The following is a 141,929-nucleotide window of genomic DNA, read 5'->3' as shown; positions in this document are numbered from 1 at the left end:
TATTACAATATTAACTTACCATTATTGATTTATTTTTCTTAATTATTAATTGCATCAGCTACCGATATAGTATACTTTGATTTGTTGAACTTTTTCACTATCCTTTTTTGATACATTTTATACTTTTTAATTATTATAATATTATATACTATATTTGTATATCTATATCAAATTTTTAACAGATCTATATATTTTGGGTTATTAAAATGTTGAGCGATGAAAAAATACTTAATAACCGGTACACATTTGATCCCTAACGATTATTAAGTAATAATTGAACATAAATGGGCGTATTTAATTTTCTTTTTTTTTTTCATATATACTGTCACACTCTGTATAGTAGATACGCTATAACGATAAACAAAATTATTAATTTGAATGTTTACATGGTTTTCTAAACATTAAATTTGTATTTTACCGTGATCCTGTGCCTAGTTTATTATTTCTATGATTAATTAATAGTTAGGTTAACTGTTTAAGTCTTGCTAATACTAAATAACATCATAACGTACCTGATCCAATATATTTTTACTATATTTCTGAAACCATAATTTTTCTAAAATATACAAGTACCTGTCCATATTAAATCCTTTCAAAATCACCTTTTAAATATGACGATCAAGTTACTTAAATATTTGATTTTATCGATGTGGCAACGACCAACAAATGACTCAATTTACACTAATCTGTATTTTGTATATACCATTATATATTTTACTACTCAGTACTATTGCTATATTAGGGATTGTAATATTGTATATACAATTCGTTGATATGTCAAATATAATACATTTGGCAAGAATTTAAACTGGTAAATATATAAACATAATATAATATACAATTTAACGTGGTTGGTAATAGAGTTCATTGTACACGGTGACATGGTGAAGCGCGGTGATTGGATGTAGTCACTAATATAGTAATGTGTGCAGCGGTCGAGCAGGCTCCCGGATGGGTGACCACCCGGGTTCTTTGTGACGATCTATCTGCCCTCACATAAAAAACGCGTACCAACCGTAGCCCCCACACAAACCGAATGGGTTTGCCGAGTGTCGAAAGAAACGAAGATCATTTTTCATTTTTTTATTGAACCTATCGCATGACATAGTGAATTGCAAGTTAAAAATAATGCGGTGTGGAATATTGTCCACAGTAAAAACCAGCTATAATAACCATGCAGTTTGAAGTCTCAAAAAAAAAAAATGATACTATAGCCATCTAGTTATTTACCCAAGGACTTCAGTTGGCTGTGACGAAAATAGTGTTTGCACCTTTTTATCTGCTAGACAGCAGTGTCAAAAAAAAATAAAACACTAGGCATATTATGTTTCTTTAAATTAATAATATTCGTTATACATTTAGTAAAATGTATATAATAGTATAGTAATTTGAGATTAATTGATGTTTTCTCAAATTAAATCTAAATTTACAATAGCAATGAACACATTTTTAAATTATTAAAAAAATAATAGTCTAGTTTAAGTCGTGATGAAAAATGTATTCGTTGTAATTTGTAAGATGATTTAAATCGGTGCTGGGTTGTTGGTTGACATCCCACCGCAGTGTTCGCGTGATACCCGATGTCAATATTCTATTACTATCATACAAACAGTATCCATTATAATATAAATATCTATATACTTCAGAGTTTATATTTTAGGATCAGATTATCGAAACACAATACAACGCGACAACGTGACTAGTAACTGTCCATGTCATTCTCTTGTGTTCTTGTAACCTAACCAATATTTGTATTATAATATATTTTAATTTAAAATAATTATTAAATTATAAATTTGATACATTTTGTCAAAATTTGAACTTTAAATGCTTTCCCATTTTTCCTTAATTTATCTTTTGTTTATCACGTCACTTTTGAAGACTACTGGGAAATTTTTACTTTTGACCCCCAAAGTACCAACTAAATTCACTTTCCTATCTGAAAAGGTACTGTTGAAGAAAATCCAAGCACTTTTACTGTCCTAAAAGGTAATGACAGACACAAAAAAAAACACACATCATTCACATCGCTTCGCTCAGAATCTAAAATTTCCAAGTAGTTTTCAAAAGCCACGTGAAAAACAAAAGAAAAATTAAGGAAAAACGGGAATTTTTACGCAAAATCTGTTTTCGAGAAAATCGATTTTGGTTTTTGATGCAACTCTAAAACAAATGATCGTAGGTACATGAAATGTTAACTGAATGTTTATATACCTAAGCATTTTCTATACACCATAACATTTTCTAAATATTTTGACTTATTTTGAGCTGTTTACGGACATTTTCGGTTTCCATTTTTTTTCTATAAATATCAATAAAATTTTATTTGTTGGTTAAAAAAGCTTGAAAATTTAATAGAAGGCTCCTAGGTTACTGTTTCGAAGGCAGATGAAAAAAATTAAAAATCCTTAGTCACAGTTTTTATTTATAAGAATTTAAACTTCAAATCTTCACAAAATACAGAAAAATCACGAAATTTAGCAAATTATTTTGAGTTGAGAATTCATAAAAATTTTTCTTTTTAAATCTAAGATTTTAAAATGTAATACAAGGATTATCCATAAGTTTGTTTACCTTTATCAAAAAAAAAAAAATGTCTACAAGAGAGTCGATGAGCGTTTGAATTTCATATTTTTACAACATTTGATAATCACTTGATTTCTCATGTAACGATTTTGCTATTTTGTTGTTATTCAAAAACGAATAACTGTAGATACATGACAATTTTACTAAATGTTTATATTTTCATTTTCTATACACCATACAATTTTGAAAATATTTTGACTCTTTTTGAGCTGTTTACAGATATTGTCAGTTTTAATTTTTTTTAGTTTTTTTTTCTATAAATATCAATAAAATTGTATTTGTTGGTAAAAAAACGTGAAAATTTAATATAAGACTCCTGATATATTGTTACAATAGCAATATTAAAAATACATAAGCACAATTTTTTTTTTTAAGCATTTAAAGTTCAAATTTTGACAAAATTTATCAAATTTAAAATTTAATAATTATTTTGTAGTTAAAAATGTATAAAATGTTCAACTTTTATAGCTAAGGATTGAAAATTGAAAACAAGGCTCCACGTAAATGGGTTATATATAAATTACTTTATTCACAATAATATCATCAAAATATATACTTGGTAATATCATAGGCTGACTGACCGTTTTCGCTCAGAATCGTTTTTCTTATATACAATTATATTATGTCATTGAACTCAAATTGATCACCGTCCATTACAGTGACTTACTTGTAACTTACTGTACAGCAGAGCGACATCCACTTACCCTCTTTTTTTTTCTTTAAATATAAATTAAATTGTATTCGTTGGGTCAAAAAGCTTGAACATTTAAGACAAGGATCCTCAGTCCTCACGCATTGTTACAATATCAGTTATAAAATTTTGAAAATACATACTTAGGCAAGAATTTTTTTATAAGTATTTTAAGTTCAAATTTCGACAAAATTTATCATATTCAAAAATTTTCAAATTATTTTGCAGTTAAAAATGCATAAAATGTTCAATTTTTATAGAAACGTTTAAAACAAGATTCTACGTAAGTAAATCATACTGTAACCAAAAAATCTAAAAAAAATATAGGTACCTATATACATAAAAATTATTTTTACTTTCTTGATTTTTAATCAAGTAAGTATGATAATTGAAATGAAAAAAGTCTACATTTTGAAAACTTCAAGAATTTGTGTTCAACAGGAAAATAATAAAAATGTAACTCAATAATGATGAGTAGGTGGGTAATTTAGCTAGCTTTAATATAAAATATTAATTAGAGAGATTTGATATCACACCCAAGCGGTATAACTACTTGAATCCATAAAAACGTCGACGTAAACAGTCCCAAAATTTCTATTTTTTTACTTTTCTCCTAAACTATGATAGCTAGATAGTTGATTGATAACTCATTAAAAATGGATTATCAAGTAGATACTAAATTTGGAATTAAAATTTTTTTTAAAAAACTATTTAATTTTTACAGGTAAAAAAAGGGTTATTTATCACTAGATTTTCATTTAGCGAGGTAGATTTCCGAAACTGGAAAACGGATTTTATTGTTTAGGGTCTTGTTAGATTCACATTGGCTAGGAGAAGTGTATTGAAGATTTTCAGAATTTTATCTCCAATCGTTAATTCACTACAAAGCTGTAAGCTGGATTCAAATTGCTATACCGCTTGGGTGTGATATCAGTTAATAAATTTATAAAAATTAAAAATCTATAAAGTTTACATGCCGATTCCTGACTTGCCAAGCTTTTTTTTATATAGTTATTTGAAGTTTATGTTTGGACGAAATCAGATATTTAAACAAATAAGAATGAATTTAGTTGTGTTATAATTTTAAAATTTATTTGTGGGCACTTAAAATTTCTAAGATACATTATTAGTTTTTATCGTATTAATAATAATAATATAAATATAATATAAAATATCCTTGGCTGACAAACCGTCTCCGAACAGAATCGTTTTTCGTATGGTATACAATATTAATAGAATTCAAATTTAATACCATCAATTAAAGTGACCCACTTGTAACATACTGTACAGCAGAGCAAAACCCACTTGCTTTTTTTAAAATTATATTTGTATGTATAACATCGTACGCCACAACACCATTGATTATAATTTATAACACATACATTACACATAGATAAGAAATTCGTTAATTTTTTTTATTGTGGTAAGGGCGAGCGAGGCTCAACTATGTGCCCGGGGACACAAACGTCCAAGTACACCATCTATTGACCATCGTCCAAATTCCGGTTTATGCCAATATCTGGTATCTGCACCACTTCTGTTTTAAGCGTCAGCAAGGATTATTTTTGTCTTTTTTGCAGATGCTTGGTTGGCGATCAGAGAATTATTAGGATTTAGAAAGATCTATTTCGATCTATGGACACGATTTTGGAATATTTTGTGATGAACTTTGTTAGGTAGATTACCTAGCTTATTATTACAATCAAATTCAGAACAATTTTAAATTAGATAATAATTTGGAACTTAAATAATTCAGGAATATTTAACGATTAAGCAAAATATTCATGAGTTCCAATAAGAATAAACTTTTCTATAGTCTGTCCTTTGAGAGAATACACCGCGCACCGACCAAAACTGGTTCCCCCGCGCAACACCCTGCCATGGGGAACCGCTTTCGATAGCAAGGAGACGTTCTCTCGCTGGACAGAGTATAAATAAATTCTTGGTTAGGTATATTTAACAGGTCAACGGCATTTTAAGCAAAACCAGATGTTCTGTAGTGGTTTATTGGTAAACAGACAAAAACACTCAATTAAAATAAAGTCTAATTTGCAAATTGAATTTATTTACATAACTACACATAATTATAGGTACACGTCATAGCCTTTCAAACTGTCAATTTCAACTCTATGATAATATAATATTATTAACACCATAGTGGCATAATATTGAAGTGTAATAAGTATAACATATTATGTGTAGTTTTATTACACAAAATTAAAATTAAACAATAATAACTAATAGTTTATCATAATAATAATATTAATCTATATCGTATTTGACAATTAGTGTTATGTAAAATGTACATGTATTGTAAAAAAAAATAATTTAATATGATGTTTAGTAATAAGTATGATGAATTTAACAATAGTCTAAGACTTAATAAAAAAACATAACTTTTTTACGCCAATATAATTTATAATGTGTAACATTCAATTAAAATGCTATTGACCTTCGATTAAAGCATTGAACTACTTTCTGTTTCGTTTCCGTTTTCTGAACTTTCATAACTGTTGGAGACATCATAACACATTTCCTGTAGTTCATTTATACTTACATTTTTATACTGTGGAGATTTATTATTAACGGAAATTACTAAATCGGAATTTTTTATTTGTGAATTGGTCCGTCGTGGCGGCTTATTATGGACATTAGTGTGCTTGAGCATGTCATTCTTTTGTGTAAAACCACGTCCACAGATTGGACATTTGTATGGTCTTTCACCAGTGTGTGTACGCATATGAACTCGCACTTTTTCAGGTCTCCCAAAGCGCTTGAAGCAGATCTCACACTGGAATGGCTTCACTGGTTCATGGACCATTTGATGCTGGCGTAAATTTGCTAAACAACGAAATGTAGCACTACACATCGGACATCCAAATGGACGTTCACCTGTATGAATACGCCTGTGTGTATCACGTGTCAATTTCGAATTGAATCCTTTGCCACAAAATTCACAGTGATGAGTTGTCTCTCCTGTATGAGTTCGTTCATGATATTGTTTTGATGAAATCTACAACAATGATATTATGAATATTATAATTTATAATAATATAAAATATATCAAAATATTTCATTTTAAATAATAATATTTAAAACATCCTGATTTGAAGTATAGCAGGGCCCTCACAAGGAGGGGGCTGTTAGACATGTAGTAAAGGGGAGCCCATTAAAATTAATTTACTAATTTATGAAATTTTGACAGGAATACCTACTAATTTTATATTAAATAATATTCTATGATATTATAAATGTATATTTATTAAATCAGTGGTGTAGCCAGGGGGGCTAAGGGGACTATAACCCCTCCCATTGACTGTGTTGACCTTAGAATTTTATCAAGATTAATAAAAAATAAAAAGTAAAAATAAAATATATTTCTGACTAAATCCTTATTATGAGCGTTTGAAGTTCAACATTCTACAACACTGGGTATTCACTTGATTTATCATGGAACAAATTTTTTATTTTGTTGTAATTAAAAAACAGGTTTTGAAGATAGTTATTTGAAGGTTTTACAGATATTTGAAATTTGAATTTTTTTTCTATAAATTTCGAAAAAAAATGTATTCGTTGGGTCATAAAGCTGGAAAATATAATACAAAGCAAGGCTTCTTACTCATTGTTACAATAGTAGTTTAAAAAATATTAAAAATAAATAGGCATGATATTTTCGTATAATTATTTAAAGGTCGCATTTTGACTTTAAAAATTTGTAAATTATTTTGTAGTTAAAAATTTATAAAATGTTCAATTTTTATAGCTTAGGATTGAAAATGTAAAACAAAGTTAGAGTTTAGATGAAATTAAATATTTAATCAAAGAATAACGATCTTAGTTGTAATATAAAAATATTATTCCTGGGTAGGCATTTGAAACTTTTAAAATATATCATTATATTTTATACGCACAATAACATTTTCAAATGCAAGTTTTTCGGCAAAAATTAATTTTATCTACTAGTATAAAACTAAATACTAATGCATAATAGTAAAATAAATTACTTTAACCACAATAATATCATTAAATAAACTTAGTAATATTATAGACTGACAGACCATCTTCACTCAGAATCGTTTTTCATGTACAATGATTTTAAATAAAATTTAGAATTTAATAAATCCATCACAGTGACTTTTCTAGATACCTAATGTGCAGCAAAAAGTTACCCACTTGCTTGGTTTTATATTATTTTCATTTTTTCAAGGGCAAAGTCCGGTATACAACTAAAAATGGATATTGGTTTGTACAAAATTAATAGACTCTGAAAACTACTGGACTGTTTTTAATAAGTTATATAAATAGGTTCCTTGAGATATGGGGGAAGGGGTGTTTATAGTTTATTTTTCAACCCCTATACGTAACTAAATAGTAGCTCACACATGAACTTTTTTTCAGCTCACAAAAAAAGAATATTTTTTTGTATATTTAAATGGGGGTGCCATTGGTTACATATTATTACATTCAGGCCCGTCGTTAGATATTTTCCGCCCTTAAGCAAACACTTTAATTTTGCCCCCTTCAATTTCTTTAAAATTGTATGCCGTCCTAAAACAAGACATGACTTGCTTGTGCCCTAGCGGCGGGCCTGATTATATTACTATTATAATTAGTAAAAATATGGCAATTGTGTACATTTTTGTATTTATAAAAAGAAAACAAATATTTGACACAGGCAACACCGGGCGGTACAGCTAGTAAATAAATTAATAGTTAATTTTAATTTTAATAAATAAACAGTATGTAGTGAAATTAAATTAGTGACCAATTTAAAATCATTATATTGAACCTCAGTATGCACAATATTAAATAATATTATAATATACTGACCTGTGAAAATGTTCTGTCACAAAATTTGCATGCATGAGGTTTTTCACCAGTATGAGTTCGTTGATGAATTGTGAATGAAAGTCTGTTTGCCAACACTTTTCCGCATTCTTGGCAAGTGAATCTTTGACGATCATTTTTATGTTTGGCTAAATGATCGAGTAGTCCAGATACCCGATTAAACATAGTAGGGCAAAAGTCACAAAGATATTCATTTCGAGTAAAGTGTGTAGCAATATGACGTTCAAAATGCAACATAGAGTCATATTTAATAAAGCAATGGAAGCATTCCATTTCTTCAGGATTATGTTGAGTAAATATGTGACGACGCATTTTGGACTCCGTATTAAAAACACGCTGACATTTGGCACATTGAAATTTACCATTCTCCTCATCATCCTCTATGATTTTTCCTATGTCTAAGTCTAACTCGTCAACAGATGCATCATCATATAGTTGATCAGTCCCAATACCAACAACATCCACTGGTTCATACTAAAGTAAAAATAAAAGTAACATTATTGTAATTAAATACCAAATTTAATAAATACGTAGCAATAAAAAAACGTAATACTTCTAAATATTCTTCTTTAACTGTAACAATTCCTCCACAATCATCTTCGTCAGCAGAATTTATATCCATAATTTCCATAGATGCTGTATTTTCCTGATCCAGATCTTCAATATTTTCATCTTCATTATTTCCCATATTTACCTATTATAATAGCAGTATGGTTTATTCTATACGTGTTTTCGTTAAGATTACAAAAGCAAATGGTTTGCTGACTGTTTACTGAAACTACATATGAAGTTTGTTCACTGCCAAAACAAAAATATATTATCAAGGGTTTGTGGTACCAGAAACACCAAACCATTGAAAAAGGTGGTTAGCAATAGGAGGCTAGGAGCAAACATTTTAGTAAACAGTAAACAGTTTTAACATAAAATTACCGCAAAAACAATTTATAGCATATTGTTAGGTTTCATTACTTTCAGGAAAATGTGCTTAAAATTAATAATCAAATATTGCTAAGTACCGATCAATGATAAGTACATCTAATAATGATATATGATTTAATATACTTCTAAATACAAAAATAGAAAGAAGATAATATCTAGTGATGCATACATGAGTTATTTAAGTATAGAAGAATAAATAGTATTACTTACAAAATTATAGGAATTATTTTTGATTTGTTTTTTTTTCATAACCTCTTCTAATGTTTTATTCATTTCAATAGTTGATACTATTAAGCAATGACAATTTTCTAGCCGGCTGATGCACAGATTACATAGTTTGAGTGGTAGGTTATCATCCTTGGAAACCTACAATTTAAAGATGGTAAGACAAGGTTCGAAACAAACCATTAAATAAATTGTTTTTAGTTAACTGTAATAGGAAGGTAGGTATTAATTTTTTCTTCTAGCTGTAAAGTCACTCCATCGCGGCCAAATATTTCAACATCCGCTGTGTTACCACAGGTGCGGCAAATATCCCATCTATCTCTTTTTTTGTTCATTATCTTTCTTTATAATCTAAAACACATTTGTATCAATGATCGCATTCGTATACACTAAATAGTTTTAAACAAAAAAAGTAAAGTAGTTTATCTAAACATTAATTTTATGATAATATATCATAATAACAAACAGACAACATTTTAAGTTTCATAGGTAAGGTTAGGTAATATACCTAACATTCAATGGACAATGATTAATTTATAAAACATTTATAATAAATCAAAATATCAAATAAGAACTCAAATAGAACTCAACTTCTGTAGCTCTGAGCCCAAAAATCACTAATATTAGATTTTACAATGTATAATGAAGTTAAACTACAACCTACTCAAATGTTTTTTTTTGGAAAAGATGTTTGGAGGCATATTATAAATTATTACAATGTACAATAATATTATGATCATTGGTTCAAAAACTCTGTGACCCCGAATACAAATCCACGGGAATCGTTTGAGTTGGACACTCAATCGTGACAATGTGTAGTGTGTAGGCTGAATAAAACCATAAAATTTAAAGGAAAAAAATTAGGAAAATAGGTTTTATTAAGCGGCCCGATTTTATTTTTTATCTCAATTTACAACCAGCAAAATATGTATGTTTCATTTTTTATGTCCTATTACCCACATAATATAATGATACACAGCAATATCATATTAACATTAACAGGACGCACGTCGCCATTGGACTTTGCCACTTTGGCAGTTTAGCAATCGCAAGTCGCAAGTCGCAAGTCGAAAGTCAAAACTAGAAAGTCGTTAAAATATCAAAATCGAAGACGGATTTTATGATAATTCCGCTTTGAGCAAATCCAATGAAGTTTCAAACGTCGGACAAACCGCTCAAACTTCAAAGACATCACTGCGACGAGCGACAATGCAACAGCGAAAAACACAAAGAGCATCACAACGTACGCCCATACGTTTGGCTTTGCCGTCGTATTTTTTTTTCTGTTGTCTTTTACTCACCCAAGGAGAATTGATAAACCGGCGTGCGGTCGTGTGTTCACAATTCCCAGTCCACGCTCCGCAGACCTCTCTTGGACTTTCCGGTGGCCGACTGTAAATGTTGGCTGCGGGTCCGATAAAGCGGAAATTCAAAGTCGCCGGAAAAAACACGGATTTTTCGTTAAGGAAACGTATTTTTGTCGGGGTATTGGAGAGCTAAAATCACATTTACAGAGATTGTGTACCAACTTATCATTTTTATATTTCGTAATCATTTAATATGATATTTACGTACAACTGCGGCGGTACAAGGTCGCCATGTTCAACGATGATGCGTTATTATTATTATTATTATTATTATTGTTGTTGTTGTGGTGGTCGCCGCGAAACAGTGTGCCCAACGAGTGTTCAATTTTCAACCGCGGACAGCGAGAAAAATCCACAACACCAACTGAATTCGAAAAAAAATCAATCAAACTGCCGAGTGACTAAAGTTAGTAGTCGTATAAAATTAACTCAATTCTTTTTTTACGCCAATGGGTTTTTTTTTAAATAGAAAACATTCAAACAACTCTTATCAGTCGGTGTTCTAAAAACGACAATGGTCCCGCCGAAAGTGAGCGTTCCCTTATTATCATCTATGGTTGTGTATAATAACTGATAAATGATAACGCGCGTGCCGAGGACCGATAGCGGATAGAGTAACTCGTACGTTGTAGTCGTAACAGTGTCTGTGACATCTGACATTTAGTGTGAAGAACTCCTCCTAATCCTTAAGCCTTGACGATATTATACCTGATATATTACGATACGTAGGTAATAACAATATTAATTATTGTCTTCAAATGCAAGAATGCCGACAATGATTGGACTGTAATGACTGGTCGTTGACGGTGTCCTGCTGTGTTTCCTTCCTTCGGCTCAGTGAGATCGTTGCCTGAACGAAAAATACATTCATACTGTTCCATGTGTGGGGGGACACTATTGCACCATGGTGTCCATCGCGGCCATCCAAACTTTGAAGTATGAATGCCCATTTGGGTGCTGATTGATGAAGGTTGTTGTTATTAATTTTACCTATGTATCGTCTATTCCAGGAAAGCCGATCAACTGAAAGAACAAATATGTACATCCAAAGATATAAACAGCCCCGAGACATTGGCGTATCAACAGCAGTTGAGGGTATGCACACTTAAACACTTTACTGTTGCTTGTCAATTCTTTTTAATCACAATTTATTTCTACTTTTCAGATCATCTACCAGCAAGTGTTGACTTTGGACTTGGAATATGCGCTGGACCAAAAAGTTGAACAAGACTTATGGAATCATGGATTTAAAAATAACATCAACAAGTTGCAACAACTTGCCAAAGACAAAAAGGTACCATCCACAAAGTCGACTGAATCAAATACCTACTAAATTTATACATTAATAGTTAATGAATTCACTTCACTGTATTATATATTTATTTCAATGGTTTTTACTTCTTTATTAGAATGCCAAACGCAATGAATGGAACGCACTATTCTTATCGTGCCTTGAGTCTGCATATGGCTTTTATCTTATGCTTTTGCACAGCATATGCTTGACATTTGATTTGGATCTACCATTTCATAAGTATGTGATGGCTAATGAGTAATGATTATTGTTTATGGTACTCAATTTAGTTAATTATATATTATTCATATCCATAGAAAATTGTATGGATTTTGTGACACGGATGATAAGTCTTTAGGATCAACATATTTACGAAAACCACAAAAAAGCTCATGCAATTACATTTGTCAATATTGTTTGGTACACCTGGGTGACATTGCTCGTTATCGTAATCAAAATAGACAAGCTGAATCATTTTACAGGTACATAGTTTGAATGTAAATAAATTATAAACATTGTTATCTACTTAAATTAAACCACCTGTATCCACATTGTATCTCTGAAATATTAAAATACTTGTCTTCCTTGCTATTACTATTTAATTATCATGTTATATTAGAAAATAGTACTTATTACAAAACTATTTTTCCATAAGTACATAACAGTAAACTCAGCTCTTTGTAAAATCATCTTTGGATATAACAATAATTTCTTTTAAAATGCATACACTTGTTCTATTGATCCTTATCTATAATCTATTCAGAATAAAAAAAGTACTGTGCAGCAGTGCAGCTGACTTGTGGCTTCGTTCAGAATGCCGAACCAAGTTGTTGTCTTAGTGGAAGAAGCATCTGACCACCGCCGGACGAAAACCGGTCGCCACCCGGTACCTTTCTTATTCTGACTAGAGTTTAGTAATGCCTACTTTTTAAATTTAAATACAGTCAACTCGCGATATAACGAATTTCAAGGGACTGAGAAAAAAGTTCGGTATATCGAAAGTTCGTTATATCAAAAGCATATATCAACAAAATTTGTTTAAACGAGATTTAAAAGAAAATAAATCTAGGTTTTATTAGATTTGTATAACTACATACATACATATTATTTATTAATTAATTACAATTTATTTTTAGTTTATTACATATATAGACATATTTATTTTTTTTTTAAATCGGTTATTTTTTTTGTTTGTTGTTACTTGCGCTTATGCGGTCAATAGTGTTCTCCAAATTTGACACAACAACGAAACTAAACTAAAACGTTAACGACATAACGTAGAGGTTACAATAACGTTGTAGAGTCATTTATTTTATCGCATGATAATCGCTGAAATAAACTCCGTTATAGCTTAATTTATATTGACGTGTATCTTATAAGCAACGACATGAACATTATCTTATCGCATAATAATAGCCGAAACAAACTCGTATAATTTGTAACATCAATCTCCAAAATTATAACAATTCGTTACATTGCGAGAACTTTTGTCTAAAAAAACTTCGTTATATAGAGGGGACAAAAATACATTTAATTTTTCGTTATATCACGAGATTTTCAAGGGAACAACAGTTTTATTCGTTACACCGAGATTTTCGTTATATCGAACTTCGTTATTCCGCGAGTTGACTGTATAACTATACTCTATTCAGAATACTTGCCATATGAGATCCAAACCTCTGAACCGGTGGCACAATGTTTTTGTCACTGTTGGTTATTAATGGTAGGGACTGAGGAGTTCTGATGTTATTTACCAGTTTTTATCCACCGCTTGTTATTTTTTAATTCTGAATAGAGTATAGATATATTAGTTTTATTAAAAACAAACAAACTTATTAGTTATTAGGTATTTTATTTTATTTAAAAATTGATAAAAATTAAATTATTACTCTTGTTTTTCATAGGGAACTTGATTTAGTGGCATAGTATAAGATAATCATAACAAATACTAAATAATGCATTACTAAAGTAATAATTGTTTTAAACAAATTAATATTAATACAACAATAATTTCAAATTAAGATAGCAATGTTAAACTTAAACAAAGTTGTAAAAATTGAAATAATAATCAAATAAGTGTGATGTGTATTTATCTTAGAAAATTTATATTATTTTAACACAAACAATATACTTTTATACAGACATGCCATTCAATTAAGCCCTAACAGTGGACAACCTTACAACCAATTGGCTCTATTGGAAGCATCACGAGGAGATAGTTTGAGCACAGTATTTTATTACATGAGAAGCATTAATGTTAGACACCCGTTTCTAGCAGCTGTCAATAATCTAAATTTCACATTAAACAAATATATTAGCTCTAGGTGAATATAATACAGTTTTAAAAAAAAATGTTTTAAATTCTACAAATCAACTAATAATTTGTTTTGATACATAACTATTTATATTTTATTGTTTTTTAGTCAAGACATGCTGTATAAAACAAAAATCACTAGTACTGAATTTATCCAACTATTTCTCGCATTCCATGGAGTGTTGATGTCAAAAGATATAATGAAACGTCAAGCTTGTGATGGATACATCAAAAGTCTTTCCTTGTCATTTACACCACATATTGCTACTGAATCATTTTCGTCATTTAAATTACAGCAGGTTATTATTAATATTATTATTGTTATTAATATTTACGTATCTTATATATTTAATTGTTCTTAGATGGTGGCTATTAATATGTTGGCATTTAACTATATTGGAAATGAATCTACGTCAATTAAGATGCAGTGTTTTCCTGTTGTTGATTTACTGGCCACTTTTCTCAATGCTTTTTTACTTCCACTGTACACAATGAAAGAAAGTCAAAATATCTCAGAATACTATACATTGCCTGCAGGTAATAAAAAAAAAAAATACCGAATTCATTCAATGGAAAAACTTATTTAAATGTTATTAAACCATCAATAACACATGTTGTAATTTAAATATTTTTATACTTTATTTTTAAAGTCAAACTAATTCTGGATTGGATAAGAAGTGATATAAGTGTTCTAAATTCTCCTGGTTTCAAAAGTCGCTTACAAATCTGGCCTGGCCTTTGCAAACTATTGAACGGGCTATCAAATGATCTAAACAATGACGATTGTGAGTTACAAACTATTGTATAGTTAATTGTCTTATACTGTTATTATACTGCCCAGTGAAAAATTATTTTTGTTGATCTGCCATACCAGGAGGTACTTTGGTATATATATATTATATTATATTACATTAAATTAATGTGAACATCATAAACCAAAACCATTATTTTTATAGATTCCTAGTATATTGTTTCAAAGACAAATTAAAAATCCATAGACAATTTTTTTTATAAGCAAGTTTAAATATTGAAAAAATTTTCTATTTAAATCTAAAATTCGACAATGTAATACAAGATTCCTCATAAGTTTGTGTACCTTTATCAAAAAAAAAATCAAATTAAATTTTTATGAGCGTATGAAGTTCATATTTTTACAACTTTGGATATTCACTCGATCTCTCATGTAACAAATTTCTTATTTTGTTGTAATTCAAAAACGAATAACCGTATATAGACACTTTAGATTTATAAGTTAAAACATTTGTTTATTTTATCTATACCTATACTTGATAAAAATTTCAAAATTTTCTAAATATTTTGACTTATTTTGTGCTGTTTATACAGATAACAAATTTAAATTTTTTTTAGTTTTTTTTTCTATAAATATCAATAAAATGTTATTTGTTGGGTAAAAAAGGGTGAAATATTAATGCAAGGCTTCTGATATATTTTACAATAGCAGTTAAAAAAAATTAAAAATCCAATGTCACAATTTTTTTTATAAGCCTTAAAGTTCAAATTTCAAATTTGCAAATTATTTCGAGTTAAAAATTCATGAAAAAATTTTCTTTTTAAATCTAAAATTTGAAAATGTAATACAAGATTCCTCATAAATTTGTCAACCTTTATAAATAATAAATGTCCACAAGTAAATCAAATTAAATTTTTATGAGCGTTTGAAATTCATATTTTTACTACATTTGATATTCACTCGATTTCTCATGTAACGAGTTTCTTATTTTGTTATTATTAAAAAACGAATGATTTTAGATACTTGAAAATTTCACTGAATGTTTATATTAGCATTTTCTATACACGATAAAATTTTGACTATTTTTGAGCTGCTTACGGACATTGTTTAGTTTCAATTTTTTGAGTAAAAAAGCTTGAAAATTTAATGCAAGGTTCCTGATATAATATTACAATTTGAAAAATATTAAAAATACATAAGCACAATTTTTTTTTATAAGCATTTAAAGTTTGAATTTCGACAAAGTTGAATAAACAAAATTTTGTAGTTAAAAATGTATAAACGTTCAACTTTTACAGCTAAGGATTGATAATTTAAAACAAGGTTCCACGTAAATAGGTTATATATAAATTACTTTATTCACAATAATATCATCAAATATACTTGATAATATCATAGGCTGACTGACCGTTTTCGCTCAGAATCGATTTTTTTATACAATAATATTATATCGTTGAATTCAAATTTAACACCATCCATTACAGTGACCCACTTGTAACCTACTGTACGGCAGAGTGACACCCACTTGCCCTCCTTTTTTACTTTTTATTTGATTTATGCACAATTTAATGTTTATTTTGTGAGTAAACAAATTAAAATACACTCAAAATATTTGTATCATCATTTAAAATCACAAAAATTTGCAAATTATTTTGTGAGAATTTCATAAAATATTTTTTATTAATAGCTTATTCTCAAAAATGTAATAAAAGGTTTCTCATAAGTAGATCATTCAGAACCTAAAAATCTTAAAAATACAAATGCATAATTTTTTTTGTATAGACTAAAGACTTAAAGTTCAAATTCGACAAAATTGGATATTTTTGAAGGGACTTGAAACTATTCATTAATGCCTCTATTCTTATTTACTATACTCATGAAATTGTTCAAAATTGTTCAAAATATTTAGATAATACATTTTAAGCTATTGTCTATTTTTACTGAGAATATATTTACACTGTTCTATAGTTGTCAGTAAAAAAATGTATCGTTATAGTATGATCATTGCTTAAATATACAAGGTTACTGCACATAGGCTATTTTGTCATCAAACAAAATAAAATGGAAGTGTAAGGGTACAGTCCATAGCTTAAGTATAGGTCTTCCCCTTACGTTGCCATTTTAATTCCTTAACATGATAAAATGATATAGTGGGGGCACTATTGCAATAACCTAGTATATTAATTAAGCCATGTGTATGATATTAATATAAATACTATATTTACTTACTTAAATTTAATTCAACTAATTGACAATTGTTTTTTTACATTATTATTACTTTAAATATATTAACATATAACATGTTCTAACAAATAACAAATGAAAATTGTAAAATGTATTAATAATTATAATAATTGCTATTAAGCAATAAAAATATACAGTCAAGGCTCGATACTTCAAAAGACTTAACAACTTGAATTGTGTTTTATTCCCCTGGAAAATTTTTCCCCTATAAATTAGTTAGATATCTCGAATAATACATATTTTGAAGTGAATTTTTATCCCCCTTTAACTTTGAATTATCACAACTCTACTGTATTTTAAAATATACTTATTAATGTAGGCTGACGACTTGTATTCGCTCAGAACTATTGTTATTTATATTATGCAATGATTTTTCATCGAATTCCAATTTAACACACCAATAAAAGACTTACTCAATGACAACGTAGGTTCAACACATACTGTTTAGCAGAGTGGTTACCCACATCTCCACTTATTAATTAATATAATAATCCAAAATGTGTCATAATAAATGTTTTATTACTATTAGATTCTCATATTCCTTTACCAGAAGATAGATTACTCCAAGGCTTTGTTATGTTAGAATCAGTACATTCTAAGCTCATGTAAGTATTAAATATAATAATTTTTATAACACTTTAATTTTATAAATATATCTTATTATTTTATCTTAGATTAAATGGTGATGATGCTACAAAAATAAATGTAAATGCTCTAAGAGCTAATCGTTTAATTGATTTTGGTGTATGGTTTTCGTCTACTTCATATTCATTAATTAAAGCAATGTAAGAATATTTGATTATTTTTAATTTGTTTGTGATTAATTAATTATTTTTTTTTTTTTTGTTAGAAAAAAAGATAAAGGATGGAGCTTTGAAATAATACCGAATAGTTCGACCAGCTCTCATTCAATTGATCTCGCTGCTGATCTTGAAACATTATCATCATATCAACAGCGGCAGTTACTTAGTTCAAGTATGTTATTACAATAAATTATTATTAATAAGTATAATGAATAAATTGTTATTACCTTGATATGATATTTTATTTTTAGGTGAAAGAAAAAGTGGTATTTTGAAGCCTCAATCATCTAGTAACTCAGATATAAAACCAGTATTGCGTAATGTTGACTTTGATTCAATGTTCAAAAAGAATCAAGATACTGAAGCCAAACAAGTAAATATTTTACTGCATAGTATAGGACAATATATTATAGATTATTAATAATTAATTTGTCGTTTAAATAATGTGTAGGTAAAATTCCGGTCACCATCTCCGAGTTCATCGTCTAGCAGTGAGGCCAAATGGTCATTGGAAGACCTTGATCAGACTTCTTCAGAATTTGAAAAAGATCAAAATGCTGTAAAACCTACTCCTATTGGCTATCAATTGCCGCATCCTGTCAACAATTTAAACTCATCTCAAACCAATATTAATCCAGTTATGAATACTTTTGGTCATATGCAGCTGAGTGGATTTCCATCATCTTCTGAAAGTCAATTTAGGTTTGGTCAGCCATTACAAAACTTCTCTGCTTGGCCTCAACCACCAGCCAGTTGGATTGATAGCATTAAACAACCTCAAAAGTAAGAAAATGTATTGTTTTTCTAAAAACATTACTTTGATTTGTAGAATTGCATGAATGCTCTACTCTAATTGTTTGAATAATACAATACTTATACAGATATAATAATTCTGCTTAACTCTTATAACTTTTAGCAACCAACAGAATCATCCAATGTTTCCATTTATGCAAAACCAAACTCCAATTGGGCAGTACCCAAATGGCACTTGGTCAAATGTTAATCCTCCCCAAGTAACACATAATTCACCATTGCAAAATAATTTAAATGTAAGTATGAATACTTATAATAAATAAAAAAATAATATTAATTATCTTATACAATTTTTAAGCATTTTAATATAAGAGATGATCAACAACGTAATTATTACAATGGTGTAAACAACAGTCCATATTATTCACTATTTAATCAACCTAATGTTATGATGCCTCGTAATATGGATACAAGTCAAGAGCCCAATAACAGATCATTTGCTACATTCCACCAGCAGGTATTATTGGTTAAATATAAAATAAAATTATCATACCTCATCTTATATAAATTTTTTTTTATAGTCATTGTGGTCAGGACCAGGTCCATCGCCACTTGAACGTTTATTGGAACAACAACGTGGTCGTGATGCCTCAGAAGGAGGGACATAATATAATGAAATGGAATTGAATTCAACCTAACCTGGAATTTTTATAAATTGGCTATCAATGATAATTGAACTATAAGCCTATTAAACTTTGGCTGAAAAATTGATATTTGGAACTACTAAAATAATATCTTAGCATGCTTAAGCTACTGATTTAGCTTCATGAAAACATTGGGTTTGCAATTTACATGATTTTTATCTTACAGTAGGTGTAAGGATTAAAGTTACTGTCTTTTCTGTAGTGAACCAACTTCCAACTTTTTTATCTGATTCATAAATTATGAAAAGTTTGCTGCAAATAAATTGACGTCTAATAAATTTTATATTTCATTCAAATAACTTATTCTTTTGGTACAACATTTTTTCTTACTTTAATTTATTGATGTTTATTATTTATATTTGTACAAATGTTCTCATTTTAATCCTCCATCATTTTTTTAAAATATTGTTTATTGAGAATTTAAAAAAAAATAGATAAATATATTATATCAACACTGTTTGTCCCTTGCTACAATGTATTTATTTATTTTCAATTCGTTAGATATTAAGATTATTATTTCAGAGGTTAATTATGTATGAAATATAATATGAAAATTAATTCAAATTTTGAAACAATACCTTTTTTCTTGTTAGAAAATGTAATCATAATTTTTGTTCAACATTCTAGACTGATATGTATGCATAGTTTTATAATGAAGGAATACAAATGTGATGTTTAATAATTCATATCAGACTGAATTAAAATTATATTTATGGCTATATTGTTATTCAGTTATTTTTAGGGACAAACTATTTTTATTCTGATTTTCTGTGAATGATAATTGTTTTATACTCGCTTGAAATAGTCATAGTTTTTTTTAATTCCTTATTAGATTTACATTTCCCAGACAAATTAATACCTTTAAATTGTTAAATTATTTTTACGAGGAAAACTAATAAATTATTTTTTTTTATATATATATTATAATATAAGTGACATGTAAAATTTGATTTTTACTACTAGTTAAGTCCTAGAAAACATTTTTTTTAAAGTTCCTGTTCAGAACCCATAGCCCTCACCTTGGCTATTATTAAGTTAATTTTTATTATGTTTCTATTCTTATTATATTTTTGTTCAGAATATTGTTTTTGTGTTATGTAGACATTTAGTTCATTTATTTTTGTAATGGTGTAATTAGAATTATTTTATGATGCATATAAACATTCTAAAATCACTAACATTAGAAATACATTTTCTAGGAATCAGATAAACAAAAATAAGAAGATAACATGTTTTCATGACAAATTCTTATTATACTTCAATAAAAATAATTGTTCACAATTTTCTAAATAGTGTTATTATTAAAGCTATGCCCTAAATCAATATTATTATTCAATATTCATATAATGGATATTTTATTAGCTATCAACTATTATCATTCATTATATAAGAATATGTGCTAGTGTGTGTTATTCAGACAAAGAAAGTGAAACAGTGAAACAGTGGTCTACACCTCCGGACCTCAACCGACGTCAAAATATTGCCATCACTCGCATTAGAATCGGTCACACCTTTCTCACACACTCCTTCCTCATCAGTAAAGATCAACCCCCTATATACAACACATGCCAAACCCGTATCACCATAAGACACATTTTTGAAGAATGCCCAGTACACGAACCAACCCGCACTCTTCTCAACCTACCACCCAACATCAAAGAAGCTCTAAATGAAGAACACACTTTAAAAACTATCGAATTCATCACCAAAGACAACCTTATCAACAAAATATAGTTTTAATATAAATCAAATTGTAAATCTATTTAAACAAATATTGTAATTTTTTAATATTGTAATCTACTTTTCTTTTTTCCTTTTTTTGCTTTGTTAAATTAAAACATAAATGTTGGCTAATAACCTTTGTAGTTGAAGCCTGTAAACTTTAAATAAAAAAAAAAAAAAAAAAATTAAATAGGTTAATGATTGTTAATAGTTGTTTACTAACTTAAATAAATAAATTATAAAGTTCTGAATTGGATATAATTTATACACAATAACAACAGTCAACATATATACTATAATACATAAATACATATATCCAGAGGTGCTGGTGAAAGCCCCTTTCGCCCCTTATAACATAAATTCGTAATACATTAATTTTTTTGTTGCCTCTCAATTATTATTTTGTTCTTTACAATATTTCTGTCCTTGAGTTGTGATGATGATATTTTTTAGTTTTTTTATTCAAAATCTTAATTGTAGGTACCTACTTGAAATTTTCATCAAATGTTTAGATATTTTATCATTTTCTATACATGATAACATTTCTAACATGTTTTGAATTTATAGACATTTTCAACTTTCAACTTTTATAGTTTTTATTCTATAAAAATGTCAATAATATTTTATACGTTGGGTCAAAATACTTGAAAATTTAATACAAGGTTCGTTAAAAGTTGTTATAATATTAAAGATCCATAGCGGGGGCACATTTTTTTTTATAATTATTTAAAGTTCACATTTTGACTAAACCTCAAGTATGATATTCAAATTATTTTGTAATCAAACAATTATAAAATCTTCAATTTGTACAACTAAGAATTGAAAATTTAATACAAGGATTCTCATAAATAGTTCATATTGTAACCAAAAATATGAAAAAATAGTTATTTTTTACAGATATTCTAAGTTCAAATTTGGACGAAATTACATATTAAAACCAAGAAAAACAGTTTTAGTTATTTTGTTATAATTTAAAAATATTATTCATGAATATTTAAGACTTTTAGAGTACATTATTATACATATATATTTTTTTCCCATTGAACTCGAGCCCGGCGACTATGACCATTAGCTACTATAGGTATGGCAAGATTTTTGCCACAACGAACCCGGATGGTCATCCATCCGGAAACTAATAACAGTGGACTTTACTTACTTTCAATCACGTTGCGTGATTGATAGCAGCCACCGGGCCGCGTCAAGCACATTCTTAAAAAATACTATAGCCAGCTGTAGTCTGTACCTAGATCATCTTTGGTTTATCTAAATAATATGATCAAATCCTGACTGAGAAACAAGATATGAGTAGCAGATGTACTTTGTGACCAGGCAGATATGTTCTTTTCTTTGCCTATGTTGTTCATCATCATTTTCTTGAGTGTTGTAACATGCACGAGATTCTCCGTTATGCACGCATAAATACAGATTCGTCTGCATCGAACGTTTAATTTTAAATGCCGGTTAAAGCGTTGGATGATTGCATTTTCCCGTACATTGGACAGTAAATATATTTTCCTACAGGTGGGCGAAAAAGTCGAAAACCCCATGCTACGCAGCAGTTGGAACTCGGAATAGTTGGGTACTGTCCAAATCAGTTTAATATTTAATACCCACGCATGAACGTATCTATATAATAGTACAAATACAATACAAGACTTATGGAATACCTACACGCTGAAGGGATCAGTGGCGTCGTAAATAGCTATTTTATGAGGCGGCCGCCTCATGGAATAGTGTGGGTGGGTATCCCAACGACCCCAGTCACCAAGACCTATAGGGTATAGATAGCTAGACCTGGGTATCGAATAAAGCGATCAAAAAGCGGTAGATTTGGCACCTAGCTCTTACTTGGGTGCCTACCTATATAGGTGTGAAAGTCGTACCGTAAGGTATTTTGTGACGTACTGCCAAATGTGCGGTGTGTCAAAGAACGGCGATTGTAAACTGCGCCCAACGTACAGGTAAACACGAAATCATACATGTGAACTGCGCCCGAGTTCTTATCGTGAGTAAAAAGGTGATATGTAAACGGCGCTCGAGTTTTATCAAATGTAAAAAGGTGACATAATATGTTAACTATATACTATGTAAACTGCGCCCGGCTAAACTTTTAAAAATTGAATAGCTATATTTTTGCCAAATTAAACAAAATTACAGAATTACTAATCTAAAATTACAATCTTTAATATATTTGATTCGTTACAGCCATATTATAGCATAAATAATTAATAGAATAAAATTAAAAATTAAAAAAAATATATAATCTTAAAAAGTACAATATTGGGACAAAAAAAAACATATTGTTGATACATATTCATCAATTGGAGTTTGACCACTGTTATATTTATTAATTAAATTTTGTAACGTTTTGTGTTTATTTTTGTCTTAGAATTTTGGTATTTTGGTACATTTATACTATTTAATTTAATATATGTTTCTATTTAAACTTCGTTTAACTTTTCTAAGAACATGAAAATATTTGGATGAGTAGTATAAAAGCTAGAATTTTTTAATAGCGTTACAAAATATTTTACTAGGTTTGGTACATATATCTTCAGTTGCCTCGCGTTTCACAATACCAGTCACGAATTGTTTTTGGAGGTTTTGATCACTTAAAGATTTATGGCTATGGTTTAAATTTTGTTCAGTGATTATTTCGTCATCACCTACAGTTTTTAAAAATGCTGTGCAAGTTTTAACTGTACATCGCCACTTATCCTCACCCGAACTCAGAGGCCGATTAGTTTTCCAAAATTTAAATTTTTCAATAATTTTCAAGCTTTTTTCGCGCTGCGAAACGAATTGTTCGGCCACTTCACTGATTAAACTGAATATCTAAAAATGCCCGACAACCTCTTTGAAGCCCTCAGCCCTACACATGACAACACCAACAAAATAATCATATTTTTAAAACAAATTAACATGTATAATTTAATTTAAGAATTTATTGTAAAACTATACTCTATTATGTACTAACTACCAATTTTGTTGCAAGCTAATAACCTAGTAGTTGATGCTGTACCATGAATAAAAAAAAAAAAAAAAAAATAAACTGAATACGACATGTACTATAAGTAGCCCCATGCCGGATGTAGTGATTGATAAGCCATCAGTAGATGCCGTATTGCTGCAATAACTATTCGATAACGTGTTGGTATTCTTAGACAACAATATAATTTCTGTGATATAATTGCAAAAGTACACAATCATAGTGACTTTAATAATTCAAAAGTTTTATATATTTTACAAACGGCGCACAGCTTAAGTTGTAAGTACAATTTGGGCGCAGTTTACATTATACCTTTTTAATGTGGATAAAAATTTGGGCGCAGTTTACATTATATTTTTTTAACATAGATAAAAATTCGGGCGCAGTTTACAAAAAAAAGGTCATTTGGGCACAGTTTACGTATGCCCCGAAAGGGGCCGCATGGACCTTTATAGTTGCGCCTAAAACAAAATTTGTATTTTAGGGTCAATATATTAATTGCACTGTTTATTTATTTATTTCAGGCACACCAATTACAGTAAATTACATTAATAATATCTGATGCGTAGGTATACCTACCAACTGACTACTGAGCTACAAGCTCGTTTCTGGTAGTTATTGGTATACGATTTATATTGATTTATTGATTTATTTATTGAGTAAACGCCCGAAGGCTCAAATACAGTACAACATAAAATATAAAATTACAGAGAATTAATAAAAATTACATAATTCAGAAAAAACATAACATAAACAATTAAGGTACAATATAAAAATACCAAAGTATCATTGCTTATAAACGATTGAATTAAACAAATATGAAATAGTTATATTAAACAGTGCACATATAGATAACATTAAATAAACATATCATAATAATTTAGCCGGTTAATTACACGAGATTTTCGGTCAATAGGGTTATTAGCGCCATAAGAATAGTATATGGTGGAACGGAATTGCGAATGTGTAGGAATGGACCGAGAATTGAAAGTGGGGATATGAAAATTAAGAAGGTGTAGGAAGCCTGAGCCATGGGCGTTAATAGTGTTTTAAAAAAGGATACATCAATTAACTCTGAACTTTAAATTGAATTTCGAAAATTTATAAAAAAAATTATTGACTACTTATGTGTTTTCGGTAGGTACTTCTAAATGTCTGTAGGAACAAGCAACAACTCAAAAGGAACTATGCATGTCCATTGTCTACAGTATACATTACTGTGCGTATACTTTAGTTTAGAAAACCTCCTTAAAAAATTATCTGGTACTTTTCTTGACGATGTTAATTATCGTAGGTTTCTAATAATATTTTCGAAATACAAATTAATAAAAATCAGGAAAATTTAATTTGTAACTCTATCAAATTATAAGCAAAGAAATGGACAGTACAATTAAGTATACGTAAATTTGAATTAGTACGCCTCATTTGATAAATATTTAAAATAAAATAAATTGTCTATGGAATATATTTAGGTAGGTACTTACTAAACGGCAAACACACCTGCGGATAAACTTATCTAATAATATTTCATGTTGTAAATTTAAAAATTATTGGAAATGTTTTATTATTAACCATGAATTATGATATAGTTACCTACGAATGTTCAAAATTATAATTATATCGTAATAATTTTAAAAGTGTTATCAAGAATATCAAGGATTCATCGACATCAAACCATATTAAAATAATGTTAAGGTCCCAGTCATCAAGAAACTCAAAGAATTTGATAAGTCAAATGTCAATTAAACAACAAAACTAAACTAAGGTTAGTACTAATTAATTGATATGTAATTAATTTGAGAGAAATCGTTATAAGATCATCATCAGATTTTAAACACAAATTCGAAAGACTTAGAATAAAATATGAATTGGTCTCAACATCTAAAAATTCAAAGTCTGCATGCGCAGTGACTTCATCCCGAATTTGTAAAAGCGTCCGAATATTAACATGGTTGAATCTTAAAAAATAAGGAAAATTAAATAAAAAATAAACTATCTAAAGACATTTTAAGTTTTTCAAAATCTTGCAAACATTTAAATCTGTAGATGACGGATGTACTTAAATAGTGATACAGAAAATAAAAATAGGGAAAAAAAACATATCTACTTACCTGCAGCATACCTATTACGTAATTATAAAAATAAATATTTGATTTTTTCATAAAATATTTGTTTGCCGAAATTGTAAATAAAATACCTACCCAATATTACACATATAGGCACATAGCACTTAGTAATAATCATGTTAGAAAACCAAATTAATGAAAAGAATGAAAATAAAATCCCAGTTTGTATATTTATTATTTTGCTATTATGTCATACTTCATTAGACATTTAAACATTAGTTAATAGTTATATTTTCTAATTACAAATTTAGATCAATAATCCACATGACCAGATGTCTTGGTTAGATATAGGTACTAACTAGATTTATTTTAGGGATTTTCGTCTACCCCTAACCTTTGCATGTATACTAAGACTGTTAACTGCGTTGTAACCATTTATCGTTTATCGTGACTATATATAACAAAACTTTCATTGGACAAAACTGATGTTTAAAAAAAACATAACGATAATTACTATATTATAACATGTTGCATAAGCTGCAGCAGTGTTCTTTTGTCAGAACCTTTTATCATTTTCGATCATCAAACGTTTCGTAAAAATGTGTACCGTACATACTACCTACTTAATAGTATTAGTACCATAATTTTATTATAATTTATTAATTACGAATTTATAAACAACATATTTTTACTTCCAAGATACGAGAATAATTCTCAAATGTCGTATCAGTGAACCCAACAGTATGTACCTAGCTAGGTATAGGTTTTTATCATAGTTTTTTCCAAGCTTTTATCATACGTTGTAATGTATTACTTCTTGAAAACATTATATAATAATAAATGACAATTTAATAGAACATTTTGTATTTTCGGACTTAGTCGTCCGAGTGCGTCCCGTTAAGTACATCGTACCTTTTTAATAGTTCAAGTGCGTCCATGATGATATCGCTGATAATATTGGTATATCTCAAGTGCTGACAAGTGCAACTAAAAAAAACTAAATAGATTATGTCAAAATCTGGTTTTATGAAAAAATACCCGTTTTTCTTTAGTTTTAGATTCTGAGCGGAGCGATGAAAACGTATGATTTTACAATAATTGTTTTTATTATTTTTATTTTTGTGTCTGTCACCACCATTTGGGGCAGTAAAACTGCTTTGATTTTCTTCAACAGTATCTTGTTCGATGGGAAAGTGAATCTAGTTGGTGCATTCAGGTGTCTAACTCTAAAACAAATGAACGTAGATATATGAAATTTTTACTGGTTGTTTATAATAGAATTTTCTATATACGATAACATTTTAAAAAAAATGTATTTGTTTTGAACTGTTTACGAACATTTTCTATAGGTATACCACACAATTTTGAAAATATTTTAACACATTTTGTGCTATTAACAGACAATTTCAAATTTCAATTTTTTTTTTCTATAAAAATCAATAAAATTGTATTTTTTGGCCCAAAAAGCGTAAAAATGTAATACATAGCTCCTGATATATTGCTACAATAGAAGTTGAAAAATATTTTGAAATACATAGGCACAATTTTTTTAAGAAGCATTTACAGTTCAAATTTTGACGAAATTTATCAAATTGAAAATTTACAAATTATTCAGTGGTTAAAAATTTATAAAATGTTCAACTTTTATAGCTAAGGATTGAAAAATTTAAAATAGGGTTCCACGTAAATAGTTTATAAAACATAAATTACTTTATTCACAATAATATCATCAAATATAGGTACTTAATAATATCATCTGACTGGTCATCCGTCTTCGCTCAGAATCGTTTTTCTTATACAATGATATTATATCATTGAATTCAAATTTAATTCAATCCATTACAGTGACCCACTTGTAACCTACTGTATAGCAGAGCGACACCCACTTGCCCAGCTTCTTTTTTTTTGGTGTTTCCCTATACGCTTTTGAAAATTACTAGGAATTGGACTCACAAAGTACCGTCTAGACTCATTTTCTTACCAGAAAAGATACTGAAGTAGAAAATCGAAGCATTTTATCTGCCTCTAAAGGTAATGACTAATGACAGACACAAAATTTAAAAAATAATACTATTGTAAACTAAATACATTCATAGTTCCGCTCAGAATATCAAAGTATCAATAAGGTATTAACATATAACATATTTGTAAATAACAAAAACAAGTTACTGTTACTTCATAATTTACATTGAAATAATAATAAAATATTCTTTAATTTGTAAACCATAGCCTCGGTAGTTGCATATGGACCATATTGGCTTGTGCAGTTGTGCCGCTTGTGGTACCTATCTATATTATTTACATTATTATTACATGGTTTTCAAATCGGTATTTAGTATACCACCATGATTAATGAATCGGAATTCAAAAAATAATTTAACTTTTAATGAGTAAATACTCTGAAAATTACCAGCCACATTTTTTAAACTTAGAATCAAAGCTAATCGATAACTTCTATTATATATTAAAATGTATAAGACGTTTTTGATGAAAAATAGATTTTTTTTTAACATAATATAAAAAATGTATGATATTCATGGCTTATAAATTATATAATATAATATGAATGTATTACAAAATATAATAATATTCAAATATTAAAAAATGATATAATGGCGAACTATCGGGGACGACATGATATATTATAGCTAAAACTACCCCGGGGACGACAAAATGAGGGTACCCATAATATTATGATTATCGATAATGTTAAAATCGCACATATTATATACATAATATTATGGTTATTATGTATCTTCTCGAGTCTTCCGAAAAAAAAAAAAAAAAACTCGAAATAATGAGCTACAGCTATATTATAGTGTTCGCGCTGTTAAAAGTGTCATATATACCTTTATCTATAATAGTATATGCCTGCGTGTGTGTATATATATATATAGAGAGACCTCTACGCGCGCACAGTGGCGGCGGTCGCTTGTCAGTTTTTCGAACAGACACCATAATTCGCGGGGACACCCGCGATTGGACTCCTACCAAAAGGCCGCCGCCGCCGCCCCCTAAATAATATCGTCTGCTCGTCTCTCGCACGCACGCGCGTCCACTGTAGAGGCGGTCTCGTCTTTTTTTTATATATATATTTACGAGCGGACGCCACTGGATATCTCACGTCTCGGAGTCGTCACAGTGTGTCTTCGCGTGCCACCGCCTCCGCGTCGACAACTACTGCACTTCCGCGGTATAGAGCGCATATTATATTATATGATATTATCGTGCAATAATACCGAAAAACTGTTATAATATTATACGGCACAGGTGTGTATGACGTATAGAATACGTATTTTATACATTTTGTTCTTGATTATACTAAAATATCGATATACTGTCACACATACAGCGGTCCGTTTCAGCACAGGCATCACAATACGTACAATAATAATCTACGTTCCACATTATAACATCGCGGGCCGTATACTCGATAGCTGTCGCGAATTTTTTTTTTTTTGTATGCGGTTCGAAAGCGGTTTCGTCCTGCACATGCTCGGCGAACAGGGCGCCGCCGTCGGCGGGTACGGCAGGCCCGAGGACGAGTACGCGTCCGAAAACACCAAGAGGTTCACGGTGGACTCGCTGTTGCAAGTCCGGAGGCCGGCCATCGCGGCCGACGACAATAAGCGGCCGGCGGCCACATGCACGACACCCTGCTACGAAGTCGGTGAGTATAATAAAATGTAAATATAATCATGAACGAAGTTAACGACGCGCATAAATCCGCGAACCTGGGATTCGATTTTTGGAAGGACATTACATAATATATTATACCTGTAGTAGCTTATAGATTCATGAAAGTAATAAATATTAATTGCTAGCATTATATACATTTTAAAGAGTAATGAATTTTGGATTAGCCTGCAAGCGTATATCTTTCAAGTTTCGCAGGAAGGGAAGGTCTACGACTATAGAAGAAACTTACCGGCTAAATATAGGTGTATTATATATTATATACTGACACTAACCCAAAAATATATTGCTTGACTAAAACTTATCGGGAGGGCTGATTCCTAGGAGCTCCGATTCCACTTGTATTATATCATAATACAGTGAAACTTCCATATAACAAACTTACGTTTAACGAAATATTTTTAAAAACCAAACAAAATTAGAACTGCATTTATTCAATTCTATTTAACGAAATTCTCCAAAATATGATTTTTTTTATGACTTCGTTATATGGAAGTTTCCCTGTATATATTATGGGTTTATCACACGTGCTTTATATCCTATTAATAAGTGACCTGTTGCACCGAGTGATGCTAATTTTTTCAAAATATCGATGACCTTTATATTTTTGTTTATTATACAGCCTATATTTTGAACAAAAACCCATTCTGCACATTTTCTGTTCGTTAAAATTATGAATTATAAGGAATTATTATAGTTAGGTACTTAGGTAGTTTGGCATTTTGTATAATTGTAACGCATTTCTTGCTACATTTCTTTTAAAATTATAGACGACACATCAGCATTCTCAAATAAGTGGCACATAAGTATTATATATACGTAAAAATAACAAAATGTTACTTATATTTTGTTAATCAGGTATACATAGTTAATACAATTTCTTTTTTCTTTTTAATATACTTAAATTTTTAGATGTTTTTTTTAAGAATTTTAAAGACAAGACATTTTAGGATTTATTAAACATTTTTAGGTAGGTAGTGACTAGGTATAACCCCTCCAGGCTCCACAAGTTCAAGCATCCTATATTCCTATTCCCAATTTGCGTCTATATGTAAGACGCACCCGCATAGATATCCCTTACCTACTTGTGCAGAAATTAAAAATAGATACAATTGTGTCAAAAATGGATACATGGATTGTGGATTACCAGATGGTAGTAAAATACCTACTATAATATTTTAGTGTTGTGAAACATAGGTACTTATGATATATTAAAAAGTGTAGTGGAAATATTATATATTATAGAATCCTACGAATATAGGTACCTAATAGTTATTTATTTTTTACATTTTACGAACGGTAAAAATGTACACACGCTATACGACATCAATTTTCTTAATTTATGAAGTTTTAATAATTAGCAAATGTCATAAATTCTAAGCAAATATTTGAGTAAGTACTAAATACCTATATAGTATTAATTATAATATACTTAAAAGTAAATAGTATTTATTAAAAGCTCGCGTTACTGATTATTGATGAGATAAAAAAATTAATAGAATTAGATACTGATATCAAAATTATTGAATTATTCAGCAGTTTGATTAAATAAAAAATATTGTGTATGTTACACACAATATTACACACATACTTTATTCTAACATTCAATATGTAACTGGTACATTAGTGCAGTGTAGAATTTAATTTGAGATGTAAACGTTAAAGACAATGTACATTTAATTTTAATTTTTAATAAATAGTTCCCATATCGGTGTATAGTTTATGTTTTACCTCTGATCAATTATACGGAATGTTTCTAATAATAACAATAGGTACCATTAAAATGATTTTTATAAATTATATTTTTTCTACTATTCATGTTCTACAAGGAATAAAAGTTACACTCATAGGTGAAATGTAAATAAACAAAAAAAAAATTCGTGTAAAATGATGGTTTACATTTAGCCAAGTAAATGAGCAAATGCCCCCCTTGCTATCCCATAGACCACATTATCACAATATTATGCCAATGCAGACTATATTAATGAATAATAAAGGTGAACAAGTGGGTACCACTCTGCTGCACAGTAGTTGTCGAGCGTGTCGTTGTAATGAATGTGTTATATTTGAATTCAATGATAAATTTTTGTATACGAAACCGATTCTGAGCAGATCCATCGTGTCATACCCATACGTCTAGTATAAATCATCAAATTCAATAGTTAAAAAAACTAATAAAAATCAAAAAAATCTCATGCTTTCTGGTGAACTTTTTCTTTTTTATAGAGGTAGAAAGTCTTGTTGGGAACCTTCTATTAAAATTTCTAATGTTAGCTTAGAAAAACTTGTATGAATTTCCAACTGAAAAATAATTTATAAAATGAAAAAAAATTATCATGGCTATAAATAGCACAAAAAGAGTCAAAATAGTTTAAAAATTGTACCATTTATGGAAAATTGTAATATACATTTTTGGTGATAATTTTTATTATTTACAAGGTTATTTGTTTTGGATATACCATATACCTACTTATAACAAAATATCAAAAATCGATAAATGGGAATTCGATTATTTACCGCTGAATATCGTACAAATAAAAGTTCAAACGCTCATAAAAAATTAAAGTTGAGTTTAAGTCAACTCTTTTTTTGTTATAAGTAAAAAAGCATGTGTGAAATATTCTTTTAAAATTTTTAGTCTTAACTATGAAAAAAAATCTCATGAATTTTTAACTGAAAAAAAATTTACAACATTTTAAAAAATGTCATGGCTAAAAATAGCTCAAAAAGAGTCAAAATAGTTTGACATTTTATCATGTACCTATGGAAAATGGATAATTTACCGATGAAAATCCAATATCGTAAAAATTGATTTCCAGTCATTTTTTTTTTATTTGTTGAAGGTAGGAAAAATTGTGGGGATCAAAATGTCTATCTTATGAATTTGTAACTGAAATATAGTTTGAACATTTTCGAAGTGTTGATGAATTTTGTCAAAATTTGAACTTTAAATGCTTATAAAAAATAATCGTATGATTATAAAATCCGAATGCGTCTTATAAATCACAACAGTGTACATATAAATACATACGTATACAGCAAATACACAGATAATATTCTTATACTTTTAAATTTGATTATAGGTCAATCCATTCTAATACCAAATAATTTGATCTGCTAAACGCAAATTTGCTCTTGTACCTATGTGGCTATGTCAGTAAGACGGAGCACGGAGACAGCAAGTGCGGGTGAGAGTGTGAGAGACTTCTTCTTTATAACGTCATACCTATTCCTTAATCTTTTTTCTATGGTCTATGCCCTATGGTATGGTATGGTTTTCATCAGAAAATTAAGTTATTCATTTTTAAATAATGATTCATTTTTCAGTTATTAATTTATTAAACTATTGTTTCATTTTCGCTACATGGTTGGAATAACTGTATGTTAAACGAAAAAATAATTAGGACTGTGTATAGGTACTGTACATAGCAGATAATAGATTTATACTATATATGTACTACAGCAATAAAAGGAAGATAAAGGACATTATACCTATAAACTACTGTTATTACTTATTATACACGAATCTGATCAATCGAAAATAAAATACTAAACCTAATGAATATTTTACTATTTTACCCGGGTTGATGATGAATTATAATTTTAAATGCTTATTTGGCAGTCTGCCGTAAAGCTTATAATTTAGGCATATAAACATAATTATAGTATATCAGTATAAATATTATATATTTGGAGTGCTCGAGTGCTAAAGAAGGTTTTTTCGCGGAAATTGAATCAAATCTAAAATGAGTTGGTGTATGATAAATGCTAAAATTGCATAACATATATAATATTGTAATTTATAATAACAGATACAACAAAGTTATTTTTTGCTGTAAGAAAATAATTTATAGGACATGAAAATCCATATTTTGGGTAGGTGTAAAAAATCTTCTTGCAGTATAGTTTAAGTTTAATAGTAATATAACTCGTAATAAAATGAAAATAAATAATGTAATAATATTTTTCAACTAAACGTAAGAAAATTGAAAAAGTCCATCAAACATAAACCAAATCTAAATAATATTCTTCATCAGCCATATCTTATGATAGTAATGCCATTTTTTATGTATCTGACGAAGAGAATAATGTTACATACACCACTTTCCATAAAGTGACAAATTGTATACATACTAAACAAGTCTAACTATCTAAGTATATATATAATTGGTTACAAGGCATCAGAAACTTTGCAGGGCTTTAATACAACACAATTCATATTAAAATACATTAATACACAATGCACTTACACGCATGCGCACATATATATATACGATTATACCTATATAAATAGAGTGTAACGGAAATATATGACAATATTATGTAATAATATTCACTATGACTATATATAATATGTGCCTAATAACTTTTATTCTTATTAATTTTATAATATTATTTTAATTTATATATATTTAAAAAATAAATGGAATATTGGAGTATAACAAAAGTTATTACATTGGTAGTTAGTTAATACTACATAATTATTACTACATTACTTAATTAGGTACATTCGTCAGCTATTTCTGTTACATACAGACATCCTGTATGGATATGTAAGCTGTTGAACGATGTGAACATAACAATATAACTTATCAACGTGTCAACAAAAAATGCAGTAACAAATTACAGTTGTAAACTATTTGATAGGCTTTTAATTTTAAAAGAATTCATTTTTTATATTTATAGTAAAAATAACTCGACAAATTGGAACCAAAAAAAAAAAAAAATGACACCTCGCAGCGTAAATTCTACAAAACATAAAGATCTACATGAAATATAAAAATGTTTCTGATAATTATATAGACTCTTATTGGGCACTAAGGCAAATCATTTTGGGGGGAATGTTTACAAGACTCGTTGCTTTACAGTACCTATACAACTGCAGTGTTCTATTGCCACCATTTCGATTGTATCCATACAGATTTGCATTGTTATTTAATTATTGTGCATTTAATAAATTAAAATGTCAACGGGGTAGCCGTTAGGTACCTACCTACTTATCTTCTACCACAGTTCGGCATTCTGAAATTAAATTATTAAACAGCTGATATATGTATATATAATAAATAGGCTGCAGCAGATACTTAAAAGTTATACGTCGGAATAGTATATAGTATACAGCCATACTGCGCAGGTACCTAAGGGATTTTAATCTCCTAAGCAGTATAACCTATATAGGTAACGTGTATGGAAATTTAAATATTATTATTTTATTGTTTTGAAGTGCATTTTATCTGGTGATGAATCGCATACAATATGGTCAGCGATGATTATTTCGCATTCACAGACGTCTATGGATTTAAATTTAGCCGCTGCCGCAGAGACGCGAGCCCGTCTGACTGCGCGGCCGTAAGTCCTGCAGTCGCCGCCGTATATATACCTACTACGCGTGACACTATGTATTAACGTGTCACATCTAATGCATAATAATAAAATGTATAAATTTTATTTTAATATAATATGAGACTTGTTGTCTTGTCGAGCAGCAGCCAGTATATTTTAGGTCGGCACACACGGTGGCGACACGAGAACTGCTTCTGGTTTTTTTTTTTTTTTTTTTATTGGTTTTCGAGCGAAGCAGAGAATTTTACGGCGATTAGTACATTTTTACTACTTCGTTACTCTTGTTTTGACGAGTGTTTTTCGAAATCCACAAAGGCTATCGATGCGGCCACGTTATATCGCCTACGTATAGGTATATGCGATGATTACAGTAGGTAAAACGTAGTTTCTATCGCGGGTTAGCTAGACTATTATAATATACGGACAAGTATATTATAATGTATGACAATTACTCGAGTTATTATTTTGAGCAAATACCCATATTGAGTAGAAAAGTAATGCGGAAAAGCTCTCAATCCACAGCGTTGATATTATATAGGTGCCTAATATAATGTACATATAAATTATAATATTGTATATTATACATTTATACCTATATATTTACTACGCTGATTATAAAGGGTTGACATATTATATAGCAAGCCTGCAGCAAAGCGCATTCGCCACCTGCACCCGTCGCTATGTATATTATGTATATGGCTATTATTTAGGGACCTAAAACCGTGACAAAAATGCATTTCATTGCACGTCCGGCTCGTGGCTTTTTTTTCAGTTTTTTTCTTCTCGCGCTCGCTCGTCCACTTTTTTCGACGTCTCCGTGCCCGCGACTTAAAGGTCAGGAATCCGCGTATACTTGCCCCGACGATTGATCGAACGATTTTTAATTGCTCGACGCTTGCCAAATGTATATTCGAGCGGGCGCGAGCTATCTTCTCCTCGATTTTCCTCTTTTCTCTTTTATTGGCATGCGAAATACTTAAAGTACGCATGTAGCATACTGCAGATATATTATACTACATAGTAAATACCTATTATAAAATAAACCAGTCGTTTTCCCATAAGTATATGTGCGATTAATTAATGTACCATTATACATTAATTATTATAATATACGCTGTAATACCGAAGTATTATAATTTGATTATTATATATTTATTATTGTTATTTGTCGTCACACTTTTGACGGACCAGACGCGCAGGCCGTGTTTATCATCGTTAATACAACATTTATAATATACACTTAATCGTGTCGTAATGCTCGTGCAGTTTTTATTTATTGAATATCCTTTATTTTCTTTAAAAATAATCGATGTGGTTGATTACAAAGACACTAAGAAAAAGACAAAAAAAACACAAACAACCGAACAAGGAACTTATACCGAACATTTTCAAAAAAAGTATTTAAACGAGCGGTTCATCACGGAGGCACATGGAAATGCATAATAACTTAAAAATGTCATGCACACGCCGTGCCCGGGATGTTGTTAAAATGCGTCTGATTTATGTTTTCGTTAATGTTATTTATTAGGCCGGTTAACTAATATATGGTTAATAGACCAAAACACTAACGTCGTCATTTGTGTCATTGGACATGTTCCATTGCATTAGTCTCCCGTAAATTTAAACCTCTCGACTGTGTTCATCTTGGGTGTATATTATAATATACATACGTTATTAAATTAATTTTTACCCTATTAATTAAAAAAAATAAAACATAATTGATATTAGAATGAATATTACGGTCGAGAACGGGATGTGGGTGGATGAGAAATTATATAAACATTATATTATGTAGGTACTTAAATTATTAATGTAAACAATCAAATAATATATGATTAATTTGTACTATAGCTTGTTAAATAAAAAACGTGTAAATTTAAGTATGTATGCTAATTCAAACAGATGTTTTAAATTACATTTAAAAAACACTACTAATGAGCCGCTGAAATACATTTGGTCTCCTCAGAAAAAACATCAAATATTTTATGCATCTTAATTAAGATTCTTCATTTTTAATTTTGGATATTTGACAAAATCAATTTAGTCGTATTTCATTACTTAATTTAAATAAAGAACCTATACAACAAATAGATTCCATATAGTTAATTTAGTAAAATTGTTCTGCACACCAAATATTATATATTGTTGTTAAGTACTTGATCCTAAGTATTAATTATAATATATAAAATCAAGATACAATATTGAATATATACGACCGAGCATAGGCGCAAATTGACTAAATTTTTTGGGGGGGACTCAAGCCCCCCTCTCCAAAGGCCATATTGCTTAGTTACTATATTGCTTAGTTACATATTGCTAGTATCAAAGAATATAAAAATTAGTACTAACTACTAGATTTTGAACTGGGGGAACTTGACCGACATTTGGGGGGACTAAGTCCCCCAAGTCCCCCCCATATTTGCGCCAATGCGACCAAGGTACATTGATAACAAATTATTGGACTTATTTACTTTTTGTACCTACTTCCAATTTTGAATGTCTATAAAATAGTTGTTGGGGGACGGTGTGTGACCACTCGAGTGGCTGAGCGACGCGCACCGACGCCGGTTCAAAACCTCGACTGCAGGTGGCATTTTTCTTCAGGCAAGTCACAAGTGCCCACAAAAAAAAAATCTGCCAAACTAACTAACACACGTGTTTAAACCTACAATACCCTCCCCCGCAGTTAAAAACCACCCTATGGCCTAAGTTGCCGCGGGTGAATTAATAAAAAAAAATAAATAAAAATACTTGTTATTAATTACTTTATTATTTTTATTTTTAAGACTTCAACGCTACATGGTTATTAGCTGGTTTTTACTGTGGGGGAGGGTACGGTTGGTTTGGAACACGTGTATATATACTATATAGGGAGAGGATTCGTCCCTAAAACTCAGGGTGATCACCCATCCGGCTATCCAGGTCCTGGGAGCTACAGACACCGGCCGATGCTAGACCTCAGGACATGTTAGTGACAGCGGTCAACCTGCACCCCGTGCTACAAAAGGCACCATTTTATTATTTTATTTATTAATTTATTTTATATAACATAATATATTGTAGGTAATTATAATTTATAATAGCTTTTTATAAAATTGAATAACTTTGAAGTCAGACTTTAAAAGGTATGTCGCTTATCTATTATCCATAATAATATATTTCATATTACATAACTTGTATAAGGTATAAAACAATTAATAGGTTCTTGTCGGATGTTTAAATTTTTGGTAACTAATGCCTAATAGTTAATACTTTATTGTAATTTACTTTAGAATAATACATATACATTATCATATTAAGGTATATATTTTTATATATCTAGACAGGGTGTTTTTTCATTTTTAAGTCTTTCTGGTAGGCTGCAAGTACCTACCAGAAAGACTAAAAAATGAAAAAAAAATTGATACTAGCTATTACTTATTAGTTAAACGTAAAAAAATGATGAAAATTATATAGGTAGATAATAAATAATTTAAGATTTACCTTTGGCTGAAAATTCCATAAGAGATATTTGAAAAAAAGTTATTACCTATTTTTTTAATTAGTTTACTCCAAAAAAATATATTTAAAAAAAACTGCAAAAAATAAACCACTTGATTTATAAACGTTTTTACCGTCACTATTTTTAAAATAAAATTATAATTACAAACTGGCTATTATATGAATTTTAAGTAGTTACCTATAATAATTAAGTCTATACAGTACTTGTAGCGCAAGCATCTATAAAATGTATAAAAAAAAATTTAATATTGATTAGAAGAAATGTTATTTCATTTGTCTGATCATTCTGGTACACCATACCATGTATATATTATGCAATATAATTATCATATAAATTCAAAACAATTTTGGAAGAAGGAGCATAAATAATAATAATTGTTTTAAATATAATTATTGTACTAAAAATGGGTTACATACTTGTATAGATATGAAGTATGAACGAAACATTATATAACTCCTCATAATATATATATATAGGTAACTATAATAATAATAATATGTGTACATAACGGTAGAACGCTTTAATTTCACGGTGAGTTTAATTTATATGCACTAATGAAAATATTTAAGGCAATTAAGACTCATTTAACTTCATCGTATTTGGGATGTAAATGTCAAAAAGTTTAAATTGATGAGTGACGGATGCCTGAATAATGAATATATATTGTATATATAGGGGGACGGAATGGCCGAGTGGAGTTGCAACGCGCACCGACGCCGGTTCAAAACCTCGGCTGTGGGTGGCATTTTTCTTGGGGCAAGTCACGGTGTCCGGAGAGAAGTGCCGCCATCCCCCAACCAAATGCCGACGGGTGCCCACTAAAAAAAAATCTGCCAATTAGAGAAATATAATTTTATTTCATCAAACACAAAACAATAACTATTATATTTTATCTTGAAATTAAAAAATGTACATAAATACCTACTTGTAACAATATTAATATAAAATTATATACGAGTAGTAATATGTTATTAGCAGTAATACCACATTACCACGTGTGTACTTATCATTCAGTATCTAATTTATATACGTGATTATTTATTGTTATTATATAATATAATCACAATATTCGTTGATATTCGTCATAAACTCACAAGTCATAATTAATAAACATAATATTATTAGTACCGTATATAGAGTTAATAAGCTAATATTATATAACATTATAATTCATAACTTTATTCTTAGAAACGAACTCAGAGACAGACAGTCAACGGAAAAGTAAGCCGAGAAGAAATCGTACAACATTTTCTAGTTGTCAGCTGCGAGCATTAGAAAAAGTGTTTGAAAGGACTCATTATCCAGACGCATTTGTCAGAGAGGAACTAGCAAGAAGAGTTTGTCTGTCAGAGGCTAGAGTTCAAGTAAGCATTTTATCTTCTATATAATATCTTGTATAAAAGACAAACAATGTCTGTACCTGTGTCCTTTGTGCATTCTTAAACCGTTTATCTAAATAATGAACTTATACTACACAACAAAATTAAATAAATATTATTTACAATTTTAAAATTGATAGCATCAATCACGCCATCACACACAGGATTTTTGCAGAGGGGGTTGTGCTAATAACAATTTTCCTGAAATTAAATATGTACCACACGCTACTAATAATACTAGAGGAGAGGGGCATTTTGTAGAAATAAATTTCCACTGAGGAAGACATTACGGGTAGGAAAGCTGTCAGTTATTGTGACCCCTCTTTGTGTTCGCCACTGGTTTCATAATATATAGGTCCTCGAATATAAAAATAATAATAAGTAGGTACTTATGTACGAACTTCAATTTTTTTATTATGTAAAAATTACATTTTTGTATAAAAAAACACAATCATAGTAGATATTTGGCTGCAAGTACTTATATTTAGGTAAAGCCATATAGGTATGTAAAAACCATATTACCTACCTATCAGAAAAGGAAAAAAACTTAAAGAAGATCCTCTTCTATCAGTACTCTCTATAGTATTATCGATAGATAGTACTTTTATTGGTTAGTTGTCATTATAATATGGCATTGTTAAATGTGACTTATATATTATAATAATTTAATTTCCTATAAGTAAATATCGATACCTCATTACAATTTTTGATTGTACGATAATTTCCATTTTAATTTGAAAAACACTATACATACAATTAATAATAGAGTTTATAAATATTGTGATTGACAAGCACTGGCGCACCGTACTAAACCTATTCTATTCGCGGTCGTACTCGGGCCGGGTGCGCACTTGTTGCAGGCGCATCCGTCGCACTTTTAATCCGGCGCGTTTAGTTAATTGACAGAGACGCGATCACCTCGTGAAGTCATATATATATACATATATATTATACTCAGCAGCGAAACAGAAGCACGTGGCCGACGTGGCGTGTGGGTTTCTTGTACACACACACACACACACCACACACAACTCAAGTCTCTCTCGCACACACGTGTTGACATGTGTCCCTAATTTGGACGGTCGGCGCCCGTTCAACAAGTATCTTATATATATATATACATGTGAGTGTGTATACGAAATATATGATCCATGTATCTAACCTACGCACGGTAAATCAAAGGAAGTTCGGTCTGCGGAGAGGAGGCTGTCAAGTCCGCCCGGCGGAATTCGCGGACCAGTGATTTCGTGACGCGCGAGCGGAGGGCTCGAGTCCAAGAGACGTTGAGCGCCCGGTGAAACACTGAATATATAACACACACAGAAGAACGCCGCCGCCGCAACAGCTATACACAATTATATTATATATTATTATAAAGCATATTATGTATAATATAAACATGGATTGTTCGCCGCGCGCTTGCACGTGTGCGGGGCTCGAGTCCGAATCAATTAACGTTCGAATGAGAGACGTATACTACAACGTACCTATATATACATGTGTGTGCAGTGCAGACTATTCAAGTGTGTGTGTGTGTGTGTGTGTTGTACTAGTATTACTATTATTGTATACCCGTGGAAAAAATAAACTTGGTGTGGTGCATACTTATTATGTTGTTATTATATGCATATAAACTATAAAGTACATATAGGCAAGGCTGGGCATTAACTTAACTAGTTACTTTTGTCTTTTCATTAACTTAACTGTTAACTTACTAAATTTCTTTCTTAATTAACGTGAAATTAACGAGTTAAGTTTTCATTTTAAGAAGTAAGTTCAGTTAATTTATTTTGTTTTTAATTTTATAATATTTCACTATTTCAGTCCATTTCGTTTACATGTCAAAAAATATGAATCGAAAATTGTTTTAAGTTAAAAATTTATATCATTCGAATCTAACTTATATGGAAGTACTGTATATAAACACTATATCCTAGAATTTAGTTTTGGATTGGAAAAAAATTAAGTACGCTAGCGTAAAGCGTTGTATAAACAAATTAACTTTTTTTTAACTTAATAAAAAGTTAACAAAAAGTGTGTATTAGCTTTTAACTTAACCGAGTTCACCTATAGTTAAATTAACTTTTAACTTTTAACTTTTTGTTATTGATGCATATTAACTTAACTTAACTGAGTTAAAAAAAGTTATTGACTTACCCAGCTTTACATATAGGTAGTAAATATCTACTTTTTTACTCTTGCAGGCGATAAGCGCATGACCTCGTGCTCGCTTCCATATGAGACATTTTTTTTCAAAATTAATTCTCGATTAAACCATATTATTATGATGCCTTGTTGCTGTAGTATTGTATACAAAAATTACAATATCAAAACAATATCGTAACATGACATTTTTTTTTTTTATTAGTCTTAACTCCGAAGCATCGGCAATTAGGTATGGCCATTAGTATTTGTTTATTTTGTTTTGGTTAGGAATTATGGATTTTTGTTTTTTTTTTGGGGGGGGGGGGGTACGGTTGGTTTTGAACAACACATGTGGAAAAACAAAACGAAACGTGAAATCCATACCTATTTATATTTTATAAATAACTATAACTGTACCTATACGCACCTACCTGATGCGACAGTGCACTGCGAAAGTGCATGTGACCTATACTGTTTTCGCAAAAATTAAATGTATCAAGCGTAACGCATGATTATTGCCTATGAGTTGAAACGATAGACGATAATCAACAGATGATGTGCATGGATCGAAATCAAATCGTTATCGTAGATTAGCAGCCACTATAATATACAGAGGAGTGAGGACATACAGCTGGCATGTCGGGTATATTATAATATAAACACTAAATTTAGACATTGTGCGTCCGATCAGGTTTGGTTTCAAAACCGGAGGGCGAAATTCCGAAGGAACGAGAGAAGTAGTCTGTCGAGGAACAACCCCACGCTATCAACCGCACCCGATTGCAGATCTCCGAACGTAGAACAACCCCTTTTACCCAGGTCAAATACGAACGTCGTTCACGCGGAACCTCCGTTTACAGCTGGTGAGTATATATAACATATATCACATAGATACATTATTATACAGTAACAACAAAGTATATATTATGATTTAGTAGTGGGCTATTAACAATTAATCATTTGATCATCAACAATTAATTGTATTGTAGGTATACCGTATACCTAGTCAAAAATAATTGTGATAATCACATCAACATTTTATAATATACCTAAATATAACAATCAAAAAACATTGAATTTTTAAAACTATTATAAAAAACCACAATTTTAATTTAACTTATTTCATTTATAATATCAACATATTCTTTAGTTCTTTTAAAACAATCATTAGGTACCTATATTGTACCTATTGACCTATTTATAATCTTGCCCATGCCTCAAATCGAGTCTCGTGTCTGTACCAATACAACATGTTAACCTATATTGGCTATATCATATGTATAATACGGCGCGATGGTCTGCAGTCTGAATAGCTATATACTATAGTAATATAGTCCTATTCTCAAATTAGGTATGTAAGTAAGTTAGGCGACGATCATTATTAGACATGAAAATGAAATGCGAATATGGTTTCAAATTTATATTATTATACATTTAACCTAACCTAAACAAAACGTGTCTATACTGCAGGCTCCGGTTTTGGCGGTCTCCTCGAGTACTCGGCGTGGAAATCGAACGGCTTGTCACAGTGTGGAATGTTTCAACACTCATCAAGTTACCCGGCTTTCTTACCTGCAGCAGTCCCCACCACAGGTATCTATACCGAGGAGTCTAAATACAAATATATTATTATTGTTGGATTTGGATAACCATAATAATATTTAATACGATTTGCGATATGCCTACTGCAGCCTATAGGTATGAGCCTAATACAGGTATGAGCCTAGTATGGGACTGTAGGTTAGTCATAACTAATAGCTATACATAATTTAATGGTCGTGTTGCTTTTCATTTTGTTCACTATCAAAAATTATATCTTGTCCGTTTGGGAATATATCAGTTTACCATCCGCAATTGGCAAGCAATCAACTACCACGATTTAAGATACTAAATAGTAATAGTTACTACTATATTAAATCGTGTCAACTACGTATAATATGAACATGTCCAAACCCGTTTTCTATCAAACGCTACCTACAGCTTAGTTCTTAAAATCCGCCACCCACCTGGACACTCGCGAAACTCCACTATTCGCTCCACCCTAAACACCCCAACCCTTGCCTTTCGCCGTATTGATGCAGATACTTCTTTTATTTCTTCCCTTCGCGCAGTTGACGGTTGACCTAGCATCTATCTCATATTCTCATTCCGTGTCCCGGCCGGCGGCTTGCCCCATTCACTTGTTTACGTTTTTCGCACCCCACCTCGTATGATACAATACTATATCTTCTTTTTAATAATTACTTATTTAATGAATTACTAATTTAATGAAGGTATTATATTTCATGCTCATGCGATTGCATTTTAATTTCTTAATATCTAATACACTGTCTCGCTATACAATTTGCTATAAATTGTACTCCTCGTCAAATGTTTTAAGAAGTCGAAAAAAATCAAAAAATTATTTCTATGATCAAGTTTTATATTATTCGACAGGTAGTCATGCCCACGGCAATCCTTCGATGTCGATGGGAGTTTCAAATTGTCTAGTACCGAACCACCACCATCACCACCATCACCATGCCGGTTACATGGTTTCCACTAACCTGGCGAACATGAGAATTCGTCCTCAAGAATATTATATGGACACACCTCATATGTAGTAGACTTGCAGACCGCATATATATTATATATACCATAAATTACAGCTCGTCGACATGTATTTTTATTATATTTAAAATATACTTAATTTTGTTCGCTTTTACTTTTATTTTTGTACATTATTATTAATTATACAGTGTCTCATCTCCATTGTCTCCTTAAACAACTTTTTTTCTAAATAATATTTTTAAAAAGAAGATGGACAAGTGCAGGTTACTGGTCTGCTGTACAGTATGATTCTAGAGGGGTCAAGTGGGTCGCTGTATCAAATTTGAATCCTATGATGCAAGACGTGAAAATGTAACTTGTATTATACCTTAGATAACCTAAACATTTTAAACCGTAATATATATATAATATATATATATAAATATATGTATAAAATATGTAAAATAGAAATAATTTAGCAAATAAGTAAATAATTGGTTGGACCAGTGAAGCTCAAAATATGTTTTGAGGTGACACTAATATATTTTGTGCATATATTATTATAACACCGCCCCACCCACAGACACGAGGCGGTCACGCTGTAGAACTCGGCGAGAGCGTAGATGTGTCGATTGTAATTTGTGGGCACGTGGGTGAGTCCCTGTGTATTTGCATAATATCAATAATTATGGACGCTTCGAAGATTTTTGCCGGTTATATTATGCAGTCGGTGGCTGCCTGATAATATCGTCCGGTCCCGGTGCTGGCTCGAACTCGATCGATCGTAATAATAATATATCAATATATGTATAAATATAGGCACAACCCATTGATGTATTATTGTTGGTCACTACACTGAAGAACATATAATGTTATGAGAAAAAAAAATTATCTGTAAACCTGAAATATATTTCCACTGCAGGTGATACATCTGGCAAATATGATATTTAAATATGAATAGTAAATATCTCACAAAATTATTGAACAATTCTTACTTTGAATCGGTTGTGTGTGTGAAAGGCAGTGTTGGGCAGTGACGTAACGTAATTACTGTAACGCAATTACTTTGTCTGTAACGCAGCAGTAATTTCATTAAATTTTACTTAAAATAATTTCTACGAGGTAACGCACAAACGCGTTATTTTCCACGTTATAATAGTAAAGTTTTGAATGTGTTACAGGTATAGGATATCCCAGAAAAATTAAAAATCAATTATATTTGTTTTGGATTCCGATAATAGTTGACAATATTACTAAACATTCCAGGAATAAATATTATCACTTTATTAGCAGAAAGAAAAGAGTTCGGTTTAAAAATAAAATTTAATAAAAATCAATTATGATTTATGATTTACGACTACATAGCCATATAAGTGAGATGATTGTACATTTGTACTTAGTACTAATATAGGTCTGTTATCACTAGGTCTATGATTGTAAAATATATACATAATAATTGAATCGTATAAATTAAATATGGTTAAAAAAAAAATGATAAAAAAAAGTAACGTTATTTGTAAGGGGTAGGGGTTTGGTAAGTTCCTACACGAAACATAGCAGGTAAGCGAGTACATAATATGTAAGTTCCCTCACGAAAAAAAATACGCCCGTACGTAAGTTCCCACACGAAAAAAATACGCCCGTTGATAATGACGCTTGTGAAAGTTTCCATTCTGAATTAAATTCAAATTTTTATCATCATCATCCTAATATATTCAAAATAATAGAAGTTTTAAAAACGTTTCAAACAAATACATATATAAAGATAAGAACATCAGAATTAAATTGACCTCAAAAAAAAAGTAAAAAAACAAAACTATATAAATAATAAAATTTCAGATTATAACTTACAAAAAATTACACAGTATGACTATGTGAAGTGTTTGAGCCATCGCAATAAACCTAATAAAATTTGATTTTTTCTATTATTATTTTTATTTTATACATATACAAATATTATACACATTATATTATTAATTTTTATTATAATATATTATACGGACTAGATTCAATTCAAAATTGAGTTGGACTTTTTTTTATGCAATACAAAAACAAAACAAATTTTAACCACACCAACTACGTTTAAGTTGTCAGTCCTAAGTCTGAATAAAGTGGGAAGGAAGTTATTGTGTTTGGCAAGGCTGAGCATTAACGAATTAAAAGTTAAAATTATAAGCAATTTATATGAACATTATTATGTGTCTGAAATTTTTTATTTTGAAAATAAGAACATTTTAACTTTAAATTAAGTTAAGTTACTTTTCTTTGCCCAGCCTTGGTATTTGGTATAATTTTTTTTCGTGTGGGAACTTACGGACAAGTGAGTTCTGACCCGTTACCTATGAACTATAATATCAATCAGAATATGATAAAAGGCACACAACTCAACTCTCAACAGACGACGTATAGTCTAGTATATTATAGACAACTGTGAATCGTTGTCCGTCTCTGATAGGGCACAGGTACAAAGGTGGTGTACGTGTAGTACATTTTTTTTTTAGAAAACTGGTATTCAATCTGTTACTGGTAACCGAAATTTTTTGTAAGCTGTTATCACCTAATCGGTAACCTGTAATTTTGAATATAGTGCCGGTAATTGGTTACCGCTAATAATATTTCAAGCCCTGGGCTTAAAATTACCTTTCAATAAACTTTCAGGATTAAAAAGACAACATTTTGTAAAAATGAAACATACAATTTTATTGAAGAATAATTACAAGTACAGCCATACAGCAATAACAGAAAATAATGTAGCTATAAAAAATTCAATTGATTCATATTATTAATTCAATAGAAGTTATTCGGTAAAAGTATCATATAAATTAAACTTGTTTGATACTTATAGACAAAATGACTAATAATGTATTTTATAGGAATGAAATTCTATAAATATATTATTTTCATTATAGTATATTAGTAACTAATATTATAAATATATATAAATATATAGGTACATGTTTGATATTTAATATTTACATAATAAATAAAATAAGACTAGGATAGCTATTTCACAAAATTATTTGGACATTTGGTATCTAAACATAACAATTAAAAAAAGTAAGGTCAACGTTTTATTATTTTTTTACTGAAAATTTATCTAATTCAAGATATTATATTCTATAATAAATATATATTTTCAGTCATTAAATAAGTATAATAATAATAATAATAAATTATGAACTTTGGCTTAAAAAATTATTTCAATAATAAAATGTTGAATGTATAATATTTTTTTATTAATTTTAAGGCTTTGACGACTGAGGTCATTAGCCTGTAAGGTTGGTAGGGTTGGTGCAGTAGGGTTGGGACTGTTGGTAAGGTCGGTTAGGAACACGTGTATGTGTGACAAAGGTTTTTTTTTTTGTGCACAACGAACCCAGATGGTCATCCATCCGAGAACTAGTGGCAGCGGCCATTGCTTATTCTTAATCACGTCGCGTGATTGATTTCAGCCACTGCGCCGCGCCGAGTCACATGTATAATATTATAATACCTATTAAGTATTAATTCTTTAAGAAATATAGAACAGGCACTATCTTAAGATTACATTAAAAAATCTACTATTAGAATAAGTTACATAATATAAATATAAAAAATACACGTCTTATCAACTTGAGTTCAAACGTATTTTGAAAAATAATAAAAATAAATAAATTATTAAAATTTGGTAAGAGTAATAATGTTGCCCCCTGACCGTAAGTAGAAAGTAGGAACAATTTATAATTTTAGGCAAATGGTACATATCTAGTTTATAATTTTTATTAGAGACCAAAACCCTAATATCATATAAATTATCAATATTAAAGAACCAAAAATTGTCAAACAAATAGAAATTGCTAATCGAACACTCAAATGTTCAACATGTTCCTTTAGTATTGTATTCACTAATACCCTTGATATTTTTTCTCCGTCAAAATAAAAACACGGTATTACATTTATGACGGCTAAACCTCCTGCAAACATTATTAGGTATTTACAAAATTTTTCAATGGATTCGGGTATACTATTTGGTAAATAATCAGTCTTGGGTACATATTGGGTAACAGATATGTATTGCAGTTCTGTAGGTTGCCCAAGAAATAAGACTTCGTTTTTTTTTTCACGTTTGATAACCACAAGTTTATGATTCTTACGAATTGCAGGGTAATAACAATGAGCTGATGAACATTGGTTATCAGCATCACAGGGTGATGTTGACCTTTCTATAACTTTTCTAACATTTAAGCAGGAATGATTTGGTAGTTCTTGAGGATTGGACAGCGATTCAATATATTCGAAACACAAATTGGTCTTTGAGTTTGGATCACAGCAGTTTATTATATATTCGTCTACATAATGCACTAAAATAATTATTAATCGTTGAATTAGTAAATATTGAGTAATATAAAACATTTTGAAAATCATAATTTTATATTTACCTGGTTTTGTTTCGTCATGATGTTGAACAAATTCTGGTGATAAACAAAATCCAGAATCTACACTTGTCTTAGTGCGATTTAAACAATCTATCCATGAATCAAAATCATGCACATCACAGTTCCCCAATTTTGTAATCACATCACCAGTTACTAGTCCTCCTTGCCCATTTACACCTGATTTCTAAAAAAAAAAAAATACATGGAAAATATCATTAATTTATTACCATATTATTGCATATTATAATAAAAACAATTTAACATTTTTTATAATGGAGTATTAAAATTATACTACAATGTCGTAGGGCACCAAAGAATCCATATTATATTATGTTAAATAGTAACACACAATCACACAAAACCAAAAAGGTAGTCTTAAAATGAATAATAGAATTTTTTTAGTTATTACTATTTATATTTTGTGATACTTATTTGAAAGATAATATTATTCAAAATATGTTGGTGTGGAATTTCCTTAATGAGATTGTCTTTAGTACAAAATTTAATTTAAAACAACCAAAAGTAAAATATTTGTTTTATTGCTGATTACCTGGTTTATTTGGGTGGTCATGACACCATTCCCAACTGTAAAAAATGGAAACAACATATATGGTAAGAGCCATAAAACAAGATAGGCCATTAGAGCTTGAACTATGTTGTGCCACACGCCGGCCGACATAACTCGAAGCTGTTTGCTACTTGGCAACGAGGTAATGTCATCCAAATGAACATAAGCCACAGGTAAAATCAAAATAAACATTAAACCAACACCTTCCACATGCATATCTTCCCTGTTCACAGTAAAAACTCACTTTTAATAAGTGTTTAGAGGACATTTTACGTGCACAAGTATGAGTAATAACTAATATTATAAAAATCAAATACCTGATTGCTGCTAATGCATGTCCTAGTTCATGGAAAACCGTCGAAAACATAAGTGCAAATACATAATAGCTTAAGTCTGACATTGGTAAATTGATCCCAGGTACCTGAAAATATATTTAATTAAGAAAAACTTAGCATAAAATAATGGATATTTCACTTACTATTGGTTCAAGAAATGTATCTTGCTGGTTGCCTGATGGTTCACTAGTAGGCTCCGTGAATATTTTTTTACACAATTGGGCAGAAGATACAATAACCAGACATATAGATGGTATAATCAAACAAATAGTAATCCAAGACCCAAAAGTAAACCAATTGGTTTGGAATTTTGGATGCCAAAACGACATTTTCAGTATAAGACGATTTAACGACGTTGTGTACCATCGTAATTGAAAAGGCCCAACACTTAATCCTGTCTTTTGTATTAACATCATATACGGATAGTGTGAACAGGACTAAAAATAACATTCAAAAATATTATATCAATTGATAAAAATGTGTGATCCTAATAGGGCATTCTGTCGTTATTTGTCATCAAACCAATTGACCGGTCTTTAGCCTCAAGATCTCCTCCCGAGATTTTATTAACGGCGATGATCAATTAGACAGAGGCTTATTATGCCATCATATTATGCAAACTGTAAAATTATGACTAAACTTCACCCACCTTGAACGTGAAATCCAAAAACATAAGAACGACGTAGAACGTCACGATGATGGAGATTAGCTCGAAAATGTTCATGGCAGTCGTCCGGCCAAAAAACGTGCTAGCAAAGGTTACCTAATTTATATTATTTCAGTGACGGCGATGTCAATAACGCAACGGAAAGTGTAGTACGTGCCGTCGGTCCATGATCGGTCAGTCGATTTCAATGATGGACGTCATCTGAAAACCCTAAGAAACGATTCGCAGGTGAAAGCTAATTTATAAATCCGAAAAATCGAATAATGAATAATAGTAATTAGTAATTAATAATAAATACTAAATCGTTGAAAAGGGTTGTTAGTTGTTTGGTTTGGTAAATATTTTTATCGGCAGCAACCGTGTCGCGCGCGCGCTCTCACTGTTATCAATGCTCATTTTTAGGTCGAACAGTGTCTAGTCGGTTGGCAAGCCTGGCCATGCGTGTCATCCCGTCGTTATCTCGTCTGTCGATCATTTCCCGATTTTCGCGACAGTGGTCGTGTTTGAGAATCCGCCGATATAAGTTATTTAGTTTCTAAATTTGTCGTATTATTTCCTACCCATTATCATCGAACGCTCAATCGTCTCAACTCCCGACTATACGAAATTTAGTCTATTATTATTATTGCTACCAATTATATCGTGTACATTTGTATTTATAATATATATATATATAAATATTATAATTCAATTGTTGCGTTATCACGTCGTAGGCCGTCGTCAAGAATTCTTCAGATCAACAGGAAATACCAATTATTCTGCGATAGTTTTTTTCCATTTCTGGTTTTTTTTTTTTTTGTTCATTCAAGTCTGCCGGTTTTTGTTACGTCATCGATTGCTGCTCCTGTTCTGGTGTACCGGTACCAAGGACGCCTTGATACTCCTCTTCCGCGCGAAATAAAAAAAAACATTTTTTCGCTCATCTCGCGGGTGCGATCGCGGCCCAACGATCGGCTGTACTACTGTGAAAGGGACGTCTATAACAACATAAAAAAAAACAATGGTTGACACAGCCGAGGCTACCAGACGGTTGAACGTCAAGAAGCAAACATTGGATGATGCGTATGCGGCTCCAGCCAATTTTTTAGAAATTGATATACTGAACCCGATAACTCACGGTGTGGCTAAAAAACGATACACTGACTATGAAGTTCGCATGCGAGTGAGTTGCCTTGAATAAAGTTTAGTCGTTGTGTTGGGTAGAACGTATTTACTGATGTCACTCATGCGGCTACTGTTTGATTGTTTTTAGACAAACCTACCAGTGTTTAAGGTCAAAGAATCCAGTGTCCGTAGACGTTACAGTGATTTTGAATGGTTGCGCAATGAACTAGAACGAGACAGTAAGGTAATGTGTACTTCCAACTTATTCTAATATCAATATTACATCATATATTATGGATAAACCTTTATGGCTATATTATGAGTTATAAGTTATTGTTGGAATATTTGTCGTAATAACTTATCTAATAAATCTAAGCGCTTGATGAATTAAATTAATATAAGTCAATATTATATTATTAGACTGTATTTATTAGTAGGTAAAACAAATTTTGAAATTAAAAATAAACAATTCATCTATAGTTTTAAAGTTTTGTTAATTTTAAAAAAAATATGATTTAATGAATGATATATTTGATCCAAAATTTAGTAATTACTAATTAGTCTTGAATAAACATAATCCTTATTCAGTTTAATTTCTGGTTTACTCTATTGTAATGCATTTTAATAATACGCTTAAGATGTTACACCCACATATGTTGTCTCCGTATTATAAATATACAACACAGCAAAAACTGTTTTGCTTGGGTAAGAACTGAGTAAGCTACAGTCATAACTAGGGCTGAAAATTTAATGCCCTATAAAACCCTAAAAAAATGCTTCAATGCAGTTTAAATAATTTTTCTATAGGCTAAACTTCAACTTGGATTTCTTTTAATCTGAAAAAAAACTATTATATCCTTATATTTTTTAAAGTATTTTGATAGATTGAAAAAATATATAAATTTATATAAAACTCGTATTAGCGTGTAAAATCATAAAATAAAATTTCAAGTTTGAATTTTGAACCCAAAAAACTCCAATAATGCCCTAAAAATTAAGAAAATGAAATAAATGTTCTTATTCTCATTCAAAAGTACATGTTACGGATTTGTGACCAGGCAAATACTGCAACCTCAGGAACAAAATGAAAAGTGCATCAAAATCCCAGCCCTAGTAATAACTAAGATACAACATTTTTTAAACTAAAAAAGAGAACTTTGGCTATGCAATATCGTTTTAATTTTTTTGATATCACTCATACAAAAAAATTTTAGTTTCAAAATCTATTATTGTTTTTGTTTTTCAAACAAATAACTTTTTGAGAACTATCAAAAAGATATCAAAAAAATTAAAACGATGTCGCACACCCAAAGTTTTTTTTTATGTGGTGAAAATTTTGTTTCTTAGCAACTAAGACCCATAACTATTATGAGTAGGGCCCAGATTTAAATGCACTTAAAACCATACAAATATGCTCTAAAAATATCCAAAAATGCCATATATTTTTTTTTCATACAAATTTTATTTATTTATTTTATTTATTTTATTTATTTTATTTATTTTAATTTATAAATGAGATATAATTGTTATGTATTACTTTATTATTTTACTTAAAAAAAACTGTAAATTTGAATGAAAAAAAATTATTGATTGCTATGATGTTGACAGTTGACACTCATATGTTTTGGCCGTTTTTGGGGAATTATTATTCATTCTAAACATACTAAAATGTATGTAAAATTAACATTCTAAGTAAGCCTATTGTAACTAAATTTTGAGCATTGCATTGGAAAAAAAAATTGACAATGTGTATGGAAAAACCTGATAAACCTTAAATATCAAGAAAATAATATATCTTAAGATAATATTTTGAATAGGCTAAATTTTATATCTATATTAATATGCATTAAAAACCAACATAATGACCCAATAATGCTAAAAATACTCTAAAAATGAAAAATTGTCGAAATATACAAAAAAAATGCAAAATAAAATTTGTAGCTTTTAAACCCTCGTTACATGAAACGAATTATGTACTTAGAAAGCATTGTGTATGATCAACCAAAAATATATGCACTTTGCATTGAAATCTGGGCCCCAGTTATGAGTTATGACTGTAGCCTTTTTGGTTCTCTCCCTCGCCAAAACAGTTTTTGCTGTGTTGTACATTTGTAAGACGGAGACAACACATGTGGGTGTAGCATCCTCTTAACAATTTTTTAGTTTTCTAGCATTTGTGTTATACTTCCAAATTCCAATAGTCAACAACTGTAGAACTGATGTTTACTATCTATAGGTAGTAAATTATCATGTTTTTAATTTATTTATTTTTCATTAGAAATATCTGTACAATAATCATTGGTAATAGATACAAACACTAAATTTTAAATCATAAAGATATCAATTATGCTTTCAAATTTATTTTGGTTATCTAAAGGAATATTTTGGCAATTTACAGATGCTGCTGGTGGTTAGTGTGTAAGTTTAAGACTAGTTTAACTCAAAAAATTGTTCAGATTATAAAAAAAAATATCAAATTATTGATAATTTAATCTATAATAATAAATTCTTATATTATTTTAACGAGTGCATTTTAATTACATATAAAATTATACAAAGAATGGAAAAATTAAATTTATAAAATTTCATATTTTCCTGTCAGTTTTTTTTCACTTTTTATAATTAAATATTTATGCTTCGATCTATTTGGTGAAAAAATATTATCTTCCTTAGCACGCCTCTGCATCTAACCTCCAACATTTTTACCAGCATTATATGAGTTAAAAAAATAATAATAAATTGTTTTAAAAAAATAAATTAAATCAACAATAATTTATTAATTAGCCATATACTTAATATTTCTTATAATACATAGTGTACTGCATTTTATTAACTTAAATAGAATAGAAATAAATAACCTTTTAATATTTATACTTACAGAACATGCATTTTTCTCATACAATTATAATTTATTTTACTCCCTTTAAAAAACTGAACACTGATCTATTATTCTACCTTTGTCTAGTAATTTACATAGTAATAAAAAGTTGAGGTTTAGTTGAATACTTGTATACTAAAATAACTAATGGACAAATAAAAATGTTTTATTTAGTTTCAATGTGAAAGAACAAAGTGCATATTTCTTAGTTACGACTTTCAATTTATTATATTATTACAAATTCAATACAATATCGTAATTTAGCATAAAAACAGTATAAGAATATGTTTAATTATTATGTATTGTATCATTCATTACTGTTGTACTTTGTATTCTTCCAAGTGCCTAAATTCCATTGCATGCTTGTTTCGGTTTTGTTTCATATCCAATTCATCTGCTATTAATGCTTGTAAATATGTTATTTCTTTTAACTCTGTGATAGCTTCTATTGATCGAAATTTTTCCGCAATTGTGTTAAATTTTTTATAAATTTTGTTTAAAAACTCTTGACTGTGATCAAATTCATCAACTATGTTAACCATCATCTTTGCTTTAATAATTTGTAAATCTGTGTATGCCTTATCATAAACATTTATGCCACAATAAATATGTTGTTTTGTCTCTTGTAACAATCTTAATGCTTTATGAGGAAAATCATATTTCATCAATACAATTGCTATCTCAACATTTATAATTGCAGTCATATACATCAAATGATATTCAATAGCTATCAATTTTGCGTCCATAAGTAAATTAAGAGCTGCACTTTCATTTGCTTTGGCAACAATTATGTATGCCCGCAATCTAGTTAGTACTGTGTTTTCCTCATTATTTTCCATTAACTCTTTTACCATATTAGTAGCTGTAACAAAGTCTTCTTTTTTCAAATACATCTCTCCTAATCGTAATACACTTTCTGTTACATTAACAGAGGCCATTTGTTTAGCGGCTAATTCTGCTTTAGGCCATTCTTCCTTATTCATAGCTAATGTAAAATTTAAATACTGTTCAGCCATTATCCAGAATTTACTATGTGTGTATGGAAAAATATGGGAAACTTCATTGATTAATATGGGAGCAAGATAATAATCACCGTGAGCAATCAAATCATTAATGATATTGCACATAGCTATACATTTACTTTCTATATTATAAACATCTTTGTTACATTGATCATGTTCTAAGACTAATAAAGAATGTATTGTTGATATACGTTGATAACCATATGTATTCCAAATCGCTGCTTTTTGTACATTATTTGTCATACGCAGATCAGTCAAACCATTGAAATAGTTATATATTTCGCTTTTCTTTAATATTTCGAAGACTATTGGTGGAGTTTCAGAGTTTTCAACCAAATATTGAGCCATTGATTGTAAGCTAAATGAAGTGATCTGATGCAGTTCTAATTCTTTGCTTCTAGTTACCGAACATCTCAACATAGTTAACTTGTTCTTTTTACTCAATGTGTACATCCACATAAGTGCATGCTGTAAGCAAACATGATCATTTACTTGATGAGCTACTGCTATACTTTCTTTTAAATAACTTATAGCTTCATCATTATGGTTGAAAAATGCGTTCAATATAGCCATATTGAGAGATGTATATTGATAACCTCTACTTTTTTCATCTAAATTTATAACCCTAAAAGTTTGACGACTAAAATAATGTTGAACACTGTTTACTGCTCCACAATATTCTTTTACCCTCAAGCAATTAAGATAGTTTAAATAATGTACGTCAAAATGGTCAGGATTGGCTCTCAGAATATCTTTTAGTTTTTGCTGTAGGATTGGTGGATCAAGGGCAACAGACTCATTAATTTTCAATAGTTTAACTTGTTGTGCAATAAAGAGTTCTACTTGTCGCGGAGACCAAGAACGAGCTTTATTGTACTTACTATTTTGATTAAAACTTGCCTGATAATTTATGTTAATCATTTCAATAATTCCATTGATTGTCTTGGTTATTTTTATCATTTCTACAGCTTCTGGACTAAGTTCTTCTTTGTCATTTGATCCTACTTTTTTGGTTTTGAGTCCCTGAAATATTATTTCATGATATGAATGTTAGTAAACAAAATGTAGTTTGCCATAATTCTTACCGGAATTTTGTTCAATATTGCACTGCAATGGGTTTTTACTTCCTTTATAACAGCTTCAGTCTGTAAAAACTGCATTTTATTGAAAAATACCATTACACGCCGTAAAAATATGCCAACGGGACTGCTGCCATTAACAATTTTAAGTTGATGTACTTTTGGTAATCCGTTATCCAATGAAGTACCATCCATATTTTTGAACATTTCTGCTATAATATTTAGATTAGTATTAATCATATGATATACTTCCAAGTGAAAAGTTTGAATGAAGGTTTGAGGTAGTTGGTATTTTCCGCATGATATCAAATTGATTAATTCTCCAAAAGTAAGATCAGGACATTGAATTAAGTGTAAGGCAAGCATACTAAATGTACGATGGAACTTAGAGGTTCGCACAGCATCAAATGGCCTGTCAATAAGTTTTGGAAATCTCTTTGCATAGTCTCTTATGTAATGAGTTATTATTGTTAGAACAAGAATGTTATGTGTAGTAACGTTTTCTTGAATCTCATTTGCCGATGTGTTTGGTACAGCAGTAGTCTCTAAAAATGTCATTTTTTTTAAATTTGTGAGTCACTTGTTAAATTACATGACACTAGTTTTTTAATTTAAAATATTTATATACGTAAATACTCAATATTAACTAAAATCACAGTAGTAAATTTAACAGAACAAAACATCCAAATTACAACTTAGTGCAACTAAATGTTTACGAGTAATGATCTGAATACTGATCATAGACAAGTATACCTTTATTACTGATCACTGATACACTGAGTAACGAATTTCAATTAACGAATAGACTGACGAATGGCAAATACTGACTTTTTTGTTATCGCCGATAGATTTGAGCGTAATCATAATAAAAAAAAAAACATGTTAAATAAACTATGATTGTGGTAACACTGACAATCCAAAGAGATTGTAAAATTACATTTTAAATCTTGAGCGGGAATAACAAATTTATATATTTTTTTACATTGCTATTTTATTGCAAATTATATTTTATTATATTAAATATAATAAAATCTGTGGATTTATCTTACGAGAATTATATTTGAAAACCAAAAAATATAATTATCTATTATCATGTTAAAAGTTATGTATAATTAGTTTAAAATAAATAATTGTATAACTGTATTAGTTTAAAAAAATTTTGTTTATTTAAATGGAAAAAAATATATTTATTATGACAGTTCAGTCTAGCCGATCTAATACAATGATTTATTGAACTACGTTGATTGTGTTTTCTTATTATCAAAATGTGTTTTTCAGATTGTTGTACCTCCTTTACCTGGTAAAGCATGGAAAAGACAAATGCCGTTCCGAAATGATGATGGTATATTTGAAGAAGAATTTATTGAAGAACGGCGAAAAGGCCTTGAAGTTTTTATAAACAAGTATATTTTTACATATGAAATTTAATATTTATTACATACATAATATTCTGATATCTATATTATTTATTATAATTAAATAGAAATAATACCTCCATAGTTTTAATTAAAATGTACATTTTATAAAAAAAAAAACACATAATTAATGGTATTTAACAATGCTATTAAATATAAAAGTATAGCTGATATTTATTATTTATTAATGGTTTTATGTTATCCATCATTAATTGCATTTTTGTATTCTTGATTTCAGAATTGCTGGCCATCCATTGGCACAAAATGAAAGATGTTTACACATATTCCTACAAGAACCAGTAATTGATAAAAGTTATGTGCCGGGTAAAATCAGAAATACTTAAGTTAGGGTTAGTCAACATCTCCACCGATTATGCCTCTAAATGTTATTTTTATTTCGCCAATGAATTCTACATAATTTTCGAATCATTTGTTTGTTCCAACAATACCCTAAAATAGATATCTTTTTTATTGGCAATTATTAATATTTTTAATAATTTTTATTGTCATTTATATTTTATTTTTATTTTTAAAAATCTCATTGTACTCAAACGTTTATTTTAGAATTATGTTACAATATCCCTAAATGGAACTATGTTATTTTAGTGTCTGAATTACAGGTATGTTTATTGTTTATTGGTTATTAATATATTTTAATATAAGTTTAGAAACATACCTAATAAATTTAATTATGAATGGATATATATATAACATATAATATTATTATTGTATTTAAAAAATTATAAAAAAATAAATAAATCATTTATATTATATAAAATATTTTTGCTATTAATGCTTTCGTATTATTTTTTTAACATTTTCTTAAAAACGTCTATAAAAATTAAAAATTAATCTATATCTGATTTAATTCTAACCCTGATAAATTTAGGTCAATCCAACCTCGGATTTTAGGCAAATTGTTGTAAACAATTGTCAACTTTTATTTTACTTCTATATCCACTTGAGCTCTAACAGTTGTTCAATATTACAAAACAATTTGTATTGTTACTAGTTAAAAAAATGTAATTAATCACAAACAGAACAAGTGATACTGTATTAAATAACAATAACAATATATTCACGGTGAACGCCTACAAAGCCATCTGTTTGTAGATAATGGGCTAAATATTGACCATCAAAAATGCTTTGAAATTAATCGTATAAGCGTCAAACCCTCTGAACAAGGCTATCACAACCCATTATTATATTTTCCCTATTTACATTTAGAGTTAACAGAATTTTATATTTTATTTTTTATCTATTTCATGCCTAGCGCTCCTTAAGGAGTTCAAAAACTAAATCAATTAAAAATGGAATACTTTTCATTCTACACCTTTGTAGGGCATTTTGGCTGCAGTATACATAAGTCAAAAGTATTGTCCACATAAAACAACAAATGGTTACAATAAGACGTACGTTACATTCAAAATAAGTGTTTTTATTTAAAAAAAATTACGAGGTGAATTAAACTAAGTTAACAAGAGTTGTGACTCATGGCAGTCTAAATTTAAGTACCAAAACATTAAATACTTCAATCTTCAAGTACTTACTAAGACTATTGGCAGATGTTAAATATAAGTTAAATACCAGCACTTTCCTAGCTTTTTAAAGTGACAAAACAATAAACATTCAAGTATTCAGTATATTTCATATAGTCTATGCCCTATAGTATACCCATAATCAAGACGAGGCAATCGTGGCAGCTTGGAGGTTCGTGTTATCACTACTATTATACGTTTGTATCGTATAATGTTAAAATGTTGGTGAAATCAGAATTTGGCGCTAGAATTTAGTTTCGAAATTATGGTCAATCGATGTTTTCAGTTTATATTATTATAACTTATAAATACTTAATATGCTAAATTTACTTCGGCAGAACTGTTGCGAAAAAAGTGATGTCTGCGTTGCCACCGCTCGCTGCGCTACTCTCGGACAAAAAAATCGAAAATATCCTCCCGATTTGTTGTGTAAAACCAGCTTGAGTAGGCTTCGGAATTAAACAACGTTGTTAAAAAGCAATTATCTTCAGGTAGATGACAGGCTAATGGCTATAAAATATAAACTACATAAACATAAGTATATGCTATATAAAAAAAATAATTAAAATTTGTTATAGGCATTAGGCGCTGCGCGTGACAGTCAATAGTAATCGCAAACTTTGGAAGGCTATAACTTTTAAAATAATAGTTTCCGGTAAAAAAAAATTGTTCATAAGACAAGTAGTTTGAAAAAAGAAAAGTTGAAAATCGTGAGGGGGTTGGTAAAGTGCATTTTAGCCTTATATACGTATATTGTATTGTGGATAATAAACTTTCACACTTTTTATTGTATACCTGAAGTAGATTTCACATTTGAATACAGCAGAGGGCAGAGCGACGTCCGCTTACCCACCTTTTATAAATTCATTTTATAATTCACGATTTAATGCAAACCACATGTAGATGTAATGTATTATTTATAATACAAACGTATAAGGCCGGGGCTATATCTTAGATCATATTATACTAATCAAAGGGCTATATGCGGCGTGTTCCTCAGCGTTTTCCGTCGAATTAAAAACGCATTGGTTTACATCGGAGCAGCTATACACGACGAGCGTAATACGCCGCGTTTTCCGATTAAACGTTGAATTGTTATACATATTACATTTTACCTATATAGCTTATAAAATTAAGCATTCATAGTTGTATATACTTTATAAATCTTTTTTGATTGAAATCGTGTAAATAATTCAATTAAAAAATCGGGTATCACTAGCTAGTACCTATTAATTTTATTAAATTACGTGTAAGACCACCGGCACAAGGTGGCACAATGCATTTTAAAAACTAAAAATATAAAATAATATTGTAATAAAAGCTGAAACTGCAGTTTATTCTAATTTATAATCTAATTAATGTAATGAGTAATAACTATTAAAATTCATCATTGAATGATGATTATTCACTGGTCACTTTTTTATAGTTGGTATGATATATAGTCGGTACCTACTGTAAATTGTATGTATTTATACTGTACATCTTTGTGTTAGATCTAAATACGAGAAATCACATTTTTATTTAGTGATTCATAAAAAACACAATTATGTTTTTATAAAAATGTGCTTGTGCTTCTAATATCTATTCACCGCCTTAATCAATAATTAAATTAATATGTAAACGACAATAATAATTTAAATAATATATTTTATTGTTATAATTCAAATTATAAATTATAAACTATTTTGGTTATTGTCATATCAAATTTCAATGAACAAATTGTTCCTTAACACGGAACTCTTTGATATAAAAAGTTGTATTATATTATATCTGTGGATTCATCATATTGACGTAGTATAATAATAATATCTATCATTTATATTCTATGGCAATTCTCAAAGTCGTTTCAGAAGCCACAGTCGATTAAAAATTCTAAAATTTCAATAAGCCAAACAGACACGAACAAAAAACATACCTACTGCGTTCCGTAAATGGTTTTATTTTTCATAAATTATAAATAACAATATTTTCAGTTCTGTACCTATCTGGAGCGTTTTCACGTCGGCGTCGCAGCTAATGAACACACGTCACGGATTCCGCCAAAAGAGTCGATGCTTAAAGTAAATTTTTTTTTTTATATTCTTTTGGGGTTTAATTTACTTTTAAGACTTAAAATAAATATTTAATGCCACGAAAAATGTGCTGTCCAAGTGTTGTAGACGCATATTTTGAATCCGAACTAGAAATCTATAAAATACGCGGGATCGATAATACAAACGTCGTCGTCGTCGTTTTTCCAGTCCCCCGGTCGTAGAATAATCATAATTAATAGGCAAATTCCTATATAGGGTAGTTGAAATAGACATATATGTTTTGGTTTTAATTTATAGAAATCCATGTTATAACTCATAAGTCGTAAGTCATGGGAAACAATTTTACTACTCGTAATTTTTTTTCCAAATCCTACGGTATAATATAAGTTATAAGCAACTGTTAATTTAGTGTAACATACTTAACTTCTATTGTTCACCTATAATATATTATATATCATATGCATTAGGGACCATGTACACCTAAAAAAAAATGTTCACGGAATGGTCAACTGCCTATCCTGACGTGTGCACACTTATGAATAATATAATATATACCTACTCGTATAGTCGTATAAATGTATAATATAGGTACATAATATATAAATAGTGTAATACATACATGAATGAGTTACCTATTATGTCCCTAAAAATTCAACACCTATTATTATATTTATAATATTTTTTACATAAAGGTAGGTACATTACAAAACCGTGAAAACTCTAATTAAAATCACATTAATTTTATTTTCATGTAAAATTTTTCTGGGCATTTTATTAAGATTTGTAATACAAGTGCATTAAATCGTATTTCTTAAGGCATTTTTCTTGTTTTTTAATGCATTTAAATCCATGTCCTATTTATAACTTAACGTTATATTGTATATACCAATCGATTAGTATATCAACGTTTAGTTAGCGAGTATTTACTTAATATTATAAAATATAGTGTACACAATAGAAAATATAAGATCATTGATGGGTTAATAGGTTGATAACTATTATATAGGTAGGTACAGTTTTGTATCGGTTTTGTACGTTCAATGTACCGTTCTTAATTCAAAAAAATGAATTTATTACTTGTTTTTTTATTTTATTCTCATGACGTGGTGTTTAGTGATTTTGTAATATTTACTTCACTATTTATTGTTTAAAATCTAAACTAAAATAAAGGGTGGTGCTATTAAGAGGATGTTAGCACACTATTTGTTTTTTCTCTCTGACCTACACACAACATAATAAATTGTACGTTCACAATAAAGTCATTATAATTACTAAAATTAGGATGAAATGTCCTCCTATAAAATTTAAAATCAAGATTATTATCTAGGGCTTCTTATAGACGTTTTATTATATTTTAATTTTAAAGTGAGATATAAGTGTTTAAGATGTACAAAAAATGTACAATTTTAAAATACTCATAAGCATAACTCGCTTTAAAATTAAAATATAATAGAACGCCTATGATAATAATGCCCTAGATAATAATCTTAACTTTAAATTTCATAAGAGGATTTTTCACTATAATTTTAAAAATAATTATGATTAAAATTATTATTGTAAATGTAAAATTTGTTATGTTGCGCGTGGAGATAAAACAAATAGTGCGCTGACATCCTTTTAACTTAAATGTGTAATATTTTATTATAATACACACAACTCATAGAATAGTATCATTTTGGAATGTTTTATTAGTTTTTTTATGTATTGAAAAATTAAACAATATATTTGTATATTACAACTTACCCCAGTACTAGGGTAGTGTAACAAAATAAATCATGGTATTAAATGTTATATAAATGTATGTATTTATTGCTAAAGGCATACGATGTGTATTAAAAAACCATAGACAATATATTATTATATCTATTGAAATAAAAAAAATTATGGTCTGTGAAATCGGTAGCCGGTGCGCCGTCGTCAATTATACTCATCATGGTGTTGTGTTCTATGGCGTGAACACTGTGACAATCTATTTTAACAAACATAATATACCATTTTTGTTAAGGCACTATGTCAAATTGTGGTGAAGGTTTGGGGACATTGAATAATGTCAGAACAGCATTTGGTTTTAATTTTTTCCAACCAACAGCATGATTTTTTTCAAATTGACTGTTCAAAATGGAGCTGTAATAATTAATTTAACTTATTAAATGATCATAATATACAATAATCATAAAATAGAATAAAAGAATAAAAAAAGGTGGGTAAGTGGAAGTCGCTTTGCTGTTAAGTAGGTTACAAGTGGGTCAATGTATAATATATTGTATTCAACATGAATTCAATGATATAATATCATTGTATAATAAAAACAATTCTAAGCGGAGACGGTTTGTCGGTCTGGATATTTTATATCGTTAATATTTATTATAGTCTGAAGTTGAATTAATATTATAATAAAATTATTATTTTTTATTCATTTTTATGGTGATAAACAAAGCGTTAGAAATTAAAATCCCGTTTTTACCACTTTTTTGCAATTTGTCGGTGGTTTTTTAGGAGAGACTCTTCGATTACATTGTCTGATACATACAGACTCATATGGTTTTGAATTTAATGGCAATCTTACATGTTCCATTAAATCTGGCAAAAAATGTTTTCTACAACCTATTTCATGTTTTATCCAATTCATAACACTTTAAAATACCTATAACATATAAAAACAATTTAATTAATATAATGTAACAAAATGTAAATATATAATATTGTTGCCAAAATAATTTTTTGCTGAATAATATATTTTTTTGTTATACCATCAACACAAATAAATTTAATAATTGAATTGCACAAGTTAAAGAATATTTTGCATAACTAGATCTAATAATAAATAACTCTAGGTTACCTCTTGGGATCTCTTACACAGCTATTAGATTTCTTTTTTTTATTGCAAGCCATGAATTATTTACTATATTAGTATATTTGAAATATAAATATTGTTAAGAGTTGAATTAAATAGGTATATATAGTTTTATTATTTGTAATTTAATAGCTACAGACCAAGTTTATTGTAAGAAACATTAAAATGTATTATACTTATAGAGATGTAATAGGTACTTCATATATATTATATTAAAATAGTTATTTGGTTTTATTAACTATCATTTGTTATTATACATGGGACAACCACCAAAATATTAATTTCTATTCTGTAAAACGTAATTCAAATATATTTTTTACAAGCGGCCACTATATAAGATATATTATACTTATACAGTTATTAATATATTTGCATGTATACTCCATTCAAGTTAAGAAACGTAGTCCCGACTTGTGCGCAGGGGCTTTTCAATACTATACAACGGGTATTCAGATAATTTACTGGGTGGAGGTACAAATGGGTGCTACCTGACTGTGGCCTGACGAACTGATTGCCGCTGCATGACTACGTTTCTTAACTTTAACAGAGTATAGTTAAGCAAACTGAACCATCTTCAAGTTTCAACCCATAATATAAAATAACAATAATTTTAGTTTGCTTACATTTTCTTCAAATGGAACAGTAAGGTCAGAACAGTTATGTTTATCATACAAAAACTGTTTAGGCATGAGAACTGGACATAAATTCTGTACAGTTATGTAAGTCAGCAAGTGCTCTGATTCCAAGGCAATTTTAAGGATTTAGCTGTGTTTGTAAAAACCCTTCACATGAGGCTATTATGTAGTCTAGCTGTATGAGATTTGTAGATGCTAAGAAACCCTTGAGAAATAAACAACAACAAATTTAAATCATTTTAGTATAAGTCTTATTAATATATAATACCTGTTCATGTTCTTCGTTGACAATTATTTCTCCAGTGTAAATATAATTTATCAAGAGTTGCGAAATGGTGGAATCTAATTCTTTCATATTAATATGATCTTTATTACTTTCTTCAAAGCTAGTGAAAATAGCCCTGAAATATGGACTAGCTGATAGTAAAGCAAATTTATGTCCAACAACTATTGTTCCATCGTCTGTTTCCAACTTAATATCACAAAACACTCCATCTCTAAAAGCAAACATTTGTTAGCTTTTTATTTTGCTAGCTGCTAAGTTAAGTCACTACATACCTGCGAAAAGATTGCAGGACCCCAAATACTTCTGCAGCGAGAGAGATAAATTGTTTTGGTTCACATCTTTTAAATTTCAAAACACTCTTTCGATCACCTTCACATGGCAAATGTTGTAAATCATTTTCATCCATTTCTGTTTTGGGAATGAAACCTTTTTAGAAAATATTTTGAAAATAGTGAAAATGATACTTAAATTTAAGATTTAAAATTGTTTTTATTAATTTTATATTACTATTAGCTGATTCCGCACACTTCTTCGTTGCCCGTAAAAAATTGTGATTGTTCAACCTCTTTTTGGGTGCAACTGGAGACTAGAGAGCCTTTATATTATTATCTAGGCTCTCTAGGTGCAACCAAGGTGTATTGATACATCATATTCTATAAAATACATATTCTATAGTGTTATTCATGTTCTAGTACTGATAGTACTATCTTAAATCGTGCATCCAACTCACTATCTCCATGTGAATATTTTTATTTTTTTCATGCCTCAGCCACAGAATAAATTCTGTGCCTCAACAATTTGATCATGATAATGTATCATGTGTTTTGATAATATTATTTGTATCTTGTGAATATTGTAGTCTGTAGAACGTTTTATTAAGTTTTTAACGGTTTAAGATTCTTTTTTTAAATCGAAAGAAACGAAAAAAAAAAAATAAACGCATATAAAATATAGTGGAATAACTAACAAGCAACATAAAATATCACAATTTGAGGATTTAAATTACAGTAATTCGACTACCGTAGCCCGCGTAGGTACCTACCATTTATACGTCCATACCACATTACTATACCATGCCGATTTATTGTCGGGGGGTGCCTTGACGCACGTCTTGCGGCACCATTATCCGTTGTTATCCGTAACCCATACTTTCCGTGAGTAACTATATCTTATTCATTTTAGTTTTACTAAAGGAACCGTGTTGCTTAGTGCTTAGGATTGAGTTGTAACTTGTATTGTAGTAAGTACTCGCTGTTAAAAATTAAGATGATACTGAGGCCGCATCATCGCCTACACCAGCGAGCAGCGGTACCAAACCTTAGGTTTTCATAGTAGGTCGCGAGTGCATAATTAACATGTTATTTGAGCATTCAGCATGATTTATGTGAATATTCCAAAAATATCTTTCTAAAATAACTGAATTACCAAAAAGATCGAGGAAAAAAATCCTTATGAACATTATAAAGTAGATATGGGTGATTTCTATTTTATATTATTTTATAGGTTGGAGGTATCTACTTAGTACTTACTGCTTATACTATAAGTGTTGATAAAAATATGAGAATTATGTTAGCAATTATATTCACTTTTTAAAGGGTCGTGAAACGTTGAATTTAAAATGTTATGGTCGCAATCATAATAGGTTGGGAATGCAGTGGCGCAACTAAGGGGCTTGGAAAGAATTAAATGAGTATTTTAAAAACTCAAAAAGTTTTCAAGTAAAATTACTGGTTATTAATTACGGTCAACCATGATACAAGAACGGTTTTAAAATTTATCCATCATTCATATTAAGAGAGACATATCAAACAATATTGACAGTGAAGAAATTTAAAAAAAATTGTGCAAGTGCTAACGATAGAAAAATACCGTTACCTAATGTATTAAAATGTTATTTACTATTTAAAGTTGATTTGTTTTCTTTTTTCTTACTCTCATTTTACAGATAAAAATTTAGTTATAATAGTAATACATTTTTAAGAAACTTACTAAGATAGTGGTTGGTGTACAAAACGTTGAGTAGAGTGTACTATTTTTATGACTGGCTAAGATTGCTCACGATAGTTTCACATACGTATAAAAAAACCTCGAAAAAAACAAATTGTTGTAAATTAAATATGTTCTTCTCTTGGTTTAGAATCTAAAATGTGTTGCAATTGTTTTTTTTTGGGGTGGGAGGGGGTGCGTGGTGGGATGGTAGACCTACGTCCTACACGGTATCTGAATAAAATATTTTTGTACAACTACTGTCAGCTTTTACGGATTTTGTTTACCTTCAAAGTCGTAGTGTTTCCGAATAGATAGTAGATACTTTTCCAAATCAACTTAATACTAAATAGTGCGTAGGTACATTCCTACTGAATAAATACAAAATCTTGTGCTGATTCCAGTAGACACTCCTCATGACAGCGACAACTGAAATACATATACCTAAATGTTTTTCGTATTTTAATATTTACGTATTATTTCAAGTTGTACTATTGTAGCCAAAAAAAAAAAATAAAAGATGTGCAGTTAAGACATACAGGCAACAGGCTTCTTTTTGATCACACTTTGCGAATTGCGATGTGTATGGCTTATTCGTGGGTCAAAATAAGCCCAAAACTATTCACATATGTAAAATATATATGTATGTAAAAATAAATAAAAATATATATATAAATATAAATGTACCACATATGTGGTCTATCGTTCTGGAGAGCTATAAAATTAAAAGATCAAAAAACACGAATCGAGGTGAAAGAGCTGATCTGCTGTTAATGAAAATGTTCGTATAAATTATTTTGCAAAACTTGCACCAAATAGGCTAATTTGTGAAAAAATCAGCATATTTTCCAATAAAAAAAACTAAGTTGGTAATTAAAAGTTGATAAAATGTAGTGGTGAGCATTATTCGCATTCGTCAAATCCGGATCTCACGGATTATCTGTATAATATGCTGATCAATGACTCATTTTTATATTCTAATAAATTGAATGCTATAACATATTTTCATTAGAATAATAAAAAAAATAATTTATTTTCCCATAATATGTCAATATATTAAAAATAATTATAAGTCACATAAAAAGCAAATCCATAAATCCGGATGATTCTGGAAATACTGATAAGAATTTGATTCAAATCCAGATTTAAATATCTGGATATTCGGATAATTCAGATATTCGAATTTCATGCCCATCTCTAAAAAAATGTATGCTTGTAGATTTTTCTTAAAATATTACATTTAACTTTTTACAGCGGTCAACAGCTGACAGCTACCTTTTGAAATAACCACAACTTTAAGTGTAGTTAGACTGCAGCCCTTATACAGAAGCGAAACTGTGGCAACACGCATAAATATTATACAGAGTGATTCACCAAGCCGCATGCTCACCCCCATTTTATTCTTTAATAATGAATTTATTCAAACTATATAATTTTTGTAATTTTTAAATATACTCATTGAGCATATTTTCAAAATCTTGAATTTTTTTTTCTTTTTAAGAAGTGTCCTGTAGCGATACAAATTTCTGTCTTCTGTCTTTCAGAAATTAACCACCCTTTTTTATTGTAAATTATTTAGTGGATTTTTTTTTTGAAAATGTTGATATACCTAATTCGACATTCGAATGAGTAGTTTCTCATTTATTAAAATGTTTGTATGAAGGTTAATAGTCCTTAAAATGGTTTTACATAAATATAAAATAGACGTAAAACTGGATCTAGTATTTACTATACTTGAGCCATATTCACTAATTATTAATATTAATGACTACATTTTTCATATCACCATAGCCCCATTATCTTGTAAACCCATCACCATGGACCTTTTATTCTTAGAACACAAAATTAAATAACTCAAAAACCACCATTACAAATAAATTTTGATTCTGATGCGTCAAATATTTCAGAAAAATTATCCACCATATAATTTACAGTTGAAGGGGGCGTTTGGATGTGCCTCGTACCCCTTGCCCCAAGTCCTGGCCACTTTATTAATATTTTTTACATAAATACATTATTTTTAATAACATTTTACATCGACAAATACGTTATGATTACCGTAAAAGGTTATCCGAATGAAAATGATGCTATATTAGGTATGTTTATAATATAATATAATATTAATATATACCTATATATGGGCAGTGGCCATACATGTTATTAATTATTATTAATTTCTTAGACTCGTGATGTTTATTAGTAATTTATTGTTTTCAACTACTTTTTTACTCAGAGCTCAGTAGTATAGTCAGTACTCGATCATCGTTGCCAATTCGTTGGTCATCGATTCGTTAAAAAATAAACATCATCAATGGGTACGGCTGACGATAAATACCAAGACCAAATTTACTGTCGGCGGTTTCGTTCAACGCTGTATCGATAATACAATTATTAGTTAATAATCTCATCTTTCCGCTTTCGTTTAAAAACATAAACACCGATCATTACACACGATTATAATATACGCAAAGGCGTGTTTAACGAGGGCCTTAGTTAGTGGGCACATGCCCCAGGCGGAGAAATGTCTAAATATTTTTTGGCAGCATTTATATATCTAGATTATAGATTCTTCATAACATTTTTTCGTTTAATCGTAATAAATTAATTTTTTGTCACGCCTGCACCAAAAGTCTAGTTTTCGATGACGATTGAAGCGTTGGAAAGCGACGTTTTTCCGCCCAGCGGGTGGTAAAGTGGAAATCCCCAAAAGTACCGGGCGGTAAAGTGGAAACCCCCAAAAGTACAGGGCGGTAAAGTGGAAATCCCCAAAAACCAGGCGGTAAAGTGGAATTCTCCAAAAGTACCGGGCGGTAAAATGGAAATCCCCAAGAGTACTGAGCTCAGATATCACGCGTATTCTCTGAACAAACAGACACTAAAATCTATACTACGGTCCTCATAAAACATAAACCTTTGGTTACATCTTATATTCATATTATAACTGCGCCTTGCATGACGCGTAAACATTTTTCGTTCATGAAATTGTTTTCGTATAATAATAATTTGGTTGTTGCATAGATCCCCGCATAATGCATTACCTTTGCCTTGATTACATTTTTTTATTCTTATTTTATTTTAATATAATAATTATTATTTATACTGAAATCTATACCACGGTCTTTACAAAATATAAACTTTTGGTTACATCTTATATTCATATTATAACCTCCATGTATGACGCTTCAAATAAATAAAACCATATCATTTCTTTCATGAAATATTGTTTTCGTAGAATAGTCTGGTTGTTACATAGATTCTAGCCTGAATTACCTTAGTCGTGATGGCGTGATCAATAAACGCAGAGGCGTGACAAAAAATAGTATGAGTGGCTCGTGGGGGAAGGCAATTTCAGTCTTGGGCGAAATGCGACCCTCGCCTACGATTTATAGTCTATAATTTAGTTGTGGGTTGGAAAAAAATTAAGTACTCTAGCGTTGTATAAACAAATTATCTTTTTTTTAACTTAATAAAAAGTTAACAAAATGTGTGTATTAACTTTTAACTTAACTGAGTTAACCTATAGTTAAATTAACTTTTAACTCTTAACTTTTTGTTATTGTTGCATATTAACTTAACTTAACCGAGTTAAAAAGAAATCATTAACTTGCCCAGCCTTGCCTTTAACATATGTCATATAGAGTCATATACTAAGATCTAAATAAGCTAGATTCGAATAAATACAATGCGTAAATGCAGTCGAGAATCGATGGATGAAATCACGACTCACGAGGATATCTTATTAGTATATTAGTATTGTAGTTATTGCAGTAATAATACCTATACATATCAACTATCAACACTATTCACTATTAACTTAAATTTAAAAAAAAATTGATATCACAGGTTTCAAACTTGCTGAATTGTACTGCCCTTTTATTAAACCATACTTAGTTCCGAGTTGGTGAAACTTAATAGGTAAAAACATAAGTTCGTTCTGATGGACAATAACTGCAATTACATTGGCGGGATCTGACAGTCCTCGATTTACTTTAGGCACTGTTATTAAATTGCAATCACCAATTTGTAATTCAGGAATTCTGGTTTTGTTGACCTAAAAATAATAATACAACTAAGATTTAAAAAAAACATATTAAATAAGTAGAATGATTTAAAAGACACCTTTAACACGATTTCAGCTGATTTCCCTTGCCCTTGATGTGCAAGTTCACGATGTTTATTTTTTTTTACTGGTTTTACATTAATCACAAATAATAGTTTTGGTAAATTTAACCACAGTTAACATTTCTATATGGCAAATTCTACAATGTGATTTACCCAATATCTTTTTTTTTGATGTTCAGCTTGAATATTGTTTACAATTTCTTCAAGATGTTCTTCAGTGGCTCAGTGGTTAGCTTTTTATTATTTCTAATGGAAGTGTTGACGATGGCAAGCTAACTTTTTTGTCACACCCAAATAAAAAGTGTAAAATAAGAGTTTCCATTTCATAAACTTTGTATTTGACTTACACAGTTACATGATATGAGAAGTTCATGAAAATTACGATTACATTATAAGTGGATGCGACTAATATATAGGTAATAATTAAGTAGGTACCTACTACATTTAAGGACGTCACTATGTCACACTCGGCACTTACATTTGTTATTTCCGTCTTACAAATTTACGTTCAGGTTCAGCAGAACCAAACTTAGCTTTAATATTAGAGTGAATTAAGCTATTATCCATTATTATCTATTATACTTAACGGTAAAAATAATATTAAGACACCTCATAGGCATTTATTGATATTTTAATATTAAAGTGAATTATAACTTATAAATAGGTAAGTACCCATCTAAAATATAGCAATTTTGAAATGCTCATTATTGAGGCCTGTAAGGGATAGAAATATTGAGATATCAATACCTAATTGTATAGAATATTTTGTGTAGGTTCTTACGTATTTGCTTAACTATTGGCTATTTAATTTTCAATAAATTGGAAATATCGTCAGGTATAAATCCATTGGAGGTAAAAAAATATATATTAATAAATGTAAAATACTATAGTAATTCTGCCGACTAGGTATAATACTTACACATGTATGCAGTATGCTTATCTAGTAATAAATTTTATTTTCTCGTTTTTACGATTATCTTGTTAAATTGCCTTCAAATAATTGGAAGTATATACATAAGTACAATGCGTGTAATTAAACATCGTGTGGAATTTTCTAAAACTAAATTGTAGGTATGATATAAGTATACCTCGTGGCTCGTATACTTGTTCTTTAATTCAATACGAAATTATAACTATATAGTTTATAGATACCATGTTTTTCTTCATTGTAGATAAAAGTATGTATTTTTGAAATTTTATCTTAAACATATTATATCTACGTATCATATAATGATATCTATATATTATACTACATTATAATTGATAGGAAATAAATACAAATACAATCACTATGGCAGTCGAAATTAACTTCATAAGAATAACTTGTTAAATTATAACAATTAAACAATTATTTGTGTCTTATTATAGTTATTTGTAATTTGTATAATACATTTAGAAATTATACCTATAGGTAATGTACTAAAATGAGCTTTGACACCATCTTCATATAGCATATAGTTTATAAAGATATATTGTTAATTCACTTTTATTGCAAAACGTCCTATATAGGTATGTTACTCATTAAAAAATTACATAAACGATTTTCAACAGAAATATTAAATATTTAAATTCTTTGCAAAGCTAATAAAATATTATAAAGTTATGAAATATAGAAAAATAGAAATCGCATAAATATATAATTTATTCTTTATTTTCAAAGAACCAATTTTATGCTAGAACTTTTATAAATACACGAAATACAATCAATAACGGTTGAAGAAAATAAATTTGTGTTTGGCATGATATAAATTATCATTGAAAAGTTGATAGTGTGTCTACAGCGTGATAGCGTGATAGGTTAGCGTAAATTTTTTTATTGACATGATATTATTTTCTCTATTTTAAATTTAGCAGAAAAGTTTATCGATTTTTCAACAGTGAACAGTTCTTGTATTACCTATGTAACAGTCAATAATAGAACTGTGAACTTAACGTAGCCACGTAGGTAATGTATATAAGATCAAATTAAATACAACGTAATAATATGATGAATTATATTACTATAATATGGTTTAACCAGATTATCACTATAAGACATAATATATGATATAAATATTATCTATGATATCCTTTTTCGAATAATGACTAAACATTGTTAAAAAAAAATCGGGTAAGTGGATGTCGCTCTGCTGTACAGTAGGTTACAAGTGGGTAAATGTATAATGGATTGTATTAAACTTTAATTCAATGATTTAATATCATTCTATAAAAAAACGATTCTGAGCGGAGACGGTTATTGTCAGTGTGGATATTTTATATTATGTATCTACATATTGTTATTACTTATTATTAAAACGGTAGCTGGTAAGTTGAATTAATATTATAAATTTATAACAAAATAACTCAAATTGTTATTCTTGGTTATTTACTATATAATTTCATCCAAATTTGAACATAAAATAACTACAAAAAAACTGTGTTTTAGATTTTTAGATTTTTTGGTTACGTATACTTTTACGTGGAACCTTGTTTTAAATATTCAATCCTTAGCTATAAAAGTTGAACATTTTATAAATGTTTAACTACAAAATAATTATAAAATTTTTAATTTGATAAATGTTGTCAAAATTCGTACTATAAATGCTTATAAAAAAAAAAATTGTCAAGCTTTTTGAAAATAAAATTTTAGCGACATTCATAGAAAAAAAAAAACTGAACAAATTGAAAACTGATAATGTTCATAAACAGTTCAAAAAGAGTCAAAATATTTAAGTTGTGATATTATTCATACATTTCTTATTATTAATCATCCGTGTATACACAAACATACGTCATAATGATATGACTATTGAGTATACACTATACTTTATCAACAACGAAAAAAGATTTCATAACTAACCTAACCGTATATCAATCAAAATAGACATTTGATCGTACACAGTCAGTTGCGTGCGGACATATAATTACATAAACTAGAATTTTTATTATAAATAATTAATAATATAATATAAATAATATTCTATACATACTATGTGCATATTAAGGGGATTCTATACCGTGATTTTCTGTTTTTGTCTAACACACGCGTGACATAGTGTTTTAGACGTGTTTTTTGCCAAACATTCCAATTGATCTATTGAAGCGATAAGAATTCTGAAAACAGATTTGAATTTGTCGTCACGTCTACTTGAAATCGACTTTCCCACATATTTGATATTATTCCCAGAATTCCTAAAAATTTCATATTTAAAAATGTTCGTATTTTAATTTTTGGAGAAATTAAAATCAAAAAATCAAAAATGTGGGAAAGTTGATTTCAAGTAGACTTGACGACAAATTCAAATCTGTTTTTAGAATTCTTATCGCTTCATTAGATCAATTGGTATGTTTGGCAAAAAACACATCTAAAATCCTATGTCGCGTGTGCGTTAGACAAAAACAGAAAATCACGGTATCGAATCCCCTTAAATAGTATTTAACTGCTATGATTTATGTAAACCTTTGTATTTGTTTTGTTATTTTGCCTGTAAATATTTATACGTGTAATGTGTTTGATTGTTAGGAAAATGGGTAGTTTTTAATAGAAGGTTTTAGTGTTGGTTATTTTTTTTAACTTTTTTAAAATTTATTCTAGGGATGGGAATGTCTTAGTTAGGGCAACTATTTAAAGCAACTTTACTCGAAGTTATGGTTAGGCGTCTAGCTGGAAGTATAACGGAGGATATATAATATCCAAATACCATACGATTTATACACAATCATATTATTTAAAACTTTAATTAACTTAAATTTAGTTTGTAATTTACAACTCCATGGCACTCATCGGGCTTACTTGGTGTAATTAAAAAAATTCAGAGTAAATTCACAGAAGTAATTTTGACAAAAATCTTCAAAATCACGAAAACTTGCAAATTACTTCGAGTTGGAAATTCATTCATTTTTTTTTTATATTCAAGCTAAAAAAGGTGGGCAAGTGGGTGTCACTCTGCTGTACAGTACAATACAAGTGGGTCACTGTAATGGATGGTGTTGAATTTGAATTCAATGATAAAATATCATTGTATAAGAAAAATGATTCTGAGCGAAGACGGACAGACAGCGTATGATATATTTAAGTATATTTGATGATATTATTGTGAATAAAGTAATTTATATTATATAACCTATTTACGTGGAACCTTGTTTTAAATTTCAATCCTTAGCTATAAAAGTTGAACATTCTATAAATTTTTAACTACAAAATAATAATTAAATTTGATAAATTTTGTCAAAATTTGAACATTAAATGCTTATAAAAAAATTGAGGGACGGAGTGGCCGAGTGGACTAAGGCGTCGGTTGTGACGCTCACCGACGCTGGTTCAAACCTCGGTTCACGGGCGGAATTTTTCTTCGGGCAAGTCACAGTGTCGAGAGAGAAGTGCCGCCATCCCCCACCCGGGCATGGCAGACACGCACGGGTGCCCATTAAAAAATCTGCCAAAACTACACACACGTGTTACACCTACACTCTACAGTTCCCTCCCCTACAAACGAAAAAAAACGAACAGCTAATGACCATAGTTGCCGGGCTTCACGATCAATAAAAAAAAGAAAATTGTGCCTATGTATTTTTAATATTTTTCAACTGCTATTGTAACAATATATCAGAAGCCTTGCATTAAATTTTCACGCTTTTTTACCCAACAAATAACATTTTATTGATGTTTATATAGATAAAAAAAACTAAAAAAATGAAATTTAAAATTTTCCGTAAACAGTTCAAAACAAATCAAATTGTTTTTTAAATTTGATTGTATATAGAAAATGCTTATATAAACAACCAGTGAAAATTGTATGTACTTATATACGGTCATTTGTTTTTTTTTGTTTTTTTTTGTTTTTCTCGGCGCTATTGAAAATTACTGGGAATTTTAAATTTTGACTTCCAAAATGCCCCAACAATATTCACTTTCCCATCGAACAAGGTACTGTAGTTGAAAATTGAAGCAATATTTCGACTACTTATCGTGTACAAAACGAAAAGAAATGTTTAGCGTAACAGATATAGTAGGTGTTCAAAAAAGCCGAAGACTTAGCAGAGCAGAACATGTGTGGGAGGCGAATGATAGAATAGTAAAAAAGGCCACAATATGAAAGCCCGATCGGAAATGACCAATATAGGACGACCAAGACAGCGGTGGAGCGACCGTGTCAAAAAAGATCTGAAATTCCTAAGAATCAGGGATGGAGAAACGAGAGCATTGGATAAAAAGGCATAGCGTGGCATAGTGGAAACGACTGGTCTAAATGGCCCGGAATAAGACACAAAAAAAGAATTTAAAAAATAGTACCTATAGATGTGTGTATCACGTAAAAATAAATATTGGATTTTTACATAACTTTTATCGTGGACTTTAATTCTATCGGACTTTTTTTCGCCAGACTTTTAGGTATAGAATACCAACTGATAGGCATAATATTATACTCATTTTAAAAATAACTCGATGCGGCCACATACCTTTATTATACCTGGGTATATAGACCTATTTAGAACTTTAATTAATATAATATACAACATAAAACGTTAAATCCGTAGTAATTAATTTAAAACAAAAAAAAATTACTTAAATAGATATTAAATATATTATGTTGAGTACTGGTTGGTGATTTGGATAACATTAACCTTTAGAATAATTGCATTTTGAACTGTAAACAATTTAGTAAAAATGTGATATATTTATATTTTATATAATATGTATAGAATTATACATGTTAATTATACTTGTACTATAGTACGCATGTACCTATGTCCTATACATTATCACCCAATCGCTAATGTATAAAAAGCTATCAATTATAGCTAATTAATTAAAAAAATTATATACATTAATCGCTCACCTCAGAATATAATAACGAATTTCTCTTAACTATTTTAGTTATTATGTCGTAATTTAAAAAATATTAATCTTGGTGACTGGAAGCTTTTTGCTATTACGTATATAGAGTCGTATAGCCGTATATTATTATTTATTATTTCTATACACAATGCAATTTTTTAAAAAAGGTGGACAAGCATGGTATTAGTATAGGTATTTAATGATAATATTGTGAATAAAGTCATTTATATAATATAACCTATTTACGTGGAACCTTGTTTTAAATTTTCAATCCTTAGCTTTAAAAGTTGAACATTTTATAAATTTTTAACTACAAAATAATTATTAAATTTTGTCAAAATTTGAACTTTAAATACTAATAAAAAAAATTGTAAAATTGTAAATTTTTAATATTTTGCAACTGCTAAGATAACAATATATCAAGAGCCTTGTATTAAATTTTCAAGTTTTTTTACCCAACAAATAACATATTATTGATATTTACAGATAAAATTGTATCAAGTATAGGAATTGATAAAATAAACATATGATATAAATTTCAGTGTCTACGGTTTTTCGTTTTTGAATTACAACAAAATAAGAAAATCGCTACATGAGAAATCGAGTGAATATCCAATATTGTGAAAATATGAACTTCAAACACTCATAAAAATTTAATCTGACTTTCTTGTAGAAATTTTTTTTTGATAGGGATGGACAAACTTATATGAGGAATTTTGTATTACATTTACAAATCTTAAATTTAAAATAAAAATTTGTATGAATTCCTAACTCAAAATAATTTGCAAATGTTCGTGATTTTTACGTATTCAAGTATTTTGTCAAGATTTTAACTTTAAATGTTTATAAAAAAAATTGTGACTGAATTTTTAATATTTTTCAAATGTCAATGTAACAACTAATAATATATTAGGAGTCTGTATTAAATGTTTAAGCTTATTTACCCAACAAATAACATTTTATTGCCATTCATAGAAACAAAAACTAAAAAAATTGGAAACTGAAAATGTCCGTAAACAGCCCTATAGACAAGTAAAAATATTTTGAATATTTTATGGTGTATATACAGTCATTTGTTTTAGTGTCATACAAAAAACCAATTTTGCGTAAAAATTCCCGTTTTCCTTAATTTTTATGTTGTTTTTCCCGGCGCTTTTAGACAATTATTGGGAATTAGGGAATTTCAAATTTTGACCTCCTAAACATACAAATTAGATCCACTTTCCCATTGAACAAGATACTGTTGAAGAAAATCTAAGCAGTTTTACTAGAGGCACAAAAAAAACAAATCTTTTTTTAAAATCAATACATTTATCGCTTCGCTCAGAATCTAAAACATATAGAATAATTTTAAGCTGTTTATACCGTATATCGGTAGTTGTTAGCAGTTAATGCTGACATTTGACAATAATATATATTATATAATATTAATATAATTACCGTATAATATCCGTAATTTTTAAATCAATACGATCCACTGAGAAAGCAGAAGCCATATTACTAATAGAAAAATAAATACCTGAAAAATTAAACAATAAATAATATTATACAAAATATAAATAATACAATATCCATAGAAATAGAGGCGGAAATCTCCGCTCAGAATGGTTTTTCGCATATTATGCAATAATTTATCACATAAAGTGACGAAGTACACGCAAAACCTACTATACAGCAAATCGACTTCCCCGGTTTTTACAATATTTATTGGTATAATTGTTGTTTTGACTAAAACTAAAACAATTACATTTGCGTCAATAATTTGATAGTAGGTACAAACCATCAAAGTTTTGCCATCTATAATAAACCGAGTTCGTGATATTCTACAAAATTCGAACACGCAATTCTGTAGAATACTAACACTTTTTATACCTTATATTATATACATCGCGTCAAAATAAAATAAAATTTCTTGAAGGTGAAGGGTAAACTTTTTGAACTTTGACATTTTATTATTCGAAATCTGTTCCTTTATTTAAACCATACATTCATATTTATTTTTATTGGTAAATAAATAATTAATAATAATAAAAAGGTGGGTAAGTCGGTGCGACATTCTGCTGTATAGTAGGTTACAAGTGGGTCACTGTGTAATGGATGGTATTAAATTTGAATTCAATGATATAATTATCATTGCATACGAAAAACGATCCTGAGCGGTGACGGTTTATTAGTGTGGATATTTTTTATTATATTTGTATTGTTATTGTTGTAAAACGGTAATGACAAGATTTTCAGAGAAAATGTCATGTATTATTATTTCATGTATATATTTTTCTATGGTCATTTGTTTTAGAGCTATACCTTTTATCAAAAACCAATTTTGGATAAAAATTCGGTAAAAGGTGATGAGTGATGACACACGAAAAAAAACACACATTGTAAAATCAATACATTCATCGCTCAGCCGAAATCTAAAATAATAATTAGTAATTAGTAATTTTATATTTTTATGTACATGATAATATTACATATGATAACTATGCATTGTATACATTTTTTTTAAGTATGAGAAAAACAAATATTACCCATTATCTACCTATATGAAATTCCATTACACTTTACACTGTACATAACACTTATAATATTATTATATTAATAATTGTATATAATATACCAGTGGTGGATCTAGATTTTTTTTGGTGGGTGCTATGTTGATAATAATAAACAATAAACATAATAAACGAAGTTGATCATGATAAGTACTCCTTAAGGTAGGTACTTATCATAAACAACTTCTAGGCAATAACAAATTTAACTGATTTTTTAGTAGTATAGTCTACAATTAATACGTTTAATTCTACAGAATACCTGATAAGTGATATCTAAGTAATTTATAGTAAAAAAGCAGCCCAAGCAGCCCCCCGCCCCCTAAATCTACCACTGTAATATACAAAATTTGTTTAATATCTTACCGACTTACCATAATATAATTAATTGCAAGTAGATGCTTCATGCTTGAATCTCGATCTTCTGTGTAATAATATTTTATCATATTTACTCATATTTATTTATTTATTTATTAAATTTAAAGTTATAGCATTAATTATTAAGTTTTGAATGTTATTTAATATTATTAAATGTATATGTGCCTCATGTAGTGTTTTCAAAAGGCGATTTACATTGATGTTATGCTCCATAAAACCATTAGGTAGTTCATATTTATCAAATCAATATTTTTATTTGATATAATTTTTAATTTATTATCTACATCGCAATTGTTTTGTCATATTTTATACCAGCACACAAATTGACATGAGTCATTACTCATTATTCTAAATAGGAAAGACGTTCTAAATACGTAATTTAAGAGGCAGACCTTATACATGAAATCTGAATTGCATTTGATCTCACATTAACAAATTGTATATCGCCATATCGGCCATCATTCATTAATGGGCATTGGGCACAAATATACTCATAATATGCAAGCAAACATTTTTCTTACAGACTTTAATCTTATCGAGTAGTTATGAATTATGATAATAATCTGGAGGAATAATAATTGATAAAATGCACGTTGTCAAAAATAGTGTCTACATAAAATTAAACGGTAGTCTATGAGTAGACATGATATAATCAACATCAATTAATTAATTATATCATGTGAGTAGATAAAATATGTCGAAACTAGAAAAATATAATTTCAAAATAAAATTTAAAATAGTTACTTGCAATCTTAAATCTTATAATACCATTATTTTAAAACGTAGTTATATTACCCAACGTGTAGAACGGTTTAATTTATCGCAGAAACCAAATAGATAATATTAAGTTTAATTGAAAATTATTTTTTTCCAATAACGATTACATGGTAAATGGTAATTATTATTATTTCTGAGAGCAATTATTAAGTATATCAATCTAAAGTATAAGTTATAACATGAATATGAACTCGATATAATTTTACTTTTCAAATTTTTGTACAACAAAGTCATCTATTTATGGTAATGACTAATGAATTATGAATTATGATAATACAATAAATAAACGGACAAAATTTAATTTTATAAGTACATTATATTTATATTCATTATTCAATAATAATTATTAATTCATGGGTGTGACATTCAAGAAATGTGCTATAGGTAATTAAAATTACGATGACGTTAGCTTGAAATGTGTGTAAAAGTTAAAGTACATATTATTATTTATTTACCTTTTGTCCATGGTAATTGGTTTTACGTTACAGTATAGTCAATGGTCTGCAGATGTTAGTATTAAATAGATATTAATACTCATTGATAAATACTACATAATTAATCAATAGTAGTGTTAGTTAATAAAAGTTTATTAGATCTACAACCTAACCCGTGAGCCATGGTGAAAATTCGTTCGAAAAAAAAACTTGTGCACTTTTGGTTACATAAACGCACTTGAGCGTGATAATGACGGTGTAATGCAGTGTGTGCGTGCTTGTATGTGTATGTGCGTGTGCGTGCGTGAGTGTGAGTGTACATTCGATTTGTGAGAAAAGCAATTATAAAGAATATGGGTAGCACAAAAAGTAATGAAGAGAAAAAAATCGGTCACGTGCAAAAAAAATAAATGTAAAGGCGGAGTCGAACCCATTAATGAAAATTGGCGAAAACAAGTGCGGCGACTTGTGAAGGTAGTTTTTTTTTTTTTGGGGGGGGGGGGGGGTAGAACGTACCTACGCGATAATATTTTATTATATTTACATTTTAGCGATACCTGTATTTATGTTTATGTTATATAAATGTTTATAGGTAGAATTTGCTTTTCGTCTTTTCACACGAACGGCAGACGGTACTCCGTCGCTCTTACTCCGCCCCTCTCCATCCCCACAGCTGTCGAATCGCCGCCGTTGCCTGCCGTCGACGCGCTACAGCCGAGTTTTTAAACGAAACGTCCGCGTTGCCATGTGACACATTGCACGCGCGTCTAGCCGTCGTCGTCGTCGTCGTCAGTACCAGTTACAGGTTTGCGTGCAATTACGAAATATTGTTATAAACGTTTTATCGATTAGGTTCGTAACATTTTTTCCCTTCTGTGTTTTTCAGATATCTACGAAATCACACACACACATACGTGCATGTGTATACACATCCATCCGAAATATACAGTGTAGGTACGTGGCGCGCTGTTCGGGTACTCTCGTCGACGGCGAGTCTTTTCGACCGCCGCCGTCCCTAAACACACCGCGACGCAATCGCGGTAAATATAGACATTCGACATTTCGACGCGGTCACGCGGACCACGCGACAACGGCGAGCGGGAAATTTGCAACACAGTGGACGCACATCACTCGCCAGCTGCTAATATCCGCTTTCCTGATCGACGTTCAAGCATACACGCCGAGTGGGTGGCCGGCACCATTATGGACGCTTGCTTTAGCGCCTTCGACAAGGACGGGTAAAATATGTCATATATTTTAACAGCGTGCTGTCCATTTATTGTGTAATTAGAAATAATTAATGTAATATGGAAGTTTTTTTTCTCCATAAAATTAACCCCTATTCATTTCCCTGCACCCCCCATCGACCCTCTGCACGCTTCGTAATGATAGGAAAAAATATTCACTTTATAACATATTCCTATTATAAAAATCGGTGGAAGACATAAGTGCCAAAATGAGATAAAAAAAAAAGCGCCAAAATCCTGGATATCCGTGTGCCTCGGACCACGGTTAATAGATATTAAAATTTAGTACTATATTATATTATATTTTAATAATTTTTTTTTATTTTTTTTTTTTAATAATTAACCTGCGGCAACTTAAGCCATTGGGTGGTTTTTAAACTGTGGGGGAGGGAACAGTAGGTGTAAACCGTGGGCACCCGTAGGTATCTGCCATGCCCAGGTGGGGGGTGGTGGCATTTGTTCTCCGGACACCGTGACTTGCCCGAAGAAAAATGCCGCCCATTAACCGAGGTTCGAACCAGCGCCGGTGTGCGTCACAACCGACGCATTAGTCCACTCGGTCACTCCGTCCCCCACAATGTTAATTTATTATTGACAATTTTTTGTAAGATCGAAAAAATCAACCGATTTATTAAAATTATGATTTTATGATTAAAATGTATTCATTTCTATTATATTTATTGACAATTTTTTATAAGATCAACATTTTTGTTTATAAATATTAATTTTGGCGCTTCTCTAATATATGTTTGGTATAATAGGCATATAATATTAATTGGCGCTTATTTCCTACAAATTATGGCGCAAAAAATATGTAAATTTTGTAGCTATGGCGCCTATGTCATATAAATCGGACGGAAAAAGCTTCTCAAAATTAGTCTCCCAGAGTACTCAACTCTGCATACTAAAATCGTGTGGTTTCAAAAAATGTAGTGTCCCTCATTTTGGTATCTAGCGTGGAGATGTTCATTGTATATTTAATAACTATTCATTATATTTATTATACTTTTTTATCATTTAGTTTTCACCGAAGTAAAGATAGTTATTGTGATAGAACCTTGTACTAGAAAATCGTTGGTCCAAACATCCAGCGATCCTCGTTCATCGATCATCGATCCGCGATCCGGGATAATGAACATTGAACCGTATATTATATTATATCATGATGCATTGATGCAAATATATACCAGTGTGCTTTTCTTTTAGTTCGAACGATTGAGCGAGCGAATTTATTACCTACTAGCTGATCCCGTGCACTTCGTTTCCCGTTAAATGTACCAACTCTATATATGACTCAAACTTTGTTCAATTATCGTTGTTTAATATTCGGTGTATGGTGTTCTAAATTTATCTTAACTTTTCTGTTGCTTGGAATAAAAATTCTGATTCGCAGCAGTAAATTATCAGGTAGACACTCTACCTGCGGTAGATCGCGGATCCCGTGCTGTTTGTACGTAACTTTATAATTTAACTCTATAAAGTATCAAAGTTATACCAAGTATGTCACTGAACTCCTCCTAAACGACTGGACTAATTGTGAATGCTGAGTCTGTCGACCAATATTTCCTCCTCGTCCACGAAGACGTGGCATTGTTTTATGTACGTAACTTTTATGTGAGTATAATACCCTCAATATTTACGTAATTGCGATACATATAACATCAAAAAGTAGCGTACAAAAAAATTAAATGCATTGTATGAATACACTGATTTCACGGCAACCAATAATTATTATCTTATTAGTTTTAAAACCCATAACAACCATTTATAAACATAAATTTCCACCGTAAATCTCTAAATCCCCGTTTGAGCACATCCCCTGGTGGGACCTAGGGGGAGGATTTGTGAATCTAAACAATTCGTGGCGTCACCCAAACGCATACAAAAAAAATCATTCAAATCGGTCCAACCGTTTAGGAGGAGTTCAATCACAACACACGTACAGTAGAATTATATATATATAAAGATTAGCTATTATGTGTTCGGTAGTAACTTAACGCAAATTACAAATATTACTGTAACGAAATTACTTTTGCAAAAACTGTAACGGTGTAGTAATTTCATTATATTATTTAATTTAAATTAACGCTATTTATTGTAACAAAATTACTTTTCAAAAGTGATCTCTGTGAAATAACTCGAATAATATGTTATTTTCTATGTAGAGCGTATGACTAAAACTAGGGGCTAGGATATTCGAGAAAAATTAAAAATCCATAATATTTATTTATGGTTCCAAAAGTTTTAGATAATAATCAACAATATTAAAAAAGATCCCAGGAATGAATACTTATACATTTTGTTAAACCTATGTCCAATACAATTTATATAATAATTAATAGCATACCGCTATTACTTATTAGTCGTTTTTGACTGATTTTGTAATACATTTTTAAAAAATTAACTTTATTTATAACGTCTTACTTTTTAAATATAAAAGTAATGTAACATGATAAAAATAATATCGGTTTACGGGAATGTAATTTAAATAAAAATATTTAATTTAATGAGTACCTAACGTAATTGTATTACTTTTCAAAAGTAACTTACCCAACACCATTGATTGTTAGTATCTTAACCGTGGTCCTTAAAACTCCATATTCCTTACTATTTATGATTACGAATAATAATAGTTTCATTGATAAATGTCAGTCTGATGATTTTCTAGGGTAAGTGGGTAACCATAATGATTCGTGACATTTGGTTATATTATATTAGCCAGCCGAATTTATTGTTCATGTGCTAGGAAAATAATATCAATGGACGTAATTATTTCAAAATAATATGATTTATTCTATATATTATATAACAGAAACAGCTGTAGTATATTTTGGCCTTCTAAATAATTTAATCACTATAGATACCTATTTATTTAATTAAATATTTGTATTGTAACATATAAACAAATTAATTATTTTAATTATATCTCAACGCAATCTGATAAATTATTAAGAGGGGCCGCCTGGTGGGCGCAGTGGTTGGCCGCAGTCACTAATGTGTTCTGCGGTCAAGCATCGTTCGGCGTCGCTACCTCCCGGATGGGTGACCACCCGGGTTTTACTTTTAAGCGACTAATCCTCGTCCTACATACATATACGTTCCTCAACCAACGTATCCCCCTCCCCTCCACATACTCACACAAAATGCTGATGAGTGATGACCATAGTTGCCGATGCTTAAGACCAATAAAAAAAAAAAATTAATAATGACATTTCAACTATCTATATTCAAAACTATAATAACGTATGTATGTACCTAATTAATCTGACGAATTATTTTTAAAAAAACGGCAACAATAATAACGGTCAATAACTTAATTTTATGTATAATAAACGTGGTTATTGTTGTTGTTGATATTATTATAATTTATTATTTACTAACATATATAGCAGTATTTTTTTAAGAAATGCACATCTGAAATAGGTATTTACGTCAAAATAATCGGGGCCGACTACTTTTTTGCAGGTGATAATATTATAATATAAACCGAACTATAGTACCTACCGAATAACCGTTAAGGTGTGGTGTGCAACCACGACAATTTTTAAGCAAAAACTGAAATTTATTAAAAATTAAAATGTATAGGTATTATAATATTACATAATAATCGTCTTATTGGTATAAATATAGGTACCTACTCAACAATATATGTCATGTTAATTTATTATTTATTATATTATTTGAACATTGCGGTCTCTCGTGGTGTTGTATAGTTGGTATTACGTTACCTACTTATTACCGGTTATTTTGGCGGCTGCGAATTTTTATTTTACAAGACATGCAAATTGTCGTAATTTTAAGTTTTATCTTACGAATTTGCGTCTTTTTTTCATTATTGTCTCGCCCATCTGCAGGCTATTATTTTTACAATAACTCATCCGCTCCCACAAATACTCTTCACGCAACACGCGGTGGCGTTAATTACGTCCCGCCTTTTTTTTTTATTCCCCGTGCCCTTTACCTATATTCGTACATATACATTATATGGAGCCATTGTAATATTCAAGGATTTACGGTCACATATTATTATATACTGACTGAAAAGGGCACACCCACAACTGCACAATATGTTCCTATATACCTGCACTTTGTATAGTTCTATAGTATACATACTGTTATTAGTTATTTACTTATTTTATGTTAGGTATAGGTATATGGTTAATGTGTAGAGTTTGTATGATTGTATATCTACTATCTTGTATAATATAATATAGTATTATATGCGACACGTGTCCTACGTATGTATATATTGCGTTGTTATTCAGCTTGGCATATTAGATATTTAATTGTATTTCAGATTGTGTCGATAGTGATTATATTTATTTATTTTAGAGTTTTAGACGATAGACTGGTCTATTCATTACAATGTACGTCACCGAGTAATAACGGCCAGTAATAGTGAAAATTATGATATCGTTTAGATGTTATATTTTTTATATATTTATATAATTTGCAATACTATGTATACCTATATAAGTAGGTTTCCTAGATATATAGAGATATAATCTCTAGTATTGAACATAATGGTTCAATTTACTAAATAAAGTAGCATAATATAGTTACTTTTACAGTACACGTTATTTTAGCTGGTAGTCTACAGAAATGTCCGTGGTGAAAATGTTCTAACCAAGAATGCCCGTGTTGAATTATCCAAGGTTAAAAATGTCCGTGATAAAATTTTCTGAAATCAAAAAAATAAGAGTGTTGAAATTGAATAAAAGAGCAACTTAAATTAGTTAAATTAGGTCAAAGAGATATTGGACGACATACAGCTGGAAAAAAAATGAATGTTGATCTTCAAGAAAAATTTAAAAAAATATTGTAGAGTATAAAAAAAATGAAAAAAGTTTGGACAATATTTTTAAATGTTTATTATTGATCTTTATACATTTCAAGTAGGTACCTAATAGTTAATCATCTGATTTTTGAAAACCAAAAAACGTATTTAAATGTTAAAATAAAGTAGTAGCCAGTCAGTTAGTACAGACAATTTTTAATAATATTAATTATCGGACTTTTTTTATTATTTATTACTAGGTATTTTATTTTTATTTAACTATAATGATCATTTAAGTAAACACGTAGGTAAGTCTTCGTATTTGTATATTATTATATATTTACAGTATACATGCAAAGTATTTAAAGCATTCACAGTATTTCGATACTCTAAAAACTATTGAACCTTGAGGTGTATCGATTCCACATTGTACCTATAATTTCTTGGCAACAGCTTTAATATAAATACTATTTATAGTTTAGGTGAGGTTAATCAATGATTCACGAGTTTCTTTAAGGGTGGTAAATAAATAAAATACTAACAATTCAACGTTTCTTTTATAAATAAGGGATTATAATTATATGACTACTTATATAAAATTATATAATAAGTAATGTTTTCGATAAGAAATTATATATGTACCATTGTACCTAATTATTTACTAATGTCAAATTTTTTGGGTGCGTAAACGTCATTTAGCTTAAAAAAAGGTAATACAACATTTTTTAAGTTTTAGTACCTACTATGTAGTTATTTGAATATACTGTATATTAACAAGGCAAGTATGTAAGTCTAAAGCCATGTTTGTGAATTTATAAATAATCTGATTAAAGCATTTTATGTTTACCCAAAACAAGGTCTAGATTTTGTTAAAACTATGCTTGCTTCCAAATTTCTTCATTGTTATTTGATATTTTTAGACATTTTCTTGAAATGTGCTGGAAAAATTGAAAAATTACACAAAATATAGTTTTAGAAATAACAATTTTATCTCAAATTAGATTGCTATTTTTTTATATTTCAATATTTGTTATACCATCTATAACTGTTAATAAATTTACATTAAGTATAAGTGATGTTAGTATTTAATGATTAGTGGTCTTGGAGGAATTCCATTGATGGAACTTCACAGTGGTTGGGAATTATCCCGATTTAATCTATATACAAATTAATTATGTATAAATAGTTTGATTATAAATTCATAAACCTTAACGCGGTGAATTGTTTGGTGTGTGTTCCAGTCTTAAACTATTTAATTGATAAATTATAGAAAAACAATTATGATGTACTGATGTATCATAGATGTACCTATTATTAGATCATAATATGAAAAATTAGAAAAATATTACAGTGATATATCTTTTTTTTATTTAAAAATATATATTTACAATCTATTATACGACAGTCGACAAGGTATAATAAGTAAGTGTGACATAAAGTAACAATAATTGTAGAGTAGGAAGGCTCCCGCAGTGCCACCTGACAAGAAATAACAATGATATACTTACGCTTATCTTAGAAAAAAATATTACTATTTTTACAATTATTGAGTACAGATCTATTGGAAAATGGACATTCCCCCTTCCCCTCCCGGGATAGTCGACTTGCACTTGGGTTCAAAAAAGTAATGGTCGAACTGCACTCGTTCAAAAAAAAAAGAGTTAAAATTTAAGGTCACTATGGACGTTCACGTGTATTATTATTATAATATTTGACGATTTAAAACAAGAATAAACAAATTATATATATATATATTATTAGGAACTACAAAAATTATCAAAATTAGTTAAAAAAAAAAAGTTATAATAATGACAATAATAATATTTGATGATTTAATACATGTAGGTATATATAATATTATATTAACATAATGGACAATGGTATGTATAAAACAATCATTTTTAACTACGCCAATGATTAAAATCATTGTCAGTCCTAAGCCTGTAAATGGGAAGGTAAATGAGGGTTTTATAAACGTTTAACCCCTTTAAATGCATGATATTTTTGTTGGAATACCTTTTTTGAGACCAAGTGCAGTTCGATTAAAATATGTTATTGAATTAAATGTATTAGAATATAAAAACGAGTCAATGAAAACATATTCGGTTTTCAAAAATCCGGATTATTTGGATAATCAGTGAATTCCGGATTTGACAAATCCGAATAATTTGGATTTTGGAAACCCGGATATGCCCATCTCTAGTCTTAAATGAAATAGTGCAGGGTATTTAGATATTTATTTTATGAATAAAAATAATACAAAGTACAAACTGATTGTCCCATTATAAATTTATTGGGATTTTGACTTTTTAAGTAGGTATTGAACTTTTATGTTCGTGTAATGAATTGGGTCAAATTTAGTTATATAACTAATTGTTATATCGACGCGTGACGTCAGAAAACTCGAATGAATGATTATTCAGTATATATATATGATGTTTTGAATACTTGCATTGTAGTCTACCTCTACATCACCAAAGTCGTGCGCACGGGGCGTCACGGGTCGTATAGGTACGCGGAGCAGTGAGCACAATAAAATATTATACCTGTATATATAATACTATACTAACTAGGGCTTTAATTCTATATATCATTGGAGTCTCAAACACTTAACTACTTACACTTAATTTTTGATCCTAAAACTCTGAAAAAAGCATTCAAGGAAAGTTCAGAAATCAAAATTTACCAGGCTATATATATATCATGTATGTGGACATGTTGTATGTGTGCACTGTGCAAATATGAACTTTTAATTTTTCCATCAAGATATTACACAGGCGTGTAAAACAAGTTATTAATTCAAAACTTATTTTACCATATTATTATCGAATTAAAAATAAAAATATAATTTAAAATTGGACATTATCTAATAATGTATTTAGTTGAATCAATATTTGGAAAAATTAAACACATGTATAGTAAATTGTTAGGTCCTAAGATTGAAGTCCTATACATATATATTTATGTGCATTCATTGGCGTTGTATATGTAGTCACTAGTCGGGTGGACTGTGGTCACCTATAATCTATAGTCTATAAGTATTGTCTCCGTCTTACTAACGCACAATATAGTATTTGCACGTTTAGAAGAATTAATTTACTCTATTTTTTTATATTAGAGTGTATTTCCCTATCATCAAATTTAAAGGTAGGTAATAATATTATTCAGAGCATTATATAGACTTTTTTGTTAATATTTTAATTTTAAAGCAAGTTATGAACATTTTAAAATTTCCTTGTAATTGTACACTCGATAGTGCGATGTTTTCTTAATATTAGACCATGACCGTGGACGGAAATGTCGAAATGGATTGATGTGGGGCTATTTTCAGGTGTACGCCCTTTACAATCTATGTTTTTTTTACAGCGATGGTTTTTTAAACATTGAAGAGTTCGATGGAATCTGCAAAGGGCTCTTCCGCAACGACCGCGGAATTGTGTACAGTCTCGATGTCCACACCCTCAAACATATATTTAACATATTCGATACGAAAAAGGTATATAAGACGGATTAGAGATTAGGTAAATGATTATTGAATAAATTTGTTCTCTTTGATTTCAGGACGGTTTGATCGATCGACAAGAATTTACTATGTGTTGGAACAAATGGATTAAGACTGTAAGTATGACGATGAATTAAGATTTAAGATAATGACTTAATCGAATAAATATACAACTGTTGTAGAGATGTTTATTATATACGTCCTATAAAAAACTTCAAATCATATATTATAGACATATCTATGTATTATTGTAGTTTAGTTTATATACTGCTATCATTATCATATATGTATTGTAATTTCAATTTATAGATACTAACCATTGATTGTATAAATACTCATACCGATGATATTACTACCTAATACAGTAACTAAAAATAAATATCACTATTTAAGATTAAAACAATTTTTTTTTAATTTTCTATATTAATAACTAACGACGATTTTTGAATACAGGGGGGGGGGGGGAGTAGTAATTACTCACAGTTGTTACAACTTACAATACAGATTAGTTAGGAAAATATGAAAAATAATTGGCAACAAAATACAATTTTATTTTTATTTTGTCCAGTCTACTGATTTCATATAATCAGATGATTAGGTGAGGACCCTATTTAAAAAATTTTAATTTAAACTTCTGTCAATTCTTCTTTTTAGGATTCCGTAGGGTAAAATGGGACCCTATTACTAAGGAAATTGAAAATTTCACAGATTATGTATTTCTGTTGTCGCTATAATAACAAATACTTAAAATCCTAGAATATATAATATAAGCAGTGTTGGCAACATGTTTATAGATGATGAGTCTATCGACTCGCCGGTTTTTTATTTTGGTTATAGCTAATATATACGCACCTATATATTCATACATCTACTCGTATATATATATATTTATATCTTATATGTATATAATATATTCATACGCTTACTATTTTACTACAGTTGAAACTTGATAAATATAAAACAAAAAATAACAATAATAATACACGGTAAATGGTGGGGGGGGGACTTCAGCCATGTCTCCTTCGTACACCACTGATATTAATAACCTCATATGACCTATTCTCACATAGCAAGATATGACTCTGGTTCTGGTATAGATGGCAACTTAATTTATATTGCAGATTATAAGACCCGTCAACATATTCCTCATTATCGACGTCCAAAATGATTTCATATCCGGTTCATTGAACATTAGCAACTGCTCTGCGCAACAGAACGGATTGGAGGTAAAAAATATTACATACTAGATAATAATAATAACTCTCTCGTTGCACATTGTTTTTTTAAACTATTTGATGCAATTTTTATCCAGGTTATCGAGCCCATCAACCATCTGTTGGACACTGTGAATTTCGATTCTGTATTCTATTCGTTCGACTGGCACCCAATCGATCACATATCGTTCATCGAGAACTTGTCTTTGCGCCCACTAGACTCGTCGTCCCCGGTAATAAAAAAAAAAAACAACGAATACCGGTTTAATAATTACACTCATCGTGTTTATTTAAATAGATCAAAGCCAACAACGCACAGTTATACGACACCGTGGTCTTCGAGGGATCGCCGAAGATTAAACAACGTTTGTGGCCAAAACACTGTGTCCAAGACTCGTGGGGTGCTCAGCTCTATAAAGACTTGAAGGTACGTCCGTTATACCTATAGGTACAGTGAAACTTTCATGCAACGAAATTTTTATATTTATCGAAATATGTATTTTTCAATCATGATAAAATTAGAATCAAATTTGTGTAATTCTATTTAATGAATTTTTATTATTTCGCCCATAGGCTTTGTAATACCTATGGAAGTTTTAGTGTATATATATATATAATATATTATAATTTTTTTTTTTTTTTTTTTTTTTTTTTTTTTTTTTTTTATTGGGTAACCCGCGGCAACATAGGCCATTGGGTGTGGGGAGGGCACTGTAGGTTTTATATTGGGTAGGTTTGGTAGGTTTTATATTGGGTAGGTTGGTACACGTGTGTGTTGTGTTTGGCAGAATTTCTAATGGGGCACCCGTAGGTTTCTGCCGTGCCCCGGGGTGGGGGGATGGCGGCACTTGTTCTCCGGACACCGTGACTTGCACGGAGAAAAATGCCGCCCAGTGGTCGAGGATCGAACTCGGACCGGCTGTGCCGAATCCGTCGCGTTAGACCACTCGGCCACCTCGTCCCCCTATATTATAATTGCTAGATCCGAGAGACTTGTCTATACAATGTGCGTAAAACCCGTTGTGCATATTTTATATAGGTGGTGGACAACGCAGTGAAAATATATAAAGGAACGATATCGGACGTGGATTCGTATTCGGTGTTTTGGGACAACAAAAAATTGACTCAGACCACATTAGGCACACAGTTGGCTCAGCTGAACGCGACCGACATTTACGTGTGCGGGTTGGCGTACGACGTTTGCGTCGGTAATATTAACAGTATTGTCTATGTGTAATAAGTTCATCTACGCAGTTGTCGGTGGCGAAACGAAAGTAAAAGCGATATCCATAATGATAATATATCAATAATCAATATATATATTATTCATATATGTATGGGCATAAGGCATTTGTGTAATTAATATATTATATCATATCCTAGGTCAGTGGCGTCATTTCAGTTTTCAATAGAAGGGGGCAAAGGTTTAGACCGGCCCGAATGGGTAAAAAAAACCGCAAAAATATAAGTAGTTTATTAAGATATCTTCTTTTTTTTATTTTTGAAAATCTATTAACTGCATTATCTATAAATCAATTTTACCTGATTCATTATAAGTATATAAGTATATAAGTATATATATATCTTTTATAAGTATATGATATGTTTACAAATTAATATTATCTTAAATTATAATATATTTTTTTTTATTGCTTGCTTACGAGCTCAAGTTTTGTCTGTTTATTAACATGCTAGAAATTATTTTCGATACTTTTCGAGCAGTTTGCGGTAAATTTATATTTTTAGTCGCACCACCTAACCACCCATCTATTTTTAGATTCTGAGTGAAACGATGAATGTATTGATTTTACAATGATGTGTGTTTTTTTTTTTATTATTTTTTTTATTTTTTTATTTTTGTGTCTGTGTACACGATAAGTAGTCGAAATAATGCTTCGATTTTCGACTTCAGTATCTTGTTCGATGGGAAAGTGAATATCGTTGGTGCATTGGGGAGGTCAAAATTTTAATTTCCCAGTAGTTTTCAAAAGCGATGTGAAAAACAAAAGAAAAATTAAGGAAAAACGGGAATTTTTACGCAAAATCGATTTTTAACAAAATCGATTTTGGTTATTGGTGTAACTCTAAAACAAATGACCGTAGATGCATGAAATTTTCACTGGTTGTTTATATTTGCATTTTCTATACACAATACAATTTTGAAAATATTTTGACTCTTTTTGAGCTGTTTACGGCCATTGTCAGTTTTCAATTTTTTTAGTTTTTTTTTCTATAAATATCAATAAAATTTTATCTGTTGAGTAAAAAAGCTTGAAAATTTAATAGAAGGCTCCTAGGTTATTGTTTCAAAGGCAGATGAAAAAAATTAAAAATCCTTAGTCACAGTTTTAGATTCTGAGTGAAACGATGAATGTATTGATTTTACAATGATGTGTGTTTTTTTTTTTATTTTTTTTTTTATTTTTTTTTTTATTTTTTTTATTTTTTTATTTTTGTGTCTGTGTACACGATAAGTAGTCGAAATAATGCTTCGATTTTCGACTTCAGTATCTTGTTCGATGGGAAAGTGAATATCGTTGGTGCATTGGGGAGGTCAAAATTTTAATTTCCCAGTAGTTTTCAAAAGCGATGTGAAAAACAAAAGAAAAATTAAGGAAAAACGGGAATTTTTACGCAAAATCGATTTTTAACAAAATCGATTTTGGTTATTGGTGTAACTCTAAAACAAATGACCGTAGATGCATGAAATTTTCACTGGTTGTTTATATTTGCATTTTCTATACACAATACAATTTTGAAAATAATTTGACTTTTTTTGAACTGTTTACGGACATTGTCAGTTTTCAGTTTTTTTAAATTTTTTTTCTATAAATATCAATAAAATTTTATTTGTTGGGTAAAAAAGCTTGAAAAATTAATAGAAGGCTCCTAGGTTATTGTTTCAAAGGCAGATGAAAAAAATTAAAAATCCTTAGTCACAGTTTTTTTTTATACACGTTTAAAGTTCAAATCTTGAAAAAATACGGAAAAATCACGAAAATTTGCAAATTATTTTGAGTTAGAAATTCATAAAAAATTTTCTTTTTAAATCTAAGATTTTAAAATCTAATACAAGATTCCTCATAAGTTTGTCTAACTTTATCAAAAAAAAAATTTCTACAAGAAAGTCAAATTAAATTTTTATGAGCGTTTTAAATTCATATTTTTACAACATTAGATATTCACTCGATTTCTCATGTACCGATTTCCTTATTTTCTTGTAATTCAAAAACGAATAACTGTAGATACATGAAAATTTCACTGAATGTTTATATTAGCATTTCCTATACACCATACAATTTTGAAAATATTTTGACACTTTTTGAGCTGTTTACGGGCATTTTCAGTTTTCAATTTTTTTAGTTTTTTTTTCTATAAATATCAATAAAGTTTTATCTGTTGGGCCAAAAAGTGTAAAAATTTAATACAAGACTCCTGATATATTTTTACAATAGCAGTTGAAAAATATTGAAAATACATAGGCACAGTTTTTTTTTATAAGCATTTAAAGATCAAATTTGGACAGAATTTATCAAATTTATAATTTAATAATTATTTTGTAGTTAAAAATTTATAAAATGTTCAACTTTTATAGCTAAGGATTGAAAATTGAAAACAAGGCTCCACGTAAATAGGTTATTTATAAATTACTTTATTCACAATAATATCATCAAATATACTTGGTAATATCATAGGCTGACTGACCGTTTTCGCTCAGAATCGTTTTTCTTATACAATGATATTATATCATTGAATTCAAATTTAACACCATCCATTACAGTGACCCACTTGTAACCTACTGTACAGCAGAGCGACATCCACTTATCCACCTTTTTAATTATAAGCATTTAAAGTTCAAATTTTGACAAAATACGGAAAAATCACGAAAAATAGCAAATTATTTTGAGTTGAAATTCATAAAAATTTTTCTTTTTAAATCTAAGATTTGAAAATGTAATATAAGATTACTCATAAGTTTGTCTACCTTTATCAAAAAAAAAATGTCTAGAAGAAACTTAAATTAAATTTTTATGAGCGTCTGAAATTTATATTTTTACAACATTTGATATTTACTCGATTTCTCATGTAACAATTTTCTTATTTTATTGTAATTAAAAAACAAATGACTGTAGATACTTGAAAATTTCACCGAATGTTCATATTAGCATTTTCTATACACCATAAAATGTTGAAAATATTTTGACTCTTTTGGAGCTGTTTACGGACATTGTCAGTTTTCAATTTTTTTAGTTTTTTTTTCTATAAATAACAATAAATTTTTATTTGTTGGGTAAAAAAGCGTGAAAATTTAATATAAGGCTCCTGATATATCGTTCTAATAGCAATTGAAAAATATTAAAAATACATAGGCACAATTTTTTTTTATAAGCATTTAAAGTTCAAATTTTGACAACATTTATCAAATTTATAATTTATTAATTATTTTGTGGTTAAAAATGTATAAAATGTTTAACTTTTATGGCTAAGGATTTAAAATTTAAAACAAGGCTCCACGTAAATAGGTTATATATAAATTACTTTATTCACAATAATATCATCAAATATACTTGGTAATATCATAGGCTGACTGACCGTTTTCGCTCAGAATCGTTTTTCTTATACAATGATATTATATCATTGAATTCAAATTTAACACCATCCATTACAGTGACCCACTTGTAACCTACTGTACAGCAGAGCGACATCCACTTATCCACCTTTTTTTAGATCATATTTTGCCCAAATTAAAAGATTAATGTAAACATGCGTCACGAAAAAAATTAATTTTAATTTAGGTACTCAACTAAATTAACACAATACGCATAATAGTTGAATCATACACGACTGTCGCAAGTTATGAAGTCCGTGATCAATGATAAATAATAAGAGCATCAATCGGTTGTTGTTTTTAGAATTTGTAATCATTTTAGATTTTAGAAATTAAACTATACGAGATTATGATACTAACTGTTCATTTTCCTTCACAAAACACACTCACACAAACAAACATACATAAATACATACCCATACATACAATGTGTACGTCCTCACTCCTCGCATACGTCTAAATATATTCCAACTATCAATTAGTAAAAATGTATCATTGTGACAATAATTTCTTAGTACATACTATAATATTTTCTGAAAATATTATAAAATTCCCAGACAGCAAATGTTTGACTAAAAATATTATTATAACATTATTATAGGCACGTTTTTGCACTAATAAAATATAATAATGGTAAAACGGCAACAACTGGACACCGGCCCATAGGGCTGCTTTTAAAATCAGACAGGGGCAAATGCCCACCTTGCCCCCCCCCCCCCCAAATGACGCCACTGTCCTAGGTAGATAGGTATATACCCATGAGCTGGTTTACGCGTCTAGCCGCTGTGTCAATAGCCTTGCGGATTTGTGGATTTAAATTAATCAATCATTTCATATGATAAACTTAAAAAATACTCTTAACCAGATCTGTAAAATATTCCTATATGAACATGCCTATGATGATCCACCACCCGGAGTGGATCGCCATTAATTCGATTTTTCGATACCTACATAAGATCGTACTAACTTGACATATTTATTTGTATATAATTATTAATTTTGTATAGTGGTTGCATTTCGATTTATTTTAAAATTTGTCAAATTTATTACTGCTCAGTTTGTATATTCCACACCACCATCCATAAACACTATATGTATATTATGCATTTATGTCTAACAAGTCATACATCCTACAATGCATCGCCCTATTTGTTAACTGATACAATTTTGTGAAACAATCAGCTCGAATGTTAATATTTAGGTGATTTATTTATTTATTTTTTTTTTTTGGTAATGATTGTATGCTACATAAAAATGTACAAAGTACATCTAAATGTTGACAGAACATTTAAAATTTTGCATCAGACCAAAAACCGTCGTTGTAATGTCACTGCCACTCCTTCCAAATAACGCATCTGCCCCTGTGTGTACATTTTACAACAAACAGTACTTACCTAAATAATACAATTTATTTTTAGCTATTAATGATATATGTTATAAGTTACGTTTACGGCCGTTTCGCCACTGATCGCCATTGTCATTTGTACATTAATTAATTGTAATCACTATAAACGTTATATTAATCATTGTGGCCGTTTCATAACGCATGACGATTTTTTATTGTTTAATGACTATCTGTGTGTCGTTATTATAGTCGTTTCACGTTTCCGGTTTTGGGGACATTTTTTTATTTCAGGCGCGACCGTAGCGGATGCGTTGTCTATCGGATACCGAACGATATTAATCGATGACTGTTGCCGCGGCGTCGATTTGAACGACATTGAAAAAACCAAAAACAATGTTGTCAAAAATCACGGTGTCATTGTTCAGTCAAACGAGGTGAATTTTAATACATTTTAAAATTGTATAAAAAAACATACATGCAAGCGCATGTAATAATTTATGGAATTAAATGGGATCGGCGATCAGCTATGCTGACAAGTGACAGTCCATATATGCAGGTACACAAGACCATGGTCGTATTTCCAAGGATCGAATGTTCTAATATAATATACTAATATAGTGGCACACAGTAAAGATTTTAACATAATACTCTCCGATATTTTCGTTTGGAAAAGTCGATAGGTAGACGTCACGGCGAGTTTTCGGTAGGTACACATTCATTGAATATCATATATATGTGTACATCACAGTCTGAGATGGAAATTACATGGATGTATTTGTCCCCCAAACGTTAATGATTTTTATTTTATTACAATGATTTGAACATTTAATATACAGTAGGTATTGCCTATACATTTTAAGTTTACAACCGTGTAAAACTATTTGACGATTGTAAATTCGGCCCGGCAATAACAATAATTTGTAAAAAAGCAAGGTTAGATATGACCCTAATGGACTAAACTGTATGTCTGTATCATAATTGTTCAGCTTGTAAACATTTAATGTGTTGTTAAATTTGATAATAAACCTATGGATAGGTACGTCATTCCTATCTTCACTAAACATGCATTCAGTTCTATTAGGCTAACGCATAACGGATAAGGAAACGACAGTTGACATGTCACTTGCACAGATACTTTTGAGCGATAAAGAAATTAACATTTAAACATGAGTGAAAACGGAAAATAGATGTAATGCGATGTTATGGTGGACATTGTGTTGGCTTACGGATTTGTACACAATGCCACATTTATAAATTAAGTATAATATCAATGGTTAATTATAGGGCTACGATTTTTAAATTATAGGTACATCATACCGGGTACTTACCTACAAATTATTATTAATTTTGAAAATCGCCTGACGTTGTATCCAAAGGACACTACAATAAGTGAACGCGGACAATCCTCATTATCTTCAAAAATGTTTTTGTCCATTGATTGTTTTTTAAACCGGTGAACCATATTTATGTACTTATTTAATTATATAAATATTATTATTTATAGGCACTACTGTACTAATATAGTAATAATATAGTATATTTTATAGAAGCAACAAATGAAAACCCAAATCCCCTATTGTAGAGCTGTAACTAAAATAATATTCAGTACTTCGTAATAAACACTAATCACTATTGCAATATTGCGCAAATATTTTGAAATAATACAGTTCAGCTCGATTTTTGTGGATTTTTTTCGGAAACCTATATGCATATTTCAACGAGTTAATGAGAATTTGTCGGTCGGAACTTAGTTTCAAGGTTATATGTTATAAGTTCGGGATTTTGCGTATACTATATAGACGCAGATTATTCCACGAATCTACATAGACAATGCAATTTAGGTCCAAAGCGATTTTTAGAAAAAAAAAATGTTGGAAATCTAAATATTTGAACGAGTTAAGTGCAATGGTGCCATCAGAATTTGTATGTATTCATATTTATATTTACATTTTTTTCGGTGAATTTTTTTATCCGTGGGCTTTTTTCCCGCGATTCTCGTAGGCCATAAACCATGTGCTCTTCGTCCGGCGGATCCACCACTGCGCAGAAACCAAATTGCACTCGGGTTAATTACAGGTAATGTTCAAATTTAACTTGATCCGATCATTCCATAGAACTTATAAATATTAATTGTAGTTGAATACAGTATAGTACATTAGTACCTATTTCCATGTATGTGTGTCGAAATGTACAACGATGATATCACAACACGATGTAAATAATTTCAAAATAAACGTATACATATTTTTAAACCGTAGCTTCAGATAAGCTAAATTTAGATATTAAAAATATGAATTATTCTTCCGACCGCCCACCGTCGACTGATATTAGTTATTAAATAGGTTTTATGTGAATGATCGGAATGTGTGCAATACGATGATTTCTTTTTTGAACCCGAGTGAAATTCAACCTCACCCATCACGGTACGTCGCAAAGGCAGTTTACGAATTGAGCTTAAAATTACCTTTTTATATACCAATTGCGTTCTTAACATTTTAGGGTTGATAGACCAATTATTGCGCTCAAAACATTTTACAATATACCTAAGGGAAACTTATTAGTTAATTATAATAATATAATAAATTAATACACTAACCGATTTCTTTGCGAGCATTAGTACATAATACTACATATCCTAGATGCTTAAAATTACTTTATACTTCTTTAGTTAGATCTAACCTTGAATTTGGCTCCCTTGTTTGGTCGCAAAATCTAACAACATTTTACTCTGAACTTGATAATGTTCAAAACAAGTTTCTCAAAAATATTTCATATAAACTAAATCTTCCTTTCTCCAGAGACTCAATTATACCAATTCAGGTATCATTGGATCTTGATAGTCTTTCTCTGAGACGGAATCTAACAGATATAATGTTTATTTTTGACATTATTAATGGTTTTGTTCTTTGTCCTGAATTATTAGCAATGATTGGTTTCCGAATTCCTCGTCTTTATACGCGCAATCTAGATTTATTTGTTATTCCACATTATAGAACTAATAGTGGAGCCTTCTCTTTTCTACCAAGAGCTCTTAGGTTAGCCAATTTAATCTCCCACCATCTTGATTTTTTTAATTCTACTCGTGTTAATTTTAAACTAAATACTGTATTGCTTCTAAAAAAACCACATTTTATCTAATTATTATTATTACTTAATATTGTTACTTGTCGTATACATTTATTATTAGTCATTTATTTTTAATTTTTAAAACATTATTTAAATTTTTGTATTTTTATTACCTACTTAATTTATATATATTTTGATTGTTGTCATATTGTTATATTATATACTTTGTAAAGGGCTATTGCCCGTTGAATATATATATTCAATAAATACATAATAATATAATATAAATAAATACATTTTTTTCTTCACATTAATCAAGTTACTTTTTGATGGTCAATTATTTAAAATTAAAGTTATACCAGTTAAATTATACCTAATTCACGATTAAACTTTTTTACAATAATAATTACACACTGATCTTAAAAATTATCAATTCAAAAATTCTCGATACTGTTATAAAATATATTATAACCAGAAATCAATTGATCAATAAATAAGCATTTTGATCGAACAACAATATTTTTGTATCTGAATGTAGGCAAATTTGAATGCAAGCGCAATTGGCATATTGACCCAATATACAAAGAGCTCAATCGGTACATTGACCTTAAACAAAAACTTTGTTTTAGGCGCAATTGGTCCATGCCCGTTGCAAACAGTAGGGCCAAAACGGGCAATTTCCTGTGTCAAATTTTGAGAGTGGTACCCACCATCACCACTATATTGTTGATACTTGAAAATGTCAGGAGTTATAAAATATGTATTTACCCGCAGCTAATATATAGTAATACATCACTCACCACGTTACTGGTTGCAAAATAAAGCAAACAACCACTTTCCTAGTTACCTACGTAATTGTAAAGGACAATGGCCATCATATTGTATATGCCATAGACATATCGCCGATCCTAATCACCCTAATTGGCCTAATTATAATAGAAGTCGGGTCGACCCGGTCGACGAAAGTACAGTCGAGTCTCGAATTCTGAGGAGGATAAAAAAGTTTGTGTAATTATTTTTGGGTTATATATAATATAAATTGGGTATTTCACCCAAGTAAAGGAATTCACAAAGGACAGTAAAAAATTTGAGTTATCGAAATTCGACTGTATAATAAATAATAATACTTTTAGGCGCAACTAGGGGGCTCGTTATTCATATAGCCCTTCCAGATGAAAAATAATGAATCTCAAATGTTCATGTTTGGTACTTTTAACTCCCCGTCTCCCCCCCCCCCCCCAAAAAAAAACTCTAGTTTAGTTGCGCCTATGATAATATACATTATTTGAAAATAATAGTGAATATTTTTTGATTTTTTACCCTTCTAGATAAAAACAATGGTTGAAGGACGTGACAGGAGGCCTGAGCTGGGTTATAAATTGGCACTCGAAATCGAAAAGTCTATGGAGAAAGAAAATTACAAATAGGATCTATTTTATGAGTAGGTAATTATAAACTTAAAATTATAGTAAAACAGTACCGTTCTAATTGAAAACTATGTGATAAATCTCATTGGTTGTTCAGTCATCGTCACAGTATTCAATTTGTTCTCATTATTTTTAGATATCAATAGGTCTATGGTATATAACTACTTACTTGGAAACAAAGTGTTGTATTTAGTCAATAAGCCACATAATATTATTTCCACAATAAATACTTAATAAATTATATAGAAAAATAATTTGTACGTGTGCACTGAGTATATTTAATAATTGTATAAAAACTAAATTTACATTAGAATAATAATTACAATAATTACATATTATGTTAAGTATCAAACAAACATTCCAGCCTTACATTTTATACAAATACCACATTGTTAACTATTATTTTTATTGTAATTTTTTTTTACATTTAATTAATTTTAAAAGTTAATTTTGTTGAAGTTTTGTCTTAAGGCGATTGGTATGCTTCAATAAATTAGCAACATTATGTCTTAAATTGTTGAGTTGCAACACCGACATTCTGATACTTTTACTAGTGTTGTTTTCAGTTAACAAATCAATAATTATGTGTTTTTCTATTTTTGGTCCATCACTGAAATTAATTATAAAATTATTACACATAGCATTAAAAAACATGTTAGTTATTAGTTATTCAGTTGAACCATTAAAAATGCAGTAAATACAGCTTTCATTGTATAAGATGATTAACTTTCAAATTTTTAACATCACATTTTTTGTTAAAATAAAATATCCATGTAAAAAATCACTAAGTTAACTGTACAAAGAAATGTATAATAAATACAAATATTGATCATAAATTGAGATTCATTAATATATATCTATCTTTGTAAATTATTTTTAATAAGGGATAAATGTTAGATACCTCTATAAAAAAAAATTATAATTAATAAATGTAAAAATTATAAAAAATAAGCTAATTAATAAAATGAAATAAACTTTACAAATGTTTTTTTTTTTTTTTTTTTTAATTATTTGATTTAGGGAAGTTTATTTTTATTGTAAATACCCAGAAATGCGCTGTGCCCGTAAACAGCTTGTAACAAATACTGTAAGTATAATATAAACTTTTACTTGCAAAGATTATTTATTATAACATGTTTTAATATTATGCTGTTTTATTTAATGATTGAATATACAAACGAACATGGTTAACTCGAAGTTGAAGGGACTGGCCAAAAAGTTCAAGTTATTCATAAATTTGAGATCTAAGGTTAACATAACTATAGGAAATTCTAGGGACCATGGAAAAAGTTTGAGATATTGATGATTACGAGTTAACTACGTTTGACTGTATTATATTTGATTACCTAACATGTGACACTGTTAGAAAAAAAAATAATTTTATTCTATCCAGAATTGGAACCTTTGCATGATTAAAGTTACAGTTTAATGAAATGAAGACTATCACAGACTACAGTGAAACATATTAACATATTAATCACTTCAAATCACTAATGGACCACATAATGTATAAATAATAAACTCATCAAATTTATGTAATATGTTGAAGTCCATTGTGATGTTTATTTGTTGATACAAATAAAAAGAAACCATTAGATTTTACAACCATTAAATAAATCATCAATGAAATTAAAAGTATTACATTATGTTTAATTTTAATAAGTTATAGTATGACACTATGACGTATAATATACATTAATTGTGTCTTATATCTAAATAGTTATTAATTTGTCATTTATGTCTCACCATGATCAAGACTAAAGTAATATTTGTAATTATTACAGTTATTATTATTATTCAATTTCAGATTATTTAGATTGTACAGTTCTTTATACATGAGTCATTAATCATTATAAAAGCATGCAGCCATAAAATGACCCAATTTTTCCCTTTGGTTCTAAATACCTATATAATATAAATAATGAGTTCAGAGTTGTGATTATAATATTCACGGTAGCCTTTCATATTGGATGTCTGAGTACTACCATACTTTATACTGGGGTCTATGATATTATAGATTTATAGACAACTCGTGACATTGAATTTACTAATTACTTAGTTTACTTGGTGAAATATTATTCTAAAGATTGTTGATTAAAAAAAATGTAACAAGTTCTGAATTTTGTGTTTAATAACTATACAATTTAATCATTTGATTAGTTAGGCAATAAGTATAGTTAAGTCTAGAAACCAACTAAGGCAAAAAATACCTTATTTTTGGTTTATTAAAAAAATATACTTTGCTATTTCAAAATGTTGATAAGGAAAAATTGGAAACAACGACTACTCTCAATATCTTAAAAGATTAGGAGAACGTCACAATCGCATTTGTGCTAGCATCCTAAAATACTTAAGTACTAAACAATTTTGTGTGGTTAGCTTCAACATTAGAGTGAGTTAACCTATTAATAAACTTTAAGTTAAGGACAGTAATTGTGTTTGAACAATTATGTAAAATATTTTAATTTTTCAGTGAGTCATGTGTGTTTAAGTGAGTAGGTATTTAAAATTACACTATCATAAAAACTGATGTACAAACACAGAATATTGTTACCTTTAAGATTGATAGTGGGTCATAAATTATATTACATTAATACCTAAACCTACTAATATTATACCAAGACAAAATTGGTTGTGTTGAACTCAAATTTGCTATGTATGTACATATTTTGTAAGACGGCGATGGGTATTGCAAGACCTCATCTGGAGAAGACCTTATTAAAAAGATTTGAAAATATCTGTGTGACTATATCTAAACCAGTTTACTATATATAAGAAGGCATTAATATAATATTTTACAATTAATTATTGGTACATGAAAATTCCACCAATTTTCGATTACTTGATTTTGGAGTTTGATTTATAACACATAAATACACAAATGCAAATATAATATGATATATAGATCTACACAATAATAAAAATTAATAATTTAAAACTAAATTTAATTGTTGCCAACTATGATTAGGTACATTAGGTATAGATTCAAGTCATCAAATTTACAAAATATGTATAACAATGACAATCATAATCTAGTTTCCGATAATAATCAATAAATCAAATATTTAACCAACGCAAATTAACAATTATAGTCTTTATCTAATCTATGATATTCATAGTGTTATTATTAATTTCAGCAATACTTTTTGAAAGAAAATATGTCATTATAGTCAAATTTACTTGTAACTAAGAATTTATAAAAAATATTGCATGGGGGGGGGGGGTTACATATAATTTACATTTCAAAAGTTAATATCATTGGAATTCACATTTTTTTTACAAGTAACATATAGTACCGGTGGAATTTAAAAGTGGCCCAATTATTAGGTGCGCTATGTCGTTATTACCTTGATGAAATGTTGACATTTTCGATTTTGTAATCGGTCGGGGCTTTTGTATACACTTCCATTTTAAAATCTACTCGAGAAGATTTAATTTCTTAAACAACATCAATGTCGGGACGAAATTAATAATAATTACTAAGGTTTAAAATGTAAGAGAAAAAAATTATAAGTAAATAGTAAATAGGTACATTACAGTCTACAGTAAACCGAACACATAAAATAATCTATAATCACTATTCGACAATAGAATATTTATTCATATTATTTAATACTTTTATCAACATAACATTATCAGTTTATCACAATATTTGAATGCTGTGATTTATAAATTGTTCTATGGATTTATGTGGTCTGTCAGCAGCTGTAGTTGTCAGGGCCATTGATATTAAACATATTATGTATACGGCATTATTCCAATCATCACGTAAACTGGGACTAAATAGTAAATGGACATAAGTAAATAGTAATGACATTACTCTATGACCAAGGATTGATCAATCCACCTTTATATCATAGACCATGATAAAAAAAACAACTTGTTTTAAACATGGTATGATCGTAACTTTTCGACAGTCAGATCCTTCGGTAAGCACGTGACGTGGCGTACAGTATTATAATAATAATTTAATGGCAATACGATAATACCCGAGGGTAAGCAAGTGACGTACTGCGTGGACTTGGACCAAACCTCGACTTTCTGCTATCATACCATGTTGTTTATATCATGTCCTAGACCTTATGTCCTATACGAGTAAAAGGTTTATGGTAAACGTACGTTTTTAGGCCAACATAACGGACCTGAAACCATGGTTCTCAATCGGACAGAATCGTACGCCCCCCCCCCCCCCACACACACGCACGCAAAATCTGAATGTTTTATTCGTGTGAAGAATTAGTGCTCAATCCCTGTGAATTCCTGGCCGGATTTTTATAGTTCTTGCTCTACCCGTTTGCCCGGATGGTCAAATTATTCGCGCGAAAAAATTCAAAATTCAGATAACAGGAGAGGCGGCATAACGTATAGGTACGTCGCACAAAAGCTTCTGAACGATATATTTTAATAGGTAGAAACTAACGTTTGAACAAGAGTGAAAAGAGATGCTGCAATAGAGCTTGCGCTAAGCATCTCTTAAAACTGAATTTTTTTTGAGCATTGAGTTGAAAAAAATTCGGTGTTTGCTATAAGTTGTAGCCATTAACCATTAATACACACAACTACAAATATTACTATAAAAAAGTATATATACTTACTGATTACTGTCACCTGCAGTGACGTAGCCAGATAAAGGGGGGGGGGCACTTAATTTTTTTCTCTAGCTTTTGCAATATCTAATTATGACCTATTTGTTCATAAATAGTGTATCTACTCTTTTTATGACTATTTGTTTATGCTATCAACTATGGTACCTAAATTTAATATAATAATGTATTATTGTATTAATATCATTGTATACCATAGGTTAATGTATTCAATAATAAAACTTATAATAGTACATTATAATATATCAATATATTGTATTGTAAACAAAACAAATAATTTTTTGTTCGAATATTATTAAAATGCACTAACATAGGCTGTTGAAAGCTGGTAGTTTTTTTGTGCATTTAGACCAATAAGCAGAAAACAAATATTTTCCAGAAGTCCAATTTTAATTTCGAAAAAATATAAGAATTTCTCCACTTTTTGTCACTTATTGTTGTTGCAAGAAAAATTGGAAACTTTCCCGGAATAGGTCCTCAGTTCCTCACTCAAGGACTTTGAGATTTAAGATGAAAATCGAACATTTATTTTGATTACACTTTACAGATTATATGCTAATAGTAATAGTAGGTATAGTAGAAATCATTAGTAGAAATAAGGATAATTTTTTTTGTACGTATATAAATTCGTCGGTTGATTGTTTGTCTGAAATTTATATTCTCAAAAACTACTTAACCGATTTTGTGAAAATTTAAAATTGTTCTATCGGGAAAGTTTAGAAAGTAATTGAACTTTGAACCATTTTTGATTTATACTAAGTGCTATGCTCAACCCATCACAAGTGAATTGTCCATCTCAGTTGAATTAGTTCACAAGTCTAGGTACACCGATGCCAATTTGTTCGTGAACTAAGGTATACTAAATCCAAGATACACCTATTGGCGATTTAAATCTTATCAATTATCAGGCCGGCGGGAAGTGGATCTGTGTCAGAGAACTAATAAAATAACATATAAATGATACACAGCGTCCCCGTTACATCTTATCACTTTCAAATGCCAATATAGCGCTATAATTTTTACCACGAATCATTCGAATTATGTAGACATAAGACATATAGTGGGCTTATACTTACATTACAATTTAAAATGATTTAAAGGGATAATAAAGTAGGTAAATATTTTTTTCCTTTGAAAAACATGCAGTGCCTTGTACCTATACCTATTTACTTTCTATAATAAATCAAACAATCTATAAAACCTTATTTTACAATCACACTGCACTTCAGAGAACGGATCTACGAATGGTCGTTTTTCGAAAAAAATCAAAAACACGAACTTACACGATATAAAAATATGAAGGAGCATTGTAGTTCATAAACGGTGGTGAACAACCACAAGTCATTAGTCATAACAATCATAACAGTATTAGTATACAGTATAGGTGTTAGGTAAATTATAGAACTACCTTATCATAATGAGACATCGTAGTAAAATATAAAAGCTGACAGACCGTTTCCACTTAAAATCGTTTTTCATTGTGTAAAGGTACAATAATATATCATTGAATTCAAATGTATGTTTTTACACCTATGTCCAATATACTCAACGACCAGAACACTCAAAACTTAGGTACTACACAGCAAAGAAACTTTCTCTTTTTTTTCAACGTTTGTGATTGCTTTTTTCCTGATTAAAATATTTGGAAGCTCGATATACAGTTTGTCCAAAAAGTCCCGTATCAACCTTATAGTATCTCCTTGGAAAATTAATGTATTTAAATAGGTACAGTTATATTCACAGTAATAAGTATGAAAATTCTAATTGAATGGCATAAAATTCAATTTTTTTTCAAACATTTTTTATGCAGTCAACTTTTTTAAATTTTCAAGATAACCATTTTTTTTTGATCATATATATTTAAAACAGTTTAAAAAAAAAAATATTAAAATTGAGTGATAGTCGACCAAGATAAAACAATTTAAATTGTTGACTTAGAATAATACCTAATATAGTTATGTTAGCAAAACACGAATCGCGTGATTTAATCAACCTCGATTAGAACGCGAGTTCCACGCACATTAGACAGATTATGTGTTAATTTAAATATCGGTGTATAGAACATATCATTAGGTTATAGTAAGGTGTACTAATGTATATTACTTTTTTATGTATTTGTATAGTTTGTTATGCGTGCACGGTGCACGTATATGACACGGATTACGGATATTTGCTATTTTGATGAAATTTAACAGCTATCTTGTTACTATATCTCTTTCAAAGTATATGTAATATTTATAATGACGGGTGACAGCATTATCTATCAAGAATTCCATATTACATGTGCAGTGATTTCTGTTAACTGTGCTTGACGGCTACTGTCTTCACTTCAAAGGTCATCGCATTCTGTTCACTTAAATTACTATATAGAAAATTGCCAAATTTACGTTTCATAACATCGATGATATTTTGATTACATTGTTTCTTTTTGATTATGAAATTTCGATATGAAGTTGATCAAGCTGTAACCGATATAGTGTAATTATTATATTTATAAGTATAACGTTAGTGTGAATTTACAGTGTTTAATGAGAACAGAGAACTCCATTGTCTCCATTACATTGCTACTTTGAATTAGTTAATCCTCATGGATCAGGAACACTGTAGAATGTAGATACCTAAATATTAAATTGTTAAATAAACTTATTATTTAAGGCACTAGTGACACCCCACTTAAAAAATCTAGATACGCCCCATTTAACATTACAATATATTGTTATTTTTTGGAACAACCACTAGCCGTTGCAAACAAAATAGTTGATGATTTTGTCAATAGAAAGGAAAGAAAAAAATGTCACAATTTAAATTTATTTATCGTAAATTATGTTACTCATAATATGAATATGTTAAGGTGCGTATACACTGTGACAATCTATGATAGCTGCTGTCATGCGATCTCGGTAGCACTGTCAACTATCTAGCTCGGCTAGATAGTGTGACAGTACTATCTTAGTGTCATAACAGCTACTGCCAAATGATTTACACCATGTCAGTTCCTTGACAGCGTATGCTATGACTGCGGCTGTCAAGGTTTACTGTCACCGTGTAAATGCGCCTTTATTATTAGGAAAAATAGAAAAATAAGACGGAGACAACACATGCGGGTGCGACGTCCTCTTGACATTTTCTATAGACACCGTGCAAACTGACAACTAGCGCTCTGGGGAGATAATGTACATACTAATCGATAGCAACAAATATGCGTAAATAATACATTCATGCAGTAAAACCGTTGTATTTTATTGTATGTAATTCACTACATTCAAATATTACGTCAATTCTGATTGTACCTTGTCTTAACACAATATGCACTGTTTAATTAAATCAGGACTGATCAGTCCTTGACCCATATGTGGGTCACATTAAACCTATTTTATTAGTCCATGATCCACATGTGGTTCATTCATACATTTACCTATTTATACATTATTTATATTTGTTTCGACTACATTCTATGAAATTCATAATAACCTTGTTGAACTGGTGAGATGATAAGCTTTCTAAAGCTTATCAATTTTCAATAGAGACTAATCAATTAACTAAACCACGAACCATATATGGATCACCCGATCACCAGACCCTGAACGTCTGAACTTGTTGGTATGTCGTGTTATGACTTATGGCAGACTTAAAAATTAAATGTGGTTTCCAACCAGTCACATATAGTTTTATTTTTCCAAATGACAAAGGCAAAAGATTAGTAGAAAGTGGACATTTAATTAATGTCGAAGAAATAAAACCGGCTACTAATCATATTGCACCTAGAATAAAAGGATTATGTATAAGGCAAACTTCTGTGTCTTATGATCCATGGACAGTTATTCTTGAAGTAAGTTAAATCAACAATACAGTATTATATATCGACTTACAATAATTAATATGTTTATACTTGGTAGGAAGATAATGTACACATTTTTTAGACTATTTATTTTAATTTTATGACAAATTCACTGCTGTAAAGTATTTGAATACATGTGTCTTATATTTTTTTTATGTATAATGAAATGTTATCTTCTTTTTTAATATTTATTCTTTATATTATATTATTTAGATTGATGGAACTAGAAGAGTTAAAAATACATCTTGTGATTGTCCTGCTGGCGCAGGAGGAAAATGCAAACATATATGTGCATTAATTTACTACATTAATAATGAGCAACTAATTTCTAAAACAGACTTGCCCCAACAATGGGGAAAACCTTCAAAGGCTGGAGAATTGAAGTATAAGAAAGGTAGAACAATTCAAGACTTATTCCCATGTAAAAGGCAAAAACATTTTATAGATTATGTAACTCATAAAGATTTAATTTCAATGCATAACATTTTAAGTATACCATGTAGCTTAAGCACACTTTTAAAAGAAGAAAGCCTTACTGAAACAGAAAGACAGTGTAAACAAATTTTGAATTCCATCATTGATCAAGTAGAACTAGATTTTACATATTCTTTAAATAAAAATCATTTCTCACTTATATTACTTAACCAAAAAATATTGTTTATAAATAATACTCCTTCATCGAAATTTCCACTTAATTTTCATGAAAACAGTTTTTACTTTACTAATATTGCTTTATTGGCAGACAATCTTTTAAGTATTTATAATTTAACTATGAGCCAGTCTTCTTCAGAAATTTGGAAAACCTCTAGACATTTTCGTATTTCGGCTAGTATGAGGGCACATAAAATTAAAACATGTCGTAATTGGACGGACATAGGTCTCAATAAGCTTGCTAACTCTTTCCTAAAAAGAACTGACTTAGGTATGAAAGGTAATATTAATGTTAAATATGGTAATTTAAATGAACCTCTAGCTTTTGAAAAATACCAAGAGTTATATGATGATATTATAGTACTTAAGGCAGGACTTATTATCCATCATAAAACACCATGGGTGTGTGCCAGCCCAGACGGTCTTGTTATCAAAAATGGAAATATTGAAAGAATTCTTGAAATAAAGTGCCCTATCTCTTGTAAAAATAAACAAATTATTAAAAATGGAGTACCTAATTTAAAATATTTAGAATTTGTAAATAATAAATTAGAACTAAAAAAATCTAATGTATACTATACCCAAGTCCAGGTATTAATGTATTGTGCAGGTTTAAAATACTGCGATTTATTTATCTATAATAATATTGAGCCTGTTTTGTTAACTATTAATAGAGACGAATACTTCCTTAATTCTTTAATGCCCAAAATTGAATATTTTTACTTTCATTTTTACTTGCCAAAATTACTTATTTAAATTTTTAATTGTATCATAATATTATGTTTTATTCAACATATTTGTTTATTTTTTTTAATAATATAAATATAATTTTTACATACATAATATTATATATCAATATTATTTTAAAGATAAAATAAGAAGTTGTCATATTATACAATCATATATATTATTATTATATTTATTAGATGTTGGAAAAAAATATATGTATTAAGACTTAGTTAACCTGTGAAATATATGTTATTTATTTTTACAAATAAAGTGAAAAGGTATTTATGTTTTTAATATGTACAATATGTAGGTATGATACTATTATTATGTGCAACAACGATAAACAACAATAGTCTAAAGTCAGAACTAACATAATTTAATAATTACTGCCTAACCTAGGTAGGTAACTAACATATTATACAATATACACATTTCATTCGTTGCTATCGATTAGTTCGTAAGTGGTCCACTACGGCGCGCGCTATTTCATGGTTTGCACGGCGTCTATACACGATACAACACTGTCAGGGCCGGGCAGAGGGCCTGGCAAGGTGGGCGCAAAATTTGATATCATTAAATTTGAATTTGAAGTAAAAATATTTCAATATGTTAATATTTTTTATTAGATGCGAGTTTATTAATACTGTGTTATAAATTTGTATACCAAGTTAAACCTCAAATTTACTATTGATTATTGAAATTAATTTTCATTCACGACGATCGACTGATCGACCGATAACTGGTACCTACCGAATTATATCGTTAAGTAATATATTTTATTTATAACAATGTATATATTTCTACACGTATACAAGCCGCAGGAAATATCAATGTGTTTCCTGTGGCCGATAATAATAAAAATAGAACGACTATAATGTGTATATGTGTACATGTGTATATGACTACACATCAATCATCGAAGAATTTGCTTCCAAAAAAGCCGGAAAAGTGAAATTTGTTTAATAAATATGTTGTACTAAATTCTATTTAATTTGAAGTAGGTATTATTTGTATTATTTTATTTAAATTTCTTATACGATTCTTGTTTATGTGGTACTGTTTTTAAGAATTTGTTATAAAAGTCATATCAAAGTAGGTAATACAAATCAATTAACTTCGTTATTATTATCTTTATTTTGAAATATTCTTAAAATGTTGTTATTTTAATTATTAAAATAATAAACTTAACTCTTAAGCTTTAAAGTAAACATTATTGATTATGCTTACAAGTAAATAAGTTAAATTAAATTTTTTTTTGGAGGGGGAAGGGGTGCATATTTTTATTTTGCCAAGAGCACCGCTATTGATTGGCCCGGCTCTGAACACTGTTTACGAACATTTTCAGTTTCCAATTTTTTTAGTTTTTTTTTTCTATAAGTGTCAATTAAATTTTATTCGTCGGGTGAAAAAGCTTGAAAATGTAATAGAGGGCTCCTAATATATTGCTACAATGACAGTTGAAAAATACTAAAAACTCACAGTCACAATTTTTTTTATATAACTATTTATAGTTCAAATCTTGATCAGACACGTAAAATCTCAAAAATGTGCAAATAATTTAAAAAAATTTCATTAAACTTTTTCTTTTTAAATCTAAGATTTGAAAATGTAATACAAGATTCCTCAAAAACTTGTCTACCTTTTTAAAAAAAAAAATGTCTAAGAAAGTCAAATTAAATTTTTATGGGCGTTTGAAGTTCATATTTTTACAACATTCACTCGATTTGCAGTCATATAGCGATTTTCTTATTTTGTAATTCAAAAACGAATGACTGTAATTACATGGAAATTTGACTGAATGTTTATATTTTCATTTTCTATACACCATAAAATTTTCAAAATATTTTGATTTGTTTTGAGCTGTTAACAGACATTTTCTATTTTCAATTTTTTAGTTTTTTTTTCTATTAATGTCAATAAATGTTATTTGTTGGGTCAACAATTTTAATAAACATTTAAAGTTCAATTTTTGACAACATTTATTAAATTTTTAATTTTAAAATGATTTTGTAGTTAAAAATTTATAAAATATTCAACTTTTATAGCTATACAGATTGAAAATTTTAAACAAGGTTTCACGAAAGTAGGTTATTCTGTAACCAAATAATCTCAAAAATATAAAACACTGTTTTTTTATAGTTATTTTTTGTTAAAATTTGGACGAAATTACATATCAAATAACCAAGAATAACAATTTTAGTTTTTTTGAAGTAATTTTATAATATTAATTCAATAACCAGCTACCGTTTTAATAATAAGTAATAACAATATGTCGGTACAAACATAATAAAATATCCACACTGACAAACCGTCTCCGCTCAGAATGATATTATATCATTGCATTCACATTTAATACCATACATTATATAGTGACCCACTTTTAACCTACTGTACAGCAGAGCGACATACACTTACCCAGTTACCAACCTTTTTAAAATTATATTTATTTTTTAAAGTAGATTAAGTGACTATAAAAAAAAAGTGCTTAAATGTATTTTAATTTTGTCTTATTACAATTTGTAATGATTGTTCTATATTCGAACCCAAAATTTAAATATCTAGTCAATCTAGAGAAATCTATTGAATATAAATTTGAAATATTATACCCCTATATACCGGTTATACATAATTATTTAGTAATATCAACTCGGCATTTCAGCCGGGTTCACACTACAACACGGTGTCGTGTAAAATAATCACAGTAACGATACCGCATACCTTTGAATATATTCAACTTTTAACCGTGTGTTTATATGTAGAAAAGTGGTAACTAAAAAAAAATTATCTAGTGTTATCATCAGGTACAATATTTATATTATTGGTATTGTATTTTGGTATAAACATAAAAAATAAAAATACGACACGGTGTAGTGTGAACCCGGCTTTAGAGTTTATGTTGGTCTGTTTATACATTTTTAAAGAGCCTAGGGCCAGGATTCTCTTTAATATGTTCTTACCTATAATGGTAATAAATAATAATCAATAATACTTGATTTAAATTCCAATGTGCTTTACACATGGAGTAAAATCAGTAAATAAAACGACATAATTATAGCATTTCATGAAACTTCTATAAGTACTAAGTGTCCATAGATTATAATTTATTTTTCAGTATGTATGTTGTTGTAATTCTGGTCCACAAATAGTAATGAATAATAAACAAAACAAAACAATAGAACTCAACAGTCCATCACATGCAACCGACCGCGACGGCACAATCTAAATTCCAATTTCCAACCACACACATTTAAAAGACACAAATACTGTTTTCCAGTTAATTTGAATTATTATAGATGACCGATAAACACACTTTACCTACCATTTATATTTTATATACCTACTGTACATTTTATACTTTACAGCGATATGTATAGTATTAATGATAGGAAAAGTGTATAGGCTGCAGATTAATTGGCAATTATATTTAAAATGTTATCAAATTTAAATACTATTTGGTATTTTGGTATATAAAATTTGGTAATACAATTATAATTTATAAATATACTACAGTTTATAATACACCAAATAATGTTTGGTTTTGGTTGTTACCTAACCTGTACATTTAAAAACTGATTATTTTGATTTATTTTTAACACTATTTGGTATTTACAGCATTTGAATTAACTATTTCATACAAAATAATAACGTTTAAATCTCATCAAATTTCAAAACATTATATATACTTATATTTTCATGTATACTTTTTTTGCATGAACATTTTTTTCAAAGTGTCTGTTTCATCATTGAAGATTTTCAAATCGATATTTGGACCATCAAAAACAAGCACACATTTAACATATTTTTTCCAAAATTATACGTACATTTATATATATTTGATACCTAATAAACTATTAAAGATTAAAATAATAAAACTGATACTATTGTTTTCACTATGTATAGCGTAGTTTAATTATATTTAAGAATTATGTACCTACTTTGGTCCAAAAGATATAGATTAAAATATAAATACCTACGCAAAATAATTTCACACAAAAGCAGTAGAATTTAAAATAGTGATATTGTTAGTTTAAGACGTTTAAGTGCAGTATTTAAATACTAAATTCTATACTACTGACACTTTTATTGTACACCATCATGTTAATATATTTTGGTCAGTCAATATTAAACAATAAATAGGTTTATTACGTATAGTAAAATTAAGCAATATAAGTATAAAAATCCAATAGGTTTACGCTTTTAGAAAAAATCACAATATAATGTAGTTGCTATACGTACTTTACTTAACAATTAAAATTAATGTAGGTATATAATATAAAATAATTGATGAAACTTAATTAAATAACAATAATATAATGATTTAAATAATAATTTGATGTATAAATGAAGTCACCTGTGAAAAAATTTAAAATTAAACCGTCGTTTAAGCGATAATTTTTAACAATAATTTCCTGTAGTCTCCAGAGGTATCTCCCTGAAAAATATAGAATAAATTAATAAAAACGACTTAATTACGTAACATTAAACATTAAAAGTAAAAAATATAAACAAAAAACTTACGGTTACCCACGACTCCAAACTTTTACCGTACTTCTTTTCGAACACTTGTTTTATGTCTCCTAGGTCAATTTCTGATCTGGACACGACGATTCTTATAAGTGTTTTGTCATCTGTTCCCAAGCCGGCCATACTCTTGTGCAAACGCTCCGCGAAGAATTCGACTTTACTTTTCACACACTTCACTGAAAATTCAATGAGCACGATTATTTTAATGTAGGTATGACACATATTATGAGAATAAGCGAAGAAGAAACCACCAGAACAACAGTCATGGAATGGAAACCGGCAGGGAAAAAGCCTCGAGGCAGACCGAGGAAGAGGTGGTAGACGGAGTGATGGCAGAAAAGACTCTTTTAAAGGTCGTGGGGTCTTGTGAATGCCAGTGAAGAAGAATAAGAAGAAGGTATGACACATAAAAAAATCGTAATTGTTGTACATCACTTCATTTCTTGTAGAGTATTATAAAAAAAATGATTAATATTTTGTCTCCGATAAAAAATAATTATTCGTACCCAGGGACAGTAGGCCCATGCAAATATCTCCAGAAAATTCGCTTTTAATTGATTCTTCCAAGTCCTTAGAAGCCAATTTTTCATACTCCACAAATACGCGCCTCAAATGCTGGTAACTTTTAGTAACCAAAATCCTGTTGAATTCAGATTCGTCCGTGCCCCATTTTATTTTTTCTCCTGCGTTGTACAAAGCCTCGGCATCTATACGCGCCGCGTTCTCATCAACAGTAGGTGTTTCATCTCGATTTCCCTGAAAAATTAAATTTTTCTTTCTATATTCGAACAATATTGTAAACCAATAACAATTAATATTTAATTCTGATAAGAAAATCGAAAAGAATATATAATATATGTAAAAGCAAGAGATGATTCTTTTATACTATAGATGTAGTTGACAGTTTTGAGATAGACGTAGTTTGCTACGCGTACTACTATACTACTTACTTACTTAGCCTTAAATCTGCCGATGGCCGCGGATTAGACATGCCTTATGAGTTGTATTACAATCTACTATTATGATTTATGAAGTTGAATTTATGTCTTATAAAATTATTTCATAAATAAAATTCTCTATAACCATTTAATGCGTATTGCGTATATACCGGTATAAATGTATAATGTTTTAATACACTTTCACAAAAGTGCCTATTTTATAAAATATGTGCCTGTATATACTATATATGTATATATTAGATATTATTATATTCAATATAGATAATACTTTACGGTTCTGTAATATTATTAAATAATAATATAAATATTGGATAATAGTTTACATATAATGAGGAATACGCGTCTGAAATCTGAATGTCCAAAATGTATTAATAAGACTACACTATTAAAGGAATCTAATGCCTACATAACCAGATTGCCTTATGATCAGACCAAAAACACCTACACGTTAAAATAATATGTTTAATCACAATCAGTTGATAATAATCTTGACTCTACGAGTAAAATTTGACCCTAGTTTCCATAAAGCACTTTATTATTTTTTATATTCAAATCTAAAAGGTTCGTCCGTACTGTAAAAAAAATAAAATAATAATAATATAACTACGGGTGACCACAATAATTTCACAGTGTGATCGGTTTCAATGAAAATGTTTGTATGAAAAAATTGCATTAATTAAAAACTGTGACTCACTCCAAGCATCCATAATATGCTTTATATTATGCGTATCTGGGCTCTTAATTACTTGCGCATAAAATAGATATCTATAAAATATTTTAATAGCTATGTTTATTTTAGATATACATACATTTCTCTATTTCAATATTTTCTATTTGTAATTACCCATTGGTGACATCATATCGTATACTATTTACAACTAATGCAGTCATATGATTATTACACTATAATATACAGAGTTGGTAAGTAGGTAGGTACTAGGTACCTATACAAACCAAGTGTTTTAAATTTAACAAAAAAAAAGTGTAAAGTTTATTACCTAAATCCTACTTACTTCCTATCTTTAATTAATAAATGATTGGTACCTATGTAATTGTCATCTATTCTCCAAAGCAAAATTATGAACAATATAGTACAATATCAATGATGTAATAAAAATATAATCTCATATAGGTACATAATAATAAAATTAATTATAAAATATGTATTATTATATTATCTTACCATACTTAAAGATACGCATAGACGTTTGAAATGGCCCGATGTATCACCTTTAATATCCTTCTCGAGATTATGCCCGTAAACTGAAACCATAAATACATAATACATTAATTTATCGTTAGTAGAAGTCTGATGTTCAAAAAACTATAATTTAATAATATTATTATAGTACCTCGAAATACGTATAATATATTTTAATAATAATAATAGGTATGCAGTTTCAAAATAAATAGTTTTTATTGGGAAAAAAAGCAGTCCACGAATCGCTAGTAATGCATGTGCATGTGTGATAATAATTATCGAGATTATTTTTAAATAAGTCTGCAAATAATACACTGCACAAGTCTGGGATATCGTGTTACTTTCCAATTCTAAAATATCCGACATACCAGTGGTATTACAAGAATGACGGTGATAAGGTGTAGAAATAGCTGTTTTAAATTCCACGTTCTATTTTAGCCGTATAAGATAAACATGTGTTCAATAGTCACTACACATACACATAATATGAGTATAAGTATATTATATTGTTGAGATATCGAGTGCTAACGTGATATATAAACGGATCAAAGAACGTGGATTTAACCGATCATAATATATTCGTTGGAGAATAATGTGGTTCAATCGCATGGGACTCGAATGTGTACAATACAACCGTTACTAACGATTCGTTAGTTTAGGTAGATGGATAGGTACCTAATATTTTTATTTTTAAAACAACACGTATCTGGTTCAAAATAAATATATACAGTAATTTAGGTTCCATTATTCGTAGGTATAAGTACTTCTTACACATAATATTATAATCGCGTTTTAACTATATTATGACATACTGATATAATATGTACGATGCACCAGCTGGCATACCTACAAGTTACAACTTTACAACTATATAACATATAGCAATATTAAGTGTTGTGAATGCGGCTGTTCTGACGATATAAATATATAATATAATATGCCTATTGTATAATTTAAGTATGAAAAAATATATTATAATAAAAACCACTCACGCGGCAGTTAAAATTTTAAATACTGATGTAAAAAATAATTGTGTATTAATAATATTATACAACTACCTCGCTATACTTCAGATATGAGATAGATGATACAACTACAGTAAATAACTGAACTCGAAAAAAGTTTCAATTTATATAAGTAGTCGTGCCATATACATGGGTTAGATATTAGACATATAGGCTCATTCCACGGGGGAGAAGACCGGCCTTTCGGTTGATTTTCCTAGTTTCAAATGGACGCCGTAACCATATATCGTAAATTCGTAATGATGACCGGTAATTTTATTACGGCTCTAAAATAACAAACGCGACACGACGCTCGTTCGTTCAATACTTTCATCAATTATTATTATTATTATTATTATTATTACGTATAATGTATAATATTATACTCTATACAATAAAGCTTGTGTATGTGCGTCCGTTCAAAAAATAAAATAAGTGGTTACTCATTATACAGACAACTGGTTCTCGTGAATGGGTTTTTAAGTTTTTATTTTCATTAATAAAATTAAATACGTTTTCGTGTGCAGAAATCTACGACGAATAATATTATAATACAATATGTATTTTATGTTGTCCAAAAACGACAGACGTCGTCGTAAATCATAATATATAATAATATTATTAGGCATGTGAAAATGTAAAATACTCGTCAAAGGTCGATGTACATTTGACAGCGATTGTTGAAACGCGCGAACAATAAAAAATGTGATTTAAAAAATATCATAATATAATATACCTATACTACCTATACGAATCAGTCAATACGAAATACGAAATAAGGTGACAGCGTTTAGATATAAATTAGGGTAGAGAATTTTATTTTCGTACACTATTTCACAAACCGGCATGCAATAAACTGTATATATTAATGTTGCTGTATTAAATAATGTATTAATATATATTATATTTAAATACATAACTAAGTTGAAGTTTAAATGCTATATATTTTACTATAATTTATGTTTTCAAAACAATATTTATGGTTAAACCGTTATTTATGTATAATATAATATTATCATTTATATTATGCCAGTTTTTTCGAAAAAATTACCAGTTAATTATAAGTACAGAGTTGTTTAGATAATGATGCCAACAAAATACAAATTCATTCAGTTTTTCACTATTCATTAAATCGTTAATCAGACGTTAAATGCCTTACATATAATTATATATTATAACTATTGACATAAAACATTAACTGTGGTCTTTAAAATTCTCATTATTATGATTATTTCAAACTCTATTTGACAAGAAGGTCAAGTTTGGAGAACATATTTTGAACAATAAATTATATGAAGAAAAAGTATTTTTGAAAGTATCTCGAGTTAGATATATGCCTATATCCCGACTCCCACCAAGAAGATGAATAGTACCATCATCGTTCTACTTCAAGGGTATAGGTACACAAGCTAATAGCTATACGGGAACAACATTTGGTCAAAAATCATTAACCATATTACAGACATTTTCGTGTTAATAATATAATTAAATTACTACAATAATATCTTTTTAATTTGGATTTTACGCTGTGTTGATGTAAAATATGTTAGGGAATTTGAATATTGGTGAATGTATGATACTATACTATATATTTGAAACTTCCAGTTTGATAAGTTATATTTAAAAACATTTCTGAAATGAATAGGTAGGTACATAGTTTTAAATTATGTGGTGACAAAAACATTAAAATTTAAATAATTTCCAATAAACACCTACTATGAATATTTTTATTTTTAAATAAATAATATTATGTAAATATATTTACAACTTTAATAAAGATAAATCCAATAAATATAATAATCGTTTTTTTTTTTTTATTTTAAATAAGTAATATACAATCTGTACCAGATGACACAATAAGCATATAGGCTCAGAGTAAAGTATGACATGATAAAATTGAAGAAAGAAGCCACCCATTGGTGACACTTATAAAAGGAGAGTTTACATGTTAATTGTTAGTTAATTAAAATAATTATCGTAAAATGTATATTTAATGTAAATTTGTGACTAGAAAAATAACAGACGTACTAATCTTTTGAACTATGAAAAAAAACAAAATAATATAAAAAATAATTATAGTTAGATATACAGGATACCGCAACCGAGTATTGGTCCACTGGACAGTCCCTAGTCGTTATGTCGCTCCATATACTCAACCAGTTCCGTGTAACCGTATTATAAATTATAATCATAAACTAAAATCAATGATAAATTATTACAATTTTGATTGTAACAAGGTTATCCCAAAATGGTCACAGTTTTATCAAAAACAAGTAGGTACCTATATTTTTTAATTTTTGTAAGTTCGTTTATATATTTAAATTTGTAACCTGTTAACAAATAATTACACTTTAAAAAATATATATATATCACGATTCTAAGAAAAGTATACTCAATTTTAATGCCTCCCCCCACTAAAAAAATAAATAAATAAATAAATAGTTTTCCTAAGGAGGATTGCAGTGCAAAGAAAAAATACACACTGTAAACGCTGTGCTTAGTATCTAAAATTAGAACAATAATAACAATAATAATAATCAAAACTGCAACGAAATTACTAATGTCAAATGCCAATTGATTTTTTAACCAACCGTCATTCGAGTACTTGGAAAAGACAAATGTTTAAATTCATTAGTCATTAAACATAATATATTTAAACAATAAAAGTCTAAAAGCACTAAATTATTGATTGATAACAATATGGCAATAATATAATATGCTATTAATTCTCGATGTTTATTGTTTTTGATATACCTATAGTACTAAATAAAAAAAATGTATCCGTCCCTTGTGTAGAAACGAGTATTATTTAGATATAGGTATATGTATGCAGATAATTTACGACTATCCCAATGTCATTATGGTGTAAATTCTTTGAGACATAATAAAAAACTTTATACTAACTATAGGTATGTTTTTCTTTTTTAATGTTGATTACATCATCAAACGTAGAATATAAAATAAAAACGCTGCCTAAATACAATAGAAAAGTTATCGCGTGTGCCGTATTTCAAGCAAGTTTCAGATTATTATATTTGTTTTGATTATAATTTCCTTATAGGTATTATAAATATTGGTATGTTTAATGTTTATACACTCGAGTGTATAAAATTCGAATTTCATAAAAATTGCAAATTTCAATATCAGTATCAATAATCAAAATATAATTTCTACCAATTAACATATAGCTGGTGCCTATGCAAAGTAAATCGACGATCGTAATATTCATGATTAGTACCTATACCTAATTTTCCCAAACAAACGGTCTTTCTATTTTAATTAATCCGATTACTTACGTTTTTCGTAACATTCGGTAACTGTCCGTACACCAAAATTGCTCAAGGTACACAATATCTCAACGAGCACTTCCTCGTGGGTGCCTATTCCGGAGATAGCGTCATGCAACTCCTTTGCATACAAGTCCGGAAGTGGCGTCATCATGGCCAACACGGTGTCCTCGAAGTGTCCACTTAGTTCATTTTTTAATTCTTTTTTCAGATCCTAAACATTGTTTTCACCGTGATAACATATACTATTTGTTAATAAATTATAATCCACGCTCTAACGATAAAACCCAAAATTTTAAATTTTAAGATTTAATTTATTTTTACCTTTCCGTACAACGTCTTGAAGGCCTCTGCGATTTCAATGCGCTGCACAACGCCTCGATTTGCGATCACGTCAATTATGACTTTTTGGTCACATCCAAAGCCTTTCATTGCCTTTTTAAGAGCAATCGCATCTTCTTTTGCATCAAAATTTGGTGATGCAAATACGGTAGGAGTACACTTCAAAAAAAAAAACAAAAAGGTTACCGATTGAATATATTATTATTATAATTCCTATTTATCTTTATGGTTAAACATTTTAGTGCAATGATAAAATACCAATAATTACTACGCCATAATGCATTATAACATCAATGTATTAGCGATTCAAGAGAAAAATATACAATGAGTACGAATTAAATTTTATATGATATTAATAAGTGTTGTGTACAAAACCATTTTTTATTACAAAATTCTCATAATATTTAAAAATTAACATCACCGGTCATCTATATTATTAATTATTATATTATAATATCTATATAATAAAGACATCTAAAGAGACACCCAGTATATTGTGATGAATCATGCTATCGTGTTCATCCGTACGCGTATGAATTGATATTAATATCGATAGTTGCCATCTGCAACTTACTTATTCACATTTTTTATTTCATCATTTGAAATCAATCATATCATAATATATTATGAACGGATAACTCATTCTACTAACTGTGTTTACTGTGATGTATAACTGAACGCTGTTGTATGTTAGCCATAGCTCAGAAAGTGAAATATATTAGGTACATATGTACTCTTTATTAGAAGAAGTACCTATGTATGAGTGCTAATTGATCGATTTTTGGTTTATTATTATTATTAAGTAAGACTGTTGTTGTGAAAAAATAATTATTAGTTAGTAATTACTTTTATTTTTAAGCACCTACATTTTTAAATAGTTAAAAGTGTAATTTTCATCTCAGAATTAGTACAATAAATTTGACAAAAATGATATAAACTGAATAATTTCTGTAAAATACAATAAACATGAAAAGAAAAAAATACCTTTTTTTAACTTACCTATCAACTATTTAACTAATTATTCATATAACCGTCATACAATGATTTGTTGTACGATTACAAGTAATCATAGGCCATAGCAAAACACGTCCAACGAGGTTCAGAATAATAACTGACCAAATAATTTACTTTTAATAATTTTTTCATGATTTATAACTCTAAATTCTTAAGAAAAATTAGATGGACAATTTTGTTACTTTTATTTAGATGTTGTACGTATTTTGGGGGTCATTAAAAAAATATTTCAACGGCATAATTAATACACGTACACACGCGTGTAATCTCTTGTATTTTAATATACCTATTAGTATTTATATAACCCATTAAATACATGATAGTTAAATTTATTTATGATAAATTATCATATTATGTAAGATTATCAAAATATAAGTACCTATATATAAGATTCTAACTTATGGTAACTACTAATTATTATATATACTGCAAGAATGAATAGATTTTATTTTATTCACACTCAATAGCTCTTTTCTTAGATCAGCGTCAGTTATAGACATTTAAATATTTGAATTATTAATAACTTAGTGTCTTAGTCATATCATAATCGACATAATCCACTGCTTTTAATTATTTTATGAAGTTTATGGTTAATAAATTGTGACAAAATTTTTATTTTCTACTCAACGAATGTCGGTTTTTAAATGGTACCTTGTACCTAACTATAAGAAAAACAAATATTCCACATGATGAATTAGTGGGTACTATATTCTATCAATAATAAATTATTATACTATACAAAATAGCAGTTATTGAAATATGTTTTTATAGTAAACAAATAGCTATTAAGTTTATGGAAATCTTTTGAAAATACTTAATTATAATGTAGGTATTTATGTGACATTAAGAGTGGCAACAATAATCAATAAATGCAAATACCGATATTATATTTAAAACTTTTATCAGAAAATTAATTTGATTGATAAGACCAACGAATTAAATCCGATATTTAATATAATTAAAAATAAAACAACAACAAGATTATCCGCGGTAATTCTGTGATGTTAAACCGCCCGTTTGTTTGATACACTATCTAGAAATTTGCTAAGCTATAGACTGGTTTAAAATTATCTCACATTATCCCTTACTAGGATAATGAACTATGTAAATGATATTATGATCCAAACAGACCGGTGAATTTTTTTTCACACCGGTTTAGGCTAACGAATTTTTACTAGCGAATATACACACTATACATTACACAATCCTTTCGCTCCCAACTAATGGGATCGGCCACCCTTGTCTCTTGAAGGTATAATATTTCGGTTATAACCACTAAGTGAGGTATTCCACCAATTATTATAATGTAAACGGTTGTAAGACATGATTACGTATATAATAAGCAGCTTAGTAGATATATATTAAGGTTAAGATATAAATATATAATATAGGTAACCTGCGCTTTGTATTCGGCACCGGCGAAGTTCGACAAATCCTCCGACTAGGCGTCAGTGTCGTAACTTTAAGTACCTATGTAGGAAATAACTATCAATAGGCAACGGTTATGTCCTTCAAATTATTTTTAAATCACAACCTATTTCCTCATCTCTTTTAAAAAAGTTCAGTTGGTGTTGTGCTGTTTATATAATATTTTATGAAAACTAAAGTAAAAAAATTGTTATTTCGGTTCGGCCGAAAACAGAAACAGATATGTTTTATCCCGTTTGTTCAAAATATTAAGTAGTGCTTATATTATCGGCGAAGAAGGTTGAAAAAGTAACGCCTCTTTTTATTATTCAAATAACTAAATAATTTCATAGCTGAAAAATCTAAAAAAATTGTGGCATTCCTATTTCACCTCCTCCTCTACGACATGCCCACATATACAATAAGACGAGTATATTTACAGTGATGGCCGAGTGGCCAAGGGGCCGGATAGATCCCTGGTAAAATATCAAAGTCGTGGAACTGTATGGGTATATAGTACGCGACTATGCGAGTACGTTGTCAATATAATATTATCAAATTATATTATACTTTTAGAAGGGTCAAGTGACCTCTCTAATCAATAGAAATGTCGTGTGACCAAATATCAAACTCTGGTGGAACATTGGAACTCAACTGCGACTGCGAAGAAAAATTTAAATAAAAAAAATGATACCTACCTAATAATAATCACAATTATAAATTACATGATTTTTAAATTACATTATATTGCACGAATTGCATATTATAAGTATTTTTCATGTTTAGTGCAACCTTTATATTATTATATTTATTAATTATTATTATAATACCGTATACTAATCAGTAATCACTAATGTCCTAATGTAAATGAATTGGAATAATATCTATTTATTCTATAATAATGCTATAGATTTAGCGCCACGGCTTACTTTTGTGGAAACGTAATTGGCCATGTCGTCGCGTCTGGAGACTTGAACGGGACGTCGCGACCACTAGTTGTTGCGGGACGAGAAAACTAAAATCGGTCGACGGACGTGACGGGGCGGAGATCGTGGGGAAAACTCTATTGGCATGTAAGTTCGGCGGCGGCGGCGGCGGCGGCGGCGACGTCGAAGATTGACGGCGTATCGGGCGTGACTGAACCGCGGACCGCGACACACTCGAGTCTCGAGTACCCAACAATGTATTATTATTGTGATGAGAGTTCGAAACTACGGAGCGCGCGCGCGCATGTGCGATGATGTCATAGCGTATATATATAAGCGTTACACACATATAGATGTGCCGCCACTACCACCGAAAACGGCCGCCGACGTAATTATATTATTGTTATTAGTGTACCTACCTTCAATCGGCCGCGGAATTTTTTACCGTGCCAAGGACGCGCCCGCCGTTAGGGGGACCACGCGTTATAACAATACATTATATCTGTAGGTATACTTATTATTATGCATAGGTATATGGTACATCTGGTATCCGGTATATGTTTATGAATTGTGAGTAGGTACCGCGCGGGTTAATGGTTAATGGTTAATGGTCGTCCAACTCGGACCCACCGCAGAAGTCTACAACACGATACCGCAGCAGTGTACCGTGTACGATACATCAGAACCTACGCGATACGTATACACTATGGGCAGTATATAGGTACTAGGTGCCCATCACCTCGACTCGACTTTTAACGCGAATATTGCGTAGGTAGGTTAGGTGTATAACGTATATACATCGGTAGTAATATAGTATACTGTATACATATAATATAGTTACATAGTCGCAGAGAAATTCGTATAGAAATCTCGGATTTCGTGATCGTCGAACGACTGCACGAGCATAATGCTATAAAGGTACCAACATCATAAATATTTATACACTGTGCATATTATTGCGTATGCTATATCATTATATTATAGTTATTGCGCGCACTCAGTCACTATAATCGCCGACGGATCGTCAATCGTCATCAGCCAGATAGTCGATGGATAAACTTCATTTTTTTACGATTTCGTGTACGATTGACGATTTCATCGTCGACGACGACGGCGGTAACTTTAATACGAGTCACTTTTAGACATTATTAGTACTCGTTCCGAGTGAAATTTTCCCGAATTTACGTTTACCTTTAATACGCGTCATTAAAAATTAAATACACTTATTACATACTATATATTATATGATATCATATCGCACCTTCGTCGTCGGTATAATGAACTCTGTTGCTGTAACAATTGCAAGTAAAAAAATATCGTATAATATGCCGTTGAGGTCGCGTATTATAATAAATATACATTGTGTGTTGTGTTGACCGCGTACACGCTGGGTTAATAATACGTGTTGCCTAAAAGACTGTCGTAAAACCTATGCGTGCGTATGTAGTTAATAGTAATTATATATTATATACATATTATATATATATATACACATATCTTGTATATATAAACATTATAAAAGCAATATGCAGTGCACAACACGCGCGCGCGAGTCTCTATAATATACAATTTTGTATTACACACTGTTGTCACGCGACGCCACCGCCATCCAGAAAGAGGCGTAAACTATTATTATAAAAAAAAATAAAACAATTCTAGAATTATTATGAGCATAATATCGGTCGCTATTTTTTTTATGGTTCACCATAATAAGTGTAATGCTAAATAAAACACACCGCGGTCAAAAGCCCGCAGCAGTGTGCAGTATAGACGTACTACTATACGTATATTATTATAGTAGCCGCATGATATTACAGATATTATATGGAGAGTTCGTTTCGAAATGCGCAGCGAAACCAGACTTAAAAGTCAAATATAATATGGTACAATTTCTGCTGGTATAATAATAATATTGGTAGACAACTCGAGGAGCTTATATTACCTTTGCATAATATTATGAACCGCAATGAACAAAAATAAGTACGTGTGTGTGTATTTATATAATAGGTACACGGGCGTAAATAGTGTTTGAAATTTGGGGAGGGGGGCTGTAGATCAGGTCTATACTTGATACTCTTATGATGCTTTTAAATTATAGTAATGAAATCATTAGTTTTTTTTTGGGGGGAGCGGCTAAGCACCCCCCCTCCTCCCCCTATTTGCGCCTATGAGCCTGAAGTCCGTTTTAGATCATTTCCTTTTCGAAAAGAGCCGGCAATAATGTGATCGAAAAGTATAATACGTAAAACATACATTATACATATTTACTAATAATGTGCCAGTGTATATAATATATTATATAGTTGAAATAGTTCTATAGTGAATCTCAATATAGGCGTGTACGAAATATGTGAAGATTATTAATATATAAATATCCTTATTCATTTGCATTTCTGTGCTGCAAATAAGTATTCGTAATTTGAAGATTATGTATTTATACGGCGAAACGTATAAAATTATAAGTTTATAAATTATAAATTATAAGTTTTATTAAAAACATTTTAACAAAATGTATTCTCTGACAACGTATAGGTATAGTACTTTACTGTTATTATAATTTATCGTGATCAATGAACTGATTATGGTTTCCAAAAAAATATTTAAAAAGGTCACCCGTGTTGTCATTAGATAATATGAGACACGCCTGAGGAAAACTAATAACCTAAAAACGTATCTAACTTACGAACTGTTACGATGTACAATAACCCGTCGTCGAAGTGAAAGTCAAATTTAAAAATAAAGCTCCACCTACATACGGAAATTATTCAACTATAGACTATAGTACATATAATATAAATATATATTATAATATTGTATATTATATTGCATAGTAAATGGTTGCATCTGCATTCTACACTGGTAGGTATACGCCAATAATTGTAACCTAAAAACTAAATATACGAAAGAATAATATTGTTACGATTATTATTTATTTGATTATTGGTTTTTAACTTTTCAAGTTCCTTTTGTACCAAATGTGAATTATTACATGAATATATTATATTATATTGTATTTCATTCAATCCAATATCCAATATCGTATAATGCACGCGAATATATATGTATGTATCTGTAACTGAATAATAAATGCATATTGATATTTACAGGTATAGGTTAGTAACTTATACGTCATGTTTGTTTTACCAACATGGTTATAAGTTATATATAATATTATTATAGCCGTGGTTACCAATAAAAATGTAAATAAAAATAAAAATGACTACAAATAAATAATAATATTATAATATAGTATAGCCGTATAGGTAATAGGTACTTACATAACTATTATTAATTCGTGCATAATACATGAAGTAGTTACCAGTTTCCAACATCTATAGGTATTCATGCATTTTGAATTTTGCATGTACTTATAGACTATATAGTCTATATACAAGTAAATTATGCGACCGCCATTCGTAATCATAAACCAGTAAACACCAACAATATAATATTAATATGATAATATTGAGTACTAACCTACATGGTTAAATAGTTTAGTTCTTTAGTACTTGCATTTGCATGTATTGTGTTTAATCTATCTAGCTGTAAAAGTTAACTATTATTTTATTTCAGATTAAAAATATTTTATACCATTATAAATATATAGGCGAGATGGCTATAATATAATCGAACGTGTCCTGATACTGACTCACTGACTAGTGAGTCCAGTGACGTATTCATGGGAACGGGGAGGGGGGGGGGGGTCAGAATCCTCCCCCCCCCTAAACCTGAGGTAATAAATTAACTTTTATATAAAACACAGTTTTTTTTAACATCTACAAACTTTTAAAAATCGTGGCAACATTACTCATTACAACAACTTAATTAATAAAGTTTGAAATTATTATTTGTTTAAATACAATAAATTGATTAATTTCATTATTTCAACATCTTATATTTTTACAATGAAGTAAAGAGTGATAAAATTAAATTTGCTGCCCCCCGTAAAAAGTTCCTAGATACAAGCCTGCTAGTGACTGATCAATAACACAGAGCTTAAACAATGATAGCTTGAGGCTTGCAATTTTTAAGTATTATTTAATATTTAATATTTCAGTAAGATAGTAATACAAAGAATAATTAATAATTAAACTACATTTAATAAAATGCGGGCAAATGGGTGCCGCTCGTCGAGTTATGATGTGTTCAATTTGAATTCAACGATGATTGAAAAACGATTCTGAGTGGAGACTGTTAGTCCGTAGTTATTGCTAAGAATATTTTATAATATTATTGCTATTGAAATAATTTATTTAACTATTAGTAATAAGTAGGTACATTAGGTTGAATTATTTTTTTCAAAAATCAATACGTTTGAAAATATCATTGTGTGTCTAAAATATAATAATATACTTAAATAGTTAAATACATTAAAAGTTTCTAGTATTTACCCACGAATAATTTATTTAAAATACAACAAAATAACTAAAATTGCTATTCTTCGTTTAAATAATATATAATTTTGTTAAAATTTTAATTTAAAAAAAACATACATAATGAACTGATTGGGCTTTAGGTTCAAGTTCGTGATACAAAAAATTATTTATTTGTTTGATTCTGTTTATTTATTCTATTTATTTTCATTTCATTATATATTAATTTTAGACATAATTTTTTAAAAAGTTTCAAGTTAAAATCAAATTACCGTTGGAATTATTTGATGTTGTTCCAGTAAATATACTTTTTTCTGCGTTGTACCCTCCGTAAAGAAGTTTGTTATTCTAGATTTGTTAATTAAATAATTGCTAAATTCGTAAAATTTGGCAACATCGCACTAAAAATAAAATTATAACCACGATAATATCATTTAATGAAAAAGTTAGTAGGATAAACCGTACACAATCGTATTCTATATTTCTACCCAATTTACCTCACGTAATTGGTTTTATTTTTTTTATAAGTTTATAAATATTTAATATTATCAATAGTAATATGTACAGTATGTACTTGCACAGTTGCACATAGTATCGTTAAAAATATTTTACAGTTCATAAATTTGTTTACTATAAGAAATATTAATATTTAGGTCTATAGGTAAGTAAATTTTTTCATGAATATTTATAACCTGAGCCATATTATGCCGTCGCGTTGGCCAACCACGTTCTACACCACACAATAATATTACTATACTAATTTATAATAATTAATGGTTCTGTCTTACATCTTCCGTCTCCTGTCTGCACAAGTAGCGCCGTACTGCTTTGTTCTTCGTGAATATCCCGAGCATATTTTTAGTTAGCATATGGTGGTTACTTATTGTTAATACTATACTGATCGTTATCGTTAATGGAAGTTTTTATTTGAACTTCTATTTTCATTTGTACAAAGACAATAATAAAAGAACTTAAAAGTGAAACATCCTACGCGTTTATAAGTACCCACGCGCGCCGCACCGTGGAATGAATATTATTTTGAGCGATTTTTATTTTTATTATAATTTATATAGGTATACAAATAACAAATAGGTGTAACAATAGACGAGTGAGCTTATATAATACGGTTTCAATGGGTAAATTAAATTACAATATTAACGTAAAATAAGTAAATCCTCCGTAAGCTTTATTACGTAAAACTTTTTAATTATTTTGAATTAAGTTCAATTCGAAACCTTCCAATAAATCATTATGAAAATACATAATAATATAGACTATACTATAAAGATAAATAGCCATATGGGAATGTTTATTTTTATTTTTATTGTTATATACATAAACTGAGCGTCTGTACCTCAAGTGTACAATAAGAGTATTAGCTAAAATACAAAAACTAAATACATGAATAAACTTGATAAAAGTAGACACCCAGTGCTGACACTTTTAAGTGAGTATGGGATTATGGGAATGTATAATATAATATGTATTTTACGATTGTACATTAGGTATACAATATATAATACCTACATATTATATTCAATAAATAAAGGTCTTGGAATGTAAATTTAACTTACAAAAAACAAACACTTAAAAATATTAACAGGATACAGCATATAAACTATAAAGTAGGTGCCTATAATTTAACTAATAAATTATTTCGCACCAAACATTTATGCACAATATAAAAGATTATAGAATATATTTAGGTACTGTGTCAACGTGTCGTCGCGTTCTAATTTTTTTGTTATCTATATCCAACGGAAAAAATTATTATTTCAAAATTTATTTTTCATGTTTCAAACTTAAATAACTTTGTGTACAGCCATATTGGTAGTAGTTGAGTACCTACTACATAATATATATTAAAAAAGTATATAAAGTACATATATACCTATAATATATTATTGCATTTTTGTAGTGTATATTTAGCATTTTTTCATATAATTAAATATAATATATAATAATGTGGCGGTGCGAGAGGGTTATTGTGAGACAATCGTCTCACAGCTAAAATGCGGTGGTGGGTCTATAGGTACGTAGTGGGTACTGAGAAGTGAGAAGAAACTATTGTAGTATATAAGGATATGTATCTACCTACAGAAGGACTATAAAAAGTATAGAATAAAGAGCTGCATATAAAAACATCCAGAAATTCGTCCTTTAATTCTCGTATAATATATATTTAATATGAATAATACTATTCATATTTTCTACTTGACTACGACTCTTGGATGTCGGATAATACAAAATGGAATCTCATTAACCATGAATTATTAGAAAAGGTTAAATCGAAGCTTTTTTCTACTATAATTATCGTGTATTAAGAGTTGAGACACAATAAAACACACATATCACTCTAAAATCAATACATTAATCGTTCTACTGAGAATCTAAAATTTAGTAAAATTCCATTCATACTTTTAAATATTTTCTAGTACTCATTTAATTACTAAAACACACATAAATGTGTCTCGTGTTTAATTTTCGACGTAATCGGATATTCACGCATAAAATTATGTCTTCTCATCAAACGCAGTTTTAGTAATTAAATGAGTAGGCACTAGAAAATAGAAATAAACAAAAATTGGCAGTACCTAATAGCATAGCTGGAATTAGTACTTTTTATGCTTTCGTTAAGTACAAAAACGATAAAAGTGATGAATCTTGTTTGGAGGGAGTAGGTACTAATTTTTAATTTTATATATCCTGGAAACACTAATTGTTGAGCGCTAAAAATTGATGACATAGCCGTATAGCGGGAATTATTATTTAAAATATGCACACGCAGCGGGAAGTTAGCGGGAGTACCTATACATATATCAATTTATCGATATATATATGATCTTGTTTAATCAATAGTAGGATACTAGGATATAGACCGAATTAGAGCACTAATTACTGTTTATGTATATTCTTAAAGCTATTTAAATATGCAGTAGGTATTTTAATTTTTTTGTTAACAATGATTAGCCTTTATAATAGGTAGCCGCATCTATATAATTATAAAAAATGTTTAGAGTATATAATTTATAAGGATTTTCCGTTGAATAAATTTGTATTTAAATCATGTTATATCGTTTGGTGGAAGCTACACAGACGCATCACGTGAATAAAATAATATGTAGTAGGTAGTGGGTGGCGAAACATTTTCTGGTCTCACTGGTACAACATTATTGTCACTGCCACTGTATTATACTGTATGTGTAGTATTTATATTGTTTTAAGTAGTGTAGATATTATTGATATGAATTGTGAATGACATTATATTCATATAGGTTGAATGTTGATATACAGTCATACAGATGTTTTCGTCGAAATCGTATCGTAAATATCTGTAAAATGAAAATAATTGACACAGCGTATAGGCGTGACATTTTTACTGTGAATATTTACTCGAAATTACAGTGTTTGTGAATATTATGTTAAATAAAATATATTTTAGAGAATTTATTTTTAATTCTAATTTAGAATCAAAATAACATTTTTATTAATAAAAATTATTCAATTATTCTGACGTATAAATATTATACCTACATGCGGCCTGGGATTATTATTGTATTTCATAAACATTGTACTGTTTTTAAAAATATAATTTAAAAAACATTTTGTTCGTGAACAAGCATTGGACAATACCTGTATTGAATTTGTTATATCATTATTTTTAGATATCTTAATATCTTACCATCTTTCCTTTATAAACTCTAGTCCGGACAATTTTTTTTCTGAAAATACCGTTCCATATATGGATATTTTCCTTGTTTGTGTGTGGTCCCCGCAGTGTCACTACTGGGTGGCTTCTAGTAACAAAAGTAATTTCACCGTCTTATTCAATTATATCGCATGATAATATGATAAAGTACCTATATATATACCTACTTAGTATTCTTGTTGAGCATTTGGGCCCTAGGTCACAGATTCTATAATGTTATATATTTTGTAAATAAAAATAAAAAATGTTTAACTGTGAACATTCTATAGTAATAAGAATAACAAGTATAATACAGTAGTCTGTAATATAACACTTTTGCAAATAAGTTACTTATTGCTCCTACGGTTCTACAGCGATAAGTGGACAATAACAAATGAACACATGACCAAGTGAATTTGTACCAACACTGAAGAAAAATAACTATTTTTCGGCACCATAAATTATCACCGTAAGTGGCACTTCTTTTATAACGAATTTTTTTTTTTTATTATTAAGACATTTTAACTTATAATTATATAATTTAAGTTTAACTATTCATCCAATTATACTAACACGAAATATTTGGTGTGTAGATGGATGTCAACAAAAGCATTAATAAGGGATTAGGAATGGTCTAGTAGGTACTCTAGTGTTGTTTTATATAGTTTTATACCTACCTAAAAGCTAAATAAAAATTGGACTATTTAAAATTAACCAAATTAATTTATGTAAAATAATTAATTATGTATAATATGCGGCTTAAGTGTTGCGTGTGCAGTAAGTACGAAAATATATTTGCACAATACACATATTATTATACTAGCCTCTGTTATGTAATATCATAACATTTTTAATATTATAAAATTAGTGTTATTACTTATTAGGTACATAGACTATGAAATTTTATATAGTGCCTATATATTCACAATAATATAGTGATCGGAATACAAATAATAATTTTTATGTTTTTCTTAATTAATTATTATATTAGATTGCACAATACATTAATGTTATATTATTACCTATAGGTTACTCAATTTTAGTTTTGGGTCGACTTTTTTAAAATGTAAAAATTCTCTTTAAAGAAAATATATTTTTAAAAAATGTATTACAGATCTTATATTACACGTTAAATCCAATTTTCCAATAATTTTTTATTGTACTCTTTTATGATAATTACTCTTATGTAGGTATATATTATGGAACAACATGTCTATATTATAGCTCATATCAGTCATATACCCCAAACCCTACAGATATGTACAATATTATTATAATACATCTATAAATATATAGATATACATGCGACTACATGACAAAATAGGTCGATTATTTTTTTAGTAGCTACCTACCTATGATCTATATCAATAAACCACAACCATACCACTTTGCCTGTATAGGTACTAGGTAGGTACCTATATATAATAGTTGTAACTTGTAACATTTTATATATATATAAATAATATAGTTTTATTAGCCTAAATTACAAAATATAGTACAATAAAGACACTAATTTATCCAATAGTATAATAGCTATTTTATTATCTGTAACTAATGTCAACCTCATTTATAGATTATAGTTTTCTAACAAAAAAATATTCAATTTTCGTGAGCCAAAACAAAATCCATGTGTGAGCCACTCAATATATAGCGACCGGTATGGGTTTAAAAACGAACCTAATAACCCTCATCCCCAAGTCTCAAGGAACCTTTTTATAAAACTTTTATTAAAAATTCTTCGGTTGTTTTTGAGTCTATATATAGACTATAGAGGATGAACAAACAAACATTCATTTTTTTTTAACTATTGACTTATTATCACGTAAAAATAAAATTATAAAAATTGATTTTTCCAGTTTACTGAATATGCACCAGTGTTCAGTAGTTAGTAGATATCTACCACTCCACTGATTTCTATACTAAACCGTCTATATAGTACGCCATAGGTACCTATAAACAGTCGTAGATTTAAAGCGGGGCAGAGCTTTACCCCCGTGACCCATTGCCATAGGTATTATGCTAAATATAGTTGTGACATAAAACTTATGGGTAACTGTTAGATACTAATACTTTTTAACTTTAATGGTAAACCTTGGTCTCCCATAGTAAGAAAGATTGATATGGGTTGTAGTTCGCGGGAGGAAATGAGGGCGAAAATTAGTTTTAAAATATTCTAGAAACTTCTACAATATTTAAGAATAGAATGTTCGGAAATCAAATATAATCGAAATTTCTAGAACACGGTATTTATTAATACCGTGTTCTAGAAATTTCGATTCTCGAGGCCCGAAAGGCGAACGTACATAGATCTAAGTTTAGCACGACGCGTTTATCAGTAGCTGTTTTAAAGTTGATAGTGTTCTCGTGTTGTATCGTATCGTGTACTTTTTTGCAGTTAAATCAATTCAGGGAAGTATGGAATTTTATTTTTTATTTACAGTCTTTTTTAAACTAGAGCAACCATTATTGAACCGTTAAATAGGTAGTCCCCATCTCACCTTACCACAAATTTTAAGAAATCCATAGCATTTAGGGGTTTTAGTATAGAACAACCATTCTTTCACTGTTAGATAGATCACGATGGGGACTACCAATCCTATATAAATACAACCCATAGAAAACTACCCCCGAGAAATTTCATGTCACCACATTCGTAATCTGATCTTTGAGAAATGGTATATTTTTATTAAGAAACTGTGTAAAGGAACATAAAGGAACCATTCTTGCACTGTTAGACAGTGCTTTAAAAGTACATAAACACTAGAGGCTAGAGCATTTTCCCATCCCTCAATTAGACCTTAATGAAATCATTCTTAAATAAAGTTTCATTTACACCATTGTTTCTCGGTTTTTTGTAATTTATGTTTAGTCGGGGTTTTTTTTACATAATAATAAAAATAAGTATTTTTTTTAATTTTCTAAAACTAAATATCCGAGTAAAGCATAATAATGAACAATTTAACGTTACATGGCTAGACAAGTAGTTGATTGGAAAATCAATAATAATCTATAAATTATGAGCTAATAACTTACTAATAAGTAAGAACATCAATTGTTGGTTGTTGCATAAATAATAATGGTAAAATAAAAAAGTGACTGCCCAAATTATTAGTTCATACTGATGTTAGTAGGTACCAACCTGTTTGGCTATTTATTATTAAATAATTTGTAGGTGTAATTTTAAAAGTATTTTGATTTTACATTTGGAATTGTTATTGTACCTACAGTAGAAAGGTAGATTACGATGTAGTTACAAAGGATTTTACTCCTGCAGTACTTAACATGTAAATATGTAATCCTGTATATAACTGTAGCCTATTAGCTAAAAACTAAATGCTAAAGATTACTACTCAGTACTCACTAAATATAGGTATATTAGGTTAGGAACCTATTTATTAAGGTATATGTATGTATGCGATGTATCGGGTCGAGAAGTAGGACACTATACTTCCGCCGCCGAAGATGCCTTCCGAATCTTGTCGCATGAAGTTCCCTATTCTTTTTTGTTACTGTGAACCGTATTTGTCAATATCATGTTATTACGTCAGTGTGGCACCCTTATCCCCTCAAAGTTGTTCCAGAAGGAAAGTTCCGGGGTAAGTAGGTTGAGCATTGTCAGTTAAAAAAAAAGAGAAAAAAAGTAGGTTGTGTAAGTACAAAATATTATGCTACATTCTGCATAAACTGATTAGCAAAAAGCTTATACATTATTTAATGAATTTCATTGTGCAGACAATATTTTACTGGAATATTGCATGTACATCGTATACAAACATTACAATACTCGCGTGTCGATTCATATCGAAGCAGTAACTTTTGATTTCAGGACATGCCACCTGCCACCTGCCACATAACCAAAAAAAAACACGGAACACTAAATTGCAGACCAGTGGCATATTAACGGGGAGTGGTCCGGCTGATATCACCCTTCTCCCGCACTCAGAGCCTGTTAGATTCTGATAGAAGCAATTATGAATGTACTTATTGGTTTTACACTTTTACGATAGTATGTAAACTAAAAATTAAAATTAATGATTTAATGAAAAACTAAAAAAAAAATTACAGAAAATCAGGAATATTTTTGCAGCACCATAATTCTCGACAAAACCGAAAATTCAAAAACGAAAATGCAGGCTTGACATGTTGATTACCCATGTTGAGATAACATTTTATTTTCTAAATATAAAATTTTAAAACTTAATACAATGTTTCTTATAAGTTGTTTTTGCTGGAGTTTAAAAAAATATACCTAATTATTTTTTATGAGCGTTAGAATTTTAAATTTAGTTAAGATTTGTCAAAATCACGAAAATGTGCAAATTGTTATGTGCAAACGTCAAACGGTATAGATAAACATACATACCAACGCCATGTTGTGAAAAAAACCAAGCTAGGGAATTCCATACACAATAATGTATGTAGTTACTGCAGTGGCGTCATTTGGGGGGGGGGGGGCAACTGGGGCATTTGCCCCAGTCTAGTATTTACATCAACCTTAAGTCGGCACGTTTACCACCCCTCTCCAGGGGCGCCCACAGAGAGGGGCCAATGGGTGCCATTGCACCCACTGAGCTGATTTTCTGCAGGCGCCCCTGCCCCTCCACCACCACCTTAACCATTATGGCACTATGCTATGAGAATCTGAGTGAAAACAATTTTGAGTCGGAAAAGCAGTGAGAAGTTGCCCTAATCTAATAAAAACTGAAATGACGCCACTGAGTTACTGTATAGATACTGGCAACTATAGCGGACGGACGGGCACAACGAGCTACGGGGATAAGTGTTCTAAAGATACGTAATCCATTACTATTCAATATGACTAGACAAAGACTGACAATATATATAAGTCTATATAGTCATCGTCCCCCGAGGGAAATCGTAAATATACGCCAGTGTATAATATAATAAGCAGCTTAGTAGATACCTATATATAAAGGTTAAGATATAAATATATAATATAGGTAACCTGCGCTTTGTATTCGGCACCGGCGAAGTTCGACAAATCCTCCGACTAGGCGTCAGTGTCGTAACTTTAAGTACCTATGTAGGAAAAAAACTATCAATAGGCAACGGTTATGTCCTTCAAATTATTTTTAAATCACAACCTACCTATTTCCTCATCTCTTTTAAAAAAGTTCAGTTGGTGTTGTGCTGTTTATATAATATTTTATGAAAACTAAAGTAAAAAAATTGTTATTTCGGTTCGGCCGAAAACAGAAACAGATATGTTTTATCCCGTTTGTTCAAAATATTAAGTAGTGCTTATATTATCGGCGAAGAAGGTTGAAAAAGTAACGCCTCTTTTTATTATTCAAATAACTAAATAATTTCATAGCTGAAAAATCTAAAAAAATTGTGGCATTCCTATTTCACCTCCTCCTCTACGACATGCCCACATATACAATAAGACGAGTATATTTACAGTGATGGCCGAGTGGCCAAGGGGCCGGATAGATCCCTGGTAAAATATCAAAGTCGTGGAACTGTATGGGTATATAGTACGCGACTATGCGAGTACGTTGTGAATATAATATTATCAAATTATATTATACTTTTAGAAGTGTCAAGTGACCACTCTAATCAATAAAAATGTGGTGTGACCAAATATCAAACCCTGGTGGAACATTGGAACTCAACTGCGACTGCGAAGAAAAATTTAAATAAAAAAAATGATACCTACCTAATAATAATCACAATTATAAATTACATTATATTGCACGAATTGCATATTATAAGTATTTGTCATGTGTACATCGTTTGTGCAACCTATATAATATTATTATTTTTATTAATTATTATTATAATAGACGTTTCGGACTGTTGATATTGTACCTCATAAATGTTCATGTATAAAAATGGGAATATAGGATGGTATAAAATAATATAAAAATAAGAAATAATAAAATTAAATATTTAGGCGTTTAAGCGTATTACGTTATTAATTAGTAAATAAGAAGAATATTTGATTTTAGATTTAGTTATTATTACTTAAATTGTTAAAGCCTACAACTGGTGAAGTGACGACGGTCATACATCACAATAATAATTATAATATATTATTATGATTTACTTATTTATTTTAGATTCTGATTTTCAAAAAAAAATATTGTTACAATGACATTTGAAAAATATTAAAAATCCTTAGTCACAGTTTTTTTTTTTAAGTATTTAAAGTTTAAATCTTGACAAAATACGGAAAAATCACGGAAATTAGTAAATTATTTTGAGTTGAGAATTCATAAACATTTTTCTTTTTAAATCTAAGATTTGAAAATGTAATACAAGATTCCTCATAAGTTTTTCTGGGCGTAGGACGTTTGCGCATTGCTATTGTTATGAATGACCTTTTTTGTAGGCCGTTTGCGCATCACTATTGTTAAAAAAGGCATAGGGTGTTTTCCGATCGCTATTGTTT

At 29.4% G+C, this 141,929-nt stretch overlaps 9 protein-coding genes across 22 annotated transcripts; 4 read left to right on the top strand and 5 right to left on the bottom strand.

Annotated features, from left to right (window-relative positions):
* Positions 1–5,322: 5,322 nt before the first annotated feature.
* Positions 5,323–10,983, bottom strand: LOC132948552 (zinc finger protein 391-like). 2 transcript variants are annotated; one of them, XM_061019064.1, is made up of 7 exons: positions 10,865–10,983; positions 10,591–10,785; positions 9,496–9,640; positions 9,275–9,430; positions 8,679–8,819; positions 8,108–8,599; positions 5,323–6,290 (listed from the first exon to the last, which is right to left on the bottom strand). In XM_061019064.1, the coding sequence occupies exons 3-7, from the start codon at positions 9,622–9,624 to the stop codon at positions 5,736–5,738; spliced, it is 1,473 nt and encodes a 490-aa protein (XP_060875047.1). In that variant the 5' UTR covers positions 9,625–9,640; positions 10,591–10,785; positions 10,865–10,983; the 3' UTR covers positions 5,323–5,735. The 2 variants fall into 2 exon arrangements, with proteins under 2 accessions (XP_060875047.1, XP_060875048.1); XM_061019065.1 differs by lacking the exons at positions 10,591–10,785; positions 10,865–10,983 and adding an exon at positions 10,250–10,526.
* LOC132948550 (nonsense-mediated mRNA decay factor SMG7-like) lies at positions 10,934–20,798 on the top strand. Its single transcript, XM_061019063.1, has 18 exons — positions 10,934–11,062; positions 11,126–11,592; positions 11,667–11,751; positions 11,822–11,950; positions 12,066–12,187; positions 12,265–12,429; positions 14,089–14,271; positions 14,371–14,560; positions 14,624–14,798; positions 14,912–15,046; positions 17,786–17,861; positions 17,931–18,041; positions 18,107–18,231; positions 18,311–18,432; positions 18,511–18,842; positions 18,976–19,108; positions 19,171–19,329; positions 19,394–20,798. Exons 2-18 carry the CDS (start codon positions 11,561–11,563, stop codon positions 19,478–19,480), a joined length of 2,361 nt encoding a protein of 786 aa, XP_060875046.1. The 5' UTR covers positions 10,934–11,062; positions 11,126–11,560; the 3' UTR covers positions 19,481–20,798.
* An 8,627-nt stretch (positions 20,799–29,425) lies between these two features.
* Positions 29,426–45,068, top strand: LOC132948925 (paired mesoderm homeobox protein 1-like). Of its 4 annotated transcripts, none has more exons than XM_061019624.1 (6): positions 29,426–29,563; positions 29,646–29,963; positions 40,023–40,198; positions 43,050–43,221; positions 43,829–43,951; positions 44,795–45,068. In XM_061019624.1, the coding sequence occupies exons 2-6, from the start codon at positions 29,756–29,758 to the stop codon at positions 44,959–44,961; spliced, it is 846 nt and encodes a 281-aa protein (XP_060875607.1). In that variant the 5' UTR covers positions 29,426–29,563; positions 29,646–29,755; the 3' UTR covers positions 44,962–45,068. The 4 variants fall into 4 exon arrangements, with proteins under 4 accessions (XP_060875607.1, XP_060875608.1, XP_060875609.1 ...); XM_061019625.1 differs by having other exon boundaries at positions 29,429–29,563; positions 29,664–29,963; XM_061019626.1 differs by having other exon boundaries at positions 29,443–29,563; positions 29,659–29,963.
* A 2,555-nt stretch (positions 45,069–47,623) lies between these two features.
* On the bottom strand, positions 47,624–51,240 carry LOC132948283 (membrane-bound transcription factor site-2 protease). The gene is made up of 6 exons (XM_061018698.1): positions 50,855–51,240; positions 50,349–50,642; positions 50,188–50,291; positions 49,853–50,093; positions 49,306–49,486; positions 47,624–49,227 (listed from the first exon to the last, which is right to left on the bottom strand). The coding sequence occupies exons 1-6, from the start codon at positions 50,927–50,929 to the stop codon at positions 48,632–48,634; spliced, it is 1,491 nt and encodes a 496-aa protein (XP_060874681.1). The 5' UTR covers positions 50,930–51,240; the 3' UTR covers positions 47,624–48,631.
* Positions 51,241–51,390: 150 nt separating this feature from the next.
* On the top strand, positions 51,391–59,163 carry LOC132948284 (sorting nexin-12). The gene is made up of 4 exons (XM_061018699.1): positions 51,391–52,034; positions 52,125–52,220; positions 58,234–58,358; positions 58,609–59,163. The coding sequence occupies exons 1-4, from the start codon at positions 51,873–51,875 to the stop codon at positions 58,712–58,714; spliced, it is 489 nt and encodes a 162-aa protein (XP_060874682.1). The 5' UTR covers positions 51,391–51,872; the 3' UTR covers positions 58,715–59,163.
* Positions 55,003–57,761, bottom strand: LOC132948282 (anaphase-promoting complex subunit 5). Its single transcript, XM_061018697.1, has 2 exons — positions 56,962–57,761; positions 55,003–56,899 (listed from the first exon to the last, which is right to left on the bottom strand). The coding sequence occupies exons 1-2, from the start codon at positions 57,511–57,513 to the stop codon at positions 55,169–55,171; spliced, it is 2,283 nt and encodes a 760-aa protein (XP_060874680.1). The 5' UTR covers positions 57,514–57,761; the 3' UTR covers positions 55,003–55,168.
* Positions 59,164–63,725: 4,562 nt separating the features above from the next.
* LOC132948716 (ring canal kelch protein-like) lies at positions 63,726–66,503 on the bottom strand. Of its 7 annotated transcripts, none has more exons than XM_061019333.1 (6): positions 66,447–66,503; positions 66,224–66,369; positions 65,989–66,142; positions 65,699–65,927; positions 65,419–65,635; positions 63,726–64,585 (listed from the first exon to the last, which is right to left on the bottom strand). In XM_061019333.1, the coding sequence occupies exons 3-5, from the start codon at positions 66,120–66,122 to the stop codon at positions 65,549–65,551; spliced, it is 450 nt and encodes a 149-aa protein (XP_060875316.1). In that variant the 5' UTR covers positions 66,123–66,142; positions 66,224–66,369; positions 66,447–66,503; the 3' UTR covers positions 63,726–64,585; positions 65,419–65,548. The 7 variants fall into 7 exon arrangements, with proteins under 7 accessions (XP_060875316.1, XP_060875315.1, XP_060875318.1 ...); XM_061019332.1 differs by lacking the exon at positions 66,447–66,503 and having other exon boundaries at positions 63,726–64,065; positions 64,406–64,585; positions 66,224–66,419; XM_061019335.1 differs by lacking the exon at positions 66,447–66,503 and having other exon boundaries at positions 63,726–63,910; positions 64,406–64,585; positions 66,224–66,419.
* A 139-nt stretch (positions 66,504–66,642) lies between these two features.
* On the top strand, positions 66,643–103,238 carry LOC132948715 (nicotinamidase). 4 transcript variants are annotated; one of them, XR_009665040.1, is made up of 12 exons: positions 66,643–66,870; positions 82,373–82,585; positions 82,667–83,018; positions 91,171–91,300; positions 91,366–91,422; positions 92,428–92,532; positions 92,619–92,753; positions 92,819–92,947; positions 93,560–93,728; positions 98,766–98,908; positions 99,781–100,550; positions 102,869–103,066. XR_009665040.1 is itself a non-coding variant. In XM_061019329.1 (12 exons), exons 3-11 carry the CDS (start codon positions 82,984–82,986, stop codon positions 102,965–102,967), a joined length of 1,002 nt encoding a protein of 333 aa, XP_060875312.1. In that variant the 5' UTR covers positions 66,643–66,870; positions 82,373–82,585; positions 82,667–82,983; the 3' UTR covers positions 102,968–102,985; positions 103,104–103,238. The 4 variants fall into 4 exon arrangements, 3 of the variants coding, with proteins under 3 accessions (XP_060875312.1, XP_060875313.1, XP_060875311.1); XM_061019329.1 differs by lacking the exon at positions 99,781–100,550 and adding an exon at positions 103,104–103,238 and having other exon boundaries at positions 102,869–102,985; XM_061019330.1 differs by lacking the exon at positions 99,781–100,550 and adding an exon at positions 103,104–103,233 and having other exon boundaries at positions 102,869–102,981.
* Positions 103,239–116,911: 13,673 nt separating this feature from the next.
* Positions 116,912–127,703, bottom strand: LOC132949041 (annexin B9-like). The gene is made up of 7 exons (XM_061019793.1): positions 127,457–127,703; positions 124,089–124,265; positions 123,774–123,978; positions 119,456–119,535; positions 117,820–118,069; positions 117,308–117,489; positions 116,912–117,221 (listed from the first exon to the last, which is right to left on the bottom strand). Exons 1-7 carry the CDS (start codon positions 127,478–127,480, stop codon positions 117,171–117,173), a joined length of 969 nt encoding a protein of 322 aa, XP_060875776.1. The 5' UTR covers positions 127,481–127,703; the 3' UTR covers positions 116,912–117,170.
* Between the last annotated feature and the right edge of the window lie 14,226 nt (positions 127,704–141,929).

The sequence above is a fragment of the Metopolophium dirhodum genome, chromosome 7 (assembly GCF_019925205.1).
Source record: "Metopolophium dirhodum isolate CAU chromosome 7, ASM1992520v1, whole genome shotgun sequence".
In the NCBI taxonomy this organism is placed as follows: Eukaryota; Metazoa; Arthropoda; class Insecta; order Hemiptera; family Aphididae; genus Metopolophium; species Metopolophium dirhodum.
This window is presented reverse-complemented; position numbering and strand designations above follow the sequence as displayed.

Coding starts and splice junctions, on each gene's coding strand:
- LOC132948552 (XM_061019064.1), bottom strand. CDS start 9,624: ATGAACAAAAAAAGAGATAGATGGGATATTTGCCGCACCTGTGGTAAC. Junction 9,431..9,495: donor ATACCTACCTTCCTATTACA/GTTAACTAAAAA, acceptor TTTAAATTGTAG/GTTTCCAAGGATGATAACCT. Junction 6,291..8,107: donor GTGACAGAACATTTTCACAG/GTCAGTATATTA, acceptor TCATTGTTGTAG/ATTTCATCAAAACAATATCA.
- LOC132948550 (XM_061019063.1), top strand. CDS start 11,561: ATGGTGTCCATCGCGGCCATCCAAACTTTGAA. Junction 12,430..14,088: donor CAAGCTGAATCATTTTACAG/GTACATAGTTTG, acceptor ACTTTTATACAG/ACATGCCATTCAATTAAGCC. Junction 14,561..14,623: donor CGTCATTTAAATTACAGCAG/GTTATTATTAAT, acceptor AATTGTTCTTAG/ATGGTGGCTATTAATATGTT.
- LOC132948925 (XM_061019624.1), top strand. CDS start 29,756: ATGCGGTTCGAAAGCGGTTTCGTCCTGCACATGCTCGGCGAACAGGGC. Junction 40,199..43,049: donor TGTCAGAGGCTAGAGTTCAA/GTAAGCATTTTA, acceptor GCGTCCGATCAG/GTTTGGTTTCAAAACCGGAG. Junction 43,952..44,794: donor TGCAGCAGTCCCCACCACAG/GTATCTATACCG, acceptor ATTATTCGACAG/GTAGTCATGCCCACGGCAAT.
- LOC132948283 (XM_061018698.1), bottom strand. CDS start 50,929: ATGAACATTTTCGAGCTAATCTCCATCATCGTGACGTTCTACGTCGTT. Junction 50,094..50,187: donor CATGCATTAGCAGCAATCAG/GTATTTGATTTT, acceptor TACTGTGAACAG/GGAAGATATGCATGTGGAAG. Junction 49,228..49,305: donor TCATGACGAAACAAAACCAG/GTAAATATAAAA, acceptor TAATTATTTTAG/TGCATTATGTAGACGAATAT.
- LOC132948284 (XM_061018699.1), top strand. CDS start 51,873: ATGGTTGACACAGCCGAGGCTACCAGACGGTTGAACGTCAAGAAGCAA. Junction 52,035..52,124: donor ACTATGAAGTTCGCATGCGA/GTGAGTTGCCTT, acceptor GATTGTTTTTAG/ACAAACCTACCAGTGTTTAA. Junction 58,359..58,608: donor CTTGAAGTTTTTATAAACAA/GTATATTTTTAC, acceptor TCTTGATTTCAG/AATTGCTGGCCATCCATTGG.
- LOC132948282 (XM_061018697.1), bottom strand. CDS start 57,513: ATGACATTTTTAGAGACTACTGCTGTACCAAACACATCGGCAAATGAG. Junction 56,900..56,961: donor CAATATTGAACAAAATTCCG/GTAAGAATTATG, acceptor ATAATATTTCAG/GGACTCAAAACCAAAAAAGT.
- LOC132948716 (XM_061019333.1), bottom strand. CDS start 66,122: ATGGATGAAAATGATTTACAACATTTGCCATGTGAAGGTGATCGAAAG. Junction 65,928..65,988: donor GTCCTGCAATCTTTTCGCAG/GTATGTAGTGAC, acceptor GTTTGCTTTTAG/AGATGGAGTGTTTTGTGATA. Junction 65,636..65,698: donor TCAACGAAGAACATGAACAG/GTATTATATATT, acceptor TTATTTCTCAAG/GGTTTCTTAGCATCTACAAA.
- LOC132948715 (XM_061019329.1), top strand. CDS start 82,984: ATGGACGCTTGCTTTAGCGCCTTCGACAAGGACGG. Junction 83,019..91,170: donor AGCGCCTTCGACAAGGACGG/GTAAAATATGTC, acceptor TTTTTTTTACAG/CGATGGTTTTTTAAACATTG. Junction 92,533..92,618: donor CGCAACAGAACGGATTGGAG/GTAAAAAATATT, acceptor ATTTTTATCCAG/GTTATCGAGCCCATCAACCA.
- LOC132949041 (XM_061019793.1), bottom strand. CDS start 127,480: ATGGCCAATTACGTTTCCACAAAA. Junction 124,266..127,456: donor CCAATTACGTTTCCACAAAA/GTAAGCCGTGGC, acceptor TTTTTTTTGAAG/TGTACTCCTACCGTATTTGC. Junction 119,536..123,773: donor TACCGAATGTTACGAAAAAC/GTAAGTAATCGG, acceptor TTATGGTTTCAG/TTTACGGGCATAATCTCGAG.